The sequence below is a fragment of the Ruditapes philippinarum genome, unplaced genomic scaffold (genome assembly GCF_026571515.1).
Source record: "Ruditapes philippinarum isolate M1 unplaced genomic scaffold, ASM2657151v2 ctg1685_1_1_1_1, whole genome shotgun sequence".
NCBI classification, from domain to species: Eukaryota; Metazoa; Mollusca; class Bivalvia; order Venerida; family Veneridae; genus Ruditapes; species Ruditapes philippinarum.
Window position 1 is genome coordinate 100560 of NW_026860356.1, and position 139728 is coordinate 240287.

At 33.0% G+C, this 139728-nt stretch overlaps 1 protein-coding gene and 1 long non-coding RNA gene across 3 annotated transcripts; both read right to left on the bottom strand.

Annotated features, from left to right (window-relative positions):
* Window positions 1-19748: 19748 nt before the first annotated feature.
* On the bottom strand, window positions 19749-22206 carry LOC132759784 (uncharacterized). Its single transcript, XR_009629767.1, has 3 exons — window positions 21621-22206; window positions 20481-20583; window positions 19749-20210 (listed from the first exon to the last, which is right to left on the bottom strand). It is a non-coding gene; the product is annotated as an uncharacterized LOC132759784 (long non-coding RNA).
* A 592-nt stretch (window positions 22207-22798) lies between these two features.
* On the bottom strand, window positions 22799-94027 carry LOC132759785 (uncharacterized). 2 transcript variants are annotated; one of them, XM_060751633.1, is made up of 30 exons: window positions 93890-94027; window positions 74653-74751; window positions 73946-74203; window positions 70321-70404; window positions 70036-70154; window positions 68232-68298; window positions 67795-67824; window positions 67374-67424; window positions 67069-67160; window positions 57026-57135; window positions 56108-56229; window positions 51406-51572; window positions 50908-51051; window positions 48534-48690; window positions 47789-48046; window positions 46024-46226; window positions 43229-43433; window positions 42821-43027; window positions 42177-42416; window positions 39771-39803; window positions 38820-39038; window positions 38438-38516; window positions 37127-37281; window positions 36204-36461; window positions 35675-35920; window positions 29779-29958; window positions 26912-27016; window positions 24987-25103; window positions 24641-24820; window positions 22799-23173 (listed from the first exon to the last, which is right to left on the bottom strand). In XM_060751633.1, exons 1-30 carry the CDS (start codon window positions 93981-93983, stop codon window positions 22806-22808), a joined length of 4647 nt encoding a protein of 1548 aa, XP_060607616.1. In that variant the 5' UTR covers window positions 93984-94027; the 3' UTR covers window positions 22799-22805. The 2 variants fall into 2 exon arrangements, with proteins under 2 accessions (XP_060607616.1, XP_060607617.1); XM_060751634.1 differs by lacking the exon at window positions 47789-48046.
* Window positions 94028-139728: the final 45701 nt, after the last annotated feature.

Sequence of the window (139728 nt, forward strand, 5' to 3'; positions counted from 1 at the left end):
ACATAAGAATTGCAGACTCGGTTTGATTGAGTCTGTACATGAGAGATAATGAATAAGTGCAACATCCCTGACGCCCCCTAGCACCGGCTTGAGCGGTACTCAAATCTCAACACTTAATAGTGCTGGCATCCATGATCCCGAAGGACCAGAAAATAAGTTCATTGTATTTATATCATGACCCGTGTACATTAATGCATGTACACTCGTTATCTTGTTATTTCTTTTCATTAAGTATTAAGTATTCTAACAACTAAGTAAATTTTACCTGAAATATGGACTCTGCCTGTGTCTGATCGTCCTTGCTAGGTAAAATCCTCTTAGATTTAATGTCTGTACAGAACATTGACAAAACTTATTTGTAAATTGCTGATTATTTTTGTCAAAGATAGAAGCGCTGTATTCGGGTAGGCGACAGGTACTTTTTACCTATAAACGAAAGTAAATTTAAGACAAACATAGGCATGGCTTTGCCACGAAGTAATATTTTGCAACAACAGGGCTACGTTCTCAGTTTTTTCTTAGTCAGCTAAAGTTCAAAAATCTGGAAACAAAGTGATCCCTCGGACGCATTAATCACAACAAAATTACATAAGAATTGCAGACTCTGTTTGATTGAGTCTGTACATGAGGGATAATGAATAAGTGCAACATCCCTCACGCCACTAAAGTCATATTTGACCTACTTAATGTGACATTTTTGTCCATTATGATGTTTAGCCCAAGTTTGATCCAATTAAATGAATAGACAAGAAATTTCCATATGGCATGCCGCCTTCCCCAATCCCTAAACGTGTTTTTAAAATAAGAAGTGATTCTAAAAGTCATGGTGAAAATGTTTTTATTATGTGATGTGTTAATGAATAAGGAAACAAAAAACACACTTTTTGTTTTAGAATAGTAGATTAACGATTACCTTACCAATTTAAGAATTTAAGTTATGTCTAGTGCAATATGATAAAACGATTTTGATAAGCACACGTTATATATCATCAGATTCACTTACTAATATTGTCTAATTCTTATCAAATACATGTATATGTATTTCTATAAAAATTTTCCTTATGCATCTGGGAATTCCTTAATTATGAAATAAATATAATTTAATTTAATTTAATTTGGGTTTTACTTCACATCGACACAGTATAGGTGATATCGCGACGTTCCAGCTTTACTGGTGGAGGAAGACCTCAGATGCCCTTCCGTGCATTATTTCAGGCACGAACGGGCACCTAAGTAGAACCACCGACGTTCCGTAAGCTAGCTGGATAGCTTCCTCACATGAAAGAATCCAAAGTCCCTGTCGGGATTCGAACCCACAGCGGTGAGGGGCAAGTGGTTTGAAGTCAACGACCTTAACCACTCGGCAAAAATAAAGATAAAGGAAATGGATAAATTCACAGTGAGTAACTCTTTTTATCAAACAATAAAAAGTAACAAATGTTTTAACATCTTTGCTTTGAACAATTACATAATGTAAGCAAATATGATAAACAAGATCAACAAGGAAAGGCGGCGTTCAATGAACGCAACCCCCATATGACCCAGCAACAAGAACCAATGGCAAGGAGCCCAGGCAGATCCCAAACAAAAACAGGACAGGGCAAAAACAGAGCACAGTCAGGTTAATCATTAAATGATTAATAATTTGTAACTGATTAGGAATTCAAAAAAAATAATAATAGGCCCACAGGCCCTCAAAGGGGAAGGAGACCGGGGAAAAGGGGGGGGGGGGGTTATCAAAGAAATAAAAACTAGAGGCAATGGGGAAGATACTTACCGTAGACGAGAAAATAACAAGGGACACAAGCAAAAGTGTCACCAAAACAGTATAAAACAACATAGACATACATCTGAGGGACACAGTGGGGCGCCGCCTTGGAACGGTCAGCAGCATAATAATGACTGCTGGGGAGTTTAAACCGGTTAATGGTGCACAAAACCTCGCTCTTAGCCCCACCATGTTCCTATAAACGAGACAGTGTAAATAAAATGAATCTTCACCAAGTGAAATTCTAACAGTTGTCATGGTTACAACATTTAAATAAGTAAAACACTAAAATGATCATGTAGAAACATATAAAAGTAAGCCCAATGACCATAACAAAAGTACTCAATGTCCTAAAGGAAGACAGAGCAACAAGAAAATCACCTACAAGGGCCTGACGAAGCAAGGCAGAAGACGAACCATTAAGACAATTCAGTCCCAAAGGGCTTTACGAACTATCCATCATAGAGTCTCTCACTTGGTCCGTCAGATGCAATCAAAAGAGGAAAGTGAGTGTCCAACTGTAAAAGGGTTGAACACTAAACATGCAGTATGTCTGTCCTGTTTTTGTTTGGGGTCCGCCTGGGCTCCTTGCCATTGGTTCTTGTTGCTTGGTCATATTGGGGTTGCATTCATTGAACGCCGCCTTTCCTTCTTGATCTTGTTTATCATATTTTAAAATAGTAGGGTCATAACCTCTTTTAATAAAATTCTTGAAACAAAGTGATCCCTCGGAAGCATTAATCACAACAAAATAACATAAGAATTGCAGACTCGGTTTGATTGAGTCTGTACATGAGGGATAATGAATAAGTGCAACATCCCTCACGCCCCCTAGCACCGGCTTGAGCGGTACTCAATTCTCAACACTATAGTGCTGGCACCAATGATCCCGAAGGACCAGAAAATATAACAACACTGAAGTGAAGTACGGGGCAACTTTTTACGGCTGCCACACGGCACGTTTAATGATTTTAGTAAAAACAGCAGAAAAATTACCATGACCCAAAATCTTACGAAATATGATAAACAAGATCAACAAGGAAAGGCGGCGTTCAATGAACGCAACCCCCACATAAGTTTGTAAATCACATCGCCATAAAAACCAGGCTGGCTAATCCCTTGTCGCAGAAGAGTTTTTAAAACACTATTGAATTTAGAAATTAAATCAAAGATATATAAATAGGCTCCGTCCGTCTGTCCGTCCGTCACACTTTCGTGTCCGGTCCATAACTTTGTCATTTATTGAAGGAATCAGAAATAACTCGGCACAAATGTTTGTTATAATAAGACGATGTGTCATGCGCAACAACCAGACCCCTACCTCAAATAATTTTACATCTAGTATGAGCGTTACCAGATAATGCATCAATTTTTACTGCTGAAGCAAAAGCTATCGATTTAGCATTGTCAATACATAGCACAGCACACCCACGATAAATTTGTGATATTTTCTGACTCGCTTTCTGTTTTAATATCCATTAAAAAATAAAAAAATCTGAATATCACGTAAAGAAACTTCTTTTACGATTTCATGATATAAAAACAAATATGTTAAATTTATATTGGATTCCAAGCCATGTAGGAATACGGAAATGAAAAAGTAGATGCTTTAGCTAAACAATCATTAAATTTTCAAAAACTGACTTATTGTTACCTGCTTGTGATTTTAGACCGGCTATAAATAAACTCGTATCATCTGAATGGAAAGCAAATTGGGACAATGCCGTTTTTAATAAAATATGATAAAAAAATCAACAAGGAAAGGCGGCGTTCAATGAACGCAACGTAATAAACTTCACGATATAAAACCCATCTCTTGATATGTCACCATCTCTATCTCTGTCAAACCGCCGTGATCAAACAGTTCTTCTTCGATGGCCCGAATTGACACACTAAAGTTACCCACTCTTATCTCCTCACAAATGACAATGCCCCTTTCTGTGTAGGTTGTAATGAAAATTTTACTGTCAAGCATTTTCTTCTTGAATGTCAGTGATTTTTCAACAGGCCCGTAATAGATTTTATTCTGTAAATTCACTCAAAGAACTTTTTAATACATTCCATCAAAAACATAACTTGATTATTTAAAAGGGATAAACTTTTGTATTCTAGGATCTAATTGCTCATTTCTATTGTCATTCTACAATGTTTTACCATAATATTTTAAGCTATTATAGCATTCGGCACGATATGGCCAGTTATGTGTTGACGTGCCGTAAAAATCCAAACAAACAAACAAGGTCAAGGTCGCACTTGCTCATTCAATGTCAACATTGTCTATTTGAGGGTATATGTCGTGTCCGGTCCATAACTTTTTTATATTTGAAGGGATTTTGTAAATACTTGCCACATTTGTTTATAATAATGAGAAGATGTGTCATGCGAAACAACCGGTCACCTACCTCCAAGGTCAAGGTCACAGTTGGAGGTCAAAGATTAACAGTCTGTTACAGGGTTTATTTTGTGTCCGGTCTATAACTTTGTCATTTATTGAAGGAATCTGAAATAACTTGGCACAAATGTTTGTTATAATAAGACGATGTGTCATGCGCAACACCAGCATCCTTACTTCCAGGGTCAAGGTCGCACTTGCTCATTCAAGGTCAACATTGTCTATTTGAGGGTATATCTCATGTCCGGTCTATAACTTTCTTATCTTTGAGGGGATTTTGTAAATACTTGCCACAATTGTTTACAATAATGAGATGATGTGTCATGCGCAACAATCGGTCACCAACCTCCAAGGTCAAGGTCACACTTGGATTTCAAAGATTGACATAGTCTGTTATAGGGTATATTTTGTGTCCGATCCATAACTTTTTCTTATATCAAAGGATTTTGAAAATACTTGGTACAAATAGCCACTATAATAAGTCGATGTGTCATGCGCAACATCAGCATCCTTACCTCCAAGGTCAGGTCAAGGTGACACTTAGAGGTCAAAATAACAGAGTCTGTTATATGGTATATTTTGTGTCCCATCCGTAACTTCTTCATAGATCAAGGGATTTTGAAAATACTTGGCACAAATAGTCACAATGATAAGATGATATGTCATGCGTAACACCAGTGTCCCTACCTCCAAGGTCAAGGTCACACTTGGAGGTCAAAGCTTAACATGATAGATTTTTAAATTCAATGTCTCTTGATTTATTGTTGAATTTGCAGATCTAGCATTGATTTTATGCTTCATATAAAACTTCCCCGAGGCGGGGGACGTTGGTAACTCTGTTACAAATTCTTGTTTTTTAAGATCATACGTAAGAATGACAACCTGACTAGCGTATTATTGGCGACTTTTGAATATCGTCGATGTATTTAAATACAATGGATAAAGTAAGAATCCCTAAATAAAGCCCAACACGGCAAAATTTGAAATGTTGCAGGCTCTGTTTGATTGAGCCTGTTCATGGGCGGTACTGTCAAGAGCAAACTACCGTCCACGCCCCCTAGCACCGGCTTAAGCAGAATTCAACATTTAACATGAACTGGTACAAATTTGAATTTTGAAACATCCGCAGATGTGTTCATATGGCGGTTATCATGGAACCTTCAATATGACGTAAGTGCCATTCCATGAAAAGCGGCATATGGTCCCCCAGTGAAAAAATGTGTGTGGCCCCCTAAACGAGAAAACTAAATAAAATGGAATTTTGAAAGGGGATCAGAGGATATGAAGCCTGCATATTATAGATAAGGCGTCAAAAACGTATTACCTAATGGTTTTTGATATTCGATGTACATGAAACATTTGCCAAACTACTCGTGTCATATTGCACTTAAATTAGTAGATAAAATGTGACTGAGATTAAATTTACGAGTAAACGCCGAATTCTTGAATGATGCATCGACCCAACTATGATTACCTCATAAAATGTTACTGTTACAGTAGTAGACTCTCATTTTACCTGCTTGACAGTATTAATATACGTAAGTAGTAGTTTGGCAAATGTGTAACGTATACTGTTTATGTAGAATTTTTAAACGCGTTATTGTACTTATTAATTTCAGCATTACATAAAAGTCACCATTTAAACGAAAGTCAGGTCGTCATAAGCAGGAATGATCTAAAAGAAAGTAAACATTTTTCTAAAAAAAGTAATGCTGGTTAAAGTATAATGTCCTAGCAGTCGTATTCGCGTATTTACCATTCACTTAAGAGGCATTTTACTAGAATAGATGAGTAAATAAAGCGCGTATAAGAGTAACATATTTATATTAATATTTAAACTGTAGAAAATATTAAACATCCATAAAAAGAATACACATTTCAAGCTTTCATTAAATAGACAGGAGTCTTGAGATGCAACGCTTTATGAATTATCTGCCCTATCACAATGTTTAAATAAACAGCCTAATTGAAATAACCATTTATTTTTTAGCCAAGTTAATTGATATGTGGTCGGTTTTTGTTTTGAATCATAGACAAGGTGTCTGAAATTATTTCCTTCATAATTTATTGATGTTTTTACTTTTCAAAAATGGCCTCCAAATTCAAAATTGCCGCCATTTTCTTAGTTTTATTAACATTTTAATATAAACTTCGTGGTTTTGTTTTTTTAAATTAGCAAAACGTCACTAAAAATAAAAAAAGTTGTTAGTATAGACTTCCTGTTGTTCAATTTGGTTTATAAAGAATAAACATAACACCCCTTTTCCAATGTTTTACAATACAGCTTTTGAGTCATATATTTATTATCACTCACATTCTTCTTCGAAAATGTTATCAATATATTTTACCATTTCAATTTCCTTCTAGATCTTCTTCTTCATTTTCATAAAATTCTAACACTAACACAAGCATTTCATAAGCTATGATATAATCAATTCTGGTAGTACTGTATTTCCCTCTGTCATGTTATATGTTAGATCTTCGGTTGTACCAATATTCCACCAATATCTATCAGGACTTAAAATAAGTGGGAATAAAATAAAAGGCTATTCGCGGTTATTTTATCTAAAAACATATATCTTAAATTTGGAACAACATGGTGGTATTAAACTCAAGTCAATTCCATCGGTATTTGTAAGTATGTCTGCATTTGGTCTGAACTTTTGTCTGAAAATATCAACACGCAACTTATTTATGTCACTATAATTGTCTTTTCTGTATAAAATGCAAAGAAACTGTTTAAGAATCAACACTCTTGTCCATTCTTTTGAAAACTGGTGTATAATCAAGTTTTTTTTTCAATGTTTAAGATTTTTGTTTTCCCTCTGCGCACAAAAGCACTCGTTTTATCACATCCGGTGAAACTATATAGCCCAATAGAATGCTTTGCACTTATCTTCTCCTAGTCTATTAAAGATTTCATTTATTTTCAACAGTCTTCTTTTATTAGACACACCAGTGTCAAATATAATTAATCAGTTGATATACTGTGCATACATTAGAAGTAATACCATAACATCAGTATCAAGAAATCGTACAATTATTGCTTTGTAGCATAATTCTGGTATCGACTTCCTCCTGAGACGTATGTAGATCTGGAATCGATATTACTTCTACTTTGCCACCTTTAACGTGGAGGCATATGTCTCCTCTCAAGCATAGTAGATACTCCTCATGTCCTATTACCAAGCGTATTGATCTTTAGACCATTCCTCAAAAAAACAATCATATCAATTGTTAAGAAAATAGATAAATATAGAGTCCCTAAAGAAAGCCCAACACGGCAAAATTGAAAATGTTGCAGGCTCGGTTTGATTGAGCCTGTTCGTGGACGGTACTGTAAAGTGCAAACTACCGTCCACGCCCCCTAGCACCGGCTTAAGCAGAATTCAACATTTAGACGTGAAACAGTAAAATTTTGAATTTAGAAACATCCGAAGATGTATTCATACGGCGGTTATCAAGGAACCTTCAATGTGACACTTTCGTGCCATTCCATGAAAAGCGGCGTATGGTCCCCAAGTAATAAAAAGCGTGTGCCCTAAACGAGAAAACAATGGGCGGAACTAAATAAAATGGAATTTTGAAAGGGGATCAGAGGTTATGAAGCCTGCGTATCACATATAAGACGTCAAAAGACAAATTTAAAAAGCAGGCAACATATCCTAAGGGTGATTCCGTACATTCAATCAGGGATGTTATATTTCCGATCCTTGTCTTTTGACGTCAAATCTGTGATATGCAGGCTTCATAACCTTCATATATCATTTTCTTCTGATAGCATGATAAGCTGACCGAAGACATTGCAAGCGGCCTTAACTTCGACAAGCTTGCTCTGAGTTGATGTCACTGTCTTAACTTGCTTTGTATTGGCAAAGGTTTTTCAGTTTTGCTTCTTCAGTGGAGCATAAAAACAAACGATTTTATCAGACAAACATTTTGTGTGTTTCAAGTCCATTTCGGTCGACATTAAACAGATTTTATTCGATCCCCTGTGACACAGGAGTATCTGAACTTAAACAGAACAACACATACCTATTATATGTTGCAAATGGATTCATAAAGTTAGTAATTATTCTTTGAGTTTGACTTTTTTTTTCAGATGCAGCTGTATTTGCTTGCTGAGTATCATTTAGTGTAGAAGTCCCGCTGATGATATGCTGGCCATGCGGAATGTAGCCTCAACATAGCTAACACTTGAGTGTCGTGTTTGACTCCATTTGTAGTAGGCAGCAAAGTTTCTGCTGAATTCAATTATGCCTCCACGAGACTTTGCATGTCTGTTTTTTGTTTGCTCAATAGTTATATCAATCGCATTACGGGAACAAGGCACATTTTATTTTCTTACACAGAATCCGTTATTTTGAAGAAGCTTTCTCGCTCCTGTGTGTGTTGAATCATGGTTTATTAACATAAAACATATACAAATAGATATATTGCATAGTTCTATTGATCTTATGCAAAGAATTATGGTAACATTTCTTGTAATGTTGATATGTATAGGTCAAAATCATTTTCCTTCGTGGCTCTCATAAAACAAAGAACCAGCCAAATGTTGTAAAAAATCCATCCAAAACAGTGCCGTCTTCCCCAAGTTTTTTGATGTCTTCCCTGAACTCTTGATATCCTTTGTAAATTTCAGTGACAGAATCAATAGATAACACATCTTTAAGGTTTTCATGTCTTTGATTCTAAGCTTGCACCTTTAACTTCCAATGCAATTGGGTTGTAGTTGTAAATTTGGATAACTACTGCTATTCTGTTGGGTTTTCTTCATTTAGATCGAAATTGTCCCAGCACAAATGTGTTTTGCAGAAATTGCACTAGGGAGAACAGTGTTCTGATCAAGAGTACTGTTATACAAGGCAGTTTCCAAAATCTGCAAGTAAAACTTACAATGTTCGAAATGATTCATAAGCGTCATGAATTCAGCACTTCCTGTCATATGCCGTGTTGAAAGATTTAATCAACAAACTAACTCTAAAACAATTGAGTAAGAGAAAAGCTCACTATTATGCAGTCAACGTTTTAATGATTTTTAAGGAAGTAACAATGTTAATGAAATGTAATACATTAATCTTATTTATTATTCTAATAAAAATGAGAAAACTACCAGCTAAAGGCCAGTCATTTTAAATAAAATGGGAGTAAGAATAGCTACTTTTGGTAGAACGAGCAGCCTATCTGGCAACTAGTCATTGTGAGACTGGTAAACTATACAATTAAATATAGTCATATGTATATACAGAAGCTGGAACGCAGCGGAGATGTCAACTACCAACTTTTCGAATTGTCTCTCATATCAGTGAGAGTTTATTAAGTTTCTGGAGAGGAGCAAAAGTCAATATTAGCATAAAATTCAATTAAAAAATATCTTAACAAATTCTTAAGGCAGCTCACATCGACCCCAAACAAATTATTGTTCATGTCTTTATAAAATTGAAATAATACTGAAAATTTAAGAACAGACCTTTTAGAATTCTACCTAGCGTTTCACTAACCATATCATATGTATTTAATAACCACATAAAACTATTTATAATGGGAAACACATTCAATATCGTTATGAATTGTTTATCTGTTCAATAACTGGTGGCCATTTTAAAATGGCGGACGCCATTACTTATGTTATTTTTTATGTTAAAACTTTAAATCATTAAACATATATTAACAACTCAAAACAATGTTTAGAACCCAAACTCATCACTCCGTAAAAGAGAAGATATCTAAAGTTATCTTATGAATCTTATATAAAAATATGATTTAAGGGGATATAATCACCTTGTTCTATTTGATTTATGGTAAACGTTTCAGCTAGACAACAAGTGCAAATCGATAGCATATACCGTTAGCTTCAATGCCATAAAGGTATACAAAAAAGTCAGAGGGGGTAAGGGGGTTATGATAGCCCTGCGTTTATAAAAGATTGTTATGATTTACATGCCAATTAATGGGGATCGGGTCTATTTTATAACAATATTTTTAAGAAAAAATTTATTGCGCAAAAAAATAATAAGAGCAGTCACCTAAAAGGGACTTATGCCAATTAAATCCGAAATATATGCCAAAATACCAGTATTATACCCCCGACCGCCTGTGATAAATATCATTCCAAAAATTTCATTGAAACTGCATTAGAAGTGCAGGAATATCAGTCTTAACTAATTTTACTAAAAAACATAATTAAGGGCCCATAAAAATCATGCACAAAGTCATGGCACAATGCAAACAATTTGATGAATGTTCACTGAAATTTCCCAACAGTAATTGGTGATGAAGGATGGACAAAGTTAAGTTACAAAAATCAAGAAACTATGAACAACTTGGCTTGTTGGCAAATAATCATGTGAAGATTCACGAAAATTCCCCAGCGGTTTTAAAGGGAAAACGTGGAAAGCTTATTTTACTCAAAATGTGGCCATTAAGGGGCCATAACTAAGCCAAAAAAATTCAAGCAGAAAATTAAAATACTATGTACAACTTTACATGGTGACGAAAAATCCTGTGAAGTTTTATTGAAAGTCCCCCTTCTAGCGGTTTCGAGATGAAGCGTTGGCAAGCTTATTTTACTTAACCATTAAGGGGTCATAACTGTGCCCAAAAAATTCAATACTTTGAACAACTAGGCATGGTGATTAACAATTCTGTGAAGTTTCTCTGAAATCCTCCACTGGTTTTGGAGATGTAGCACGGACAGGATTTTCGGTCGGACGGCAGATTTAAGGACAGACAAACAGTGCAATTATTATATGCCGCCCTTTGGGGGCATAAAAATAAAATTAAAAAAACCAAAACGATGTACTACAATGCCTTTTTGTACATGCATGATATGGCCCCTTTTGGGAAAAGGACATTTTGTTATTAGAGCGCATGTTATGTCATCACCGATACATATACTGGTCATCCATGATTACAAATGACACGCTTTGCTTGGTGTCAGGGTGGAAGGAAAATTTTGTAGGTACTTTTTGAAAATTATCGTTGTAAAAAATAAAATCAACATTACTTTTTTGGCCTCATAATGTTATTATTTGCTCTCATAAATTAAAGTGATAATATATTTTCATTTACTAGTACATTAACAACATTTTAATACAACTAATCAATATCTTGTCAATTGATTCTTTATTGAATGGCTATTGTTATTCCTCATAATTATTTACATATGTGTGAAGAATGCATGATTATACATGTAAAAAAACGATAATGAAAATTATCGCAGTTTTATCTTATACTCGTACACTTATGCATACACCGTCAAAAGGTACTGTCTTGAGTTATAAATATAATGAATAACTTAAAAATAATATAATGTTGTCTACCACTGCCGCTCCTATGAAAATGTTAAAAAATATTACAGTATAATGAATTTCTATCATTTACATTTTGTCACAACAGGTCATCGCCTTCACATGGAAGGAGCAAGAAGTCTTATGTGGCTGGTAAATTAACTTCAGATGGATTTTACTACACCAACAAATCAAGATTTATAAGGTCCCCATTTAAGCCTATTTGTGTTGCATTAAAACCAAATTATGTTACATGTAGACATGGCATTACTAGACATGCCCACGGGCAGAATGTCGAGCCCGCTAATCTCCATTCAAACCTGATCCTTTAAGCTTAAGATCAAGATGTGAAACATAGGTGAGATGTGCGGAACACAATATTGCCATTGTATAATTAGGTTACCTTGAACTCTGACCCAGTGACCTGATTAATGTGCATGACACAAAATCTCATGATGAGCATTTGTGCCTAAAAACCTAATGCTATTTCAAAATTCCGTCATGCACGAAGAAGTTATGGCACGCACGCACGCACAAACAAACAACAAACAGCTATTTCGACAACTATATCAAGCTCAGCGCAAATGGGCTCAACAAATATCCTCGGTCCACTTAGCATAATACTTCAAAGCATAAATACTTCAAAGCATTAAACAGATACAGCGGCTACAAACATTTTTTTTATTAACCTTAGACCTCTTGTGTCATTGATCTTCATTTAGGGCGAATTAACTCAATAAACCATGGAAAACATTTGTGTTAGCAAATTAATTTGTTTAATTTGTATTTTTACCCTTAAATGTGACCTTGACATTTGCCACATACACCTGAATTTTTCGCAGGACTCTCCGAGTTATATTAAAATCTCTCCATACATGTAGATTTACACACCGGACACGGGTTTGTGCTGACTTTTAAGTGTGACATTGATTTCGATAGGCGGATCTTAATTTTGTGTGCGGCACACCACTCTATCATAGTGAATATTTCTGTCAAATTATTTTGTAAACCTTCTCAGCAAGATATTGACCGAACAAAGCTGGTTCATTGAACACATTTTAATATTTATATTTTACCTCTGACCTCTTGTGCCCTTGGTCCTCATTTTGCGCGAAACAACTCAATTAAACATGGAAAAAATTGTGCTAAGGTATATTAAAATTTATACATGTATATAGAGGCTATACTTGCAAATGAATGTTTTAATTTGTTTTTTTAACTATGACCCTAATAGTGATACCTTGTCTTCTGCCACAAACACCTGATTTTTTTTGGGACACTCCGCCTCACTATGGAGAACATTTCTCTGATTTATATCAAAATCCCTTAAAGCATGTAGAAGTTATACACCGATCACAGTTTTTCCGCTGACACCCCAAGTGTACCCGTGACTTTTGGCAGTGGACCTGGTTTTTGTGTGAGACACACCACCCGATCATGGTTAACATTTGTATCAAATTTTGTGTAATCCTTCAAAGAATGAGCAAGATATAGATCGGGGAAATTCGGACGGAATGACGGATTTACCCACGAACGCACATACACCGAAAAATACGCCAAAAGTGACGACTAAATCGAGTTTACCGCAAGTGGGCTTGACAATAAAACCTATCTTTGAATTAAGGACGTTTACAGGAGTTTTCATATAGACATAGAGGCAAAACTTAACAGAATTTCTTTAACCATTTTGTTAGATTATGACAAAAAAAACATTGATAAGCGAAAAAAAATTGGGGTGACCGTTGTCAATTTTAGTTATCTGTCCTTGAGTTGGACTTATTTGCTAAATTCAAGGGCAGATAATTGACAATGAAGGGAAACATTTCATTTGTTGTTTTCATTTTCATCAAGCTTTCGTTCGGTTTTGTTATATGTAACATTTCAAGAACGGATAAAGTGTGGATAGTATTTTTTCACTTCTTTTCTCAACCTTTGCTTATTTCTTTTAAAAAATGGCCTATTTAAAAAAAAGTACCTTTATTTTCATTGAAAAAATAAATAGAAATAATATAAGGAATTGCTTTTATTGTGTATTGAGCTCAACACAAAAAGAAAAAAAATAATCCAAAAGTAAAAACAAGATTTCATAGACGTATGTATAAGTTATATGCTCTTGTAATGACCACAAAAAATAGAAAATTCTGATTCAGGGAAAAATAACTCAAAAACGAGATCAGTGACTTTATTTTTGTGCTTGATCATATACTAACAATATGCCAAGTTTATAGGAATTCTATTGAACAGATTTAGTTCTGTCTATATATGTATATCTATATGAAAACTCCCGAAAGCGTCAAATAGAAATTTGAATCAAAATACTCAGCCGTTTTAAAGGGAGAGGGTTCGATATTTTCTATGAATGAATGAATAAATGAATGTATAAAGTAATTAATGATAGAATGATAGAATGAATGAATTAATGAAGATAGTTTTCCTATTTTAATAGATTTGATACGTAGATCACAATGAAAACGATAAAAATCTTTGATGATGTTCTGATATAAAAAAAAACAATATGAATACAACAAAAACACGTTATTTAGAAAGTCGTTTCCTAACACAATTGGCAATTCCGCCACCCTTTTCAACGATTACGAAGGAATATCCCTACACACCTTTGTTGACATATGTTTCGGTTAACATTTAATGATCATAGTTCGATAGAAATATACTAAGATGCTACTTAATAAACAAGATTTATGATAATTTGAAAGTCTATGAATAAACAAAATGAAATGATCAATAAATTGCAATAAATTGAGCACACACTGACATTCATTTTGGCAAATTTTGCAAATAAATGATTTGCATTATTTTAAAATCATAATTATTAATTGCTAAATGTTAAAGGTACTCACAAAAAAAGGTAAAATTTCACGAACCGATAATTTTTTGTTACCTGCGTGTTAGGGACATTCAAAGATAATCAGTGATACATTGATATGTGTTCTTCGGATATCAAATCGTTTGAAATACATATTTTCTCCAATTTTGTGGGAAAAGCGTTTAAACACGTTTCAGTTTACAAATCTGAATAAAAACAACGGTCACGTGATGATTTTCGGGATGACTAAAAGGTGAAAAGGAGAATCTTTTGTGTATCGGCAGCAACGAAAGTGTGAAAGTGGAATATACCAACAATCCATAAATTTAAAAGCAAATTAAGGGTTTGTTTGTTAAATTTCTTGTTGTTCACATATGTTCTTGTGAGAAAAATCTTTCAAAAGCAATTTCAATAAATTTAAAGCAATACATTGTTGTAATCATGTTGTTTTTTTTTCTCCATTACAATGATGAATTTAGCTAAACGTACGGAGTTGGAAACTGACATACAAATATTTTATAAATATTAATATGTTAATTTGAGAGCTTTCGTGTAATTATTAAATATTATGTATTAACTTTGTAATGGTTAAAATATCATGACATCTAGGCTAAGAAAATTTACTTTGTCAATCAGTGTAATGGGTCCTATTTCAAAGGTCACTTTGGTTTATCTGACACCCGTTTAGGAAAAAAAACTTCGTAATACTTTTTATACAACGAACATGAACTTGAGTATTGTAAGCATATAAAATTACACGCACACACAGAATGTTATTCCAGAGATTTCTCTTAAACTCTGATCAAAGCACTGAAAGCACTGGCTAAATAGAGAATGAATCCGGCCTCATTATAGGACATTTAGGCTTCAACTTTATTAGTTAATATTTTTTATGTATGTCTAATGCATATATTTAAATTCTATAAGAAAAAATCGAACAGCTTTTCTAGATAGATCTGAAATTTAATATTTATCATTTTACATACATATTTGCATATTTATCCGCATTGGGTGTAAACTTTGTTGATGAGAAGATTACTAAGTTTTGTTCTAGACATTCAAAACTATAGGTAATTGATACCTGTTTCATCCACATGGTAAACATTATCAAGAAGGTCGGAAAAGAGTTACAATCTGGCTCTATTACTATTTTTATTATCATTATTGATTTAGCAGATATCCTGATAAATTTCTTTCTTATTGGAAGGCCTCCGTACTAGTGATGGGTCAATTGAGTTGTGCTTTAATGTTACCAATATATTGAAGCTTCCCGGTGGAAAAGAACTTGAGATCGTTATAAGAGTAAAAAGAGAAAACTGGAATAAAGACAAACAAGGCGACGGCAACGTTCACAGGACGCAGCCCCGACACAGTCAAGCTTCCGCAGCAGGGTTATTGCCGTGACTAGTGAAATAAACTTAAAACTGATTATATAGTTGTTGTTCTTTAAACCCTAACTTTCTTTCAAATTAAACGAAACAAACAAAATCATGATACTTGCAAGACAAATGTGAAGGGCAGGTAAGTAAAAGTAACTTTAAGAATTCAGTAAGATATTATTAACCTCACCTCATACAACAACCATTGCTTAAACTATGTTTTATAATACTTCCAACTCCTAGACGGTATACAAACTTGGGAAAGGGCAATGCATATCTTAACCATTGTTTTTACTCCTTATAGCCTGTTTATCATGGCATACTCATTGTTAATAGTTTTGTAAATATTTTGATAAAAAAGGTCAGGTTCATTTCCCGACTATTTTGAAAACACGAGTGACTGGTTTCAAAAACTGCAATGGCTAAATATTGATCGGATGCATTTCATTTCATAAGTAAGTTTGGACGAAAATCCTGATTTTCTTGCTTTATAGCACTAAAACCTTTACTTTTCTCTACTTTTGTCTCTTCTTTCTTCCTGTTTTTCATTTTGTTTAGTCTTTTTATTTACCACTTGAAAGCCTGAAATTAAATTTTCATTGATAATTTAGCTGTGGTCCTGTGTTGCTTGGTCGTGTGGGTGTTGCATTCATTGAATGTTACCATTCCTTTTTGTATTTCTGATCGAAGATCAGGAAATACAAAGCTAACATTCAATCTCTGACACAGCGGTTTCACGACAAACCTAACAACAAGCAGTCTTAAAACAGCTGAAAACTAGCGATTTAAAAGAAAGAAATATTTTCATATTGTTATAAATATCCAACAAATTACAACACATTCAAAGTTTAAAAGTAGCTTTGGGTTATAGAATTGTCAATGAAAGCACATTCACAAATTACGCGGATGAATATCATTTTAATCAATGAAAATGCTATTTTAAGCGATGTCGAAAGCGTATTTCACAAATAAATCTGTAGACATTGATTTTTTTTTGTTTTTGTTTCTTTATTTTTTATTTTTTGAATATTGTTACGTATATTGAACCATAAAAAATCTCCTCTACACCTCCTGTGAAAATTAAATTGCCTGGTCAATACTTTAGTATATTAATATTTCCCTACGATTCAACTAGATTTATCATAAATCTAAAGATGTGGGGAAATGACATCACGCGCACCTGTTTTTATACGACCAATACACAAACATGGCCGCGCTTACTGATTTGAAGAAATCGGTGATTTAGCGATTTAAATTTTGTTATCATTCGTTTAATATTATTATTTGGCGGCGGAAAATTTGCAGATTTATTATTTATAGTATTCTTTTTCTGAAATCAATTTTTTATTCTAACCTTGTCTTTCCGTTTAAGTATTTTAAGCACATAGACGAAAAATTTACAGTAACAGGAATTAAAATTAATTCCTAAGTATTTCGGTTATAGTGATTATACCGTTATCAAACGTTAAGGTCTCCTAAGAAATGTTCTTTGGAATTAAATACTAAGTGTAAGCACCAGAACATAAACCACCAGATTCCTTGCAAAATCTTTATCGGCAGGATAAATTGGTTCACAAAACATTTTTTTTTTCAAATTCACAGTCATGATCAAATGAACAGACTGTCATTCTCTTCCTGTTACCGAAAGATACGAACAGACTGTCATTTTCTCCTGTTACCGAAAAATACACCCCAGGAAGATTTCAAGTAGAAGAAACGTCACTGACAGAATGTTCTTAATATTTGAATAGAAAGGAATTGGCTAAAGCCAATTTATGAAAGAGAAATCGGGGATGCTACTTAAATTATTTGCCCATAAAAGAGGGTTTATTTTACTCGTTTAGATTGTTTTCAAAAACAAAAGTCTCAAAAAGCAAAGGTTAGCTGATATTGAGATGTAAACCGCGACATATAAAATTAATTTACCTGTAAAACTTGAGTGAAAATGTGTTAGTTTATCCGTTTTTTTCTTCAGTGCCTTCAGCACTTTGATCTTATCTGTAGTACAAGTAAACTATATCGTTTTCACCGAAAAATCATTAAATCCTAAACAACTTTCTAATAGAATCATAAACATTTATTGTATCATAGTTTGAAAACTTTTCTGTTGAAAACGTGTCAGAGTTAAATCGAATTCATATGCATTCATAGTGCGTAACTGGAGTGCAGGTAATAGTTCCCAACACTCCAGAGCATGCCCATTGATGTACTCATTCTTTTTTCTTTTTTTTTTCTTTTTTTTTTTTGGGGGGGGTGTTTCTTGTGGAATAACGATAGAAATGCCACATTCAGAAGCTGGTTCATAGGTTTTTTCTGGGGTTTCATATTGCTACAACAGGGAACGTGCATTTAATTTTGCCTATGGTATGAATATGATGTAATTGTGTGTGAAACGTGAATGTACGATCCTATCAAGATAGCCTACGAAACGTCACTCATTACATACACCGATGCCCGTTTGTGCCAGAAACAATTTTGCACAGGGGGCACTTGAGTTCTTACTCCACCAGTAAAACTGAAGAGTCGCCAAAATGACCTACACAGTTTTGTGTGACGTAACACCCACTCCATCCCAAAAACAAACGATCAAATCAAATGAGAGATGTCATTAACTGTATTTGATTTAAATACGTTTTAGATAGCGTTAAATACATTTATTAGTGTGATTACACTGTGCTCGTTATAGTATAAATATCACCGATGCAATATGTATGCCTTAGAATATTGAAATTGAAACGTCAATGAAAATAATTGTACATATATATACAATCGCAACTACTCGGCCCTTTCCGTCAGTCTTCGGATAAGGACCTCGAACACAATAGTATGAATACACAGAACGGATGCGGTATTTCGGTCTAACCTACGCTAAGAAACTAAACATGTAAACAAATAGTAATTTAATGCTGGGAGTTGTTGACAAGTTTATTTCCAATATATGTAGTAAAAGTTCACCTAAAATAAGTGATATCATAGGTACAAAAGCAAACAATTCATTAATTATATATTTATTATTATGGATGTAGAAACCGAAAGTACAAAAAACCAACCTGTTGACATTTCGTCGGATATGTTTAAAATTGAACATCAGTGGGCATATTTAAACTACAAATTGTTGTCAGACATATTTTCAACAAAAGAGTACCGGAACAGGCATTTGATGTCAAATATATACATTCGTTTCACATTATCTCTGTTTCTGTTTACATCTGAAACCACGTGGTAGAACTACTTTCAATCCGTATTGTTTCCGAGGTTAATATTATAGCTAATAGCCGAGGCAGGTCCGAATGCATATATATAATATCTCTCCGTTTTGTCTAGAAAATGTCCGCTTCGCTGGCGTTTGATTTCTCAAGACATTGGAATTGCTACCTTGATTATCTTTTATACAGTTTTTCTTCGTTATACTCAAGTTATATAAACATGACAGGTAAGAGTGTTGAGAAAAAATCAATAGACTCTTTTACCCCCGTTTACTGTTGTTCCAAAAATGTCCGTTGCGTGTTTTAGTCATACCCGATGAATTGTGGGTAACTTCTGTACATGTCTGGGAAACCCAACTTTCATTTTTGCATTAAAAGCTAATGTGAATATGCATTTTCTAGCATAATTGTTGTTAGAGGGTTGGTTAAATGTAAGTTTTTGTTATTTTAGTTATAACCCAGCAAACAAAAGACGTTGTACCAACGTTGTACTGACGTTAGACCCTGACGTTGGGTAAACGTTGGCAGAAGGTTGGATTTGAAAGTTTTTTAGACGTCAGAAACCGACGTCTATACAACGTCATAAAATGACCTTTATCCAACCTTTTCTGATCATAATCCAACCGTTTCTGACCATTATCTGACCATAATCCAACCTTTTCTGACCATTATTTGGACATAATCAAACCTTTTTCTGACCATAATCCAACCTTTTCTGACCATTATCTGACCATATGCCAACCTTATCTGACCAAATTTTCTAACCATGATTTAACCTCATTCAAAACTTTTGGAATATGATTTTTTTTCATTTTAATTAAAGCTCTTTAATAGGGTTAAAAATAAGCATTCTTATGATTTTAGCAATTTATTTTATACTCGGAATCACAAGTACAAAACAAGAAATGTGGTACTATATAACAAATGCAAGATTTACATAATATTTTTTGAAACTATTTAACTTGATGGTATGTACTTTAATAACGCTTCATGTATTAATTAAGCATGTTAAACAAAATCCTTCTTGAATATTTACACTGACATTTTATATAGCAAACATCCATGTATGTGTTTTTTCTTATATCACCACTGAACTGATCACTCTGAGTTTGGGATTTTTCAATCATCTATCCAACTCACTAAATGTATATTTGTCTTTGTATTTTATAACTGAATCTAGATCTGAATGTTAAATGGAACAATATTCTGAATATTTTGTTATAACTATAAATAGCAATGTTCATGTATCTTCATTAGTATTCTAGCTTCTTTCGTCCTCCTCCACTATGTCGATCTGGGGCATACTTTAAGCGTATCATTACCGTCTCCAACCTGAGATCTCATCACACTTTCTGAAATTATAAAAAAAATAAAATAATCAGTTACAAGTGCAAGAAATAAATCACTTTTACATATTATAATTAAACGAAATTCTAACAAAACTCTCCAACTACTTAAAAAGATACATGCACTTATTATTTTTAATTTAGTTTAAACCATGTAGTTTCGTGTAACTACTGTATATATCTATTAATTTTGATAAAAATGGCTTCGTGAAGAATTTCATTATAAAATCAAGGGTAATAAGATCACTGTTTTTTCTATAATATTTTGAAATATACCTGTCACAAAATCTTGGTAGGTTTTCATTTTTCTTTTCCTCTAAATATTTTCATCTTCCTCATGAACTTTTGACACATGTTGAATTATCATACTTTTCACAATCTGAAAGACGAAATATAATCGTTTTAGAATTTAACCATGTGGTGAACCGTGAAAGGATGTTTGTCTAATACAATAGGCAAAATCAAATTACTATTAATCTAAGTAAACTCATAAGCGCATGAAAAACTGATATAACAAATACCAAATTAATTCTATTCCCGCAAAAATTGATATTGTTATTTTTTATATTCTATTATTCAAAGTACTTTGTACGAATGCTCATACAACATCAAAGAAATTCACATGTTACTGTCATTTCTATAGATATCATCTCTGCCCAGCATGATCTGGTCTGCTAAGTGTATATAGGACAGACTGGCTTAGTGTTAAAACGTTTTATGATACGAGCATACAACTTGTTGATAAGCAGGCTAATTAACAAACTATTACTTTTATTGATTTATAACTATGATAATGTGTTTTCTGATTGATAATATGTTGTTTGATTACATTAATAAAAAGATAGCTAGTCAAATACAATGTGCTTCCAGATATATCTTACAAAAGTCGTATCATTTACACGTATCAAATGCCATGAATCATTACCATAATATAAGAAACACATGGTATGCTTACAGTATGGGTAAAGTACTACAATTAACAACGAGTAGTTTAACAACTACACAGATATCAAAATCAAACTGCATCTGATACATGTGTAAATGACTGGCCCCTCATATAAGTGAAATTTATGTTGATAAGAAATAAGAGGAAATTTTATTTACCAGCATTTGAATAATAAGAGTCTTACGTACTGAATTTAACTTTTTATTGATTTCAATTGCTAGGATATTTCCTACCATTGATTGTGCATTTATTTGGCATGGCGATATAGTGTGGGAAAAAATGATCCGATTATACAGACTGTTCTATAGCAAATGATAAAGTGTTCTTACGTGGAAACAAAATATTAATCTCGCGAAATCACGTGACATTTAGTTTTTACCAGTCAAACATTTCAATGATCAAATAACCATCGAATCCATGCAAACATGCGGTAAATTAGCATTGAAAAACAATATATAATGTTTGCCTACCTTTTTCTTTTGTTTGGAATACACAACTTTGTCTGTCAACCCGTCGTTTTTTGTCCGCCAATACAATTGAATTTCAAATCCGATAAGTCGCAAATTCGAATTTACTAAATAATTAACCACTATAAAATGAAGCCCTCAAAAATGATAACAACTTCATTGTAAATTATATAAACACTTCTTAGACTAATTCGAGGAGATAAGATATTATTTAAACGAAAATAGAGCAAATATATTTCATACTGATCTGCGACTATCCGTTTACAGAGCGCCACCTATCGAATATCGTACGTTAGCCACCACGTGATACTGTTGTTTTGATGGAGAAAATAAATATATAATGTTCCCTTTCTAAACTTAAACTTAAAATTCTCGCTGTTTATGCTTTCATTTATATATATATTGGTTTCATAAATTAAATTTACCTATTGTCAGATTACCGACCAAAACCCGACGTCGAGTCGACGTCTAAATGCAACGTCTGTTAGACGTCGGGGATTCAACGTCGATTTGACGTTGTATGAAGGTCACCGACGTCGCGACCAAAATTCAACGTTGATCCAACGTTGGGTCAACGTCGGGTGTTTGCTGGGAATATTGTGATTTTTGAGGAAATTTGTTTACATTTTTTTTGGACACCAAATTACCTGTCAGACCTCAGTGTAGCCCCTTTAATCGATTCGTGCATAAACAAAATATAAAAACATCTTAAACCTTCTTTTATGACTCTTGACATAGCCGGTTGATATTTAAACTTGAAGCAGCACTATTGACGCATTTACTACGCCGGGTTTATTACAATAATATTCATTTTAGATAACATACGGACTGGCCTCCAGGAAAAGCGTACTAATCGTGCTCTGTATTTTTTAAATCCAAGCCAGGCTTTAATGAATTTAATTTAGAGCATGCCTGAACAAGCCGGCGCCTTGCTCTGCTAATAAAGCGATGTGCAATATCTCTCCAAACTTTTTGCAAGACTTGTCTCATTTTTACATTATACATAAACATTAGTCATAATTAATACAATCGTATATTTTGTATTCAAGTGACATTTAGAAGCTTATAGCCTTAAATATTCAATACGTGTATGGTATATAAATATATATAAAATATATGTAGATCGATACGTACAAACATATTTTCCTAAAAAAAGAGCTAATAAATACAAAGGGGATTACCATGATGTTATTTTCCTGTATTAAAAATATGACAAAAATATATTTTTCCAGCAATCTTGATGGGCCCTGTGAAAAGTAAAAAACAGAACATGATTCGATCTGATAGTTTTGGATAAAGAGGAATTCGGCACCTTGAAAACAAATAACCGTATAAAAAATTATGACACACGAAATAAATAAATGTTATACTCACATCGACTGTGCATGTCTTCAAACGCTCTACCAAATAAACCAATTCACTGTTTTCAAGATATTTTGAAGACTCTGTGTGTAAAATATTGCTCTCTGCATCCAAATCTAAATTTCTTATTTCTAAAGTTATTTTTTGGTGAAGACCTGCTCTTGAGCCATAGTCACAATACACTTTCATACCACCTGAAATGTATAAATTTGTATGATAGCACATTAGTTACTTGGTTCATAAAAAACAAACTATGTGCCCTTTAATAACCATGGCAAAGCAATATCGACGCACGCCGAAATTTTCGTATTATGTTTACATATAAACAAATGTTGAAATAAATTGAAGGGTTATTTCATCAAATTAAATGCGGACAAACATCTATTAATATTCAAATGACATAAATCTGAAATTCGACGTCATTTGGAAATGAATGGCTAAACAAACAAGTTTACGGCAACAGTAGTCAGCAGTTAAATTGCGAAATATGAAGCCCGTTTAAAAATTAGAAATTCTCACTTTCGGAAAGTTTTGCCATCACATTGCGGAATCTACTTAATTTCCATATAAGGTAGTTTAATAAACAAAGGGCAATGAGTGGGCGAACAAGTCATTCAGTTTCAGCTGGTGCAAGCGATTCAAAAACGGCGAAAACAGGATCACAGACAAACAGGGGCGATGAAGAAAGCGGCGAATGGTCAGGAATTTTGTACCGTCAATTAAAAAGAACTAGAAGGGGATGGCCATTATGAAAGTTTGCGAGCTCTCCGTCATGTTTAATTTCTGCATCGGGTCTACATATTCTATTCTAAACAATTAAGTTTAAACAATATTTTATTTTATTCATCAGGATATATGAGTATTTACAATAAATAAATATAGTTACTATTTGTATTACATGTTTTTGATTGATAATAAATGGTAGACGGTGTTCAGTAGATTTACCGCATATAATAATTGTTTATAAAATATTTTTCTTTACTAATAATTTTGTTAAAAGATTGGATGATGGTGATTTTAAGCTTACACTATAAAATCATCAATAAAATCAACTTGATTACATTGTCTGTTAAGAGTTGAGATAACTAAAAAAATGTGACAAAGAGGTCTCAGACCCTAAGACCGAAAATGGAGCGAAAATGTGACCGCTTCCTTTCTCGCATAACAAACAGAAAAAAATGGTTACGGTTATAAGAGACGGATATACGGAACACTCGAAATGTACTTTTGCGCTCAATGTCGCTGATGACATATTTAATTTTAAATTTTGACGTCACGAACGTCATTTTTGTTTATCATGAGCGTGCACTGAGTCGCGTACCCCTTGGTATTTGTAATATTTACGGAAAAGTTATGTGTTAACAAATTGTATTGATTTGTACACTATATATTTAGTACATATTCCAATAATTGTCGCTTGTAAAATCGTGTACGCAAATTGAAAGATAAAAACAGTAGAGCTGCAGTCAACGAATTTTTTGTACAGCCCTCGTACATTATTGTAGCTCACGTCTATTGAACATTGCATGTTTTTTCATTCAGAGGATTTAAATCAAGTCATATCAATTCATTTTTAATATCACGGATGCTAACGACGTATGCCGAATTTAGATACACATTTAAATTTTCTTGTTTCATTTAAGAAATATAAATAACGTTACCAATAACTCTTTGGCCAGATTCAAAATAGCCTTTGCGCCACCACTTCTCGCACGATGATTCATCGTCAGTCGTGCAATCACTTTCATCACTACCATCTTCACAGTCACGCACTTTGTCACAAACCAGTTTATTATCTATACATCTATCACCATCACAGTGAAAAGAATCCCGACATTCCACTTTAAAAAGGGAAAATGACTTGTTATATAATAAGCAATCCTTTAGTATATTTGTACATGTGCTGAAGCAAAAGAATGCGTTATGTGTACGCCGCAATGCATATGAGTTTAAAGAATGTGAATAAATTTCGTTCGGAATGATGAAAGTGCAAAACGTTTAACTTACAACATTCAATTTCATCACTACCATCTATACAGTGCGGGATAGAGTCGCATCTTTTACTGTCCTGTATACACTGTTTATTACCACAAACATATTCATTGAGACCGCAGTTTCGAAGTTCTGCAAAGTAACAAAGGAACCTAATACTATTTAAACAAGCATTTATCATAGTGTTGCAAGTAATCCATAAGTCCTCTACAGGTTAGAACCCAAGCATCATTCTGATGGGCCATTGGTCATTGAATTATGCCATAAAATGAATGACATACAATAATGAGCTTAAATCTTTTGAGCTCTTAGTTTGTCTGTAATGTGTTACGTTTTCCTGCCTAATAATGAAATTATGTTTATACAAACAAATAATTAGCGGATCCAATTTTCTCAGGATGAATGTTTCAACTTTTCTCTATTTTAAGTAAATTTGTTGGAAAAATTCTGACTTAAAAGAGACCTCGGGAAACAGTTTTAAGGGACGACAGAGACACGAACATACGGACTTTCTGACGGTTATCTTTATGGACGCTAGATTTAAAACACTTGTCATAGTAGTATGATGTTGGATTTTTAAGTAAATGCTATAAAAATGAGGAAGTTTTAGTAAAAAATAGTTTCTAGAACAAAGTTTCAAGGGGGAGTAAATTCTGGAATTAGTTAAGCTAGAGTATTGAGACTTCTCCCAAATGATATGAGTGACACAATAAGACACATACATATGAAGTTTGAAGTAGATACATGAAGAAATAAAGAAATTATAAAAGAAACATCATTATTTTTCATGAAAATTGTCAGTTCAAGGGGCTAATTCTGATATTTTTATGATGTGATTGATAATCAGATTATTTGAAGTAAATACCTTAAGAAATAAAGAACTTCTAATGAAAAAGCATAAAAACTTGAAGATATCGCCGAAAGTTAGCGTGAAGGATAGTTTTCAATATTGTCCAAACATTTGCCATGGCAAATTGAAAAAAAAATAGAGATTGTACCCGTACCTATATTTTAAGTTTAATAAAAATATGTTCAGTATTTGTTGCGTTATCACGGGATCCAGTCTATGTGTATATTTGCCATATTTAAAAGCTTTTTGTTGCCAAAGCAAAAAAGACTAAAATAAATCCAAAATAGGAAGATAAAAAAGTTCATAATCTCCAGACTGCCATCTACCCATATTTCAAGTTTAAATAGAAATATTTTCAGTACTTTTTGCATTATCAATGGATTTACTATATGTGTGAAATCAGCCACATTTTCAGTTTATTTTTTCCATGGCAACACCATAGTTTTCAACTTAGGAAGAAAAGAACAAGACGTGCATAATTTCTAGACTGCAATTTATCCACATATCAAATTTCTTGCAAATATTTTCAGCACTTTTTGCGTTATCGTGGGGTCCAGTTTTGTGGACAGACGGATGGTAAACCTTTTTTCCGGTAAACTCGGTAGGGGACTAATGAAAGTGTTAAATATAAAGTTATATACATGTATGAATATTTACATTCAGATTTCTCCAGAGAGTGAGTCGTTATTCAAATATATTTCATGAAACATAACTTTGTTCGATTGTCCCAGCACACTATTTGTTTCTTTTCAAAAAATCCTTGTGTTTCATAGCATTGTCTTTAAAACGTCACCAATTTTTATTTTATAAGCAATCATCTTAACATATAATACAATAAAAATTATTAAATAAATAAGGTAATTATAATTTTTAACGTTTCAACTAAACTCCTTTTAATTTTAACTACCTGCTTCATCGCATTTATATTTCGTGTTATTTTGACACACTCGCACTCAATTAAAAATGATTCTTTTACAAATTTAATAATTTCATATTCTTACAAATGATAATCATGCATTGGACCAACCACATTTTTAACAATGTGACAATTTAATTTGTTTGAGACATGTTTTATCATAAAATATCGTACCACAAAATTCATCCTCTGCATTTGTGCAATCTGGTTTGAAATCGCAGACCTGACCTAGTTTTATACAGCTTCCATCAGCACAAGCAAATTCGTTCGCATTGCAGTCTAGCGTAATGATTGAATGATTACATATTAGTTAAGAAACAAAAAAAAACCAAACAAACAAAACCAAAAAATAACAACATTCAAATACTAGTTATGATTATTGAATATCGTGCACTATCTCCTTTTCAATAAAATACTAAGCTATGTATTGCATATACTATGCAATAAAATTGCAGCTACTAATAAAAGTTTGAACATTTGAAAAGGTTATATATCGTATTTTTTGTGGGGTAAAGACAAAAGTTTTAAGTGAGTCTTGATAGGCATATTTTCAATCATTCTTTTCCTATGAGAATTTTAGAATACAATTTTTGTCACTTTATGTCAGATGTACCGCTTCCCTAGAACAGATCGGATAGGAAAATCTTGGTACACACGGTATGTATCCGGATCATAAGAGCTTGATGATATGCAAGGCTCTGATGATGAAAACAGACTCGAAGTCTCAAGGATAGTTCAAACATTGAATGCTGTCCTTTTTTCTTTTTTTCATCCCGTTTTTTTACTGACATTTTTCGAAGCGAACATAAGCAACATGAACTTGTTTTTGATTTTTGCAGAGAGCAAAAAGATGCAAAAGCGAGAAGGATACTTGCTGGCTGAATTGAAATTGAAAAGTTAAGAGGTGGATTAAACTGAATAATTATGATTTTTTTAATATAGCCTTCAAGAAAATATATTAATAAATGATTTTTAATCAATTCTTATCTTGTTCTCAACCTTTTGGCTGTCGTCTGTACGTGCAGAAGTAGAGTTCATTCCATTCATGAACCAATTGAAAGAAAAAAGCAAATCATAAGGTGGGGATTCACATGTGTAAAAGTTCTTTGCTTGTAAACTTCCGGTTTAAATTTCAAGCTGAATCAATTTCGAATTGAAATTTAAACGGGACATGAAGTATATTGGATAACAAACTTTATACATGATAGTTTAAAAATCAACATAAGAAATAATGCCGTAAATCAAAAACCACTGAGGCCCCATAAAATGCATAATGAAATGTTATAATGTACATATTAGCCTGTGTATTCTGTTTGGACGCCCTTCATAATATTTAGGTAGTCCTCTTTTCACATGCAGAATTGCAACACTTGTGGTAACCAATGTATTAAGAGACCTTGTTTATAATATATAGACTACCCCCTCGCATTTTATTAGATGTAAAATGAATTGACTCGACTCCTTACAAAACGAAATAACCTGTGCCTTAAAGTATATTTACTTGATAGATAGAATGAGTGAAAGAAATAACAGCTGAAACAAAATGAATATATCATAAAAAATTTCCTATATAATTATATATTTAAGTATGATCATGGTTTTAGATAGGTCCCACGTAATTTATGCATATTTAGAGTTCACACATCTAGCCATCTTTTTATAAATAAGATCCTAAATATATATAAATGGGAAGGTGGATACTTTTAGAAAGATTAACAAAATGCGTCTAAGAGACTCTGAACATAACGATAAAAAGCTATCCTAGTCATTACCCAAAGACTTTCAAATGTAGCCAGCTTTTATCTTCGCTAAAGCCATCGATTATCCATCTCACATAGAGAAAATTTAAAATAAAGTAGTTTTACAGAACAGTTTTACCATAACGTGATTGTTAAATAACCAATGAACTACTTTGTGGATTCAAAATTTCCACATTCTCTAGTTATTTTTACCATGATGCCGAGGCTTTCTGCAAAAATCCATGGCAGTTTTATTTTGCTAATATTTGATACGAAAAATGTCAATCATAAACGAGATGAAAATCAGGTTAGTCCGCGACACAAAACATGATGCCCCTTTGAGGATCCCTTTCTTTATCCCAACTATCACGGTTATCTCGGTAATTCATGTGAAAACTATGAACAGCCTAACTAAGACAAGAAGGCAAGGATGAGGAACGGAAAGGACAAAATCCATCTTGCGCAGAACGCTTTGGAAATAAAACCGGGCAGACAATATAGTATAACATAGCATTAGATGCTTTATACTTTTTAACTTTATGCTACTGTTCATGCAAACTCTAAATAGTACTTTATTGCATATATGTCCTGAGTCTGAGTATAAATATAGAAAATACATGGTTGATGTCGGGATGGAGAAAGTTTATCCGGTGTTGGCGAGCTTTCGCAGCGAGCCGGATAAACCTTCTCCATCCAAACATCAACCATGTATTTGATTTATCCTGCTTTTTATCATGTTTTTAGAATTTAGACGTGTTCATATGGCGGTTATCATGGAATCTTCAATGTGACACTAAGTGCCATTCCATGAAAAGCGGCAAATGGTCCCCAAGTAAAAAAAATGCGTGTGCCCTAAACGAGAAAACAATGGGCGGAACTAATTAAAAGGGAATTTTGAAAAGATATCAGAGGTTATGAAGCATATGCTATTTTATCGGGGAAAAAGAAGAATTAAACTATTTAATTATTCTAAAAACATGATAAAAAGCAGGATAAAGATACTATAGTAGTTTAACAAATATTTCTAATATATAAAAAGTCATGAACAAGTTAAAAAAAGGTGATTTAATAAATAAATCGAGTATCTCATCTATTAGGTTAACTCAAGGTATTCAAGTGAACATAAAAAACGTTACTGGTATCTAAAACTGTTTAGCCATAACCTTCTATTTCAACGCGATAACGTCAATTCTTCAAATGTTTAACTCACAATGCTTCCACTTTATCATTCTAAACTTATTAAAAAATAAACTATCTACAGAATAGACAAATTAAAATAGTACAATAAAAAGCCTTTGTCACCTGTACTTTGTCGTATACAATCGATTTCATCAGATGCATCTAAACAGTCTATTACAGTATCACATTTTGCAGCCATTGAAATCCATTCCTTACTACCACATTGATAATAGTTTCCTCCTTCATCGACCGATACGTTTAGAATAGTGGAGCTTAATTCAACGTCTCCTGCAAGCTCGTGATCTAAATAGTACAGAAAATATTAGTGTTACTATAAAGAAATTGGATGACACTTTTTTTCTCTACTATCCCAAAGTTTCATCGTAAAACAAGTGTCGTAAAATAGCTTCTATGCCAGTATTACTTATTATTGTAAAATAGATAAATACAAAATCCCTAAAGAAAGCCCAACACGGCAAAATTGAAAATGTTGCAGGCTCGGTTTGATTGAGCCTGTTCATGGACGGTACTGGAAAGTGCAAATTACCGTCCACGCCCCCTAGCACCGGCTTAAGCAGAATTCAACATTTAAACGTGAAATAGTAAAATTTTGAATTTAGAAACATCCGCAGATGTGTTCATACGGCGGTTATCATGGACATCCATGGACAGAATTCTTCAACAAAGTCGAGCATATCACGAAACTTAACAATATGCATAAGCGTACCTATTGTCAAAGGGTTTTGTATTTTTTTGCACGCGAAGTTACGCTTAGAATGTTTATGCACGCCCACAAAAAGCCGGGCGATAAACAGACATCTACATATCATCTTTTTCCTTTTTGAAAAGCTGGTTAAAATCATTTATTTAGTCCATATTACGGGAATGTGTATGACTCGCCAATACAGTTGTAAGGATATCTTTTATGTATATCTGTTATAGTGTTATTATTTTATATTGATGAATTATACAATATATTATATCGTAAATATATATAATTAACTGAAATATCAAAATAATTATCTCCTTTTTCTTATATAAGATTGCTAAAAAGTTAAACCATGTCTGAAGAATATTTTCGTATGCCGTTTTGGACGTTTATTTGGATCTCCTTTTCTATTTCTATTTTAACACACAATATTAGTCCTCTTAAATATTATGCACGGCTAATTTTATTCACTTTACATGTATTTAGTACATAATATATTAATTACACTATCTTTTTAAATATAACTGAAGCATGACATTATATAAATAGAAATGTGTCGTCACGCCACGGATGCCCCCGGATGCAGCAAAAACTTCAGATATTATAATATTTAGTTCCAAATTTGTTTGCACAAGTTATTTTTTTTCATTTTAAGTTCAAAGCCCTTAAAACTATTCAATGTAAACACAAACCATTTTTAAACAAAGTTCAAGGCACTGAAACTATTCAGTGTTAACCTTTTGTAAATTACATATTGCATATTTGTAGCCAAAATAATAATAGCTATATACATTATCACAAAAGTATGAGTGCTGAAACTGAAAATTCCAATTTTTTTTTAACATTCAAGAAAGATAACTTTGTCCAAAATCATTCTAAAGATGTATCTATATGTCAAATTTGAGTTGAATGTGTACAACCATTGGGGAGATAATGACCGGATAATTAAAATTTAAAAATTTCAAGAGGGATAACTCTGTCAGCTATCATCAAACCATGACCAAATTGGAAGTCGACCAAATCATTCTTATGACATATCCATATGGTGATGTTTCTGTGGAAGGAAAGATAGCCGTTGTTCTAACCTAGAGGGAAACTCCGACCTGTGGGTGCCTTGATAGAATAATTTCAGATAAACTATAAAGAGCTTGTTTTAAGAAGAAAAATTATTTATTTTATTAAGATATCCAAGGATGTGTAGTAAGATGAAGTAGAAAATTATCAAAAAATAATTCAAATTTGAGTTGAATGTGTAATACCCTAGAGGAGATAATGAACGGAAACTGAAAATTTCACATTTTTTTCAAAATATAACTCTGTCAAAAATAATCGAACCATGACCAAATTCGAACTTGAACTGCGCATTCCTTTGACATATCCATTTGTCAAATTTGAGTTGAAATTGTAACACTGTTGGGAAGATAATGAACAGAAACTGAAAATTTCAAATTATTTTAAAAGTAAAAGGGGCATAACTCTGCCATAAATCATTGAACCATGACCAAATTCGAACTTGGCCTGCGCATTCCTTTAACGTATCCATATGTCAAATTTGACGCCGGAACCCGGTATAGCAAAAACTAGTATTTTCTTGGTGTGATAAAAAGCGAAGAAGAACAAGCAAATTCGTTGAAATTTATAGCCCCCGCCGAGTACTGGATATTATTAACACAACAACTGAAGACATAAGGCTTTATTTATATATTAATCATGGCATAAACAGTAATATTCTTTGAACTTGATACATATTCAGGGCAATAACAGAGCCATAACTTTGTGTTAAATAGTAAAATCTGGAAATGCCAATGAGATGTATGCATACTACATAACTAATGAAGGGCCATAAATCTGAGTTATAAGTATCTGACTGGAACAAGGCGACTAGTAAAATCTGGAAATGCCAATGAGATGTATGCATACTACATAACTAATCAAGGGCCATAAATTTGAGTTATAAGTATCTGACAGGAACAAGGCGACTATATGCACATCTCCTCTTAGTATCCCATAAAGTTTCATTAAATTCCAGCCAGTAGTAGCAGAGAAGCAGCGAGGAAACAAATATTTTTCTATATGGATACTGCATAACTAATCAAGGGCCATAACTCTGAGTTAAAGTGTCTGACCGGAACAAGCCGACGATATGCGCATCTCCTCTTGGTATTGAAGGTTCCCATAAAGATTCGTTGAATTCCAGCCAGTAGTTGCAGAGAAGTAGTGCGGAAACGATTTTTACTCCATATGCATACTACATAACTAATCAAGGGCCATTACTCTGAGTTAAAGTGTCTGACCGGAACAAGCCGGCGATATGCGCATCTCCTCTTGATATTGATGATTCCCATAAAGTTTCGTTGAATTCCAGCCAGTAGTTGCAGAGAAGTAGTGCGGAAACGATTTTTACTCCATATGCATACTACATAACTAATCAAGGGCCATTACTCTGAGTTAAAGTGTCTGACCGGAACAAGCCGACGATATGCGCATCTCCTCTTGATATTGATGATTCCCATAAAGTTTCGTTGAATTCCAGCCAGTAGTTGCAGAGAACTACTCCGGAAACGATTTTTACTCCATATGCATATTGAATAACTAATCAAGGGCCATAACTCTGAGTTAAAGTGTGTCTGACCAGAACAAGCCGACGATATACACATCTCCTCTTGGTATTGAAGGTTCCCATAAAGTGTCGTTGAATTCCAGCCAGTAGTTGCAGAGAAGTAGCGCGGTAACGATTTTTACTCCATATGCATACTGCATATCTAATCAAAGGCCATTACTCTGAGTTAAAGTGTCTGACCGGAACAAGCCGACGACATGCGCATCTCCTCTTGGTATTGATGATTCCCATAAAGTTTCGTTGAATTCCAGTCAGTAGTTGCAGAGAAGTAGTGCGGAAACGATTTTTACTCTATATGCATACTACATAACTAATCAAGGGCCATAACTCTGAGTTAAAGTGTCTGGCCGGAACAAGCCGACGATATGCGCATCTCCTCTATATATTGATGATTCCCATAAAGTTTCGTTGAATTCCAGCCAGTAGTTGCAGAGAACTACTCCGGAAACGATTTTTACTCCATATGCATATTGCATAACTAATCAAGGGCCATAACTCTGAGTTAAAGTGTGTCTGACCAGAACAAGCCGACGATATGCGCATCTCCTCTTGGTATTGAAGGTTCCCATAAAGTTTCGTTGAATTCCAGCCAGTAGTTGCAGAGAAGTAGCGCGGTAACGATTTTTACTCCATATGCATACTGCATATCTAATCAAGGGCCATTACTCTGAGTTAAAGTGTCTGACCGGAACAAGCCGACGACATGCGCATCTCCTCTTTGTATTGATGATTCCCATTAAGTTTCGTTGAATTCCAGCCAGTAGTTGCAGAGAAGTAGTGCGGAAACGATTTTTACTCTATATTCATACTACATAACTAATCAAGGGCCATAACTCTGAGTTAAAGTGTCTGGCCGGAACAAGCCGACGATATGTGCATCTCCTCTTGATATTGATGATTCCCATAAAGTTTCGTTGAATTCCAGCCAGTAGTTGCAGAGAACTTCTCCGGAAACGAAATTCGGACGGACGGGGACGGACGGACAACGCCAAAACTATATCCCCCTCCCGATTCCATCGGCGGGGGATAAAAAGTATGTGCTGTGCTTCTGTGGAAGGGAATTAATTATTATGAATACATTAATAATATTCACGTTACAAATAGGAGCTTGTATAAGGAAAAGGTATGTATTAAAATTTGCAAATTTATGGAGATGAACGAGTTGTATTGTGTTTAAAGTAACTAAAGTCAAAGTTGGGACAGAGTTAAATATTATGTATAAGTAAAAGTGTATACAGCAATACGAGTTCATTTGAATATTTTGAAAAATTTCGGACAAAGAGTGCATTATCAAAGATGGAAAAAGTAAACGTAAACATTAAGGTTATAAAGGGTGTGCGTACACGGTATATTAATGTACTTGAAAAAGATATTAAAATTGGTTTGGACTAGAGTATAAAACTTACAAGAACAGGTTAGTGAATTTAGAAATAAAATTAAAACTTATGTCTTCTCACTTATGTCGAAAAGTTGAGTGCTCAGTCAGAAAAATTAGCTTATGCCTTGCGGGGCTTAGATGACGATACAACTCAAACAATTATCGAAGATGATTCTGCTTTGACTGAAAGTGCTTTGACATTATCGCATAAGCTGCAGTTGTGTAAAGATGATCTTAAGGCATGAATAAAACGTAGAGAAACTGGACATTCTGTCAGTGATAAGGCATTTCAAAGGATGTTTGATTTGCAGATAGAAATGCAACGAGACTTTTTCATTCAACAACAGGAAAAAGGTGAACGACAGTTTGAAATTCAAACAAAACTAATGGATAAGCAAATATCACAAAGGAAAGAAACATCAGTCAAACTTTCAAAGCCACACATAGCATCGTTAAATAGAAATCGCTTACTTTGGATTGAGTTCTGGGACTCCTTTGAAAGTGCCGTTCACAAGAATGAAAGGTTATCTACAATAGATAAGTTTAATTACCTGAAGGAAAATGTTACTGGCGAAGCGAGAATTGCCATTGCGGGATTGACTCTTTCAAACGAAAATTATCAGGTTGCTATTAAAATACTTAGTGAGCGATTTGGAGACAAAAAAGAAATAATTTATCTCCACTATAACAGCTTGGCCTGCACATTCCTTTAACGTATCCACATGCCAAATTTGAGTTGATGTGTAATACCGTTGGGGAGAAAATGAACGGAAACTGAAAGTTTCATATTATTTTCAAAGTAAAAGGGGCATAACTCTGCCAATAATCATCAAACCATGCTTAAATTCGAACTTGACCTGTATTTTCTCATAACATATCCATATGTAAAGTTTGAGTTGAATGTGTAGTACCGTTTGGGAGATAATGAACGGAAACTGAAAAATTCATATTATTTTCATAGTGAAAGGGGCATAACTCTGCCAAAAATTATCGAACCATGATCAAATTCGAATTTGACCTGTATTTTCTCATGACATATCCATATGTCAAGTTTGAGTTGAATGTGTAATACCGTTGGGGAGATAATGAACGGAAACTGAAAATTTCATATTATTTTTTAAGTAAAAGGGGCATAACTCTGCCAAAAATCATCGAATCATGACCAAATTCCAAGTTGACCTGTATTTTCTCATGACATATCTATATGCCAAATTTGACGGGAGGACGGAAGGACGGAACAGGGTAACACTATATACCACAGCCATTATATGGTGGGGGGCACAAAAATACTAAATTATAGCGTAGTTCCTACCTTCCAATGTGCAATTAACTTCGTCAGTTTTGTCTTCACAATGGAACGTTTTATCACATTTATTTACCCATGGTATACGGCGACTGGTAGAGCTGCATACAAAAAAAACATCAGGAATGGCCATGGTCATGGAATCAGAACCAGAGGGTCCTCCTCGGCTCCTTGCCACTGGCTCTTGTTGCTGGGTCGGGTGGGGGCTGCGTTCATTGAGCGCCGCCTTTCCTTGATGATCTTGTTTATCATATACTATATTGGGGGGAAAAGTTCTTGTTGAGTAAACATGTGTAAAATAAAGTTACTGATTAATGTGAAGAAAACACAACCCGATAAAAATGGTTTTGATTCAAAAGAAATGTACATGAAAATCACAGACTCGAGATTGAGTTTTAATATGTATAACAAAATCTTCCAAATAAAATGGGTAAAATAGAAATAAAATGGAAACGTGATTTTCATTGTTGATTGTTACTGAAATTTAAGCCAAAATCAAACTCATTTTAAACACCATTTAACAACAACAAAGGCGTACGTGAAAAGAAACATGGCTCCCAAGTCGACACGCTGTCATTCACGTAACAACCCATTATTCCAGAGCGATAAGGGTCTTGACATAATGTAGAATTCTTCTTTAAGACTTCTTTTCGTCTGTCAAATGTTTTATTGAAATGTATCAAAGCATTGTTCGTTAGATTACTCCAATTCTGGCACAACTTCCCGGAGTAGGAGTAATTTATTTTTGTTTTATTTCCTTCAGACAAAGTATTACACTTGCTTTTCTTTGAGGCAACTGAAAATGAAAATGTTACAATATATTTATTTAAAAATCAGGTACGCCATGTCAAATTTGTACTTTTACTACAAATAGCAAATAGAGTGTTTTTAATTACTTCTGAAACAATATATACCAAAACATGTTTATAATATGCTTCCTTCATACTCAAACATATAAACAAAATAGGAACAATAACCTATTTCGAAACGATAATGAAAGAGTTACATGTGTATAATAAAATTTTCAATGAAATTTATGTGATTTGCTGAAATACATTCAAATGTTCAAATGCGAAAAAATCATACACATATATTTTCCTTTAAACCTTTCCTATACTTTTTTTTTGGCGTTCAAAGTACGTAATTGTTCGTTCAATTTAAACATTTAAACATTAAATGACTCAATAAGAGTAAGAGAAAAGTCGAAGGCAAAAATACATAATGAGAATATGTTCTTTTGTCCCATATACCACATACAAATTCTAACATATGATTTCTGATAAGATATAATCATATTAGACGTAAATGTATAAAGCAACAACGTAAAATGCTCGTTTTGTTCGGAAGCTTGCATATAACCCCTGAAAATAGCATAGGTGTTATAATAGGTAAACTTCAAACTCAATTTAACTTAACCAACACGAAAACATTTCTGTTGGAGTATGAACAAAAATAAATTACATTTTTCTTTCCCCTTTTCATTATAATCCGACTGACAGATGAAATAATCTGCATTATGTTCATTGTTACAATATTCTGATTCCAATGTTCTGTCTATAATAAATGACCGGAAGTTTGTGCAAGTACAGTCCCCAACTGTTGGCTCACCAATTGCCCTGAAATTTGTGAACGAGGAAATTTTCAATCAAAACATGATAAGCCAAAGTTAATTGAAACGAATATACATCTAACACAAAATGAAACATGAATGGAAGAAAACGTGTCAATTGTTAAGTTTAAACGATATAGTTTTTATTGTTCTTAAAACTTTAATAAACATTTAGCATAAATACGTGCAACATATGTGTATTGTCGTGTTGTTGTTGTAGCTGCTGATTTTTCTAGGTTTATCTCTATTTTTTTAAATGGACTCCATTTGTCTGTCTGTTTATTTTTCGTTTTTCTGTGTAAAAAAACTAAAACATTTTCAGCTACATTTATTGAATAGAAATATCTTAAACATGACCAAACATGAAGGTGAAAAAGTTAATTATCAGATTTAGTTTAACTAGATATTGTATGTAATGATACTACAACAACATCTACTAAATCTGTTAAATATTTAAGTACTGACCTAGATCAAAGTATATCTTGTGGGTCTATAGCCAATCGGGTTATTAAGAAGGCCGGTGTAAAACGTAAGATTTTATATAGGAAAACTTAATGTTTAAATATGTATACTAAACAGCTTTTAGTTTCCTCATTGAAACAATGTCTTTTTTGATTATGCGTGTGCGTCCTTGTATTTGGGGTTGAGTCAAAATCTGAAAAATAGACTTCAGGCCTCACAGAATAAAATGGTGAGATTTATACTTAAACTCAGTCCCCGTACTCAAAGGTTGGTTACCAGTACAATTGAATTTCGTTATCCTTGGTCGTGTACATAAGACACACAATAATAATGCACCTAGTTATTCATATTACCACTTTCAACCTGCAAATGAGGTACACTTTTACTCAACTCGATTTAGAGATAGTTACAGTCATTCTATTCCCAGAGTTAAGGGTTTCGGAATGAAAACTTTGTATTAAATGGTTATCAGGACTGGAACAGGTAACCAATACAACTTAGATCCATAATAAGTCGTAATCGCTTTAAAACAATTTCAAACGGAACATTTATGCATTCAGTATCTGTCTAGTATTTTTAATTCAGTCATTTTACTATAATTGTTTTACTTATTTTTGTGTTCAGTGTATGAATTTAGTGGTATCTATTCATAGTCAGACATTTTCTGTCATACCTATGACGATAATACATAACATAGTTACCATGGCGAAAAAATTACTTCATAATTGTTCAACCAAACATAATTTTCTTTCCTATCTGTGACCATTTTGCGCTTCAATCCTGAAATGTGAATACATCAATCCCCATAACAGCAAACATCAATATAACTATTTCACTATATATTCAATATATCACTCAAATACAATTTGCGACTACTTACGCACTGATTGCTCGTTACATTAGGCGGATGTCTTTAGATAGTAAAGTGGTGCTCAACTCAAAAGTAAATGTATAAAAATCATTGCCTAAACTGACAAAACGTTAGAACTTTAAAAATTGTTTCATAATAATCCCAATTGCATAAAACTCAGTAAAAGAAGCCAGTTACAAAAAATTGTGTCATATCTTCAAAAGCCAACTCACCTATATGTGCTTTATAGCTTGAGCCTTTTGAATCACTAATCTCAGCTCTTCGATCAACGTACCTCTGGTCACGAAGTAGGTAATTAATGTACTGTAATTCTTTTGGTGACTGTATTGTTACAAGACATTGGTCATATTTCCCACAAACAGAACCAGCTTTACTCCAGGACATCGATGACGAAAATATTTTGTAACACTTTTTGAATTTCTGCGAGCAAACTGCAAAAGTAAAATGATTTTTCATTTCGTGTTCTTAAAACGTTTTGTAAATGTTGAGAATTAAGCTGTATATATAAGCTACTATTACACTGTTCCTTCGTTATTATCACATTACTACGTTACGAGATATACACGATGTCAAATGACTTCATTAAACTATTGCCTTGCGCCCTTGATTTATTTTACAAGAATGTTTTTTTATTCTTTATTAAATTTTAATTTTACTTATTTTGCTTATTCCCGTTTTCAATACTTGTATACAAATAACAATCTTTAAAAAAACTTAATAAGAAATGGTTCCCATTTAATGGCGTATTTCAGTAAAACAATGTAACATGTATATTCAATATCATATGCGCTAATATTTACAGTGAAAACAATATGCATCGAACAAATTCTCCAAAGAATGAAATAAATATAGTTTACATTATTTACAGCTTAAATGGTTTTAAATGGTGATAATTACACACCGGGCATTTCGGACGATCATTTATTTATTTTGTTGGCATTTAGTTACGACACTGCAAGGTATAATGACAACTCTTTAGCTTTTCCGTTGAAGGAACATGTTATGTATTCATGTCCGACCTTTTCGAAAGCAAGCTAAATGATTTCCTCACATGACAATGTCCAAAGTCCCCTGGTTCAAAATCACACAGTGAGTTGTTGATTAGACAAATTGAGATTAAAGAAAGAAATAGGACTATATGGATCTTAAAAATAAGTAAGTACCTGTTGTCATAGTTGAGCCCTTCATGTCGCCATCTAAAATGTGAAGTAAAAGTAATATCTTAGTGACTTAATAAATCATTGTGTTAGACAAACATTGCAATAACTTCTTACGTAACGATGCATCAGCTGTATTTGCGTGATGCATATTTAGGAATACATGTATATTAGTCGCATTGTATAATTATACAAGACTGCCTCCGTGGTCGAGGTGTTAGAGTCGATGACTTCTAATCCAGTTACCTCTCTGGCGTGGGTTCGATCCCCGGGAGATGCTTTGGTAGTTTAGCGCGGAGGAATGTAGTCTAGTACTGGTGTAACTCTCATGGAACGATGGTTAGGAAACTACCCGCCTATATGACTGAAATACTGTTGGGAAAAGGCGTAAAATGAAACAAACAATATACAAGAAGTTCATTATCGAATATAGAATTTACTAGCATAATATCAGTATCGTTTAAATAAAATTAAGAATGCCATCAATGTAAGTGCTAGATGGTGAGTCCCTAACTTCTTTTGTACCAAAGTGAAGTGATCTCAAAATAATTGGACCCAGCAATACTGTATTGTATAATAAACATTCTTTAAATGTGGTTAACAACGAGATAAAAGTAAAATGATAGATTATATCATTTAATGTCTTAAAGATATTGAATAAGTGTATTCAAGTTCAATACTTAATTTATTGAAGACTTGGATTAAATTGTTTTATGCGACCTTCTCTCATTCAAAGAGTTCAATAGATTTAAAGTGGCATTATGTTCCTTTTATGCATTGTCATGTTGAGCTGAATTAACAATATACTTCAAAAGAGTTACAGATAAAATGGTGATTGACCAACACTTGATCTTAGAAAATGTAAAGGGTAAAAAATAAATCTGCCTTAAATATCAAAAAGACTGCCCCCACTATTTTTATCAATTAAATGTTACAAGTTTACGAGAATTGATCAACAAGTTCTTGGTCCGATGTACATCCGGTAGTCAGAGAACCCAAGTAAAAGTCCTACTTTTCAATATAATCGCCCTCTACATCAATGCACTTTGCACCACCTGTGATTCAACGTGTTTAACCCTTCAAAATAGAACTCTCAATTTTGGTCCTCAAAGAATACATTGCATTGACCGCCTCCATGGCACCTTCATTACTTCCAAAACGTCTACCACGAACTTGTTTTCTAGTTTGGAAACAGGTAGAAGTCAGAGGGCGCCAAGTCCGGAGGATATGGCGGATGGGGAAGAATTTTAAAGCCACAGTCAGTTGCAGTAGCCATCGCAACGTTTGGATGTGTGAGCTGGCGCATTGCCGTGCAGGAGCAGAACGCCTTGAGTCAGTTTGCCCCCACCCCCCATTTTACGCGCGATTTCTTAAGGCAGACGTCTCAATTGGTCTGCATAGTACGTACCGTTTATGGTACCACCTTGCTCGGGATAGTCAATCATGATTATTTCCTGACTATCCCAAAAGATTGAATCTTCCCATCTTCTTCCCTGCTGATGACACAGTCTTGAATTACTTCGGAGGGAGTGAGCCGTTTGCTTCTTCTGCTTTTTTGGATTCTCGATCGAAGTGATGAATCCATGTTTCTTCTGAGTAACGACCCGGTAGATTAAGTTAGCTTCATCTTCGTTGCGAGGCAAAGGTTATCTTGAAATGTCAAGCCTGGTCTGTTTCTGGTCGTCAGTCAACTGTCTGGGGACCCATCCAGAGGAAATCTTTGACATGCCATAGACTTCAGTCTGAACCAAAGTTTCATCGTTGGTGGCCTCTTTTGGCCGCCCAGGCCGCTTTCTCATCTCAAATGCTCTCACTGCCCCTCTTAAATTCAGCAGCCCATTTTTTCACAGTTCTATAGGAAGGGGACTGATATTAACTTACTCTATTTGATCTTAATGACACAGGCCTCTACTGATCAAAGTGTGTTTTACGTTACTTAATATGTGTACAACCGGTCAGTAATCTTCAATAAGATATCGGTATCGACATAAGATATCGGTATCGACGTATCGTGTGTAAATGTCAGTGTGGTGGCTAGAAGTATATCTGGCCTAGAACGTTTTGATCATTCCTCGTATTCCGCTTCATAATTTCAGAAATTCCCTTGGGTCATGTTTACCGATCATGAGAATTTATTCATAAAAATGAAAGGAGTTATGATAAAATGTAAACTTATTTTGACTTTCATCTGTTCACTCATTATATACCCTTGGGCTTAAAGTAAAACGCTAACATTAAGTGCGTCTTTTACACTTTGTTGGCGAAACGTAAATGATGGCGCGTCATAATACAAGCACAACCGTTCAACACTGATGTTTAGGAGTTGCAAAAGTGGTACGGGGTGTAAATTAAAGTGAATAGAAGTAACTTTACTTGAATATATATTAGATAAGTCATTTCAAATAAATCTACCTGTTTTTGAGGAAATTTCGGTCCAGTTGGCTAAAGAGTAGTTTTTTGTCCTGTAATGTAATCGAAATCCCTCCTTTCCTATAAAGGCTTTAGTTGGGTCTTCGTATTTACGAAATACAATCAACAAAGTTTCTTCTTCGGAACTGATTTTTTCCGGAGGTTTATTTGTGTTGCAGTATGTATTTTCTTTGTCGCCATTTCTTTCAATTATTTTGAAGCGAGAGCGACTCTCAGTTATTTCTAAAAAATATAGGACGTTCATAGTTTTCAATAATCAAACGATTACATAGATGATGTATTGACAATAGTAACTCAAGTGAAACCTAAAACGTAGAATTCAGTGTTTTTATTGTATTCTATGTGTTTAAAATAGATTTTTAAATCTATAACGCAGATATTTAATTACTTTTCTCCGAAGATTACTGAAAATTGTATGACGCATCTTTTCAGAAGAACAGGAAATTCTTTTCGATTTCTACAAACAAAGTCTTTATTAGTTTGACAACTGAATTGTTTGCGGTCCAGTACTTTAATATCACGAATTTTCAAATGCCATTCATTGTAAAGCTGTGAACATCACCAGGAGAAGAAAATTTAGTCAGTGAAATGTTGCAAGTAATAAGATTTAGGAAAACGATGCTTACCTATCGGGCATACGATATAAAAGTCTATAAACTCAATCTCGATGCCGTGATGATTTTTAGCCCGGATCCTAAACCTTTCTTCAAAATTGTCAAACGGATTATTCAAAATCGACATTGACGTGAGTATCATTTCTGGATTTATGCAAAACTCTTTCCTTCCATTGCTCCAATTCACGTTTGGACCGATGGATAAACAAGCTGGAATATCTAAAACACCAATTCACATCATCCTTTAAAACCAGTTTTTGCATGAAGAATTAAGGTTATAGGTATTAAGTAACTTTGTTTGATATATGTTTGAATGATATACCTGTTTTATAAAAATTAAGTCACATACTTATATTACTTATATAGAAGAGCGAACGTAAATGTGGCTGAAAATCCCATTTCATTTTGATTATAACTTACCTTCTTTCGTTACAACTGCACGAAACCTACTTCCTTTGAATTTATGAAAACACAGTTGAAATGTTATAACTAAAAAAGTCTTGTTTGTTTCAATAATAAATACTCTTTCGTTAAAATTGTTATCAATTTCAGTCCCATTTAATTGCTCCTGTAAATCTGTTCCTAGAATGAGTTTGTCGTCACAGCCATCATCATCATTAAGCACCTGAAGTGAAAAGATAATGATAATTGAGCGTGATAATATATTCATTTTATATATAACACTTTTATTAATGTATATAATTATATATTTATTTTACACTTTTAGCATATCTAATGTTCAATACTCATTCGCCGGGTTACCTCAAGAGGGATATCATCGGATTTGTAATTTAGGGGTCGCCGACATGGTCTTTAATTTTGCAGTAATCTTTCAGATAGCATGGGGGACCAGGACTACTAGTCGGTACTTTGCAGAGTAATTCTTAATTATTGATCACCTTCCCAGGAGAGCAGGTTAGGTGGACAAACCGCCATGATATCACCAAAAAGATGTCAAATCAGCGTAATAAAGCAGACAAAGAAATACGCAGACTTACAAGGTCATCTCTTAAGCATTTTTAACACAAAACACATTTTGATTTTCAAAAAATTTATACTTCTTTTGTACAACAAAAATGTTGCTGTTGTCAAAACAACACATTCGTTTTATGATTTTTAGATTATGCTCAAGGAAAGATATAAAACACAATAACAGACTGACAATAATGTGTCACAAATTTTGGTGTTTGTGAAATGTTTTCTAGAATTTAGTGCTCAGCAAAATAAAATGAGCAGCCCAAATAAAAGGTGGTAAGATGTATTTGCTTGCGGACATAAAACAGTAAACTCACTAGTGTCTAGGATTTTATTTTCGAAAAGCCTCCTTACACCAAAGCAAAAACCATTAACATCATCTTGTGCATTCTTGAGATTTTAGGAGGATTCGTCATCATTATTTAAATTTCGTTATACATAGACGGTGGTTATCGTATTGCGATTGCCAATCGAAAAGCCTTTCGTTTAACTGACGCAAAAGATCGCAACTGGCAACTGTCGGCTCATGATTGGCTAATTTATATAACCGAAGATTCTAACCGATACCATGAAAACTTGTGCGAATTGTAGCTATTTAAAACACGACATTCATGACGGACAAAAGCAAATGAGTTTAGAAAATTAACAGAACAAGCTGAAAAGCGAATAATTACAAAACTGTGACATGAGCATACACGTACAAGCTAATCATAACTTATTTAAATTTCATACGTAATTTAACGCTCTTTAAGAGTACACTTTTGCGTTTTGTTTTTCATGATTTCTTTAGTTGGTTTTAATGTTTAAAAGCAAAAACATGTTCAGATGATAAATGTGCATATTTAACTTAAACTGATATTTATGCATAAGAATTGTATATGTCTTAAGATAGCTTAATAACATAACATTGTATATTTACTTAAAATTTCTCTATTTAAAATCATTCTCTATTATCGTTGCCAAAACAGGTGTAAGTCTTGGAGCGCGTTGCTTTAATATTAACCAGTTTAAGTACATGTTTGTAATGAAATTGAGACATAGCACATCATATGTAGAGGAAAAGATAGCTGCATCAGTGCAAAAATGGCATGTTTGAAAAGTTCATGGTAGAGCTCAGGAAAAATCGTATAAAGAAATATTCGAAATATTTAAGAATATTTGAAAGGGTTAGTCATAACAACTGTTACGGATTGCCTTAGATTCAAGTAATAAGTTAGCTGTCACACATTGTATTCTGGTGTACTTGTTTAATATATAAGCAGTACGCCGGAATACACTCTTTGTAACAGTCAAAGAACACAATGTTTGAAATGGGTAGAGAATTCGTTCTCAGTAATGACAAATGTTCAAAAACACTAGGACCGACTTAAGCGGTAAACATTTGCTGCTGTAATTATAAAATAATAAGTTAGTTATGTTAATGTTTATGAGAATGAATAACGTGTTGAAAATGTTATTCCGGAAGAATATAAAGAGACACAAGACCATAGTTTTATTTAAACAAATCTGAACATTTATGACTACACATCTGAAATGTTTGGCAAATCTGGTTTCTTCTGTCATAACTGTAAAGTTGCAAACAAGTTTGTACGGAACGACCTCTTAAATGGTAATTGTAAGTCCATATAGATTCTACTATTTTCAACATTTACTATAACCGCTGCAGAACAGCCAACGGTAGAGCAATAACAACAACAATTTACAATAAATTAACCTGTTTAAAGCAACACTTTTCAGGGGCAACTAAAATGTTTGTCTTCCAGAGAATGTTGCTCTGCAGAGGTTTTAATGTATTTACTTTACGGCAAAAATGCATATGGCTTTTCACTTCAGAATATTTAATGCATTATATTTCCTGTAGATAGAATATAGCAATTATATTCTTCAGACCTACAACCCTTTATCAAAATAATCGAAAGTATCAGAGAATATTTCGTGCACCTTCGTAAATATTCCCAAATAATAACAAAAGATTTGTGTATGGTCACATTCGTGTATTTACGCTACTAATGAATGTTCACGAGACAATACGCTTTCTGATAACGCTTTGAGTTTGAAACACTTCGGTAAATACTTGTAATAGATAATTCAAACAAACTTACCGTTCGTTAAATTTCAATTGTCATTGTAAACTTCGGTCAATATTTACAAATTTTACAATTACATCAAATTTGCAAAGCTTCGTTTAATCAAATTGCTCAAAAGAACACTGTAAAAGTCCAAAAAGTGTATAGTCTTACCATTTGGTTCAACGTGATGTTTGTGAAGATTAATTTCACATAGTGCTGATGATTAAAATCTATTATCCATGAATAACAGTAGTCACTTCCTGTCAGAAAAGGATAGCCTATAGACATTATTATTGAAGACTTTTGAACATATAATGCGTTCGTTATTATCGTTGCATGGTCCTCTTTAAAACTTGGAAACAGGTCAACAGCATCTGAAGGAAACGTATATTATCCAATATTAGGTTACTTTTTATGTTTTTTTCTTTTTTTTCTGTTTATTATTTCCATAGTCAATAAACGTAAAAGATATTTGATATTAACTAGAAATGTGTCGTTACGCCACGGATGCCCCCGTATGCAGCCACAATTTTAAATGTTATAATAATATTTGCTCCAAATTTGTTTGCAAAAACTTTTTTTTGTTCATTCTAAGTTCAAACCACTTAAACCATCCAATGTTTACACAAACCATTTTATACAAAGTTAAAGGCCATGAAACTATTCAGTGTCAACCTTGCAAATTGCATTTTGCATATTTGTAGCCGAGATAATGACTACATACATTTCCACAAATGGGTGCGGAAACATAAAAATTCATTTTTTTCCAACTTTCAAGAGAGATAACTTTGTCCAAAATCATCGAACTAGGACCATTTTCAAATTTGGCCTGCTAATTTCTAAGTTGTCTATATGACAAATTCCAGTTGAAAGTGTACAACTGTTGGGGAGATAATGAACGGAAACCAAAAAACTATTTTTCGTCAAAGAGCGATAATACTGACAGAAATCAGCAAACCAACACCAACATTTTAACTTGAACTGTGCATTCCTTTGACGTATCGATACATTCAATTTGAGTTGGGTTCAACTGTTGGGAAGATAATGAACGGAACATTTTATGGCGGGGGCATAAAAAGAAAGTGTCTTTACGCTTGCACTTGTACTGTGAACGTTTGCTTGTAAATGTATCATAGCAATATAGTTATATGTCAATTAATAGGGTGTTCGTGGGACAAGAAAACAATATTGTATTATCTAAAATGTTTCAAGTGATTAATATAAGGACTGAAACTACCAGTTAATCAGCCGAAGACATACTATATGTTTAACATCATTTAATGTTTATACGGTTTCTGTTCAGGTTGGTTGTATATTGAGCCTTATACATTTCTTACCAATTCTTAGCTGTGAGTATGAAGTTTCGTGCTAAATTAAACAACGTCTTTTTAAGTAAAATCAGGAATTTAAGATAAAATATCAAGCTAGGATCTGATTTCAATTGTCTATATGAAAACTGAATGTCAAACACAGAATTAAGGAATCTAAAATGGTGAAAACTCTGGAAAACAGAAGAATTTTCGAGAGCAATGAAACAAAATATCAATGATGAATATTGCAGACTCAGTTGGTTTGTGTCGGATAATGAGTTGTCGTGAAAGGTGTTATATCTCTCAGGGCACAAGCAATGACTTCACAGTTTTTTTATTCTAAGCTATAAACTTATTGGGGTCAATGATACCGAGGGACGACAAAAATAGAACAATACTTAGATGCAAGAATAACACTTTTAAAAGCTGCAACACATCCGGTACGTCCTTTATAAAAGTGATAACAATTGCTTAAACTGGTGTTTATTGCTTCCACGAGGTGTCAGTATTCAATATAAGGTATACGGTATGTCCAGAATGCTAATGGCATAAAGATGCCAAAGCTGTTTATTTTTTTAATTAAGTATCACTATTTATATCCTATTTTTTGTTGGAAAATATCTCACCTATCGTACACGTTTTAGCTGTTAAATGTTTAAAGTCAATCTGAATCTGTGGCCTGTCATTGTTGCCAATGTCGTCATAATCCGATGTGTAATCTATGGTCATATCATCTTTATGTTCGTTAAAATAGTTACTAGACGCATAATCACTTGATGAAGTGAGATGTGCACCGTCCCCCGAGCTTTCGTCGGTGTGATCAACACTAAAATCTTTATCAGGTGTTTTTATGTTGTGGACACATTCCAGCGAGATTGGCATTCCTGTAATATTAAAATGGCACTGATTGCGAAGCGAATGAATGGCCGACAGCCTATACCCCTGTGTTTAAATAGTCTCGTTAAACTTTTGTAAGAGTAAAAGACATATTATTAGTTTTTTGTTGTTGTTTTCTGTATTTTTGTTGTTGTTTTTTTTATGTTTGTTTATTTGTGTTTTTTATGTTTGTTTATTTGATTAGGTTTTGTTAATGTTACATTTTGATTTGGTTTGGTTAATGTCATATTCACTTCTAAGACATACAGTCCTCTTATCTTTCCTTATATTTACTCGAGTATACCAACCAAATGTTGGTACGTCCTAAATATCTCAATAAAGCACTTGCTCAACAGCTTTATTTAGTATCAGAGCAGATGTATTCGTACTAAATGTGAGTCAACCGAATTGGGAAAAGAGTATTGTGTACAGTACCGGTCTACTTATTATGGATTAACAGTTGATTGAAAAATATAAGAAAAAGAATATGAATACCTGAACGTTTACACCCATGAATTTCAAATTGAAGACATATTTCTTCCGCCTCGCCACTTTCATTTAATTCCAACTTGATCAAACGTGCAGTAATTGAGGTTTGAAGCAAAAATGATCTATGCTTGCGAGACGTTGATTGGTCAAAATCAGTTTTCAACTATAACATAAAGCAAACAATGCGAAGCAATAATGCATACTTAGACACATGGATACATGTGCACGTAATTAGATTTTCCATCAGAACTATTATAAAATACTTGCTTCTGAAAGAAAATCATCACTGCTGTTTTTCATACGAGGAATGTTTAAAAATGAATGCATCTTAGCACTTAAAACTTGACTCTTCATAGGTTCCATTGATTTTTTATTTTGTTCTCTCAACGGATTCACCTCTAGCATATGTACAAAGTTTCAGACTCCAGATTCAATCTTTGAAGGCAATTGCATAGTCTTCTTAGGTATAATATGAAGATGTCACAGGTCTTGAAATATATCTATAGTATCCTTATATTCCCAAAATACTGATACCAACATTTAAGCAGTACGCCATAAAATTGTAAATCGAATACTCAACGTGATTAATAATAGCACTGTCTTTTCACCTTTCCTCTTTACTTATCTTGTTATTAAAATGGTTTTCTTCGATGCACACATGTTGACCAGTAGGATGAAATCAATAAATTAACTATGATAGAATAATATGATTTGCTACAGTTTAAAGTTGATTTGATCTGTCATGCCATGGCCCCAGTGTCCTAGTCGTGAGAGGAAAGTGTGGCGCCTCGGCAACAAAGACACAGGAAACTTGCATAACTGAGGTGTTTGCACTTAACAATGTAAACCGGAAAACTTATGTTTTAGCTTCGGAGACAGAAAAGAAATCATGGTCAGGTGAATACAGTTAATGGGGAGAGCATAACTGCATTTGTTTCCTTCAGAAAGTATTGCACTTTAAACGTCTTATGCGATGCCGCGTTACCATGCAGCAATTTGACAATGGCCAAACCTGTCGCGCGTCTTCGTTTTCGAAATCATTTGTTTAGTTTGCGAAGTTTCGTTTTGTCTTGAAAAATTTCGAATTAACAGATTCGCCTTTTGGGAACATCAACTTGAATGAGGGACCATGAGTTGTAAAGAAAATGGCGTACATTACCTTCTTTATACTGATGTCGTATTTGCAATGCATGGTTCTTAGCCAAACTTTATAGCCCAAATCTTTTTTTATTTTATCGAAATAAACACATGTTTGTCAACAATGTTCGCATTTTTAAAAGACCGTACATTGTAGTTTGGAAACTGTTTAAGCAACACCTTAGCGAATTGTACGCGATTCTTTTTCTGCTCATCGTTCAGCAAATTCATTTATCATAGATCTTTCTTAATAAAAAACATAATTTTAAGTAACGTTTGAGAATTGTATAAGCTACTACTATTAAGATTTCAACGATACAATTTGCCTTGTGGTGTATCGTACATCGATATTTACTATTTCTTTCACTTGAGCAAACATCTTGACAAACGTTGCTTGGGGGGGGGGGCAACAGTCATGGGGTGTATGTTCTGTCTAAATTAACCCAGATTTAAATTCATTAAACCAACGAATAACTGATAAAAAAGGCTTTCATTTTGTCGACATACAGAGCACATTTCACCCTATGCCAAGGAGGCAACGATTTTTAAATTAAGACCGTGTTAAAATGGCAAACTTTGATCTTTTACCAACCATTTTTGTATTATACTACACGAGTAGTCAATGTAAAACGAGTATAAATATAGCAGAAGTAAACGGATTTTATGAATGTGATATCGATGTATACCTGGCATGTATTTTTATGAAATAAACTTCATGTTCTTGTGTTTATCGCAAAATAACAATAAAACGTCCTGGAGGTCCAGGCATTCATATATGAACTCTCTTCGAAGACAGGTCTGGGTTACCTTAAGTTTATGCGGCAATCATGAACAAAAACGAAACAGTGGCATGACATAGTTAATGTAGGTAATCCTGAATCACTTGCATCAATGCGTTACTTAGTAATTGTATTTCATCATAATTGTATTGTGTTGTATTAACTTTTCGCAAATAATACTTTTGAAGAAGACCGCAATTTGTCTATTTAATGAAAAAAGGGGATATGTCACATTTTCTAAATATATGAACGCCGTAATAAATGCTTAAATTTAAGTATTTTCAGAACCAAATACACTTTACAAAAATGGTAGATGCTGCATATGAATTCGATACAATTGATATAATAAGATATTAATTTTATAGTTGACGGTCAAATTTGGTTAGACTGTTTCCAAAACCCAAGTGATGCATGTGTTTGTTTGACATAAATGTGAAACAGTTCATTATAATCTAATACATTACCTTTTCGCTACAAATTTTTAAGTTATTTGTCTGATTCCCATACAGAAGACGGAATGAGTTCCAGCTTCCTCTTGAATGAATATTTGCTCCATTTGAAGCATATATTGTAACCCCTTCAATTTTCGTTACTACCATTAAATCAACCTAAAATCAAATATTCACTTAAAATAATCTGTTCATTTAAATTACTGAACACATGACAAAATGTTTAAACGTTAAGTTTAATAAACAGCTGTTAAACAAAACGTGGGAGAACTGTTTAGATCTTTCTGTATACAAACAGCGAAATGTTGCAGCTTTTATTTGTTTATCTTTGGTTAAAAATACTGTTCGTCTTAAAAATTACATTCTACAACAGCTTTATGATATTAGCAAGTATAACATATCTATATAAGTATGGCTTTTGATTTTCAAAATATTTCTTTTAAAAATGACGCTGTACATATATCAAGAAAAACGCTTATTTTGAGTGATATGATGGAATTTTGATTTTCAAACCATAATCCACGGATTTGCATCCTTCACTTTGATATGGCACCAACCAGTTGAGGAAGGTCTTGAAGCAAACGGTTGATAAAGTTCTGACCGTGATGAGGCAAATATTTGATTATTTTGAATACTCCCATCACTCATTCCAAGATCTTCATTACATAATTCTCCATTCACTGTAAAAAATGTTACAATGTTTTGTTATTTATTTTATCTACCACTTTAATATACTCTTATTACTGTAAAATACGTATGCATTTCGTTTTAATACTTAATATATTGAACGAATTTGGATAAATTATATTACGCGAATCACTGACCAGTTCAATAAAATTTGTAATGTAAACGAAGTCAACGTTCTATTCTGTAAATTACTCGTACATACCAAAAAGGAACGATTTCAACAGTTGTTTTTGTTGGGTGTGTTTTTTTTTTCATTTATACGCATGTAGTGAAACAACAGCTATTTCTATTTCACGCAAGTGGCGTCTTGTTGCATTGATATTAATTTATTAAATTTATGTACAAGTATTGACATATCCAAAATAATAGGACTTGCCGTTCAGTCGGATATTATTTTTTTTATCATATAGATTACTGAGCAATAAAGCTCCAAATACTGTTTACCCTTCAGGTGTCTACACACTAGTTTCGAGCTTCGCACATGAGGATAGTCAATAAAAAAACGACAAAAAGTTATGACAGAAAGCATGCCCTATAGTTGCCCCTTTTCAAGGTCTTGTTGTCTATTTTGTTATCATAAAGTATTAAATTTTCTATTCTGGTTGGCTTAAAGGAATAGGAATGGATAGAGTGATGTCTGTCTTATATAAATATTTATCATTTAAAAAAAGGTACCATAACAGTTTTTCTGTTGAAATCAACCGTATAACTGAGAAATTCGTGTTTTAAGACACTATTTTTTACTTGAGAAATAAGTTCATGGGCGCCGCCATTTTGGCGTTCTTTCACTCTCGCGAGACAGACGATACCGAAATTATGACGTGTTACACCCACCTACAGTATAGGTGTACACGCTGGTACAACAAAAATATATCTTGATGAAGAACTTATTAATCCTATTACGTACATTAAAATCACATTCATGCATGTATTAAAATGATTTTACAAAAATGCATTGACAAAAGTATAAATTATGTAAATATCAATATTGAAATTATTGCAGGTTTCGGACTTTGTCACACTGAATGTTTTCTCCGATAATGGATGGTTGTTACATGTCCGTTAACTTAATAATTATCATCATCTTCAATTCAAGTTTTTATTTATATGTTATAATCGATCAAGTTTATAAAAACATCGTATTGAATTGAATTGCTTTAATACGCCGCGACATTAATTAACATTTGTTCGATGATCAAGCTTGCTGGTGATCCCTGACCACATGATTTAAGCAATGACTGCTTAATGTTCAAAGATAAACCATTTAATTTATTTGGTCAATTTAATTTGAATGAGAAGCTCCTTCAAATTGCCGATAAATTCTTTTATTTTGTACTTAATTTTCGCCAGACAAGCTGTCCTTTCTATGTGTGAATCGGGTACTTCGCCGGTCATGTCTCTTTTTTTCAGTAAAATCCAATATGCAGAGATCTGATGAGGACGCGATTTTGCGCCATTGGCGCTAAAAAAAAAGAGAATGGCGCAGGAGAATCGGCAGCCAGACTAATATCGTATGAAAACAAAACTGTCCGTTGGGTTAGTCATCCAGTCAAAACTGGTACCAATAGATTCCCCTGTAATTACGCATATTCTCGAATTTATCCATTTCTGTATAGCTTTTTTCAACGTAATCCCTTTCCCACACAGATACGCACTTCTATTACCGTAAATTTAATCCAATAAAACAAAAAAATCATAAATCTACTTAATATTTAAAACTGAAAAAATGTGCTATTTTAAGAAATGCTGTAATTTACAGTATAATATGACAGGACTGGTGTGCAGCTTCCCCCTAAGGTCACTCAAATCACTGATGAAGTGTAAAAAAAATAGATGTCTATTTCGTCATCAGAATATTTGACAGGTTGATTAACCAATCAGGGAAACATTGTGCATGGCTTTTTTCATGATCAAAAGGTCTGTCTGTGTATGCTTTCTCCACAGAGGCATACACGGAGCAATAAAAATCGTCAGTATAGAGTGTGACATGGACATTTGTTGCAAATTAGGAACAATTAAAATGGATAGTGCACAGTATGAGACACCAGCAATTGAATAAATTATGCAAATTAGATTTTTGAGCAGCCAATAAAAATGTTTTGCCTGCAGTTAATATTAGGCTACGATAATGATGTAAATAAATAACACGCAGCAACATACGTTGACATTTGATTTCAAAAGATATGCTTATATTTTTTAAATGTAAGTATAATCAAGTATAATCTATGTTAACACCTTTTTATTTGAAAGTCAGAATCAAACTGCAAACATACACATATACAAATACTATTCAGAACACGTTTAAGTAGGTTTCTATAAAAGTGATAATTATCGCCGTTCAATTATTAACAGCCAATATTATGCGTTGGTGTGTTTGTTTCTTTAATTGCATAATTGTGAAACTTTGTACAATAATAACATGTGTACTTATTAAATCTGTGAAATATTGTTTTATCACATTAAGATGAGACTTTAATAACGTAGCATTGTTTGGAGTAAAAGGCTTCGCTGGTCTGAAGTGGTGCGACTTAATTGTAGACAGTTGTTTTTTTTTATTTTTTTTATTTTTTTCTTTGTTTTTTATTTTTGAATATTATTCGCATTTTGAACAAAAAAATATTCTCTAAGCATCCTGTTAAAATAAATTTGTCTGGTCAATTCTTTATATTTCGCTACGATTCTACTAGATTTATCATAAATCTACAGATGTGGGGAAATGACGTCACAAGCACCTGCTTTTATTCGGCCAATATACAAACAAGGCCGCACCTACTGATTTGTAGAAATCGGTGATTGAGCGATTTGAATTTTGTTATCATTCGTTTAATGTTACTATTTAAAGGCAGAAAATTTGCAGATTAACTATTTGTAGTATTCTATTTCTGATATCAAGTTTTTATTCTAACATTGTCTTTCCCTTTAAAAAAACGATGATCGGGTTGAAATGGTCAAATCTAGCTAATTGTTTATGTCCAGGAACGGCAACAATTATCGTTTGTATTTAAAGGATTAACTACACTCTCGCCGTTGCATGGTTTGTGTGATAAAACTTAATCGATAATATAACGAGACAATATGATTATTTTATAAACATAACCAACAACCATTTTGTAAATACTTTTAGAGTGAATTCAGCATTTTATCCTGACAAAGATTAAGTTTTAACAACTTCATAAAGAATGACGACCTTACGCTTTTACTTAGTGGTCGTCTTGATGAAATTGTATGTCAAAGAAAAAGTGAATCAACTGATGTAAGTATACCGGTATTTGAAAAAAAATAAGCAAATTATTTTATGCTTCTCAGTGGATCACTGATTTATCAGTGAAAATTATATTTGATAATTTCACAGTGAAAATTATCAAAATCTTATTTCACACTTTTCAATGACGAAACTACTTTTAAGTTTTTCCCCATTGTCAGGGCTGTTTAGAGAAAAGCAAATCTAAACTTGATAAATAACTTGAATTTCAAAAGTAATAAAACTTACTTCAATTTTTTCAAATTACCAATTACGAAATATCGTCTCTAAATTTTTGTTTCATTTTCTTCAGTCTGAAAAAAATACAATTCCTTCCACATGCAAAACTGCTCATGGTGACATTTGGGCATATTTCAGTATCCAACGAGCAATAACTGCCTTATGCAATATGAAAAGCAATGGCAGCCATCAGCCCGAAGAATAAATAAACAACCTAGCGTTCGTAAGGTAGTCTTTCAGCAATTCCATGTTTTCAAATTTCCTAGCCGCTTTTTGAATGTTTACTCATCTGTCAACACTTATTTATTGTCTGTGACAATCCTCAAATAATTTTATTGTCTTCTAAAAAGATGTATGACTAACATAATTATCCCAATTATATCCCTCTAAATCAAACATAATTTTTTTCCTCCCGTCAAATACACAACTTTTAAAAATGGCGGCCGCTTACATTTCACAAAGCCAGGTCTAGTATAAATTCGCAGTAAGTAACGGAAATAAGGTCGGATGGTGTGACTTTTTCTTCTACTAGAATTGTTTGTTTTTTATTATTAAAACAAACAATCATTCATATCTTTTTTTTTAATAAATTAAAATGAACAGTATCACCGCCATTTAACGTTAATTGTCGAACTTATTTTTCGGCCAAGACTTCTAGTATTTTATGAGAAATTCGACTTATAGACTTATAGTCTTATAGTCTTATAGACTTATGACTTTTTCCAGTGGGAAAAACAAATTTAATATATAAGGTAAAATTAAGTAAAAATTTCGTTTCAACTTGTTTTAAAGCATAAAATAAAAAGGAAACTTGTTTGTTTGTTGTAAACGATGTAATTTATTTCATCTCGTGAACTTTAAAAACAGTATTCTCACTCGTGGCTACGTCACAACATTCTATAAATCCGTTATTCATTTAATACTTAACAGTTGTTTATTCTTTCTAAAGACGGAATATGTATTCATTTTAAAGGATAAATGAACCTTTAATTTATGTACGTTATTATCCAATACATGTACATGATAATATTATAAAGGACAGCTTACTAGATTCCAAATCCGTTGTAAAGATCTTAAATGATGTTTGATTCATCAGTTGCGATTTCGATGCCTTCAATGATGAAGTAATGACTTCAAAATCCAAGGTGATGTAACGGGCACGAACGTGTCTGAAATAGAAGTATATTGTTTATCCTTAATGGTGTATTATTTTACGTGGAGTGGTTTATAAACGGTAAAAACTTATGTAACTAATATAAAAAAAAACTCTTTTTCTGAAATGTAAAAGAAAAATTCTTAAACAGAGAGAGATAAATATAAGATAAAAATCAACTTTTGTTTAGACTCTTATTAGGGTGATCCATGAACAATCTACACTTTATGTGTTAACTGTACTTTCGGAGGCTATTGTAAATTGCATTATAACTATCAATATAACACATTTTAATTGTCATGGACTTTCGGGAATGTATTGCAAATTGCGTATTATAAGTGCTGATATTACAAAAGCTACCATTACATAGGGTGGGCCTAGAAAAATTAAAGCCAAACATAAAGATGAAACTAGTTATTTTAAGAAAGTCTTGTTCAACCGTTTACCTGCTAAAACCGAAAAGAGACTATACTTTGCCATCATTATAAAGCCTACATGCAGTAAAGAAAGTAAAAACTGTATTTATTTATAATAATTAATCTTCCTTTCATAAAATTTATAATAGAGATACGATACTCGGTGAATGATGGTTTTTCACTTTTATTCCCGTGGTACAAAAATATTTACAGTTAAAAGTTGGTAAATATATTCAGTTATCAGTATATATTGATAATAAGCGAAAAGACAAATTGCTACCGTAAACTGCTTTATGGCGAACTTCCGCTAAATTTAAAGGTGTAACTGTAAATGTTTGTTTGTACACTCATTTTAGCTGTGAAAAATCTTTATTCCACAATATGTCTATACAGTACCTTAACAGCAAGCGACCATTCTTGTCTGTATGATTGCACTTCAGTGCTTCACCATAAAGAAATCCAGCATTCATCTCACTATACCAGCATTGCTTAAACGTCTGATTTATCTGAAACGAGAAAATAAAAAGTAAGCTTCTTGATACAGAATATGACAAGAAAGTTTTTTATGTTAAGGTACAATTGTAATCATAGAATCCAGAGCAACAGATAATCTTTAAAAGTGAATTTGGTATTACTCCATCATTTCCTTTGGAATTGGGTATTGGCTCCATTTAATTGGGTATTCCAAAACTCAATACCCTATGATTTCAAGATCAATTGGGTATTCAATTATGAAGATCTATATGAATTTTTATGGTTTCAATATCAAAAAAATTTAAACGGTTTAAAAAAAAATAGGATTAACAATTTACTAGAACTTTTCACAATTGTTTTATTTTTATATAAAATGCTCATGTTATATTTCATAATATTTTTTTCCAAATTCGTTTTCTGACTGATTGTTGACGGCTCGCCACGGCGAGCCGGTATTACGTTAGGATTTTACTGAGAAACAACCTAAAACTCCGAATCCATCCAAAAATTTAATCGAAGCTTGGCTTCCAGCTTTCTACAAAATTTATCTATCAGGGTTAGGATCCAAAATTATTTAGCCAATTAGTTTAATAATATTTTATTGCAACTATATAATACATGTTAGATATGAATAACACACAAAGAAACAAAAACAAATGTACATATAAGTATAGTGCAAATGGGTTGGGCTACAAGTTATTACAACATTAGCAACAGCCCTTCCCACAAAGTCAAACTTTATAATACATATATTCCGGATAGTTGCATAAGAATAGTTACACAAGTGGAAGTGAGAAAAAAATCAAAACGCGCACGCATGCACGCACGCACGCACACACACACACGTGTATTTACATATTTATTATAAATTATCAATTAAAATGCTCCATAGAATTAAGATAGAACAGGGTCTTTCAAAAGAAATTTTAGACCCTGGATAGAATGGGGAATTACTTAGCTTAACAAAATTGAAAAAAAAAATAAATAAATTAAACAGCCCTTAACAGAGAGAGAAGAAAAAACCCTACGTTGCCTGACCTATGAAATTGACAGAGATGATGTGTGTTAATGTCGACAGCGATAATTTGAAATCAAATTCGGCAATTGTTTTACGTCATATGTCTAATTTACGTACACGTGTGTCAACAAGGAAACGACATATTTGTAAACACATTTCAAGGTCTACATTATGTTTTACAATTTTATAATCATTGACAGATGGAAATAGCGGTCAGTTGAAGTAAGTAAAGTATTTACATGTATATTTATCGGTACCACTTTAGAATGGGAATAAAAGCGGAACATAAGACTGTCTATGACTGTATGAGTGACCTGGATTTTGTATTGTAGATACTGTACAAAAATTGTAGAAAGTGGATAAATTAAGGAAAAAAAAACATATACCATTACAAGATAACCAGATAGCTCAGCCGGTAGAGCAGCCTAGACTTTGTGTGGACATGGTTATAGGAAGGTCTCAGGTCTGATCTCAAGTCCTGATCTGGTTTTTTTTGTATAGATCAATTTTGAATTTATCAAAATCTTTTAGAATGTTTAATAAATTTTTGTACTTCAGAAAAAACAAATTCATTTTCGACATCATTAAGTAATGGGTTTCCAAATAAGAGTTTTTCTGTATTTATGGGGTGAAAAGGTCTAGTAGCTAAAAATAAGTTAAGTCTTTGTTCGGTAAAAAGTTTGCATTTAAATAAATAGTGCTCTGCATCTTCTTCTCCACTACCACAGTCACAGATAGGATTTTGTCGTAAGTAGTTCCTAAACAAATCTGCATTTAAATTACTGCATTGATTTCTTATTCTAGCATGATGAACAGAAGAAATACGATCCCCACTTAAAAAGAATTTAGAAACAACAGGCGGTTTAAAATGATTTTTCATTAAATTTTTGAAGTTTGAAAGATTTGGAGCATCACGAATGGATTGTGAAATTTCGTTCCATAGTTTAACACATGCTGGTATTACAGATCTAGAATAAATTTCTGTACGTCTTTGTACAGTTAAATAGTTTGAGTTACTTCTCAGATCATAATGATTATTTTCATTGACCATAGGAGGGAATAGTTCAGAAATATATGTTGGTAAAAACCCATGTTTTTCTTTATAAACTAGTACTAATTTTTGAATTTTCCGCCTGTCTGATAAAGAGACCCAACCGATTTCTTTTAATAATTTATCAATAGAAACAGAGCGTGTAAGACCAGTTACTATTCTTGCAGCTTCATATTGCATTTTTTCAAGGGTTTCTTTCTCAACATTAGTACAGCTATCCCATAAGACTGAGACATATTCCAAAATAGGTCTGAGATAAGAAATGTAAATTTGATTAAGTGTTGTACGTTTTAATTTAAATTTTAGCATTTTCATTGACCCTAGGACTTTTGAAGCAGAGGAAGTTTTTGTTTGTTATATGCTCATGCCAACTTCCATTGTTATTTAAAATGACTCCAAGATGTTTGTGATCTTGAACTTGTGTTAATGTAGTATTGTTGAAAATAAGTTTTGGTTGCTCACGGTCTGCCAAAGAGAAAGTAACAACTTCAGTTTTTAATGGATTAAAATTTACCAGCCATTGTTGGGACCATGAAGAAATTTTTTGTAGATCAGAGTTTAACACATCTTGTATTGTATTTATATTAGTTGATGTAACTGCAAGAGAGCTATCATCTGCAAAAAGTCTTGCAGTACTTTCTAAAGACTCGGCTATATCATTGACATATATGAGAAATAAAAGTGGGCCAAGAACTGAGCCTTGAGGAACACCGGCATTTAAATATTTAGTTTCTGAAAATGAAGATCCTACAAAAACTCTTTGCATTCCTATACTTAAATAATTTTCAATCCATTTATTAAATTTCCCTATAATTCCATATTGTTTTAACTTGAATAATAAACCCGAATGCCAAACCCTGTCAAATGCTTTAGAGATATCACAAAAAACTATACAAGTAGATTTTTTTTCATCAAATCCTTTACAAATTTGATGGTACATATCAATAAGTTGATAGACTGTTGAGTGTCCCGGAAGAAAGCCTGACTGATATTTATAGATAAGATCATTTGAATGTAAATAATTGTATAAATGTTAAAATATTACTCTCTCCATTACTTTACCAAGACATCTGATTAATGATATAGGCCTATAGTTAGATGGAATTTCCTTGTCTCCTTTTTTAAAAAGTGGCACTACATTAGCTAATTTTAAGCAATTGGGAAAGGATCCCTCTTGAAAAGACCTATTAAAAATAATACAAAGGGGTCGACATATTGTTTTTGAGGTTTCTTTGAGCATGCGATGGCTAATTTCATCTGGACCACTAGCTTTTTTGATAACTAAATTTAAGAGAATATCAGAGATTTCATGTTCTGAAATTTGAATATTGTCAATAAAAGAATCAGTTTTTAACGAAAAGTTTGGAAGATTTGAATTAGTGTCATCAATTGTGGAGATTGAAACAAAATAATTATTTAAAGTATTAGCAATTTCTTCATCAGATACTGAATAACTGTTGTTTTCACTTTTTAGGGGTGGTATTTTGTCACATTTACATGTAGTAGAATTATCTTTAATAAGCATTTTAACAAGTTTCCAATATTGAGATGGGTTTGTGTTATTTAGATCATGTAATGAATATTCTATATTGTTGAAAAAAGTTTCTTGAGCATATTTTTTCATGTTGTTGACTTTCTTTCTTATTTGTTTATATTTGTCCCAGTCTGAAGTTTTATTAGAATTCACTGCTTTTTTTTTAATCTGTCACGTTTTCTTGATGTTCTACGAATTTCGTTATTATACCAGGGCTTATCATTAGTACGTACAGTTACGAAATATGTGGGTATACATGTTTTTGCAATATCAAGAAATTTAGTAATAAAATAGTTACATGCTGTATCAACTGAATTATCATGTAGAAAAGACTAATCTGTTGTTTGTATACAAGTATTCAGTTTATTAAAATCAGCTTTTTTGTAATTCCACACACGACGTTTAAAGGGGGCATCAAATTTGAAATTAATTTTAATATAAGCATATGTAGCATAATGGTCACTTATAGTATTGTCCGTTTTAAAAACTCCAGAGTCATGCAATAAAATATTATTAGAAATGGCAATGGGATCAATTAAAGTACTTGAATGATCACTTACACGAGTTGGCTGAGTTATTATATTTGACATGTTGTTAAGATTAAGAATATCCTTAAATTTTCTATTGTTTGAGTTAAGTTGATCTTCATTTACATCCCCTACCAGAATAATATAATTACCTATTTCTGATGCCTTCTCAATGCATATGTTTAGTTTATCCCAAAAATCTACCCTGTAGTGAGGGGGTCTATATACAGTACATATTAGATATGATTTACTTTTGTCTTTTATTTTGAGCCAAATAGTTTCTGGGAGAAGAAATTCTAGATCAAATAATCTTTCAGGTCTTAAGTGGGCTGAAGCATATAAAAGAAATCCACCAGAATGCGCAGTATTATCTTTTCTAAACATATAATCATAACCTTCAAGTAATAGAGTACTGTTATTTATATCTGTATAAAGGTGTGTCTCAGTAAAGCATAGCATATCAAAATCTAGAAAATTTTCCTTAATATATTGCATTTTATTTCTAATACTGCGAATATTTTGATGTATAATAGAAAAGCAGTGGTCTGTATTATTTTCGGGGCCTGGATTAAGCTCAATATCCCCAGATAACAATAACAATCTAAGTAAAAAAACATTAATAATATATAGGATCATGTGATCAATACTTTGATATGAGTGATAGTTTAAGAAATTACAACTTAGGATGTTACTGTGGTAGTAAGTGGAGAATGTACATAGCAAGATAGTTATGATAAGAACACACATAATAGAATGAAAAATATCTTGCATATACACATTATAATTATGAATTTGTTTTAAAAAGTAATTTTTTATCCGTATGTACTTATACATCTTGATTAAATATTGGTATGATTCAAAACAACTTGAATTTAGTACTCTCTGTCTGCAGTTATAATAAAGCCCTATTGTTACTCTCCATAAAGTTATATCATTACCTATTAGGTAAAAGGTTTATATCAATAATTACTGAGAGCAAACAAAGGGCTTTATTACTTAGTGTATTTATATCTAACATAGGGGACAGGCAACAAGGGAAACTATTTTGATTACTCATACAGAATAAGTTTACTAGAAATAGGATGAGTATTAACATATTGAAAAAGAGGGAAGATAATAAATGTTAATATATATATTATTTATAAAAAAAAATAAACTTAATAGATAGAGACTTCACAGTATTATACTGTGAATGGAATACAGATACAAATCAAATTTATTCAGGAAAATTTGGCAAGAGTATGGAAAAAGTACACAAGACTTAAGTTAAATGTATAAAATAAACAAAAACATTAACAAAGACAGTCAGGTAATATATACTAATAGTAGTACAGGCAGGTTAGACAGGCGGACGAACAGACATAAATATACACTCTACATGTACACAATTACAAAAAATTTACAACAGTCAGGTTAAATATACAGGTAGTAGTGCAGGCAGGAAAAACAGACAGACAGACGGACAGACACCAACAAACAGGTATGAGCTTAGAAATAACGGTATCGTATAAAACATTTACGAAAAAACAGTGGGATAGCAAATCATGTTTTGATACTTGGAGCTAACAAAAACAAAAATATATTAACTTGTTAAATCTGAAGTCGATTGTCGATCGGGTAAATTATATATATATATATATATATATATATATATATATATATATATATATATATATATATATATATATATATATATATATATATATATATATATATATATATATATATATATATATATATATATATATATATATATATATATATATATATACAAAAGATTACATAAGGAAAGAGAATGTGTTTATGCTAATGTGATTACTTTTGATAATAAATCGTCTGCTAATAATATAAACAATTACAGGTAAATCTATTTGCATAGTTTACACAGTGTAGAGGCGTGTCTAAAAATAGCAGTGTTACTATATATATAAGTATGTATTGATGTCAATATCTAGCGCACTCGATGTCAATAAAAACCTGTCAAAAAGACAGCACTTGTCACAAGGATTATAACTTGTTTCGAATTTCTTGAATGTCGTCCATGTGCTTAATAAGGCAACTTTTTGTTGCTCCAGTAACCTGAACATAGACTCTACATCCCGCTATCCAGGTTTTAGTTATTAATTTGTCTCTTTTTAATTGCCGTGCTTGGAAGGATAGATTTTCTCTCAGCGGTGTCAAGTTTTCTTGGACAAAAATGCCATGGGATATCTCTTTCCTAGCGTTATATACCCGCTGTCTTGCTTTCGAATTGGTGAACTTAACGATCACTTTTCTATTATAATTGTCTTTGGGTTTACCTTTTCGGTGGCACTTATCAATATCGCTGCTACTCAGCTGAATACCTCTTTTCTTGGCCTCTGCAAGAATTTTTGATTCTACATTCTCTTCATTGCTGCCGGTATCTCCTGGAATGCCCGAAATATCTAAGTTCATACGACGACCGTATTGAGCCAATTCGTCTTGATCCATCTCAGATGTCTTTAAGTCTGATTTTAAAGAGGCTACTTCAGCCCTCAAAGCACTTACTTCATCTTTCAACATTTTTGTCTCTTCCTGTATAATATTGATGAATTCACCCCTTAGCTCTTTAATAATTTCTTCTTGCAACTGGACTTTAAGTTCTTTAATAAGCTCAGGTGCTAGTTGTGAACTTAGTTCTTTAATGTCTGCTTGACTGAATTTTGACATTTTTGTTTGTGAAGTGGGTGGGGATACAAGTATATCTGGCTGTTTTTCTACCTCAAAAAATTCACTAAGACCACTCTCTTTTTCTGGCGTAGTTTCAATGTTCAAAAATCTTAAAGGTTTATGTTTTTGATTGAATTGTCTTGACCAGGTGAAGATTTATTTCTATTTCTTTTCCTATTTCCCATTTATCTTTCTGAGTAGATGTCACAATTGTGGTGTGTAAATAGTCAGTTATATATCATTTGGTCACTGGGACAACTCATTACATTACATAATCAAGTTCGTTAGGGTTTCTTGTACCTGACACTATAGACTCATCTAGAAGTTTAGCCTCCAAACCTTTCAAAAAACTACATTTTCAAAATTTTCTTTGTCTGGGAAAAAAACTCCGACATTTTGTTTTGACCGGAAGTAGCCAATCAAATTTAATCTTACATAGCGTCAAAAAACCTTCAATTTTCACGCCATTTTTAAAAAGCAGCAAGTTTTATTTTGAGCGCAAAGATATAATGATGATTATAATGTTTGTTTTCATGAATTCTTTTCAATAAATCATATTTACACTGACTTTTGATTTAGCGATTTCACCTGTTCCTCTGTAGTAAGTTTTCGTTTGGTTAATAAACGTAAGTGTACATCTGGTTCTGTGCATTTTTTTCTTTTTCCTTTTTTCCGGTCATTTAATCCTTTCCGGTATTAAGTGTATATATTTACTGGCCGGGATCCGGGACGCCCCGGATTGGCCGGGATCCGGGATCGTATAAGATATAGAGGAAAAACTAATAAACTATATTTGTGTTGATTATTGTCGTAATGAAAGGCCATTAAACGTTAAGTTTTTTTATTGTATGTAATAAACGTTAAATTAATTAAGCTTAGGATATAAATATATTAAGAGCTATTTATTAACAAACTTAAAATGCGGAAATCACAATACTTATAATTATATGCCTAATTAATTGGAAAAATCAAAGACTACATTCTTGAATTAGTCAAATCCCGGGACCCCTTTATGTTTTAATGCGATCCCAGCTTTTCTGAAAACTATATTCTTGAACTGGCCAATTCCTGGGATCTCTTTATATTTTAATACGATCCCGGCTTTTCTGAAAACTAAATTCTTGAACTGGTCAATTCCCGGGATCCCTATATGTTTTAAAAGGATCCCGGCTTATCTGAAAAACATCTTAGACTGGTCAATTTCCGGGGTCCCTATATTTTTAATAGGATCCCGGCTTTTCTGGCTGAATTGATAGACAACTTGTGTTTACTTTAGGACTTGTGTCTGTCACTCATTCCAATACTAAATAACATATTACGACTTAACTTCGTATAAAGAGACATCTTTATGAATTCTACCTATCTAACATTTATTTGGTCAAGGTCAACAGGCCATACAGTAAATGTGCATAGACATAGGGACTTCATTCTATCTGTTTACATGCATCTTCATATATACTCATATTCCTCTTTGTTAAACTGAGAGAACTGGCTTCCATAACTTCATGTCACTTTATTTTGATGTTCGCTGAAGTCTCTTCAGCTAACAGAACTGTCATTTTTACATTTAAACGCACCCCTGGAAAAAAATTAAGAAGCGAGTCGCTACTAGCTTTTTTAAAAACTAACCTTGTGATTATTTACGACTGTTTTGTTTCAAATCATTTTCCCTTTTGCACGACGCCATATTGCTTTCAAAGCGTCTATTGATACAGCTGGGACCTACTTATTGACGGTCTCCGCAAAATTAACGGTCTCTGCTGGTCTTTAAGTCCGTCGACCTGAGTAGACAAATCGACGGTCTCATGCTGTATTGACATGGCTTAGTCGGTCATTGGAGGCCGGGGACCGTCGAAGACCGGAGACCGTTGATTATTTAGCATTGATTTGGAAATATTCGGATAACATGCATATCGATATAATTTGTCCAAAACAACGAGCGTACGACTGATAAATTTTGCGATGATGAAAATGACAATTCGCACGGGTTTTTAAGACAATTGCGTATTTTTTTTTTTTAATGGGTTTTGATACGCATTCTTAAAAAATCAATTGAGTATTTTCTGAAATTAATTGCGTAAATACGCAAATACGCACCTTATCTGTTGCTCTGGAATCCATAATTCTTTTATGTAGATGTAATGTTATCTGTCAAAAATCAAGCCAAACATCAATGTAGGAATATCTCTGAAGGTTCTTTTTATGCGCAAACATAACATTTTTACTTTCTTATCAATCAAGTTAAAAATAGTAACGAAGTGTCTAAAGGTCAACCTTAAAAAAATGAAATGTTTAAAGCTGTTTAAAATAACAAACTGATTAATAAAATGATATAAGATGATCAATATCCTTATGTACATCTTTAAATTTCGAATTAAAATATATTACGAGTTCATACATATTTACCAAAAATATACGACTGTTTATTTTAAAAGTACACTTATACTGGGTTATTTTTTGTCGAGCGTTCAGTTGGAACATATACAAATAACGTTGTTATTATAAACCTAATAAACATAATTTTATAAGCATTCATTGCCTTTATATGAGTCGATCTTCTGTTATTTGGAGGGGCGTCCGTGGCCGATTTGTTAAGGCCGTTGACTTAAAATCAATTGCATCTCACCGCTTTGGTTCGAATCCCAACAGGGACTTTTGATTCTTTATTGTCAGGAAGTCATCCAGCTAGCTTACGAAATGTCAGTGGTTCTACCCAGGTGCCCGTTCGTGCCTGAAATAATTTCTAAAATGCCACCTCAGGTCTTTCTGCACAAGAAAAGCTAGAAAGCCAATATAAAACCTATATTGTGTTGGTGCGAAGGTAAACGCCAACGAAAAAATAACAATGGATTAATATTAAGTAGATAAATTGCTGGTATTTAATACAGTGCCTTATCGAGTCTGATTAGCAAGCACATTTGGAGCTTGAACTTTATCACAAAGTACAAGGTTTGTGCGGGTCCGTTGGAATAATGATTATAGTTATGGGATTTTAAACACGCTTGCGTATCTTAAGGGGATATAAAAAGATTCGGTCACATGACGAAAAAGGTCTTATCATTGGTTTAAAAAATTGGCACAAAATTAAAACAATGAATTGTGCACGTGCTAAAAATACTAAAATGTATAGAAACATATACTTACTTCTTTTTTCTCATTGAAAACCATTTCAATTATAGACACATGCATAGAACGCCGCAAGTCAATTTGATACCTTTCAAGGTAAGCGTACTTATCTAAAATTAGTGACATCAAAATTGTTCATCAGCAAAACAGAATGTTTTAATTGTTATATTAATGAAAAAGATGTAATTTTGTTTACAATAAATAGATATTTAAATATTTCGATGCTGAACTTTGATATATTTAATCCTGGAATCTTTTGTTTAACTGGTATGATATATAACTTAACCTGGAATAATTGTTTAAATGGTTTGTTAAAATCATACCGGTACGTTTTGAATCAATATTCCAAACCAAGTCGAAGCCCGATACCAACCCTGTAAAATAAGTCATTTAAATTACTCACATATTCATAAGAAAAATTATAAAGAAGGCGCTTAACTCCCTTTTAAAAGTGAGATATAAGAAAGACAATACCAAGATACACTTTTGATAAGTCAATAAAAATAGCATGGATGAGAAAAGACTGCTAACAAGCCTTGAGTTTGAATGAAAACATTTATTTATCGAAAAATATCTACTAGTTAACTAACTGACACAAAACGTTTCACTATAGTTATTAAAATAAAGTAAGATGTGTCATATTAGAGAAATAAAGTACAATAATTTCAAGTCAACATCATAACGTTTTATGTTATTTCCTTTCTTCTACATATTATGAATGACAGCAAGCAATTTAATACATACGTGCCGGACTTCCAGCCTTATCATCAGCAACTGAAACATACAAATGTTAATGTAGCATAAAGTGTATTCTTTCATACATACAAAGTCTATGAAACAAGAGCATCTCTGAAATCATACTGACGCGATTGTGAATACATTCAACTGCATTCAGCATACCAATAGTCTCGACTGTGAATTAATTTAACATTAGATGATGTTACAATCACTTTTTGCTTTATATGTTAAATTGACTGTGAATATTGCATAACAAAATCAACATGTCGTCCTAAAACATGTTATTTCGTGCTTTTTTCCACTGAATGTTATGTCAGAAACAGATAAGTCTGTGACAAAGCTTAAGATCAACAACAGATAAAATATGTATACTATATATCAACGTGGTGAGGTAGAAGATAAACAGTAATGTAAAGTTTGGAATGTACGAGAAATGTTGTAACCTTGGACAATGCCGCAGAAATAGTTTTTCTCTGTAGAAGAAGTGGACATTGGACACATGGTTCCTTTCTGTAAGACAAATATTCATATATCGATCTTTAATATTGATTTATACATGACTGTTTTCAATGTTCAAATGCAAATGGTATTCAAAAAATAAAAATAAGATAATATTGTTTATAAAATACTCATGAGTGATTAAATAATGGTTGTTATTATAAAACGATTAGATCAATTTAAGTCATGAAGTTTTTGATGTAATAAGATGTTAATTACAAGAATAATCAGTGATCACATGTGTCGCCTCATGATAGCCATAACTCAGCAAAATATCATTGAACCTAAGAAACTGTGTAATATGCACAAGAACTTGAGCTATCAATCAATCCTGTAAAGTTAAACTGAAATTGCATTAGTGGTAAAACAGGAGTAGTCCAGACAAATTTCAAAATTAAAATCATAAAAGGGACAAAACTATCTGACAAAAATTAATGAACCGCAAAATGTTGATGAGATGCACAACCAGACATGGCATTGATCAGTCCCCTAAAGTTTTATAAAAGTGCACCAGTAGTTTCTGCAGAGTAGTCCAGACAAACTTCTGTGTAGCTGGCAACAATAGAATATTCAAGAACAATAACTTAAGATCATTCAACTGAAAAGTGAAAACTTGAGTACATGTATTATGCAAAAGTAATTGACCTACCAATAAATCATGTAAAGTTTCATTAAATTTGCATATATGGTTATGAGGAGTAGTCCGGACAATCTTAATTTACACCCTTTTTTATTCAAGGGCCATGATTCGGCCAAATGGTATTCAAAAAAATTAAAAGTAAGATAATACTGTTTATAGGCTACTCATGGGTGATACAATAATACAGAGAACCCGTGTAATATGCGCAAGTACTGGACCTACCAATTGATCCTGTAAAGTTTTTCGTTGAAATTGCATTAGTGGTATAAGAAAAGTAGTCCGGACAAACTTTAAAAAAATAGAAATAATTAAATGGCCATAACTCTGACAAATTTCATTGAACCTTTAAAAAGCCGATTACATGCACAACTGGACTTGCTACTGATCATTGTAAAGTTTGAATGAAATTGCACCAGTAGTTTATTTTTGAGAAGTAGTCCGGACAGCTTCTGTATATCTGGCATCACACAAACTACCTTTTTCTTTCCATAACCCGGTTAAAATCATTCAACCGAAAACCCCGTGCAATATGCCCAAGAACTCGAGCTAAAGATAAATTCTGTTAAGTTTCATTGACATTGCATCAGTGGTTAAAGAGAAGTAGTCCGGACAATCTTTATTAATAACAATTATAAAAGGGTCATGACTCTGACAAAAATCATTTAACCGGAAAATGCCGACGATATGCACAACTATACTAGGTACTGATTATTTCTATAAAGTTTGGATGAAATCGCAATAGCAGTTTATGAGAAGTAGCCCGGACAGGTTTTGTGGTGGACGGACAGACGGACAGACAGACGACGTAGAAGTGATCCATATATGTCACCACTACTCCGTAGAGGCGACACAAAAACAAGCGAGATGCATATCAGCAAACAAGCAGCATGTCTCTAAATCTAAACTGTTCTTTTGATGAAACTTATTGGTGAAGTAAGTGTAGCATTTAATTAAGCTTTCCTTTAATTCGAACATACATAACATTTTACCAAAATTTGACATCGTGTGTCAGTGTTTCTATGGTGCCCGAAAATTGCTTGTTTAAGAGCGCTAAACACTTCTACTTGCAAATAGTGTTTGTATTTCTGAAAGTTTGCCATAGGCGTTACCTTTATCAATTTGAAATTTGTTTTCAGCATTCCAAACGTAACATTGCTTTCGATGACATCTGATTCCGTGTAGATTTTGTCACACGTCGCTATACTCAATTTCTTCCTCTTTGGCTGTGCTGTCATAAAAATCGTTATGATTGAAATATACAAACTAACTTCACAAAATAGCTTTTATCTTAAAGCATACATGTTATCACTTTATGACAATTTATCAAATACTGCAGATGTGCTGTTAATGTTACTATACATTTATGTAAAGCTAAATGTGTCATGAAATTATACCTGTCTCGTGAACTGAGATATTTGGAATGATTCCGTACGAATCATATTCAAAGAAGGCTGTTTGCTGTTTTCTATCCCGAAAACCTAAAATGATTTACAAGTATAATTAGTAACACAGAACATTACTACATGAGCACCTCAAAGGCGTAGCAATGTGCGCCCAAATGCAATTTGTTTAAAGAAATTAAAATATCAAGTTATCAAGAAAAATTTTTGAAAATATATTGTGGAGACCCATTTATAACATTTGTCCGTAACATGTTTTATATCAATTATTAATATTAAGATCAATATTGATACATGTCAACTTAGATGTATGATATTTTAAAATGAATATTTAGAGATATTTGTACATGGTACAGCTTTCTACGTCGAGTTCCAGTCACGACCTTGAAAGACTAAATTTGAAGTACAGAGTGGTCATAATTTACAACTATGCAATTGTCACGGAGTATATATACGGACTGAAAACAACAATAATGTTGGTTTTTAAGTGATACAAAATCAAAGAAACATACAAATAATATTATACAAGAAATTTCAAGAGCACAAACTATAATGCCTACAAAATAATTGAAAATCAAAATGCTATGCTTACAAATAAATCTTTTTATTACTTCCCTTTAAATATATAACATCAATTCTCGAACAAACATTCATTTCATTTTCATTATTTCTACATAACTATTGTTAATTAAACTAAAATAAAGCCAACAAAGTGTTTAAATCTATGATATGCAGGTGTATGTCGGAGGATAAGACGAACTTTAAGACATGTATACCATATGAATATGCGAACGTGTCAATTGTGTATTACAACCCGGCTCGCCCCAAAAGAAAACCTATTTGGCAAAGCCATTTTTTTTAAATATCAGTGACCACGGCAGGGTATTTTATGTAATAATACATGCCAAATAACTGAGATCTGGGCATTGTAGCTTAACATAAGTATATGAAAAAAAGTTTTCCTATGTATGTGACCCCTGGGACAGGGCCAATATTGACCTTTAGGAGCATGATTTATATAACTTTTGTAGATGTCAACAATGCATTGCTAAATGCTCAATATGTTAGCTTTAACATAATTATAAAACTTTTTGCATATGAAAATGTGTTCTTATTACCTCCCTTTATTAATAGCTTTTAAAATTCAGTCATTCAAAAATGCAGTGGTAGTAATGAGATAAACTTTTTGCAACCTTTTATATTGGGTTTCCTTCCTTTGAACATATATCTGTTTTAATGTATTATAAAACAGATACAGCAACTTTATAACAGCCCTTCAGCTCACAACAGTCTTTAAATTAGAGAAATACTGTCCACAATATGGCCACAAACAGTGGAAGCATGGTATATTAACAACTGCTAGTACTTAAGACATCAATTATGTCCAAAGTTTTGATAAAGTGCCTTTATCTTTTACAATTAATTGTTTTTCTGGGACTTTGCATATCTTAAGTAACATCACTTTAAATAATAAGAATATCTTATTTAAAAATAATTAAATCACATAAACCTATGATCCACCCAATAATTTTAATCTTAACAGAACAAAATATAAAACGATTAGATCAATTTAATTCATGAAGTTTTTGATGTTAATTACAAGAATAATCAGTGATCACATGTGTCGCCTCATGATAGCCATAACTCAGCAAAATATCATTGAACCTAAGAAACTGTGTAATATGCACAAGAACTTGAGCTATCAATCAATCATGTAAAGTTAAATTTAAATTGCATTAGTGGTAAAACAGGAGTAGTCCGGACAAATTTCAAAATTAAAATCATAAAAGGGCCAAAACTATCTGACAAAGATTAATGAACCGCAAAATGTTGATGAGATGCACAACCAGACATGGCATTGATCAGTCCCCTAAAGTTTCATAAAAATGCACCAGTAGTTTCTGCAGAGTAGTCCAGACAAACTTCTGTGTAGCTGGCAACAATAAAATATTCAAGGACAATAACTTAAGATCATTCAAGTGAAAAGTGAAAACTTGAGTATTATGCAAAAGTAATTGACCTACCAATAAATCATGTAAAGTTTCATTAAATTTGCATATATGGTTATGAGGAGTAGTCCGGACAATCTTAATTTACACCCTTTTTTATTCAAGGGCCATGATTCGGCCAAATGGTATTCAAAAAAAATAAAAGTAAGATAATACTGTTAATAGGCTACTCATGGGTGATACAATAATACAGAGAACCCGTGTAATATGCGCAAGTAGTGGACCTACCAATTGATCCGGTAAAGTTTTTCGTTGAAATTGCATTAGTAGTATAAGAAAAGTAGTCCGGACAAACTTAAAAAAAATAGAAATAATTAAATGGCCATAACTCTGACAAATTTCATTGAACCTTTTAAAAAGCCGATTACATGCACAACTGGACTTGCTACTGATCATTGTAAAGTTTGAATGAAATTGCACCAGTAGTTTATTTTTGAGAAGTAGTCCGGACAGCTTCTGTATATCTGGCATCACACAAACTACCTTTTTCTTTCATATTTGCATATCTTAAGTAACATCACTTTAAATAATAAGAATATCTTATTTAAAAATAATTAAATCACATAAACCTATGATCCACCCACTAATTTTAATCTTAACAGAACAAAATATAAAAATGTAGTTTGATACATAAAAAAGTATAAAAGGAAAGATGTTTTAAAATAAAGGGAGGTAACATGCATATATATTGTGAGGAAACATATTGATAAATTTATACATTGTAATCTCCCTTTGTAAGGAGTGTGACATTGGACATGACCCGAGAAAGTTCACACCTGCGCTCTGCACATCATCTCAGTAATATTTTTATTTCTGCCAAAATTATTTATTTTCTACAATCGGTTTATAAGATAAAGAATATTGTAATTGATACAAAATAACTAAATGTGACCTTGACCTGAGGAAGGCCAACCTTCACTCTGCACATGGTCTAATTGTGGTTAGCATTTCTGCAAAGTAGTTTCAATTTTCTTCCACTGGTTCAAAAGATATAGACCAGACACGAAAACTCCTATGTAAGTATATAAATCAATTAATCCCCGGGACGGGGTCAAATTTGATCTCAGTAAGCCCGAACCTGTGTTCTTCAAACCGTCTCATTATATGTATTTTTTCTGCAAAAAGTTTAAATTTCTTTCTATCTGTTCAAAAGTAACAGAGCGGACACAATTGATTTTGAAATTGATACAAAATGACTTAGTTTGACCTTAACCTTGACCTTAGAAAGGTCAACTCTGCGCTCTGCACATCGTCTCAATATTGTAAACATTTAGTTTCAATTTCCTTCCACCGTTTCAAAAGTTACAGACCGGAACGAAACCAGTAAACAGACGGACGGACAATCAGGTGCACAACATTATACGCCGATATGTTGTTTCAGAGTTATGTCCCGGACAAGAAAAGACGAAAATACATCCGGACTGACAAAATGGCGACTGTATGTTCACCCTTCGGGAAGCATAAAAACAGTGTTTTCTATGAACAGAGGTTTTTATTCATTTGAAGATATCTTTGTAAAAACCAATTTCATAATATAAGGTGTTTATAACAGAGCGTGTCATATCGTACTGTATGTTATTTGTTATCATAAATAAAATAAAAAAGAAAACCTGGCGGGCATTTCTCTCCAATCTTGTAAATTGTATATCTTCCAGGAATCCAACTTTCTGTGTCTAGTTTAGTATCATGTCGCACTTTAACACATAGCTTTATTTGGCTCTTCTTCTGCTTTGCATGTTTATTTTTTTTAATTCTCATATCTAATACGCTCTGTGTCCATCCACGACTCTCAGACTCTGGACACCCGTATTGTGACATAGGAATTGCAAATGGACCCGGAGGCCATAGACTTGCCTTGTCCTCTGACCCTGTTAAACAAAAGGGTCATTGTATTTTTATTTGTAGAAGGTTGGGCAACTGGTCAAAACTATTAATCTTTAGTGTTTTTTTTTTCAACCTAGATTTCATTAAAATAACAATAATAATATAGTTTATATTGTACTGCTAGGGAAATATATTCAAGCCAATGCGGTTCAGATCATTCGTGTCAATAGCACGAGCTTCACCGTGACTATTCAACTTAAGATGTCTTTTAGTTATATGATATACCTATATATAATATCTTTATCTATAACGCATATCTTATCCTTTAGTTTTCAAAATCTAATAACACATATTGATTCATCACAATATTATAAAAATAAAAGATAATTGACGTTGTGTACAAGGTCAAAAACACGCAAAACAAATAAGGAATAATAAAATTGAAATGTACTTTAAATAGATACATGTAAACGTATACATATTTATTTTTTACCTTTGCTTATATTAAGCGCCTCGCACAAGACATTGTCCGATATTTGTTTGCATCTAGAATATTGAAAGTTCGTATTTTCCTCAACAAACTTCTGCTTTGCTAAAAATGGAAAGAAAATCTAAACATTACCGTTGAATGGAATTCGATACGATTAAAATCAAAGGAAACAAAATATATATGTCACAGGGTTAGAAAAATGTGCAGCCTGACCGGGACTCGAACCCGGGACCCTCGGAATACCGTACCGCGGCTCTACCGACTGAGCTATCCGGCCGCTTACACATTTTCTCCCCTATATAGTGAACAGCTTTGAACCGTGACATACTCCCCCTGCTATATAGAAATGCGTCCTCGAATTTCACATAGTTACAGAGCAATGTGAATTAAACTCTAATCTGTATTCAGTCACGGCCCCACGTTGGGCGCCATTTGTCGCAGTCCACTCTTACGATATGGGAAAGGTGCTGCTAAGAGGTTCTGGGCTTGAGGGTTGCTATAAAAATACAGAAATACGCTCTCAGAAAATATTTATTATCGATGAATACGAAGTCTGGCTCGCGCCATGAAAATCTTCAGTAGGAGTGCAAATACAAAATAATGACAAATGACATAAAATCATGAATGGCAAAATGTAGAATAACAAGTATGGGATCAATACAGACATTCATATTTACCTATAAAAATACAGAAATACGCTCTCAGAAAATATTAATTATCGATGAATACGAAATCTGGCTCGCGCCATGAAAATCTTCAGTAGGAGTGCGCATGCGTGAAGGTACTTAGTGCGGAAATAGAATATTTAAGATTGAGGCCCGTACCAATGGTTAGAACATACTTGTTAATAAATGAATGAATGAAGAAATGAATGAATGAGTAAATGAATAAAAGGATGAATGTATGGAATATAGGAAAAGGACACAAATATAGGACTTCACATAATCTACGGTGTACAATACGGGACATACATTTACAAATAACATCTAACATTAATACATCAATATGACCCTGCGACATATACATCTGAACTAATAAGATCTGTGAAAACTATACTGATAGTTATTTTATGATGAACTATATTTTAGGTAGAACGGAAAAAAATTCTTAAAAACATAATTTTGAATTGATAACCTTTACTTAAAAAGCATGCTCCTTTTTAATAAATGTAATTACCAATTATATGCAAACTCATTGACTTTCTTAAGTTTTTTTTTCAAAATTAATATTCAGAAGAAGACAAAACTTTGACTGAATTACAGGCAAAAAAAATGCAAAAAAATCAGTAGCTACCTTTGAGAATGATTTAATGAATATATCAATATAAAAACGAACTTCTACACCAGGTGTCACAATGCATTCAACATTTAACTTTCAGAAATGTAATTAGCCTGTACATCTTAAAATTCTGTTCTGGCAAGGTTTGAAATCAGATCGGCACTAATAATATCATTTGACGACTTTTAAGCTTTACTGGTGTAAAAAACCTCGGTAACCAATTTGTGCATATTGTTATTATTATCAGGAACAAAACGGGTACTTGATTGGAAACACCGATCCCCCGTAAACTTTCTTGATAGCTTCCTAACTGTAATAGTGGCAGTTTTAAATGAGATTCGTTCGGACATATAGCGATCACAATTTGGCCGTAATAAGGAACATGTATTCTGTGGGTTTGTATAGTTGGGATGTAAATGTAATAGGATGGGTATTTACGGTAATCTAAGTTAACAGTTAAGAGTTACTATCTTTCTTACTTATTGCATGGTATATACATTATCATTCTCAACCAATCAAATTGTTGCAGTGAATACTGAATTGTATAAATAAGCTGACTTTGGCAATGTTAGCTAGGTTAGGTACTGTACCTACTCTGGTCAGTACAACAAGGCTTAGCCTTGAAACATTAAACTGGACTTAGTCCTAAATACAAACGTTTACGTTTATTATAATCGACCACATATAAAATATATCATAAACATAATCTTAATAAAATAATAGATATAGTTATTCTTTATATAAAACTAAATATAATTTGATTTGTATACTCATTCAATTTGTTAGGGCTTTTCATATATTAAAAGCATTGATTGAAATTGTATTTACTAGTTGTTGTTGTTTAGTCCATCATCTTTATAAAGTGACACTTACATATAAATCTACTGAGCCCTGAGAATTTACTCCAGTTATAACTTGTGATCGTTTGGTCTCCGTGTAAAGCATTGATTCTCATTAGAACCTGACCACTATTACATTGGTGCCGTGACCATAGAATTCAGTGCTTGCATAGAGACCATACATGTATATAAGTCATATATAAATTAATTTTAGTTTGTATTGTATAAATAATACAACTTTTACAGTGATGACATGCCTATATACATGTAGATCTACAAAATTTGTGTATTGTTTAGTACATACTTTGTGAATTGTACTAAATATTACTACGTGTAGTAATTTGAGAATCTATCTCATTTTCAATCTATATTGCACTATAACATTGGTTTCATAACTGGTGACTTTATATAGTGTGTTCTTTTTCTTGTTATTATTTTCATTGTCTTGTGTACTAGTATAACAAAGTACAGACATTGCAAATCTGAAATACATGTATAAATGGAAGAAATTATATAGGGCATTATTCAGAAGATGTGTATAGATGTTGGACTATTCAATACAATAATAATATAAATCTGAGATAAAATTAAAATAAGGAATAAAATAGGGTAAATTAAAATTTAGAAGTTTAAAAAAAAAATACATAGGATATATTTGTAATTTAGTAACATAAAAATAATAAATACATAGTTTAAAGTAAATTAGAAAACTATAAAATAACATACTATGTCTTAAAAAAAAAAATTTTAAACAAAAAAAGAAAATCGGTCAGTATTTTTTGTAATTTTGGAAAGCAGTTTTAGGATGGAATATTATGAATTGAACATTAATATTAGCATTCTGACTACACCTAGCACGAGAATTTCAAACACTCATTCACCACTTTATGTAGATTCATTTCCTTCTAATACAAGGCAAAGGGACACAGCACATTTACAAAGGTATAGTGAATCTTTTGATGATAAATTAAGGTCTCCATATTTGAAAGAAAAATTTGTGTTTTCCCCTATCCATAAAACTGAAATTGAGGGACATTTGAATACACCTGAACAAATTATTTATAACAGGTATAATTCAGATATGCCTACGCGTACACATGTACAGTCACCGTTAGTTTCTAAGGGTAGTAATGAAGGGTTGTTACGAACCAGTGATGGCTTTGTTTTATCTAATTCAAACAATGGACCACAACATCAGCGCCTAGGAAGGTTTATCCCACAAATGCGTTCAGTAAATTATGAAAGAGAGGAAGATACAATTTCTCAAAATAAATCTTACACAGTACCAATAGTTACTATAAGAGAATATAGTGATGTTAAGCATTCACTTCATTTGACTACAGCACCAGGAGATTTACTACACCAATCACCATCAGCACTTATCAAACACCATTAACGCATACATTACCTCATATGTATAATACAAATATGGGACAGACATCTCAACAGTGTATACAAACAAATGCTGCATACATGACACCTCATACACAGTCAAGCTATATGCCCATGCCTAGTAACATGCCAGTATTTAATTATAATACACATGGAATCATACTAGTACTCATTCAAACACAAATAGAAACATAAAACCAAACAAATTCGATGATTCTACCACTGAATGAACATATTATATAATTCATTTTGAACGTGTTGCCTCCTGGAATGAATGGAATGAGCAAAAAAAGGCATGCATGTTATCCATCAATTTAAGGGGGGAAGCCCAACGCTTACTCTCTACATTAAGTTCCCCTCAGTTAACTGATTATAATGAATTAAAACATTAAAACGAGCCCTGACTCAAAGGTTCAGTCCACAAGAACGGGAATTGGCATATAGGTGTGAATTCCGAAACAGGAAAAGGAATTCTGGGGAGTCTGTATCAGATTATGGATATGCATTAAGACTTATAGGACAGAAAGCATTTCCTTTAATGCCCCATACGGCACTCGAATCTTGTATCATTGATCAGTACATTCATGGTTTGGGTAGTTTTGAGTTACAAAAACATGTACAGTTTTTACATCCAACTACTTTAGATCAAGCTATAAGTGCCGCGGTAGAATATGCTGCGTTACAGGGGTCACTTGATAAAAGATCAAAACCCGTAGATGACAAGGGGGACTTCTCTTCCATTGAAAGAAAATATAGTTTCTTCCCTTAGGCCATCAAATATGAAAACTGATTGTAATCTTGAAGATTTACAGCAAATGTTATCTTCTTTGTTAGATCAAAAACTTGAACAAAAGTTTAATGAAAAAATGTCTATGCTTGAAAACAAATACTCGGATAATGTTATAAAGAAACAAAACATATCAAGTCAAAATAGCCCTTCACGTAATTCACGTGCAGATTCATCTCCACACAATAACAGACGAGTAGGAATTCAGAATAGATCCCCAAATCATTCCCCAAATAGGAATTTAAGGAATAATTCTAGGAATATTTCCTGTTCATATTGTAATAAACTGGGACATACAGAAAGTCAATGTTTTTTCAAAGAGCGTAGAGATATTTTCTGTATTTTTTGTAAAAGGAAAGGCCATATTGAGAGCCGTTGCTTTCTAAAACAAAATGCTCCCTTACAGGAAAACTAGACCGGACTGGGGTTGTGGCCAAAACTTCAGTCATTTGTAAAAATACTAGGCCAATATGTGACATTACTATGACAAAATGTGACACACAGTGTTCACAAATTAGTGAAAACACTGAAAACACAAACCTGATAAATGTTAGTTTACCAGAAATTGAAAACATAAACATTGTTCCGTTAAAAGTACTTTAACGTCTGAACATTCAAATACAAATAAACAAAACACTTTGTATAGGAAAATCCCGGAAATAACAATTACTCCACCCGAATTAAGTCCTACTCCTACTATAACAGAGACGAATGCTCAACGTGACTTATGTCAAAAACTAGGACAAGAGTGGTCGAGAAATGAAGGTCAAAATGTATATTGTGCAAATATAAATGAACAAAGTACGAGTACATGTACACCATTAAGTTTGAAATTTAAAGTCACTGATTTAAATCATATTGAGAGTAAGGTTTTACAACAGAATAATGTTGATATAAAAACACCTCAAAGTTTAGGCCAGGAAAAGGAAAACATTGTTTCTGATATAGACAATAAAAATAAAACATGTTATTATGTAAAAACTGCTATAGGGCAGGTTAAGGGAGGAATGCTTATAGATTCTGGAAGTCCAGTTTCTATTATTTCCACCAAGTGTTATGATAGACTCAAACATAAGCCTAGGTTAGAACTTGTTAAAATGCCTTTGTCTACAGCAAATGGAGTCAGGCTGAAAATTGCTGGAAAATGTATGATTACTTTTGAAATTGAACATCTTGTTTTCTGTTTTGAGTTTATAGTTGCGGATATTGAGGAAACAATAGGCATTTTAGGCATTGATTTCTTCGAAAATTATAATGTCAGCCTGAAAGTACACAAACGCATGCTAAAAACTAGAATGGGAAAAGTGAGATTGGATAACTTTATCTCAAGAATGTGTGCAAAGGAACAAATAACAGATATTCCTCATAAAAACAAACCATTGCTACACAACTACGATCATGACAATTTGAATAAGTTAAGTGCAACACGAAAGTACTGGTTTATAGATAAAAAAGATAATGGTAAAATGATACTTCAATATACATTTGGCAAGAATCAAAGTAAATCTTTTGAAACATTAGACACAAACTCTGCGTCAATATTTTAAACATATTTATACTTTGAGAGAAACAAGCAGTTACTTGTCCAAAGCAAAATAATTATGCTAGAACTGATGTCATGGATTAAAAGAGTGAAATGTTACTTAAAAATGACCATGTCTAACCAAGACTTAGACTAATGTATGGAATGGAATGTACAGAAAAATACCAAGTTTAAATCAACACGACTTTAAAGGAAGATATATGGATATAAATCATTTATCATAAAATGTAATATATAGTTTACATTAAATAAATCTTGTGATGATGATAATACATAGTTTGATTTTAAACAGCAATATTCATGTTGACATATGGAATTGAATATATGTTCCACATTGTACGTCTGAAAGATAAAGAGTTTAGAATTGTCATTTATTTTTTCATTATGTTTATATGAATATTAATTCTTGTTTAATTTTTCAGACTTCATATACATGTACATACTCAAGCCAGTTGTAACACACAAAACACTGCTAGTAATGGTGAAACATCATTTGGGCTTCACATTGTTTTCCATAATTCCACTACGGCTAGTGGGACCCAAAAATTTAAAGGTATCTTACAACAGGCTTTACGATTTATCCAAAAATTGGACTGTTTGTTGTTAAAGTTTATGAAATTTAAACTTTCTTAATTGTAAATTCAGACCTAATATGTAATGTTTTGTAAGATTACTAGTTAATTTATGTCTTTATTATTCAACCATTTTTATGCTAATAAATTTTTTTTGATTATTTTATCTTATACGACAGGGAATTTTTAATTTTAAATTGTCATATAAGGGGTTTTTCCCCTTTAAATTAAATGGGAAAAAATCATTCCTTCCCTTTTTTTTAATTTTTCAACAAACATGGGTTTTTGTTTTATAAGGAGGGACGAGTTAATAGATGGGTATTAGGTAATTATTAAATTAGAAGTGACTATTTCTTTCTTTGATTGCATGGTATTTAAAACATTATCAAATGTCTCAAAAACCAAAAAAATCCAAATTGTTTGGCCCCAGAATGGAACATACTTGAATTGTATTTTAAAAGGCTTTACTTTTGTGCAATGTTGCCCAGGTGAAGTTTCACTTTTTAATAAACCCGGTTTTAGTTACAACAAAGGTTAAGTTGAAACAATTTTTTAAACTTGACTTAGTTAAAATTTCAAATTTTAACGGTTTCTTAAATTTAAATGGGACCCACATTTAATAACATGTTTCTTTTAGAAAGATTAATGTTATTTATAATAATAAATAGAGTATATTTCTTAATATAAAACTAAAATAAATTGTTCAGTATACTCATTCAATTTGTTAGGGCTTTTCATATATTAAAAGCATTGATTGAAATTGTATTTACTAGTTGTTGTTGTTTAGTCCATCATCTTTATAAAGTGACACTTATATATAAATCTACTGAGCCATGAGAATTAAATCCAGTTGTAACTTGTGATCGTTTGATCTCCGTGTAAAGCATTGATTCTCATTAGAACCTGACCACTATTACATATCAAAAGATTAAATTGGGTTGTATATAAGAGTTGCTTTCTTCCTTTTTTACTTATTCTTTGAAATACAAAATGGTACAGTAAACTTCACTTATAGCGAACACGGTAATAGCGAATTTCCGGTTATAAGGAACACTTTATTTTTGCCCGTATTTTGCCCTTCTTTATTTAATATAAAAATATACGGTTATAGCGAACACGGTTTTAAGGAATTATCGCTTATAAGGAACTCATTTTTAGTCCCAATTCTGTTAAAAGTACAGAAAATTATACTTTTATAGCGAACTCCAAATATCGGCTATCCATAAATATATCCCGCATTTTCAACTTTCTGTGTCATAGGCACGAATTAAAATTCGCCCGAATGTGACGTTTATTGTTGTCTGTACTTGAATACAGCTATGAAAATTAATTTGTATAGCAGTGGGTAATAGTTTTCTATTTAGGATATTTTAAGAATGAGTTATTGTCACCAAGATAAAATGGTTATTCCATTAATTGTATTATTTCTTTTCTTTAATAGGTTTGCTCGAGTAAAATAATTATGATCATTTATAATCGGTTTTCAACATAATCACACATTCTTGCTAATCCATTGAAAACTTCAAAGTACGTTTGATTGAAATAAAAAGAAATCTATATCTTTCATAAGTAATAGTCACCCTTAAAATATAATAAAAGATATTCAAAATAAAAGGAAGGAAAAAGGAAAACCTTGTTTATTCTTAATCATGGAAGGATAACGAAAAACACTGAGTTTAGAAACAAAATATAATATTTTATGATGTATTGAAATAGAAAGTAAAACTAAATTTATATATATAGTTTATACTATATCCTATATCAAAAGATTAAATTGGATTGTATATTAATGTTGCTTTCTTCCTTTTTTACTTCTTCTTTGAAATACATAATGTACAAAAATGGTACACTGTATTTATTTATTATTCATTTTGAAAGAAACAAGTTAACACATTCAACCTTCTCTTCAAAAGAATAATTTAAAGTTTTCAAAACTCATTGTCTTCTATTGTTTGAAATTTGAAAAGAAAAATCTTCCAAAATACATATGTATGACAGAAATATATGTGATTATTCTGTAGGAGCAAATGAACAAAGCGGCATGCACAAAAGCATTGTTAAACGGTTCGATGCATGTTATTTCTTATAAATGCCGAATCTTCGTATGGTTTACTTTAAGCAGACTCGATCCTTTGCCCTCTGCTTTATCTTATTTTCATTTACGATATAGACAAATTTTCAACCTAATTTAATTAGCACTTTTGTTGATGAAACAATTCTTTATCTAGTTATTGAAAACCGCAAATCGCTGCTTGACAATTACTTTTAGGCATCAAAGTAATAACAGCAAGGGGACACAAATGGCTGATAAACTTTCATCTATCTAACTTTAAAGTCAATACAATTAGCATGTAGAAAACTAAACAGTTATCACCAATTGCTCCAAATACCTAACCAAACTATAGATGTAATCCAGAACTCGGCAAATTTTGAGTTTTTCCAAACTAATCTTCCGGTACTAACAAACTTGTATCGTGCATTAACGGTCACAATTGATAAGTCAACCCAGAAATGTTAAACAATGAAACGGCATTTCATGAAGTTTTAAAGTTAAAGGATATATAAAAATACTTCTTTGAGAAAACTTTTTGTTATTTTATGTTTTTGGGAAGTTGGCGGCCTAGCGGCTTAACGGCCCAGCGGCCTAACGACCTGAAATTTCAATGTTGTAGAAGTTTGGGGAAAAAATGAAAAAGTCTGTCAATTAACTTTTAAAGACATATCTTATTATTTGAAAGCTATATAAAAGAAAAAATATCACATTAAGAAAGTTTTTCTTTTCTCTAGCAACTGACAGCCGAAAATTTTACAGTTGTAGAAAAGTTATAAACATGATAAAATGGGACTTTATGAAGTTCTTAAGACTATTCTTGATATAAAAAAGATAATTTTATATAAAAAGAAACACATCTTTTAGAGAACTTTTTTATTGGTTTAATTTTTTTTATTTAATCATTTTGTGACGTTTGCGGCCTGGCGGCCCAGCGGCCTTGTGACAAATAATTTGAATGTTGAGGAAATGTTATATAATCAATAACTCGGAATTCAATGAAGTTCTAAAGACAATACTTGTTACTCAAAAGATATATAAAAAGAAAATATCACTTTAAGAAAACCTTTTTATTTTATCATTTTTTGTGAAGTTGGATACCTAGCCGCCCAACGGTGTAAAATTTTACAGATATAGAAATGTTATAAAAAATGGTATTAAATGAAATTCTTGTTATTTAAAAGATATAAAAAACAAAGAATCATTTTGAGAGATCTTTTATCATTTTTAGTGAAGGTAGCGGCCAAACTTGTCATATATATCGTTAGCCTAAGATTTAGGCGTTGATATTTTTTGCTTATTCATAACATACGCGTTATTTCAATCTCGTTCGTGTATTTGATAATATTGAATCAATAATTATTATTATTATTTATTATTTAATACCGATCCCTGGTTGTAACCAGAATATAACATTTATAAAAGTAAAATTATTAAACAAAGAGGAGAAAACTCTTGAAATAAAGATGCTAAACTTATGAACATTGTCATACATGATATGAGTGTAACAAAGAACAATTATCTCAAGTTTAAGGAAGATACCATTTATGGTCACAAAAAAGAAAAATGAATTTTAAAAAAAAAATTAATATATATATACCATTTATAGTAACAAAGAAGAAAATTAAAAGAAAAATTTAAGTAAATTTCAAATTGAAAATGAAAAAAATCATGGAAACCTTTGTCTTATTAATGTAATCACATATGAAGTAGGTCTTAATAATGAACGCCTTTTTTAAATTTGAAGTAAATCCATGGAAAAATTTTAAAAAACTAAAAAAAATGAGTAAGAAAATTTAAAATGTTATGGAGGAGATAATTCTGGAAATATGAACGCTAGATTTAAAACCCTTGTCACATTATTAAGATATGGCAGTTTGAAGGAAGTGCTTTAAAAGTTTATAAAGAAGTTTCACAAGCTAGCACTGGCAAATTTTTCCTTTGAGACAATTTTTTCGCGGCGAAAATTGCCTGTCTGTATTTTATTTTCAAATAAGGCAATGGTACTACATGAGATATATAGAAAACATAAACTATATACAACTTTATTTTGGTAGCTACATTTTTATCACATTGACACATGCAACTTATATAATTTACAGTCAGTAGTTATCATAAAAGCTTGCAGCTCAGTTACTATAACATTTGCCAGGTTAGGTTGGGCAGCAATGTTCCCATAAAATCTAAGTCAGTTGCATGACAATGACAGCAGAAACACATTCTAATGTGCTGCTTTAGCTTGCTTGGTAAATGCCGTGATTTGGCTTGAAGACATCTGTATAAAAATAAACATGTTTGAAAGAAAGAAGAATGAAGAAAAGAGTACTAAAGAACTCTAAACTAAGATAATGCAGCTAAAACTCACATACTTTTCAAGTGTAAAGTAATCAGTATAAGTTACCTAAAGGCATTTTGAATGCTTCTTGACTGAATCTTTATTATTTCACAGTCATTTGCAAATTGTAAATGAATGTTTCTGTGAGAGCTTTAGACAAAACTGAAATTTGGTTTTAAGTTTCAGAAATGCCTTACCCTGTCAAGCTTCAAATGTCAAATAATTTCCATGTCAATTTTATGTTTTTGGGGCCATAATTAGGTCAGATTTTATTGGCAATAAATCCCCCACCCCCAAAAAAGCAGCAAAGAACCCTTCACTCTATAACTCACAAATTCCTTGGATCTTTTTTTCTTAACAATAAATACCGGCAAGTCGTCAACTGCAGAACATAATTTGTCACTATTTCATACCCAACTGCTGATTTGATTAGCGATAATCTTAAAATGCCGCTATTTATTGTTTCATACTGAATATTAAGACCAATTATCCAGTTCATATTCAACAAACTGCCAAGTATTATTACACCAATTAGTGTCATATTTATCAGCTGATAAACATGTAAACATACCATGAGGTCAATGTATTAGACTGTGTTACTGTTCATAACAATATTTTATTCGGATAGGAAGTAACAAATATCAACCAGTCAATGACCCACAAGAAAAAGATTGTGTCGCTGTGTTTTGGGATAAGAAGCGGTAAAACGGAAGTTGTAGATGGAAAACCAAATGTGTAGTTTTCCATTCTTAATATAGCAAATGCTAAATTTAGACTGGAGATACCAAAAGTCATATTTTTCGTAAGTTTGAGCCAATCGTGATTTTCTTGACCCAGTTAAATAATTTTGGAGCCAATTTGCTCATTGGCTCCTGCAAGCGCGAGCTGTTTGAGTAAAATGTTATAATTTCTAGAAAAAAAATCTAAGTTCAAAGGTAACAAAATTCTGGAAATAGTCAAACTAGAGTATTTAACCTTCTCACAAATGACTTGAGTAATAGTAAGACACACACACACACATATTATATATAACTTAATAGTAGATACATTATGTACGGTGGCACAAAGGTGACATGTGTGTATTTTTATTTATCTCGTGGCCACGAGTAACTAAGTCGTGGCCACGAGATAGCTTAGTCGTAGCTACGAGATACTATGTCGTGGCCACGAGTAACTAAGTCGTAGCTACGAGATACTATGTCGTGGCCACGAGAAACTAAGTCGTGGCCACGAGATAGCTAAGTCGTGGCCACGAGTTACTAATTCGTGGCCACAAGTTACTAAGTCGTGGCCACGAGATACTATGTCGTGGCCACGAGTTACTAAGTCGTGGCCACGAAATAGCTAAGTTGCGGCCACGAGATACTATGTCGTGGCCACGAGATAGCTAAGTGGTATCTTATTTGAAATCACAATTACGAGTTCACAGGTTCGAAAACTCCAGCGAACTCCGCCAGGAAACTCAACTCTGCGCGTGTTGAGTACATTGAAGCAGGACTGTTTTGAAAACGTTTATGATAAATGGGTTGCCCCACACTGACAGTGCCTCGCGAAAAACGGTGAATACTTTGAAAAACATTTTTAAAAATCTTATAACGTCATGACGTTTATGACGGCGTGCGCCGGGTATGTATAGGTAGCATTTTTTAAATTTTGATAACTTGGTCAATTTTGGAGGTATTTTTATTTTATTTCGCATAGACACACATAAAAGGTGTATTGACTTTTTCCTAGCTGGAGGACTCTATTGTATTATAATTGATTAAGTAACAGACTTTGTCTACGATATTTTTGGACAACCCTCGTATAATGAATTTTTTTAAACTTAACAACTTACTTTTACATGCAACATTAATCTTTGAAAATACTGTAGATATTCACTTTGAACTTGTTAGAAAGTCACCTTCAAATGCCCATCCGACATTTATTTTGACTGGCAAGTTTGTGATCGAATTGGTCTGTTTGTACATACTACGGCCTGGTAACCTTATTTATACGATAACATGAGAAGGAATAAGTCCTGGTTTATTTTATTTGTAAGGGACATTGCCCATGGACAGTAAATAGCTTATAAGGTAAAATGCTTTTCTGATGAATAATTTAAAAGGATAAGCCATGGTTAATGTAACCCAGAAAGATCATTGCACCTGATCAGTAAATGACATCTAATAATTTCGAGGTCATTTGGTCAAAAATCAGGGTCACAGTGACGCTAAATGTAAAATTATTGACAACTCATTAAGTTGTATAAATGGCACTTTTACAGGCTGGTGAAGAAGGGGCATCCTTGTACTATAGCACATGTCTAGTTAATTAGGGAATTTCACATAAATGGTGTTATCTGATTGTTTATTTATCTCGAGGCCGCGACTTAGCTATCTCGTGGTCACGACTAAGTAACTCGTGGCCACAACTTAGCTATATCGTGGCCACGACTTAGTTACTCGTGGCCACGACATAGTATCTCATGGCCACGACTTGGCAATCTCGTGGCCACGACTTAGTTACTCGTGGCCACGACTTAGTAACTCGTATCCTCGACATAGTATCTCGTGGCCACGACTTAGCTATCTCGTGGCCACGACTTAGTAACTCGTGGCCACGACATAGTATCTCGTGGCCGCGATATAAATAAAAACACACATGTCACCTTTGTGCCACCGTAATAATGAAACAAAGAAGAAAGATCTTTTTTTTTCATCAAAATGCTAAGTTCAAGGGAGGTTATTCTGAAAAATGTTGTGCTAGAGTTGTAAACCTAAACACATATGATGGAATTATGATTAGAAACATATATTTCTAGTTTTATAAAAACGTTTTCACTACATTTTATGTAGTGACAAATATTGTTATATTTGCCATACATTAAGCCTATTTGTTGCAACCCTTTTTTTCAACATAGGAAGCAAAAGAAACAAGAGGGCCATAATGGCCCTGAGTCGCTCACCAGAAACAACTGCTTTTCAGTGTTGGAATGTAAATATTTTCTAATATTAAATTTGACCATAGAAAATGTTTCAACAATAATTTGAAGAAATGCCATGATCTGGGGCATTAAGGCTTTAGCTTAAACGGGGCCAATCAAATTAATATAAGCAAACTTGATAAAAGATTACCCAAGAATGCTACATACAAAGTTTGCTGATAATCCATCAATTAGTTATGTAGAAATAGACGTTTTAAAGTATTTCTATTTTTAGTTTAAGCGGCCCTTAAAATGGGGTTAATCAAATTAATATGAGCAAACTTGATAAAAGACTATCCAAGAATGTTACAGACAAAGTATGGTGATCATCCATCAATTAGTTCTCTAGAAATAGACATTTAAAGGTATTTCTTTTTTTAGCTTTTGCAGCCCCTAAATGGGGGCCAATCAAATTTATATGAGCAAATTTGATAAAACACTACCCGAGAATGATAGAGACAAAGTTTGGTGATCATCCATTACTAAGTTCTGAAGTAGAAAATGTTTAAAGGTTTTTCTATTTTTTGCATAAGTGGCCCCTAAAAAGGGCCAATCAAATTTATATGAGCAAATGTGATAAAAAAACTACCATAAAATGCTATAGACAAAGTTTGGTGATCATCCATCAATTAGTTCTGTAAAAATATAGACGTTTAAAGGTATTTCTATTTTTATTTTTAGCTTAAGCGGCCCGTAAAAGTGGCCAATCAAATTCATATGAGTAAACTTGATAAAAGACTACCCAAGAATGCTACAAAGTTCAGTTAGTTCTGTAGAGGAAGAGGTCTAAAGTTTTTTTCTATTTTTTAGCTATACAGACCCCTAAAAGGGGCCAATCTAATTAATATGAGCAAACTTGATAAAAGACTACCTAAGAATGCTACAGACAAAGTTTGGTGATCATCCATCAATTACTTCTGTAGAAATAGACATTTAATGTATTTCTTTTTTTAGCCTTTGCGGCCCCTAAAAGGGGCCAATCAAATTGATATGAGCAAACTTGATAAAAGACTACCCAAGAATGCTACAGACAAAGTTTGGTGATCATCTATCAATTAATTCTCTAGAAATAGACATATAACGATATTTCTATTTTTAGCTTAAGTGGCCCCTAAAAGGGGCCAATCAAATTAATATGAGCAAACTTGATAAAACACTACCTGAGAATGCTACAGGCAAAGTTTAGTGATCATCCATAAATTACTTCTGTAGAAGAGAATGTTTAAAGGTTTTTCTATTTTTTAGCTCTTCAGACCTCTAAAAGGGGCCAATTAAAATAATATGAGCAAACTTGATAAAAAAACTACCCAAGAATGCTACAGACAAAGTTTGGAGATCATGCATAAATTAGTTCTATAGAGATAGATGTTTAAAGGTATTTCTATTTTTTAGCTTTAGTGGCCCCTAAAAGGGGCCAATAAAAATCATATGAACAAACTTGATAAAAGACTTCCCCAGAATGGTACAGACAAAGTTTGGTGATCATCCATCAATTAGTTCTGTAGAAGAAAATGTTTAAAGGTTTTTCTATTTTTTAGCTCTTCAGACCTCTAAATGGGGCCAATCAAAATAATATGAGCAAACTTGATAAAAAACTACCCAAGAATGCTACAGACAAAGTTTGGAGATCATGCATAAATTAGTTCTATAGAGATAGATGTTTAAAGGTATTTCTATTTTTTAGCTTTAGTGGCCCCTAAAAGGGGCCAATAAAAATCATATGAACAAACTTGATAAAAGACTTCCCCAGAATGGTACAGACAAAGTTTGGTGATCATCCATCAATTAGTTCTGTAGAAGAAAATGTTTAAAGGTTTTTATATTTTTAGCCCTAGAGACCCCTAAAAAGAGGCCAATCAAAATAGTATGAGCAAATTTGATAAAAGACTACCCAAGAATGCCACAGACAAAGTTTGGTGATTATCCATCAATTTGTTCTGTAGAAGAAGATGTTTAAAGGTTTTTTTCTATTTTTAGCTCTGTTGACCCCTTAAAGAGGCCAATTGGAATGACAAGAACAAATTCAAATGTGACTGTCACAAGGATGCTACAGACCAAATTTGAAGTAAATCCGCCCAGCAGTTTCAGAGAAAAAGACGATTGTTGACGCATGACGACGGACGACGGGTATCCTTCTTTGATACTAATAGCTCACCCTGAGCCTTCGGCTCTGGAGAGCTAAAAAGACATAATCTCCAGACTGCCATCCATCCATCTATCAAGTTCCATAAAATATTTTCTGAACTTTTTGTGTTATCGCGGGATTCAGTTTATGTGTTAAAGTAGCCATATTTCAGTCTATTATTGCCATATCAAACCAAAATTTTCAACATAGGAAGAAAACAAGACGTGCATAATATCCAGACTGCCATCTGTCCATGTATCAAGTTTCATAAAAATATTTTCAGTTATTTTTGCATTATCGTGGGATCCAATTTTGAGGACGGACGGACAGACGAAGAAAAGACATACAGATGGACAGAAAAACAGATAGACGGACAGACGGACGGAGGGTTAACCTTAAGTCTCCTCCGGTTAAACAGGTAGGGGACTAATAATAGCTCCGAGGCCACGAAACAACAGAACCACGATGGCGAGAGGATGAAAGTCCGATGACAATTATACGATATTATACCAAGTTTTCACCATCGAAGTTTCGTTTTTTGTTTGTTTGATTTTTGTTGTAGGTTTTTTTCGACCATCATTAATTCGTATTTAACGTTGTTTTGCGCTATGTGTGTCTCGCGATGGTCCTAATGGGACATCGTGGAAATCAGAAGAAAACTTTCTGGAACAATATTTCCCTTGTTTTGCGTTTATTTGGGGCATGTTCCACCTATTTCTTTAAGAAAAATGCATATTTTTTCGGCTGCAAGGTCGCTTGAGAAAAAAAACTTTCTAAATGTATTTTTTTTCCTTTGATATAACTGTTAAATGATAAGATATGTCTTTAAAATTTGATTAAGAGTCGTTTTTTAATTCTTTTCAAAACGTTAACAACATTAAACTTTTAGGGCGCTGGGTCACTTGGCAGCCAGGCCGCCAAATTCACAAATTATATACCTTTTAAATATCAGGAAATGTCTTCATAAAGTGCCGTTCTTGTCATATTTATAACATTTATATAACTGTAAAATTTCCGGCTGCCAGTCACTAGAGAAAAACAACTTTCTTAATGTGATTAATTTTGTCTTTTATATAGCTTTCAAATGATAAGATATGTCTTTAAAAGTTAATTTAGAGTCGTTTTCCAGGGCGGACAACTTCACGCCGCTTGGCTTATGGGCCGCTAAGTTGCCAACAGCACGCCACTAGACCGCTGGGCCGCCAAATTTACACATCTAATTTATCAAGGATAAAGTACGAAAGAGTGAACGTATAATGAAAAATAACTAACATTTTTTTCTAGATCGTCCATCTCATGGGTAATTCATGTATCGTTTATTCATCTATTTCTTGTATTTGCCGTTGTCATATTCAGAAACGCATTTCAATAGGAACTTGATCTTTTAGGCAAAATACAAAACGAATGCGCTAGAATAGTCTCGGAGTCGATCAACAATTCTAATTCTAATGAAAATATTAATAATAGCGTAAAATGGGAAACTTAAGAACATGTTACAATCAAAATCATTTTTATTTTATGCTACAAAATTAAATAAGGTGTATCGCCTATACCAGACCAAACAGCCATTCGGAATTCAAAAGACACAAGTGGTATAATGGCCTGCATATTTTCTAAATAGTTTCATTTTGTTGCTGGGGGATTGCGTTTAAAGGTTGTGGCATCAAAATTGCAGCCACCGTTTATCCCTGCGTGATCGTAAGATGCGATTTGAATAACTGGAGTCTATGGATCTCTTAACTCTAGACGGTGAGATGGTTTTGATCCCCGATATTGCTTTAAGTTTGTAAGAACCGAGGTTGTCCAAAATCATCTTTCCTGTTTCGGTGCCATATAACCTAAATTGTGTTGATGAGCCGTAAAACCAAACCAAAATCTCTCTGAGAAAGTGTTTAAAACTTGTTTTCCTTACTGCAATATGTGAGCTGCACGTTTTTAGTAGGAAAACCTTGATAACCATGACGTTTATGTAAACAACTGTAAATTCATGGAATAATTTCAAAAAGGCAGTTAGCAGTAGTACGCCGTACGACTCGGGTTATTGTTACAAACCATCGCTTATAGAGGACCATAAAACAAACCAATATAGTATACCGAACTTTCCGACATTTACAAGAATTATCTATCACGTAATAAGCAACCTAAATCATCTTTTTTCGGTATTTCGTATCAAGAAATGCAAGGTTGTGCAAGAAATGCAGCCTTCGTAAAAGCATATCTCAGTCACCGGTATGTGAATGCGGATAAAAAGAAAATAAGTGTCTTTAACTTTTAGAATGTCGATTCTTTGATACAAATGGACAAAAATATTACAATGCTTAAAAAATTATGCTACGTTTCAATGAACATCACACTAGTTTTTGGCAACCCATACTGGCCAGTTATTGATAATCTTCAAAGATGTTTATACATATATCTTCGGCCTGACGGTCAGACAACACATCGCTTTTTAAATGTTTCTTTTCTTCCTATTCATTGATGTACATGTACTTATTAGCCACAAGCTTAACCAAATGTACATTTGCCGTGTCGGCCTTATTTTAAGGATTCTGTTTTTCTCTATTTTTTGTCAACGTGCAATGACTACATATTTACAACATCATCATATGAATATATGTATGGGGAGTGTTTATAATAAATGAAAAGTCATCAATTTAAAAGCACCAACTTCCTAAGGGGATAAACTTCAGTTGAGAGTTCGAAATTGAATTTCTTAGTTTCAAAGCTTCTTTGATATATTTGCAAACACTTATTGATACCTTTCTATTACTAAGTAATTCAATAAATTGAAACAGAAATGGTCTGTTATAATAGTAGCTTTTAATATATTTTCTGCGTAAATCAACAAATCTTAAACATACACATATGAAATGATACTCATCCTCAAAATCTAAAATAAATCAGCACTAAAAATATCTCCGTTCACGAGGAATGTTATATGTGGCATACTTTCCTGTTTATATCCTAAGAGGATTAACAGTTTTTATTTCAAGATAATTTTTGTAATAAAGGCACGGTTTAAACTGTTTGCAAATACATAAAGTAGGACTCCGAACTAGAGGAAGATTTAATCCTAACATTTGAATATATAATTGATTTAAATTGTAATTGTATAATGTTTATATTCGGGAAATAAATATGTTTATACTAAACTTATAGCAGCATATTTTTTACAGGACATTTTATTCTGATAATGTATAATAATTATGTTTGTTAATTATCAGAGACATTCTACGTTACAAATTTTTCCAGGATCGACCATAAGATTATTTTACATAATTATTATAAATTTTACAGAAATATTTCATTAGATATAGCTTCACACCCTTTGATTTAAAATAGATTTTATCTTACCTGTTTCTAAAAGACAGATAACGAAAATACAAAATATAAGTTTTCCGTTCATTATAAGTAAACTCTGATAACTAACACTAAAAAATTTCATCATTGTCACTTATTTTCGTAATATCATTTGTTTGCTCCATCTTGACGGAACAAGATCAACTGGCAGAGTAATACTAAGACCAGCTTTCTGCCCGGGATAAGGTCTGACATTTTATAATGTTGAATTAATAATCGCTTGTCAATTATCAATAATGATATTCAGGAACATTGCAATTATATATTGTCAACAGACTGCCAAACGCGTTAAAGCGCAACATTATTTTTTTGTTATAATGCCACAAATTCATTTACAAAATTCTGTTATGATATTTATATGGTCCTTTAGGACAATAATGCAATTATAACTAGAAAAGACCGGAAGCTGCTTAACCCGGTTTATATTTGGATGGTTTGGGATAAGCTGTGTTGTTTGTAACAGTATTGTGTACAAAAAAACAAAACGATTGAAATGAATAGCGTCTAGAATATTCTCTACTGGCTTTGTTGGAATTGTTCTTGAGTGGCGAACGTAAAATATCGCCCAATATGTCTGTCTTGTTGGTAATGTGATGCAGGTATTTTCCAGATTAAATACAACTTTAATCGGTTTAAAATCTAACGTTAGAGACGATTCTGAAAAGGTAGTGAAACCCCAAATCATTTCCAAGGACATTTCGGTAATAGTTTTATGTTAAAAATCAAATTGAAAAACCACCAAATAAGATAAATACAACCGTTATCTATATTAAATGGTAATTTACAACATTTTTACATTATATTATCATTATATTATGTTACATTTCAATAAATGTGGTTGCATGATATTATAAATGTTTAAACTTTACGTCATTATGTCGTTCCGCACGTGTTTGCAGTGATAGTTTTAAAGAGCGCATGTTTGGTACAAAATGTGTCAATATTTGGAACATCTGGGAAGTCCTTTTCGTTGAAACTATTTTATTACCGGTAAGAATTAATAAAAGACATCTTCACAAACTAATTTCAAATTGGTAGAATATGGAAACGTGAAAGGGCCTCCAATAATTAAGATATTGATGTGTAAGTCAACTGATTTTAATATGATTTAATTAGATGTTTTAACAAAAATCTTTTTTTTTCATCCACTAAGGTTACAAAAAACATTTATTTCCTCTATTGCAAAACATTTGTCTTTTTGACAAACATTCGCCTGGACAAAATCTCAATTTGAGAAAACTGACTAAGAATGACAAAAACTTGTCTAGTCTTAGTGAAAGAAATGAACAGATTTGTGTTAAAGCATCTGCGCAAACAAAAATTAGTCGTCTTACACCTCATGATCGCACTAAATGGAACCTTTTAACGTAACCCGATAAAAATGAACATTTCACAAAGATAATAAGTTATACTTGTTCTACTATTACACAGAAATAAATTTAAGTCGAGGATTCTAGGCATAATATGAAAACAAAGGAAGGAATAAAAGTGATTTAAGGATAAATACAATTTTGATTTCTCATTAACTGCTCGAATTAAATGCATTTATCATATTACTATTTCTTGATCTGTCTGTTATTGGGATGTGTATGAGTTCCTCGTCGGTGATGTTATGCTCAGATCCAGGAATAAGTCCCAAATGTGATTGATAGAACAAATAACGCAGAACTATAGAACAAAGAGTGCGACAATTCACTGGGCCGAAACATCAAGAGCCTTGACCGATAAATACCGGAATTCAGTATTAAGTGTGGTGTTCCAGCATTTTTTTAAGTCTCACTTCGATTTTTTTTATCAAATATCAATTAAACTAATGTAAAGCTAAAACAAACCCATGTGTCCATGATATTTATCTTAATTAGTTCAATGAATGTTTTTTGAGCAGATTGGCATTATAACAATTATAATGAGATATTTTAATGCCAGAAGGATTGGCACAATAATCACAAATTGGTCTGTGCATAGTATTCACGTTGACATTTCATAGCCATTGATGTAAATGTCAATAGAAACAAAATTGCCTGATAAGGGAGTAAATTATTTTCATACTGTCGACGTTAGACGTTAACAAAAACATTGTCGGCTGTATCAACCAGTATTTTATTCAGGTACGAGGCACATGCCTTATGGCTTAAAGGTCCGAACACTTTCATTATAATTTCCTATATCTGATGTATTTTCCAAAAAGATGCTCATACCTGACCCATTTTTCTCCTCTGTTGCTATTTTGCAACAGGTACAGTTAAAGAGAATAAGAACTTTGTATGGAAGTCAAAATACAACTTTGTTTACATTTTGTAACTTAATTGACATATAATTTTATATTTACCGCTTCTTTCTTCAGTCAACAAGCATCTTACACATTTCAAAATCTAAGACTATTACCCCTTTTTGCAAAATAACAAAATATAGTAACGTCAAAAAATTATATCACATGCTATTGTGTTTCTTCCTTCTTAAACAATTCACAATCTGAAAATAACATCCAAACGGGGTGACGTGCACCTACTTTTTAACTATTTTAAGTCTTTTATCATTTAATCATTTTAGCGCCTTGTCCAGTATATACCGAAATACGGTAGATCTATTAAGTGTGGTGCTCTAACCCTTTTTTTAGTCTCAGTCCCACTAACTATGTGTTTTCCATGTTAAGATCATTTAGCCCAATAGAAAGAGCATCGGATACCCTGTTAGTTCTCGAGCAAAGCGAAACATTTTCCGGTACAAGTCTTCTCAAAACATCATTCGTCTCGCACGTCATTCGTCTCTTAGCACTAATTTAGTAATCCTGTGGTATTAGTAAAAGGTAATTGTGGGGGAAATGTTGCTACTGGTTAGTTATCTGGTGAATTTGATCAACCGCTGAGATTGAGACAAAAAGTGAGTTAAAATCTGCGTAAAAACATAAAATCAAACAAGGCTTATCGGCTTACAGGCAGTATTTAAATCACGTACTGGAGTGTTACCTTTTGAAATAAATATGTGTTCACCTTTGCTGGATTTACAATATTTAAGTAATGTACAGGGTAGTTTACCTCATAACTATTCATTTGATATTTATCTGGTATTTGAAAGATAATTCCATTTAACAAATTGTCACAAAATTAAAATACGCACCACTTCCAGCACTCGAACTAGCGAATAAGAGTCATAAATAGATATGCCAGGACATATAATTAAGAACATGTTTATTATGAAAAGCATGTTTTATTTTCAATTGAATGTGTATATTTATGTAATTCGAATAGAAAAGTAGTAAACGTTAATAATTTCAGAAAACTTTCGGAGAAAATTCATGCTCATCTGGGAATCCAGATATTGATTGACCTTTATAATTCCTAAATATGATGTTAAAAATGGCTTGCAGACCGGTAAGCACATACATTTCTCAAGATAACCCACCATCTAGCATGCAAAGATAAAATATCGGAAATGTTGCCTTATATAGCACTAAATTAGAAATTATCCTTCGTTTTAACGTGTATTTGACTTTTACTTTTCCATGCGAAGAAACGAGAAAAAATGACATCTTTGAGACAAATTACATATGTTATCTCCTTCTCTGCATTGTTTTATAAAATACTTATTTGAAAATAAAAAATGTGTAAGATTGTCTCTAACAGCAAAAAGAATATACTACTCAATGGCCCGACAACAAGACATGATGAAAACTTAAATTCAAATTTTCAATTTTGTCATAAAGTGTTTTTTTTAATACCATCATCACGTTTATTAGGACTAGGTTATTACGGTATAATTTGTTTATTGATAGCCCTGCGAACCATTTTATTCAGCAGGGTATTAAGTATTTTATTGTTGATATATATCAATTTACGTTCAGGTAGGCTCTTGGCAAAAACAAAAGGTTAAAACTTTAAAACAATAACTCCAAATCATCCAAAATCATGCAAGAGAATATATTTTATTTCGGGATAGAACACATCACATGTACAAATAATTAACATACATGAGAGCTATGACATGCACATCAATACCAAAGATAACACAAAAATTACTGTGGTCCCCTGTGTTGGTGGCATGACACATGGAGCTTTTATCCTGTGCAAATAATTACTTTAATTACAACATTGTCACATAGCATTGTAACAAGTTAAAACAGAATAAATATACTAGGAAGCAAATGACAAAAACAATTAATAGGCATATTTTTCTTAAGACAAACTACAGTTTTAAACAAATTATCATTATATCACAGTCACCGAATTAAACATATTGGTAATAAAATGTACGAATCAAAATTTACAAATGGGTATTACTTACACTGAAAGAAATGCATCATTGCATATTAAATGTCACACACACACACAGTGTTAAATTCGAAACAACCTGATGTAAATGTAAACAAAAAACTTACATAAAATGTTAACAAATTACAAACTGTCCAGCAGGTATTTCTGAAAGAAAGTAACCTGCCAATGCTAGATAAGAGTTGACAAACTATTCCACAACGAACAACCCACAAAACAAATAGTATTCTTTTATCAAAACACTGCTTTGTACAATTCTACCATGTTTAAGGTTTCAATTCGATACCTCTAATATGTGTTTATGCCCAGGACAAAATTAAAATAACAAAAAGCATGTAATTTGTCAAAGACTTTTGGCTAACATAATGATAATGTAGAATGTACCGAGGGACAATTTACATTTTTGGCTTCAAACTTAATCTTAAAATACTCAAATGAAAATGTTTAATTTTCCAGGCTTACTTGTCCATATTGGGTTCAGGTCAGAGAACACATTTTATCATTTATATTCAAAGACTCGCTGGTAATATCATTATATAGTAAATAAGTTATAATATTCTCACATTTAAACATTCTCAACTCGAAGTAGGCCTAGTTAATCAAGAATTGTTATTGCTCGAATCTCGTATCGCGGTGAAATAGACTATTACCCGTACTTTTCCCGTATTGGCCAATCTGAAAATCTGTTGGCGTGGTTTACATTGCATGAGGCGAACAACAAATCAGCTTTTCCTTTATATTATAGTAACGTGATAATTGACCATAGAGCAAATCAAGAACATAAACTAATATAACACGTTAATGAAAATCACATGATGTTCTTATCTGCATACTTTACATTCCATTCAATAATTCTTAAACAGCCGATTTATACAATCTGTTCAGTGATTTTTTTTATGAATCTATGACTTCTGTCCATATGTATTATCTATTTAATCAGTTAGTGGGGGTGACTGGCCCAGACACCTGTGCTAAATTAGGCGTCTTATAAATTGTCTGCAAATGGTAATTAGAAGCTATTTACAGTCATTTGGTGTTCCAAGAATATCGTTAAACTATCCTAAGTTGAAAACTTGATACCCATTCTCTTGAGATGTATCTCACTCCAATATTACCACCGATACAATTATATAGTAACACCTGCTGGTGATAAGAAAGGACAAGTTATTTAAATTGATACATGGATGCAGGTCAGGTTTTCCAGTGTATATTCGCAATAAAGAATATTTAAACTAGGAAAGAAGTGTGCAATCGTAACGCCGAATCTGTGCAATACTTTACCGAAACCAGTCACACAACAGGTAAACACACCGATATATCTAAAACATAATCATGCGTTACTGGATATGCACGGTGCTTTCGCCAAACGAATAGTCATTTTTTTATAATTAAATAAAATTATTATGTCCCTTGCTTTCCGTTTAGAACAATGAATCATAAGCAATATAAAGCATTTAATTTTCTTGGTTCATATATAAATGTATATTGAGAATTACCAACGGTTTTGAATTAGATCTTAAATTTCTATTATATATAATATGGCTTCTTTACTTCTTTCTTTTAAATAATATTATTGATAATCCATATACTGTTCATGGGCAATACTATTAATATTATATAAGAACAGTAGCAGAAATTTGGTCTTTGCTTTGATTGCATTAACTTAAATTTATAACTTTTTTAATGTTTTATATCAGTTCTACATTACTAAAAGCATCTGTATGTTTTCCAGTACAATTAACACTTTGCTAATACCTTGTCCTCTAGACCTACGTGTACAGCGTTGAAAGAAATATTATTACTGCAGCTGTCTTTCCGTCTGCGGCGGACCCATACGTGACATGTTAAGTAAATTCAGTAAAATAGTATCTTACTTTGAGTCGTTCCAGACACTTGAATGTATGGTGACTGATTTGTGTTTTCGCCCCGCGACCCCGCCAAGCGAAAAGTCGAAAATTAAAAAGTTAAAATTGCGGGGGTGGTGGATCGAAAACACGCTAATTAGCGAGGGCGCGGGGCGAAGTTTAATAAATAAAACATCGTCCTGCAGGGGGTGCAGGACGAGATTTAGGAAATAAAACGGCGGAGTCACGGGACGAAAACACATTAATTAGCGCGGGCGCGGGATAAAACTTCGCCGCCCCACCCCCGCTAATTAGCTAATTAGCGAGGGCGATAATTTGCGCGTTTTCGCTCCGCGTCCACGCCGTTTTATTTCTTTAATCTCGTCCCGCGCCCCCGCGGGGCGAAATGTAATTTATTAGACTTCGTCCCGCGCCCTCGCTAATAAGCGTGTTTTCGTCCCGCGACCCCGCCGTTTAAACTTGTTAATTCCCGACTTTTCGCTTGGCGGGTTCGCGGGGCGAAAACACGAATGGCACATATCAGCCACCATATGAATGTGATCATTATTTAGATATGGTTCTTGCTTTTTACATTATTCTTTTGATATCTTGCTGTGTTACTCGGACTGCATATTCTCTAATCCTTTTATAAAATTCCAAAGCATTTAGTTTCGTTTATTGCTTTCACAGTGAAGGTTTAAAAAAATACTGCTGTATGAACATATATGGGGATATTTCTGAATCCGAAATTTCATAATTTCATATCACATATAGTTCTTCTTAAGACCATGAAAAATCATACCTCTGCCGTTCATCAATTCTGCGGTGCTTGACGACCATTAAGATTATATTTTTGAATTATGTTTTGAAAACACATTGCCTTCTAACATTTTTTTCTTTTTTTATAATACAGGAAAATTCTGAATTGGCAAAGCAAACCAATTCGTAATTATGAACGTACATTGAAACATCATTTACAAATGAGACTTGCTTTTCTTTTTCTTTTTTTTTTTGCAAAAATGTCACAAACGTTGTTCATCGTAGGCATGATAGGCTATTTAAAATTCTAATAAAAGTAAGCAAAAGGAAGTAGTCTTTGCTGTATTGTTTTCATGTAAGTTAATTTAAAATATGAACAACAGTCTATATTTTAAAAATACCATCATTACGTTCATTGATTTTGTTCATAGTTTTCTGACTATTTCTAAAAAGCAATTATAATTATAAATTACTGATAATGAATTATTAGCATGTTTTGAAGATAAGTTCAAATGACACATTTCTGTTCGATTTCCCTCGTTTTTACGTGTTTTCACTTTTACCTTTTCACGCGGTTTCGAGTATGTTTAAAATTAAGATACATGTTCAATAGAAATGACAACGTCTTTGCGACTTGTATATTATGTTGTCACCTTTTTGACATAATATTATAAAAATTATTTAAACAACAAAAAACAAAAACAAAAAATACAACAACAACAAAAACAAAACAAAAAACATGTAAGATAGCATCCTACAGCAAAAAGAATATACTGCTAAAAGACAAACCAGACAAAAGGACAATTTAATTCAAATCAAACGATAAATTCAAATTTTCAATATTGTCGTCAAAAATATTGTCAACATTTTTTTCATCTCGTTTATTAGAACTAGATTATTAGTATACATAATTATTTGTTTATAGATACACCTCTCACGCTAGTTTTACAGCAGGGTATAATGGAGTTAAATTTTGATATATATCATACTGATTCCAAGTCAGGCTCTCGACAAAACTGAAAAGTGTGAAATCTTATACAGTTACTCCAAAATCATGAAAAAGAAAAAAAGATATTATTTTTTTTCATCAATCAACTTTTTATTTTTACATACATAAAGTCTCTATTTGAGGCGTCAAATAAATTTGTTTTTATTTTTTAGACTGACTTTTCATATTGGGTTGAAGTACTAATGCATTGAAATGCAGAATAGATTTCGTTACGCATATCTTCATTCTGGCATAAACGTTCACAAAAATAACTAGGAAATAGATCATGAACTGTATGGAGAAGCATTCACAAAATTTCAAGTATGGACAGATAAGCAATCTACGAGCTGACCCCAGTATATGGCCATTACAGTTTGTTATTTTTGTCAATAGCAATAGACAATTTTACAGACATACTCGTACAATAGCTGCTTATAAGGTCAAGTCGGATTAGATTAACGATAGAGACAAAATGTATTTAAATACCTGTGAAATAACAGACTTATTAAAGTGAAGTAATTATAAATATTTTGAGAAAACGCCTTTTCACTTTTTCGAACAACACTGGTCTCTAGTTAAAATGTTTTGAATGTGAAGGTATTTTGAGACGTAGCGAATAATTCAATGATATCTATTACATGAATACATTACCATACTGGTTTATATGGTACAATATTTTCGCAATCTGATTATTGCATTATAAAAATATGCAAACTTATAGGCATATGTAATACAGAGGCAACACATGCTTTTAAGCATAGAACTATTATCTTATTAACAAAACAATGACACAGATATCACATATAAAGTTTATGTTTAATTCGTATCTCATCTTGATCATATCATTATATTCTTTTGTCCTTACTCTAAACATTGCACAAATGTTCTCCTTAGATTTGACAATACGTCAACGGTCATGCCTTACCTATAATTATGAACAGTCAATCTCACTTACAAAAGATTCCTTTGGCATGTCTTTCAAATAATTGGGATGTTAACAAAACAAATGGCAAAAAGTTCATTGTACGAAAGGTCCTTCTATCTTATTAAGCGCTCTGCATTGACATTGACATTAACAATCTCAGTCAAAACATTTGATTTAATAATGTAAGCAATGTCCATATGTACATTTAAGTTACATTGTTGGGTTCATGTTAAAGACATGTTTCCTAGAATCTTCGATAATTGTTCTGTTGACAGCTGCAGATTTTGTAAGCAGCTGTCTTATAAGGTTATTTCCTAAATCGTTAGAATTTTATACTGTTCCTGCTAGGAAAACTAAGATTGCTTGTCACTGGTGTCTGTAAGGTTTTAATGATAATATATATACATTATGGTGATGTTAAAATCTTCAAGGTTAATCTAGAAAAAGCGGATGAACATTTAGTTTAATGATTTTGCATTATTAGAGGATTATAATAATGTAACAGCATTTTCTTAGACATTTCTTAAGTAACAACCTAAGACAATATAGAAACATTTTATTTGTCATTTGTTTTTGTCTTTTACACAGTAACATATTAACGGTCATGTGAAAATACAGATCTACTACTTAACGTAGACGTCATCAGCCGAGTACCAATCTGTCACAGGATGTTTCGCCCCTTATCTCGGAACATCCTCTAGATGATGGGGCAGGTAGTGTTGATCAGGTACTACCTCGTCTACGATGGCTGCCAGGTTGGTTCATTGCGTCTTAGCCAGAGCCAACTGGACGCTCTCTCTGCAGCTTTGCCAAGAGCATGTGCTGCGGTATCCCGGGCTCCTCCTTTAATGCCCAATGCTCCCAGCATTTTCCAAACTGACTGTGATGAAAAGCCTCTGCAACCAACTTCTACTGGGAAGACCCATGTCTTCCATCCTCTTTCTTTACAAGTGTCTGCCAAGTCTTGGTATTTCCCCTCCTTGATCTCATATGACTCCTCTACTCTCTCTTCCCAAGGAACTGTGAGTTTACCATCAAAATTAACTTCGGAGACCTTGACCGCATTACTATATCTGGCCGGCGGGATGTGTGAGTCACTTCCTCTGGGAACTTTAACTTCTTCCCAAGGTCTACCAACATTTCCCAGTTCTTTGAATCATGTAAAATGCCAGTACCTGTTGATTTTGCAGACGTCTTCCCCCCCTCTTAAACAAAGTTGATAAAGTGTGGTCCAGTCTTTTTCAACGGTCTATCTTTCTTTCTTTCTTTCTCCAGGATGTCCGCCATTTCACGAAGAACTTGGTCGTGGCGCCATCTGTACCGTCCCTTGGACAGTGCAGTATTACATGATGACATGATATGGTGTAATGATCGTACATTCCCGCAAAGTGGACATCTGGGATCTTCTGACAACTTCCACAGTTTAAGATTTGTTGGGGGAGGGTAGTAGGTCGTAAACAGATCTAAGGAGAAAACTCAATTGAAGTGGCTCATAACTCCACAGCTCCTGTCAGGTTAACTGCCTCTCTGGAAAGTTCCACTTCATCCAGCATCCCTGTGAACCAAGTTTGACTGATCCTGATGACTGTGTTTCATCGTCTGCTCTCCTTAGCTCTGTCTGCCCCATGATCTTCTCTCCATTTTATCAGAATCTCTCCATCTCTGTTTGAACCTGATACCTATTCCTTCTCTGTCCTTGTTTGTTGTTCCTATAATATCCTAGAGCTTTAAACTACTTTCAGCTTGGTCTACTGCCTGCTTTACCGACCATTTCCTTCCAGTTCTTACTTCAATTCCTGCACCACTGATCTTCTCATCAGACGAGTCCCTAAGTGTAAGCAGCAGACGTGCCTTAGCAACTTTGTATTCTTCGACCAGTGAGTTGAATGGCATCAGTAGTTTTGATGACCGGCTATATAAACCTTAACTGGTGAATGATGAAGGGAGGCCTAGCAATCTCCTTAGATGCTTGCTAACTGACTGCTCCAGCTTCTCGACTAGACTGATGGGGATTTCATTGACCATCAATGTCCAGATAAGTCTAGCTAAAAGACCGTGCTGGAAGATCCATGCTTTGTACTTTCCAGGGAGTGCTGACTTGTCTATTCTCTTTAGCCCTTCTTCAACTTGCTGTTTTAGACTTCCTTGACTTTTGGTGTCCTTGAGTGTAGAATCAAACCATTTTCCAACACTTTACTGGGTTGTTGACTAACGAAGGAATCTCTTCTTTCTGTATAGTTAGTTTGAATCTGTCTGTTACCTTCCCCTTCCTCACTACCAAACACCTTGACTTTCTTGGCTTAAATAACATCCTTGCCCATGACACTGTTTCATCAAGTGCGTGCAGAATCCATCTCGCCTGGATGTGGGTTTCTGTGGTGATAGTCATGTCATCCATGAATCCCCTATTGGATGGTAGACGAATGCCGGTATTTGTCTGTGGACCTCTTGATTCCCTCTCTGCTGCTCGGATGATCATGTTCATACCCATAACGAACAATATGACAGAGATGGTGCATCCTGTGACAATGCCTTTCTCCAGTGGAACCCAATCTGTGGTAAATCTACTGCATGAAAACCTCAAATGAATGTCATTGAAGTAGCTCGTGACCAAATTTCTTGCTTGTTCTGGAACATGGTAGTGCTGTAGTGCCTCATAAATAAGTTGGTGGGGTATGGAGCCATAAGCATTTGCAAGGTCAAGCCATAAGGTCTTTTTGGTTGATTCTTGCCTCGTGTAGAAGTTATGTGAGCGCAAAAGTGTGCTCGGCGCAGCCAGGGAATCCTGGGATTCCACCTTTCTGTATAGACGTGTCGATATACTTGTTTTCTATCATGTAAGTTGTCATTCTCTTGGCTAGGATGGAGAAGAAGATATTTCCTTCCACACTCAACAATGATATAGTCCGGAACTGTCTTATATTCTTTGAGTTCTTCTCCTTTGGGACAAGACAGCCCTCCGCTGTCTGCCAACAATTTGGAATGCTTCCTTTCCTCCATACCACCCGTAAAAGTGACCATAGTGTTTTTAAAAGCTTTGAGCATTTCTTATACACCTTGTATGGGATGGCACTAGGGCCTGAGACAGGGCAAGAACGTGCTTTCTTGACCACATCGTTTATTTCTTTCCATGTGGGCTCCTTCATGTTTAGCGGAATGGCAGGCTCGTCTACTGGTTGGATTCTTCCGCATTCTCCCAATGATTCGCTTCGGTGTGGGTCAGAATGGGTTTCCTTAAGGTACTCTTCCACCTCATTCCGACTACTCTCCATCTTACCACATTTCTCCTCGCCCAATAGTTCTTTCGTAAATTTGTATGGGTTTGATATGAAAGTTGTTCTTTTCCTTGTCTTTTCCCTCCTTTTTCGTCTAAGTCTTTCAGCATTAGTCAGCGACTAGAGTCTTGATCGTATCTGCTCTCTGAGTTGCTTAATACCTTCCTTCTCAACCGTACTTGATTGCTTGTACTGCTTCCTTAGAGACCGCAGTTCTAGTCGGATCTTCTTTATTTCACACAGTCGCCTGTTAGGGACTGGAGGCGGTTGCGGGAGATTGGGTTTATTTTCTAAGCCAAATCTTTCCTTCCCAAGTGTGTATATTAGTGAAGTAAGTGCCTCCAATTTCTTTCCTACTGCTCCAATGAGTGTTGACTGTAGAACTAAGTATAAGTCTTCGTCAAACAGTGCCCAGCCTTCGTCGTTCATCTTTGGCCAAGCAATCTTCTGTTTCCTCTCACTAGAAGTTGGCTGCTGCTTTTCATTGACTAGGTCGTGTGACACCCTGGTACTTCCTGCAAGTGGTGATGTTCGCCATGACTCTGGGAAGGTAAGTGGATCTTCGGTACTATTTTCTGTGGCTGAGACTCTCTCACTGGATTGGGTTAAACTTGGCCCAAATATAGGTGAGTCCTTCCTTGTATTCAGCCTGAATATTGGTGAGTCCTCTTCTTCATCTGGTACATCATTATTTTGCTCCTCAGGAACAATAACATGTATATTCTCCTGCACACTCAAGAGATCATCTATGGACTGTGTTACCTCCCCCGCCAACCTGCTACCAGCCATCGAAAAAACAGGAGCTAGGAGACTTCTAGTACTGAGGTTGGAAACCTGACCAGATATCTCCCCCGTCTCACCAGGTAAACCTGTGCGTTGCTGATGTTTTCGCTGTGACTTACAACCGCTCTTCGTCTGATGGATCTTCAGTCCTCGATGATTCTTACAAATCTTTCCACATTGACACACCACTGATGTGGTTTCTCCAGTCAAAGTCCGTTGTACGTTTCTGTTCGTTGCCATAGTATCCGTCCTGTTTGGCCTTTCATCCTCCCCCCTCTCGGATGGCCCTGGGGGTATTTACTCTTGTGTTCTGTTGTAGCGTACTGTATGGTTGCATCCTCGCAGAGACTGCATAATGGGGTGCCGACCCATTATACACCGGTTTCTAGTCTTTCCTAGATGTCGTCTGTCTCTCCATTGTCACCATTCTTTCCTGGTTTTCATCCAGCCTATCCTGGAAGTCACTGGTAAACCAACATCAATAATGTGAAAATACAGATATACTGCTTAACGTAGACGTCATCAGCCGAGTACCCATCTGTCACTGGATGTTTCGCCCCTTATATCGGAACATCCTCTAGATGGTGGGGCAGGTAGTGTTGATCAGGTACTACCTCGTCTACGATGGCTGCCAGGTTGGTTCATTGCGTCTTAGCCAGAGCCAACTGGACGCTCTCTCTGAAGCTTTGCCAAGAGCATGTGCTGCGGTATTCCGGGCTCCTCCTTTAATGCCCACTGCTCCCAGCATTTTCCAAACTGACTGTGATGGAAAGCCTCTGCAACCAACTTCTACTGGGAAGACCCAGGTCTTCCATCCTCTTTCTTTAAAAGTGTCTGCCAAGTCTTGGTATTTCCCCTTCTTGATCTCATATGACTCTTCTACTCTCTCTTCCCAAGGAACAGTGAGTTCTACAATCACCATCACCATGTAAAAGTCTTATTTCATTGTTCCTGGAAAAACCCTTCACAAACTGAAGTGCAAAAAACAACCCACACAAACATACAAACAAACAAACAAAAATAACGGTAAACAACATCAACAAGCAAATTGACAGGAGTTTCTTAATCATAATATTATCCGACTTTCGATTTTAAATTGATAATAAATAGGTGTGTGAATCTGAAAAAAATATTACCAATATCTATAAAATGTATGACAATCCTAGGTCAATAGATTTGGCTTTTATATTATTTTTTTATTTATTTAATAATATTTTATTGTATATTTTGTACATGATAAATTTACACAATCTAAAATCATTATCTTAAGCATAAATATAATGTACGGTTGGACCAAAAGTTATACAAACATTATCTAGGGTCCTCCCCTTATGGTTTATCTTGTTGGCTAAATGGTAACATATTTAGTAAATGTGGATTTTAGAAATTCTGAGATATTGAATAAAGCTGCAATATGTCTAAATGATTTTAAAAGACTGTTGCACCTACTTGCAACCATCCTGTGAGCCGTCCGTGTAACTTTTGATGAAATATTCATGTTGAAAAACTTTTCTTTGAAAATGGCAAGAAAATTATATGACTTTTAACTTGACCTTCCGACGATTTGTAATTCCATGATGGAAAATTTTCTTTGACATTTTGACGAACATATTTTGTATATTTGAAGGTTGTCTTACTTGTTATTACTCGAAAGCCTAATGGTTTTATTTCCTTTGGTTTATTTACAAAAATGTCTAATACGTATTGTTACAGAGTTCTACATCTAATACGTGCATTTTGTCATGAATAAATAAGTTGTAATGATCTTATATTGCTCTTCAGGTTATAAAAGAATTGACAGACAGGAACTGTCCAGCGGCTTGAATAAAACGCGGCAGTTTTCTATACATCTTTATAAAATTTCCAAATTTGTCACCGGCAGGTGTCTTGATGTAATTGTTACAATAATTTACGGCGGTTGAGAGACAAATCTCCAGACAACTGGAATAAAATAGTAAGCCCAGAGAAATGTCACGATATTTTCGGACAACAAAGTGACTATATATTTTCTTTCTTTTATGTTCAGACAATATATGGTATGCTTAACTAAATATGTGTTGCCGGAGCTTGGATATAGCCTGAATTAAGCACAATATATCAATTCAGCATTGTTGATTTTGAATTGGACCACGTGACCGTCCAATGTATAACCATATTGGACGCTGTAGTGTCCAATATTTTCATTTTCATTTTCATTTTGTCATAAAAACTTGAATCAGAATCTTATTATTTCATTCTGATCTTGTGGCCGCTACGATCTCTTATTCGGAAAGGAATTCATTTTCTGTTTGATGGATAACAGGAAAAACTTACCAATTTGTTAAAAGTGTAAATACTTTGCCGTAATAGTCCTGTAAATCATACTTAGCTTCTTCAAACGACAATTTGAAGAAGCCTGTTTAAAAACGTAAGAAGTAAGTGAAAGCATAATTAGTATTCAATAGTTATACCATTCTCAATTAAATCATGGTGGCAAAGCAGATCTATGACAATTCAATATCTGAATTTTGTCTATACACTACAAACATTTCTATCATTACACTTAGGACTTAGATATTGCACTAGAATGTGACACGTACCAAAATGTAAATCGAGAAAAGACAATGTAAAATTGATTGTATTAAGTGTCTCAAATGAGTCACATTTTAATATGAAACGTATGTAAAGAATATTGATATGCTTTTAAGTAGATGGTAACTTACAACCATAATAAGATTTGTGAGCATCGTGATAAAAGCTTTCAACAGGGCCAGAAAATACATTAATTTACGCTTATAATTATGTAAGGCTATATTATCACTGATTATAGACTTTAAGCTTATAAAATAGCTTCATGAGAGAAGGTAATAAATTTTCCTTTCGCAAGACATTAATTGGATAGAGACATGTATATCTATTTAGGTTAAAGACTCAGAGAGGTTCATCTTAATGATGTCTGTAAACTGTAAATTGCTGAATAGACATCTACAAGGTATATGTTTAAACATATACTGAAAATGCAAACGAAATAACTTTTAGCAAATCTAAACAATCCATGCAACAAATGAGAGAAAAAAACGTATATCGATCTCTTTGAAACGTTATAAGATTTGAAACAATGTTAACTTATTTTTAATTAATATCCACATAATATAGCAATGATTAAGCAGGCATAAACAATTAAGAAACAACAATATTCGTAAGTATTTCAATATGTTAGTTTTAAAACATTTAAATAAAAAGTAGCCTCTATCGGTTGTAATGGCAGTTAGCAATAATGAATTTGTATCCCTAAGAAAAAGACTAAATGAACATAAAATCTGAAACGCGCCCATACTTTTGTTTTTTATCCTGGAGACATCAAGACCTTGTGTATTTGAAAAAGAGACAAATCACTCTCATGATATGTTGCTTTTTTAAAACAAAATTATTTAGCAGTTGTATGTACATAACCATAATCCTCTTTCAAAAGATCATTTTATTTAGGTCTGCCTATGTCTAATCGCTTAGGGCACAAATTACACGCACGCACGCATTATTCTTTTACTATGGGACTGTACGCTGCGTTTATGGTTGCCGCCATATGAATACATCGATAGATGTTTCTTAATTGAAAATTTATTATTTCAAATTATGCTAAAGACGGTAGATGTCACTTCCCATTTACCGCACAGAGTCTGCATTATTTTCAATTTCCGTTTTGGTATTCGTTTTCCTTTATATTCTTAACATACTTGCTAGACAGAAAAATATTCATTGCAAGCTTCACAAAATGGAGCATCGTCTCCTGCTAGGAGATAAGGAATCTCTAGCATGTTAAGCTTTAAATCTCATGACGGTTACGGAGAGATATAGATGGTGATTTATCAAGACAAGGCTTGATATCATGAAGTTTGTTAAATACAGCTTTGTCCAAATTTGATTTCCATTCAGACAGAAAATTTATTTTCTGTTCAGATAAAATAACTTTACGTATTAAGGGTCATAATCATTATTTGGTAACGAAAATCTACCGGTTCAGTATTTAATGATTCTGTAACAAAATCAAAATCTACATCTTCATTTCCTCGTATTCCTACGTGGCTTGGGATCTTTATTATATCTTGAATGACAAATTATTTAAAATATCATGAAATCGCAAAAGGAGTTTTTCTTAATCATAATATTTTCGGACTTTCAACTTTTAATTGATAATATTACGGAGAGTGAATCTGAAAAATATGCACATTTATCACCATTATGACAATGCTAGTGAGCATGAATGCCTATTCTTATCCACTTTTGAGTAAATATTCATATTCTTTTCATTTTGTGCCATATTCTAAAAACCAATAAAGATTTCGGAAAAAAGAATGAGCAAATGATCATCATATCCTTAACAAATTTGGAAAGAAATATTTGCATTCGCTATGTCAAAAACTTAGCTGATTCTATTTAATTGTTTCGTCATAAAATATGTATGTTCATGTCAATATTTGTTACATCTTATAACAATTAAGCCGGACATATTTTTTCTATATAGTTAACATTCACTTGTGCCGTAGTGATGTATTAAACGGAAGAATCATTATCTCTTAATAAAGAAGTTTTATCACACAGAAGTTTATAGATTTCAAATAATTGCAACCATCGTGATCGAAAGGCGGCGACTAAACGGGTTAGAAGAAATGGAGTCTATGCATCTCTTAAATCAAGCAGGTGAGGTGGTTTTGACCTTATGTGTTGCTTTGAAGTTAGTAAAACCGATGGTTAGCTTAATTTATCTTTCCTGTTTTGGTGACACTTTACCTAAAATGGTTAGTGCGTCGTAAAACCAACCAAACAGACAAATTTATAAAAGAGTTTTTCGTCCAATGCGGATATTGCTGCAACACAGCTTAAAACATAAATGATTGCACGATCATTTCAAGTATCAAAATTTGTCACCAGCTTGTTTGTTTTTTTTTACATAGAAACACAAAGTATAATTCGTTATTAGTTTTAATTTATACGTGTTACGAAAAATAGAAATAAGCTTATTAAGATACAACATGAAAATATAAATATCATTTAATAATTATTAAAAATTAAAAAAAAAACTTATAAGAAAAACCGAATCTCGTTCCTGTATAAATTTCTTAAGAGAAGCATTAATAAAATATATTCAGAAAAAGGGAAATTGAATTAAGAATAAATTGTTATATTTTTGGAAAAGTGTCCTAAAGGAATGCCATTTATTGGACAAAAATAACCATAAAAAATATGATGTACTTTATATTACAATTTTGTCTATTTCTTTGACTCTTTGACGCACTTTCCCATATGAGATATCTTAAATACTAGTATCCAACCAATACCTAGTTTAAGAAAGTACATATAACATTGGCACGTTTAAGCTTTTAAACCCTTCCCTTGGAAGCCAGACAATGACTCTTTCTGTTTTTCTCATTGTAAAACATTCTTCTCGATGCATACGGAATAATCCTTTATCGCCATTTTACAGACAATTTTAATACTCTTTGTTCGGTTTTTCTCAGGATTAAGCAAAGCAGCTAGAAAGACTGATTTACGAATGTTAGAATATGTGTACTTTTAAGTACAAGGCAAGGTATAATTTTTAAATGATATGAATTAAAGGGCATTGGTCTCCAGGGCAACACTTTCCGATATTACAAAATAAAATTGACTTGTTATACTTTTCTAGTTTATTAAATATATATTCATGTAATACTCAAGAATGTTTGTGAGACACATAATAATACGTCTGAAGTTCGACAGATGATATATCCTGATGAGTTTATATCAATTTATTTACATGACACGCAGATAAATTTACTGAAGACATAATTAACCGACTTTTCTTTGATACATTGTAAGCGCCAATTTGTAATTATGCTAATAAATAGGAAATTAGTTTCGTTAACATAAAAGTAAATAGCTCGGACTTTCAAGTACCATCCATAAACATGCTCAATAATATTGATAAATTTTCAATTTTGCCGTTTGGACGTCCTAAGGGTTTCCTTTTCTCAATTTTACATAGTACAAAGCATATAAAATTAGGTCAGGTTTATTTTAGCTTCATTACAAAGAAGTAGCAGAAAATCACTTTCTGCCATTTTGCCTTTAAACGAAATCAAATATCCAAATTTATTATTTCAAATAATAAATATGCACACATAAAAAAATATATTTAGAATTTGACGACCATGGAATGATGCAATGTATTTAGACATATTTATTGGAAAATTCCCGACAAAATAGCACGTAACATAACAAAATACATTAGACCGTTGACATTCAGGAGCTCAATGTGACATTTAAATATTCTGTAAATGTGCTGACTTAGCAAGCTAGTATGAATCAGGAAAAAAAACTAAAGAAGCGCAAATAGACAAAATTGACGATGTTGCAGGTTTGGTTTGATTGAAAGGATCGCTGCTTAAATTTGTCCTATGGCACAAACTTTCTGATGACGTAATGTTAGAGGACAAAATCAAAGATAATTTATAGTGTAAGAATAGTTAGCCAAGGTCGTGTAATAACAGCCAATCAAGTCTTTTTTCACACTTATTGAATAGACAATTTAAGTCGTACTGAAGCCTGTTGAATAAACGTAGGATTAATACCTCTTTAAAAGGACAACAGATTATTTCATCATTTAGATTTGCAGTTGCTCATTGCTAAATGCTGTGACTTATATCTTTTTGTCTTTTTCGTGAGGATTTATTACAAGATTGTAGAGACGTGCTGGTCCGGTGCGGGGCAGATGCTGTTCCTTCGGGTATGTGTTATGTTAATCCCACATGAAGTATACAAACTTTATTGTTTTCTAGAAAATTTAACATTCTAATTCTCCTTGAATATTTATTTCTTTAAAATAACAAATATAATAATAATAATAATAATAATAATTTTGTTTGACGTTATGAATGCAAATGTAGTTGAAGCACATACTTTCTCATGGGAAAAAAACATTTTACTATAATTATGTACAACTATACTTAGAAATGGAACTACACACGGTTAAAAAATTAAACCACTAAATGAAGTTACAAACTGTACTGAGAATGACTGGAGCTTATGTCAAAGGCAAGTTAAGTCTTTAACTGGATATGTACAAAATTATAATATTCACTCATCAGGGCCTCAATGCTTTTGATGACCTTACAACTGATAAATTTTAATACAACAAAAATAGTAAGTTATACCTAAGATAGACAGAAATGAACAAATAATTTAGTTAACATGAGTTACTTCCCCATAAAATAGAGAAAAACTGAAACCCAAAAGAACACCCTAAACATCAAAATTAAGAAATGTTGCAGGCTCAATTTTATTAAGCCATGCAAATCAAAAAAAAGTATGCATAAAAAATAGATGGCCATGTGACAGCAGTAATTGCAGAAAATCGGATAGCTTTCAACACCGGATACTGGTACACTTTGTAAAAACAACCATTCTGTGCAACAGATAAACGTAATATGGATAAAATCAATAGGATAATCGTTTACAACAGTCCATTACCTATCCTTATACTCATTTGCAGGTGAACTTTCTTCTTGTAGGAAAATTTGGAAAATATATAAATGAATGAACGAAAATGTAGACCACAACGATATTCGAAATCCGGGTTTTAGTATTTTCAATAAAACTAAGGGACAAGCTGTTAAACTGAGCCTACAATTTCGTGAAAATAATATCACAATGCACATGCTTTTTATATAGAGTTATTTAATACAAATATAACAACATCTTTTACGAATCAAAATAAAACTAATTAACACAATATGACTCAACTGCTAATAATAACAGCTCCTTCCATAGGCCAAAATAAAAAGCATTCCATAAGAGACGACGCCGCTCACCGGCGTCGCCAATAAAACTGATGAAATCTGTATATACTTGTATTCCATAAAAACTGTTTTAACTGAAAAGAATAAAATCAACAAATCAAATATCTAAGTGCAGGATGAATTGATTTTCAGCCCAATAAACAAACGTTGTCAAAAGTTTAAGAGCGTTGCAAAACTCGACTGACAATTTCATTTGTAATTACTCTTGCCAAATTGGTCATTAGCGCAGTGCAGCATAGTTAATAAATCGTTATGATAAATTAGCACGAATATTTTCAAAAGTTTCAGCTTCAATAACGGACAATTGCCACGCAAATAGAATTTGTACTGTGATGTTATTAAGAAAAAACTACCCCTTTGAGAAATTTATAAAATGTCCTCAGGATAAAACGTGTACTTTGATGAAAAGTTTAGCGTCATTATTATCAAGGTACATAGTGTATTTGGTTAACATTAATTTGATTTATATTTCTTTTGTAAAGATTTATTTATTCAATAATTTCCTGGTTCTCACATTATTATAAATCTGTCATTATCACAACATTTGCTATGTATGAACGATATATACTGAGCTGATAAATAAATGGTCTTTTTTGTAAGACTCTTTCCATGTATAATGCATTGACTTTTATCCATGGTAACTTCTATTTAAAAATTGATTTCTTAAGGCTGGCAATAAATAAGTTATTTTTGATTTGCCAAGATTACATTTCCCCTTTTTACACAAATATAGATGTTTTGATTCACTTGGGCAAATTTAATAATAACCGGATATCTGCGAGAGATATATAGAAAAACACATTACTGTTTACTAGTGTTTCTTCAATCTTGAAAACTTGAAATTTTATATTGTTTATGTAATTATTTTAGGGAACGATAGGTACTCATGACCTGGAGAAAATAGTACTGAATGTGAAATATTTTGTCATACATGTAGCAATTATTTTGAAAAAAAATGGTAATTTGACTCCCTTACAAAATACTAAATCACTATAACTGTTCTAATTGCCAAGAAACAACAGAGGCAAAAATAGTTCAGGTACATGGCCAATGAGTAACGTTTTGGAAACTTTAATTGGACACCAATAATAAAAAGGCTTTTGAGCAGATACATATAAAAGCAATTTAAGGGCTTAATGGGCCTATAATCCCAACAATAATGTAGAGCAAAAGGATATCTGTATGGTATCAAAACTTACTTACCTTCAGATAAATACACTCTAAAATGCTGCAGTTGCTTTTTAAGGTCTATGTTAACTGCTTTGTGCTTTACATTTCTCAGATATTTTTGGTATTCATGCACTTCATAACTTGTCACGTGCGGTTATCTCTTTTAAATAACCAAGGAAGGAATACATTTTAAAAATGCATATAACAGAACGCAGCAAGAACTAAACTAAAATAGCCCCTGACATTATTTTTGAAGTTGTCGTATATGCCTTAAAGATGCACAAAAATATTTCAATAAAATCAAACCTGAGAAAAATGCCAAGATTTTAGGAAAAGTATAAAGATTCAAAATTCTAGTAATAAATTACATGGTATGTGCGATTAATGACAGATTTTTAAGTATTCATAACTATATTTCTACTGCGTTACTAACGCAGTAAGGGCTATTTTTGCATTTTTTGACCTCTTTGTGGTTGTAAGTGGCATTGATAATGTGTACATTGCATTCACGCCCTCACAATATTATACTGTTAAATACATTTTCAAATTTTCATAAAAATTAAGCATTAATCTGGAGGCGTGCTGCTTTAAAGTAAAATTGTACATTTAAAACCTGGCAATAAACTATATAAAATTGTTTCTATCAAACATTGTGCGCATGTATCAGATATGTTATACATGCATAATTATATAATTTATATATTACATGCTCTAGCTTGTTGTTTATGTCATATAACAATTTCATACCGGTATTTGTTTCAATTACATGCTTATAAATAAATATCAAAGTGGCTGACACGCTATTTAATGTTTATTATGAAAATCTGGAAACAAAGTGATCCCTCGGAAGCATTAATCACAAAAAAATGCATAAGAATTACAGACTCGTTTTGTTTGAGTATGTACATGAGGGATAATGAATAAGTGCAACATCCCTCATGCCCCCTAGGACCGGCTTGAGCGGTACTCAATTCTCAACACTTAATAGTGCTGGCATCAATGATCCCGAAGGACCAGAAAAATATAACAACACTGAAGTGAAGTACGGGGCAGCTTTTTACAGCTGCCACACAGCTCTTGACACCTGCTGTTGTGAAGTACAAAAATGACTCATGTAATAAACAATCTTAAACATTTTATTGTAACGTCGTAATTATAAGTCGGTTCATCACACTTCATTTGTTGTCTCGTCCCAAATATCCCAACATCCCTCATCACCCTTCCTGTATAATATATTCTTAACACATGTGGTACAAGAAAAGCATTGATGCAAAGCAAAGGGCGTCCAAGCAAGAAATGCAGCAAGTGAAGATGAACTAGTAGACATGATGACAAGATATTCTCTTATCAACTTTTCAATGGTTAATTGGTTTTTACCAGAATTGTATATCACTTATGAATGAACGGACGAAAGACATTGTTCATTATGAACTTTGATTGGCATGCTAGAGATTAGAATATTACTTGCTATTTCTTTATGATCGTGATTATTAATAGCAACGGATATACATGTATACAATCATTTATAATCCATATGTGTAACGCATGATCAACACCACACTTGTGCAATTGTCCCTTATTATGTTCACACTTAGTAAAAATATGACACTGGTTATATTACCATGTTGATCATGTTCAGCATAATTGTTTATTATACAAAAATTGTAATATCTATTTTAATAAAAAAATACATATTTTATGAATATTGTTTTCTTTTCTTTTTTGGTGTTTTATGTGCTATTTTAATACTGAGTTTTTACGTTTATTACTCTTTTTTTTTATTAAAATTGTAAAATAAATTTTAAGAATTCAATTGTCATATTGACCGGCGATTATAAGTCAAAACTTAACTGGAAAAAGTCAGTAAATTATGGTTAATCTTTCAATGTATAATATTGTTTATTCTTAAACCATGTACATGTACATTTGTATTTTTCTTTATCATTTTTAAAGTATTAATCAATTGAATAATTCATAAAATCTAATTTGTAACTTTGAATAATTCCTCGGCATCTTTACTAAACACGATTAACAAATTAAATAAAATGTTTCAAAGTTGATAGTGTCATATTAATACCATAAAATTGTACCTTTTTTCTCAATTATTGTACATATTTGTTTTTATCTCATATAGATAAAATGAAACATATGCTATTGTTGTTGTTGGTTTTTTTTATTCGAATTGTATGTTTATGTATAATAATAATGAATAAATTTGAGAGTTTATCTGTCTTTATTAATTATTATAACCAAATTAAGTGACAAACATTCATTTTGGAAAAAAAAGCTTATTTATCTGTAAAATATTTGATCTGTTCGTAAAGATATCAAACATCTACTCCAAAACCGGTAGAGACCGGACAATAACGTGGTCTCAACCCGGTACAGAATTAGACCCAACCCATTGTAGTCTAGAAAGTAGTTCTTTAAAAATTTTAAGTGGCCCAATTTAAATCATCTCTAGTTAGATTGGTCATAATTAAAGTGTATATATTGCATGTGTGTAGTTTTTGTGTGTTATATGATGACTTTAAAAGTTGTTTTTGTGTATTCTCCAGGAACTCATTTGTTGGCGGAAGGATTAAAGATGTACCACACACCAGCAGTCAGGATCGAGTTTTTAAAGAGGTGAATTTAAACTGTGTTATAACAGAATGAAGATTTCTGAAAAAAGTAGATGGCTAACCTATTATATTTTGGGTCTCATTTGACTTGGATAGTGTTGATGTTTAAAGTTGAAGTCAGTATATAATTCATCAAGAACAGTGGAATCCAGAATTAAGCCTCAAATGTTACTGATTTACTATAGAACAAAGAATACGAAAATTCACCAGGCCCACACCAAGAGGAGAAATGTGAAAAATGGGAACTGGTTGATGGATATGGATGAAACTTTGCATCAATGTTGTGTTTATGCATAGAAATCAGGAAAATAAAGGATAACTGACAGGTTTGAAAATTTTAAATTTTATTTCAAATTTTGACATTTTGACATTTTAAATTGGGACATATGTTGTTATTGTTATCTCCCCTTCAAATGTAAATGTCTGCTACTGTGTCAGTAAGTGCAGAAGAAGGGTACAGAGCTTTTGCATGAAGGATTAACCACATTTTATTGAATTAAAACTGTAAAAATAAATTTAAAATAAAAAAATGAAATTTAAATTTTGTTTAAAGCAGTTAATAAATTGATGAATTTTATTTTTGCACCCTGTGTTTAGCAATTTACTAGATCTATAGCTTATTTTTTATAAGATTTATATAGAAAATGATAATTTGTAGAGAAATGCATCTTAAATTATGGATAAACCATGCATTGCAAGGAATTGGGGAGTGCTTGTTTTCAGGCTGCATGGTTACATAGGCAAACAAAGTGATTGGCAAGCTCATTTCAGAGGTCTTAGGGGCCCAAGAAGCACCGGCCATGGGATTCGAACAAGCACCATAGTAGCCTATTGCTCATATGGACCACACATAATATGCACTAATGTTTCAGCAAAGTATTGATGCTGTAGTAATCAGATTGTAAATATTCACTATTGTCTTGTATTTCAATGAAGCAGAACTGACAATTGAACAGGACAAATGTGATTTACATGTTGGAAATATAGGCATTTTCAGTGTAGTGAAACTTGATGTTCTGCTGTGTGGCAGAATGTATTTGCTAATATATACACACAAAAGATTTTCTAGTCATTAAACTGTGTAGTTTATGGATAATTGGCTCATTTAGAATAACACAGTTGATGTGATTGTTGTTGTTGTTGTTGTTGTTGTTGTAGCAGCTGCTACAGCAGTTAAATTAGGTCAGGTTTATAATGTCTAGACTGCTATTTCCATGCAGCAGTTAAATTAGGTTAGGTTTATAATGTCTAGACTGCTATTTCCATGCAGGCATGCATTTTTAAGCACACAATATTTAAGCCCCCCTGTGTGATTTAGCAAATCAAGCCATTGATTAATTAAGAAATTATTTTCTTTCTTTTTTTAGATATCAGAATTACAGCATAAATATTGAAAGAAAAAGTTATGAAAAAAGCACATTTAATTGTGATTACTTGTATTTTAACCCAAAATTTCATGCTCTCATTAAAATAAATGGAGTTTATATTACAATTTGAAAGCAATAAGGGCTTATTCTTTCATAAAAATAACTAAATGACATTAGCCGGTAACAGTAAACTTTATTCGAAGAAAATCCATTGACAAAATCAAAAGATATGGCAGAATTTGTGATAAAAAAAAATTTTTTCGTAAAATTCTATTGGCCGAGGCTGATTTTTCGCATGAAGTTTCATATTTAAGAAATTGTACTGCATTAATGTAATTTGTTAGAGACATGTCAAACCTATATGATTGTACTTGTATAACACTAAATTACTAGGAAATGAGTATAAATTTTGGATTCATTTAGGTCTCAACCCGGTACGGAATTAGACATTTCATTTTTAATTAATAATCAAGCACCCTCATACCGATCGGAATGGTCGGCTTTTATTATGAACGACCAAAAGGCTCGAGAAGTTGCTGTCGCCCTTTCACAAAATCTGATTTCCATAAATCTAGGTCATTTGACACTATAATATTTTTTCAATACTTTGTGTTTGTAAAATGGTGTCAAGAAACTTAATCACAACAAAATTACAAGAGAATTGCAGACTCGGTTTGATTGAGTCTGTACATGAGGGATAATGAATAAGTGCAACATCCCTCAAGACATTGATTTTATCAGATCAAGAACTGGAGCCTTGACTGATTTCCAAAGAAAGCAATTAACAAAGTAATGCGTTCAACTGCTAATGAATTAATATTTTATAAGATTAAAAATTCATTTGAAGATTGCATCTATATAATATGATAATATGACTAAATATATTTCATAAAACGGCTAAAATTGATAATAAGGAGATAATTTGATTTAGTAGAAAAACAGTGTGAAACATTCAAAATAGAGAGAAATAAGAATCCCTAAAAAAGCCCAACACGGCAAAATTGAAAATGTTGCAGGCTCGGTTTGATTGAGCCTGTTCATGGACGGTACTGTTAAGTGCAAACTACCGTCCACGCCCCCTAGCACTGAACTGGTAAAATTAAGAATTTTGGAACATCTGCAGATGTGTTCATATGGCGGTTATCATGAAACCTTCAATGTGACACGTTAGTGCCATTCCATGAAAAGCGGCATATGGTCCCAAAGTAAAAAAATGCATGTGCCCTAAACGAGAAAACATTGGGCGGAACTAAATACAATGGAATTTTGAAAGGGGATCTAAGGTTATGACGCCTGCATATCACAGATATGACGTCAATAGACAAATTTAAAAAAGCAGGCCACATATCCTAAGGGTGATTCAACAGTATTCAAGTGAGGAATACTGGAACCACCCAACAAGAAAGATGCCGAATAGAAAGAACTAAAATACCACAAGCACAACAATTATGTCGTGTGGAACGATATTTAAGGATCGGAAATATAACATCCCTGATTGAATGTACGGGGCGACTTTTTACGGCCTCCATACGGCACAAACAACGCTGATGTGGCGATAAAATAGATAGAAATATAGCCAAGCCATTTTCATGCTCCTCTTTCAACAGTCCTTCTGGTCATTTTTTTTTTGCGTTTTCAAGCCATTTTCATGCTTCTCTTTCAACAGTCCATTATTTTTAGTTCTGATCATTGTTTTTTGCGTTTTGGGCACACGCATGTTTTTGCTTCGGGGCCATATGCTGCCTTCCATGGAATTGCACTAGCGTGACAGATTAAACGTTATGTGATTACTGTCGTATAAACACATCTGCTGATGTTTCTAAATCTAAAGTTTAACCAGTTCGTGTTCGTAACATTTATATTTTATATCTATATCGTTAACTAGCACACAAACGAAACAAGACCCGGTGAATGGTTTGTATATTTTATTATATGTGTTGCATCCAAGTTTACACTCACAAACTCTGAAACATCAAGTAAACATATATACAGTAACAATAACGATATTTGATATAAAACGCATGGCTTAATCTATCTGGTAGACTTGCTTACTACAGAGTAAAATGTTTATCTCTGTTTAAACCGGTGCTTATGGGCTTGCACATTCCAGTACCGTTCATGAACAGGCTAATTAAAATCGAACTGGCAACATTTCAATCTTAGCGCCAACTATTTTGAATCTCTGTAAAATTGAAAAAATCAAATACATATAAAATAAAAAGAAAATCTTATATTTATGGAAAGAAAGAAGAAAATTAATATAAGTGAATGATTGGCGGAGAGTTAAGAATTTGTGCCTATAATCATTTTCAAATAATCATGTTTAAATCTTTAAAGTTTCCCTTTTTGTGTGAAATGCTTTGAGCAATGGAGAATTGCCTTGATGTAGCTGTACTAAATATTGTTGTATTATTGTCTGGTGTACATAAAACATCATGACAATAGCATCTCCCCATTGATTTGTATTCTTTCACTGATGAAATCAGAGGGATAAAGCACACTGTATATTTTGAAGATGATTGCAAAATATCATGACTGTTTATCAAGCAATTGCGGATTAATAAAAGTGGGTTGGTCTACAATTTACACTTAGTAATTCATGCGATTTTCACATTCTTTAGATCACTCTAAACTTTGAAAACACAGTGTTACAAATGTTGCAATAAATTGAAGCAGTACATTATATAAGTATAGTCTGAATGTGATAAACATGACACGAGACAATAATTATATTACTACCTACGTTAATGATTGATAAGCCAATTAACTTTTTGAATGAAATATTAGATAAATGAGATAGAGAGATAGAATAAAAGATAAACTTTAGAGAAAGGTAAATATATAAATAAATGAAAAAGACTGACTCTAAAACTAACTATAGGATGTTTCTCTTTAATTGGTTTATAATGTTAACGTTAGTTATCAGTCATACAAACTTAAATATTTGCTACAATAAGGTGTGCTTTTGCTCAGAATAAACCAAAATAAATAATAAATTAACTTTTAGCTAAAAGTTATTGTTCTTAGAATATGATTAAAAGAGTAAAATGAATTATGTAACTTTGATATTGTTTTGTTGATACATATTTTGTGATAAGTTATTGGGCGCGAAATTACAGAAATAAAATTATTCAATGCCACTCTATCATCAAATAGCAATGGCATAACAAGCAATCAGTTATGATATGTACTATAAATAGAATAATGATATATAATGGTATAAATTATCAAAAAAGAGAAAATGTCCGGCATTATTCAAAACCAGTACCTGATGTTAATTTAGAAAGATAAATTTAATACTAATAGTTTAAAATCCTGCTTAGACAGAAAATAATTTTCTCAGTTTGAAATTGATATGATTTGCATATCCATTCAAAAACAAAAATATTTCATAATTCATTTCCTTGACCACTTTTACAAATATGGAAGTGACATATAACAGCATGAAATAATCTGGAATGGTTTTAAAACAGTTTAAACATAACGAAAAATGTAAAAATAATCATGTCGTCAGATAAATATAGCTTTAATGATCTATCTTATTGTTTATATAAAAGCTGAGAAATACCCAAATCTAAACCATTCATGTAATCATTTTAGTGACCAAGTTAAATTGTGTGAAACACTGAAAAATTAAAGCCACTTTACAGTACTGCCTGTTCAATAAAAAAATTAAAATCATAAAGACAAAATTTTGGAAACATGAAGAAATTTCGTTGTCGATACTAAAACAGAAATTTGTACGAGAAAAGCGTATTCGTGTAAAAAAATCTGCTGGGATAATGGATATTTTTCACCCTTTTTTACCTAGTTATTAATATTATATTAGATTTAAAAATTCACTTTAAAATTTCATCCATATTCTAAGATTATATGACTACAGGGATTTCATTTTACGAATTAAATAAAATATTAAAAATAAAAAGATAATATGATTTAGCTGCAATATTGTAATGCCCTAGAAATTTTACCTTTTGTGATTTCACTGGATTTCAGTCTTGTTTATTTCTACTTTCACTTTCATTTTGAGAAGCTTTTACTGGCGACAACACAGTAAATTCTGTGGTGTCCTAATGAAACATAACAGGACAATCAACGTAAATCTACGTATTGTGCCAGCATTTAATCCTTCCTGATTCTGGAAGATTTTCCCTAAATGTTATCCATGGTAGAATCCTGTGTTTATATTAATTATAATCTTGTTTTTCGTGACTTCTGTCATAAAAGTTAATTCCTTTATTTCACACTCAAGATGTTAAAGTTTGATTGTTTATGATGCAGCCTCATTTAATATGTAAATCTGCGTTATAAATCCATCTGAAAATAATTGTTTAACACTGTTTATTATGAATAATTTGAAATGCACTTTTCCTTGTCGGCCATGTTGGACTATTACGTCTACTGCTATTACGTAGGCACTAGTGAATGCAAGGGATAGTTTCTTTATCCCATAATTTGTTAAACTTATATTGTTACTTAGAAAAATGTAATATTCTAATGTGATTATTCTTATTGTAAGTTTTGATGTATATATTTTGTTGATTAGGTGCCTATTTTTGGTGCAGAAGATATCCCACAAAATTATTGTGGAGCCCACAGAAAAAAGCTGTGGAGCGTTCCTCCCACAAGAAAATCTGTGGGGACGTCTTTCCACGAGAAAAACTGTGGAGCCCACAAAAAATAGCTGTGGAGCGTCCTTTCCACAAAGTTGTGGAATGTGTGGGGACTGTGGCATATAAATAGCCAGCTTTCCTTCAGTCGAGAGCTTCAACATCAAAAATTTCACTTTGTGCACCGTTTTGGCTTTTTCTTTAAAATTCTCAATACTTTTGGGCTTTTATTCGAATTATTCTGGTGCACAACGATTTTATTAGTTTATTTTGGGATTTAACGATTTTTATTAAGGAATTTGACAATTATCTTTGTGAAGTTCAAAACTTTCCTTATTTTGATTAGAAACTTTAGCGAGGGAATTTTAGATTGTAACTTTAAACTGTATGTGTATGTAACACAACGATTTTTTTGTGACTAACAGTTAATTTAATATTTAAGCTGTTTAATAAACTTTAGAAACTTTAAAACGTATTTGTAATTCTTCCCTCCTTAATTATTTTTAACGTTGAAGTTCAAACTTTGTGAATGCTCAGCTGACAGTCAACTAGCAGTAGCAGACGACGTGAAGGGTAATCACGGCGAGCAGTCAAAGATAGTTGCTACACAACACACAGTCACGTAGGGCAGTCAGAAAGCGTAGTTGCTGTCTACATGAAAACACACAGTCACGGAGAGCAGTCATAAAGGGTAGTTGCTGTTAACAGAGAACGGGGGCACAGTCACAGAGGGCAGTAAGAAGGGATAGCTGTGATCTATTGACTAGAGTTGCAGTCTACAGAGGAGCTGTAACACAAAGACAGGAAGAAGAGGGAAATAGAGGGCAGCCTACAGAAGATCTGGCCAGCAGACATTGACAGTCACCGAGGGCAGCTCGACACTATACAAGAGAGGGATAGTTACAGGTCACTACCAAGCGCAGGAGCGTAACATTTTATGGTGGCAGCGGTGGGATCTACTAATTTCCAAGAGTAGATCCAGAGATTCGAACCTGTACTTGGTGCTACCAGAGAGCTTCATTGATCACTATCCGACAGCGACAACATGGAAAGCCCTAGACCTGTCGACAGCGAGGGAGTTATAAGCTTCAAGGATGGTCAGCAGACAGTAGGAGCGCAGGCCAGGATGCTTGACTTCGAGACGGCAGATGAAATGTCTGATGTGGCTTCAGTGTTGAGTGATGTTCAATACAAGATGAAGAAAAGTGAACAAGAGAATACCAATGTGAATGCGGCAATAGAAATATCAGCTGTGATGAGTGGGGTAACAAGGGTTTTGCGAGATGTGGTCAAGGAACTTCAAGAGCTGAAGCAGGCCCCAACAGGCAAGCAAGTGGTGAACGACTGCTCACAGCGACAAGATGCACGAGGATCCGTGCAGAACAAGAAGCAGGGGTATCTTATGGAGCAGGAAGCAGGTATGATATCCCAAGGAGAGCATATATAGACTATGGTATGGTGATCACTATGATCAGGCATATGTCAGAAGACCTTATGTCAATAGTCATAATAGTCATGCAATTAATGTAAAAATTCCTTCTTTTACAGGCAAAGAAGACTGGGCAACGTGGATAGCCCGTTTCGAAGCTGTTGCCCTACAGGTATGGCTGGGGACGAGAAGAGAGGTTAGACCAGCTTCTGCCTAGAATAGAGGGTCCAGCGAGCGAATTCGTATTCACTCAACTGCCTCCAGCTGTCGTACAGAGCTATGATGACCTGACTGCAGAGCTCAACAGCCGATACAGGAGAATAGAAACTGCACGATCTTTTGCTGCTAGATTCAGCAACAGAACTCAAGGGAGCGGGGAAACAGTTGAAGAGTATGCGGCGGACTTGAAGAGGTTGTACGATAAGGCGCATTGCTACAGGGATAGGAGGACGAGGGACGAGGATCTGGTTAGAAGATTCCTTGACGGGCTTAGAGACGAAGAGATGAAGTTTTTAATAGAATACCACAAGGAGCCTTCTAACATCGACGAAGCAGTGTTTCATGTGGTTAATTTTGTACAGATGAGGGACGCCACAGGATTAGACAGACATGATAGACACAGCTTACATGCCGTTCGACAAACCCAGAGCGAGGAACCTAATTTGTTGCAATGCGAGAGTGTGAAGAGGGTGCCTGAATGTGAAAACACTGAGGACAATCGGAGCTATGAAAAAAATCTTGAGCAGAAGGTACTGGACAAGATCTTAGAGAGGTTATCAAAGTTGGAGAAAGCTCAAGACACCCAAAATGTGACAGCAACACGAAAGAGACAGACCAATATGAACGTCCAATGCTTCTGCTGTCATGTATATGGACATTACGCAAGGGACTGTCCAAAAGGGCGGAATAATGAAAGAACTCCTGTGGTTAATACAGAATATGACATGCAGGAGCCTTTAAACTTCATGGGGCCCACTCTTGGGGCCAAAGAGAGGTCCCAATAAATCATTGTAATCAGGCCTTTGGAAAATCTTTGCAGGGAATGCAAGATGTAAGGAGATGTATGAGCATAGGCAGGGAACCATCAGAACTAGATAGTAGATGCTGCAAGATTGGCTGTGTCAAAGAAAAACCTTTATTATTTACAGTGAGCACTGGGGTATCAAAAACTATTCTTTCATCTAGGGTGATGGAAAGATTGAGTAATGATAAGTGCCTTCACTTGGAAAAAAATTGTTGTCCAAGCAGAGTCAGGGACTCTAATGTTGGAAACAATAGAATGCAAAAGGTTGTTATTCAGTTAGGGAAGCTGAAAATGGTAAGGGACATAGCCGTTGCAGATATTGAAGAGGATGGTATCCTTGGCCGAGACATCCTCGTTGCTGATGAGTTAGGTCCTGCTGAACTGCTACTTAGTAAGGGTATTATGGTACTTGGTGATGCAGAAATACCCTGTGACCAGACTATGGGGTCATGTGGAAAATATAAACTTTCAGTTAAGGGCACTGTAAGCATTTGTGAAAATTCAGCAGATTTAACAGTTGATTGTCTTTGCAAAGTAGGTACACGGTCTAGTGATAAATTGCCAGTGGAACAGTATCATCAATTGCGTACTCAAGCAAGTGTCAACTTCTCAAAGGATATAAGCACATCTGAAAATTTAAATGTTAACTTAATTGATCCGCCTGCCTCAAACATAGATATATTAAGCAACACTGAGGGGGCACGGAAACTTCAACTGGGAAGAGACTCAAAAGTGAATGTCGCTCAGGTGAAACAAAAAGAGCCAACAATTGAGATCAAAGTTTTACGGTCAAAGAAGACGTTAAGTAGATGTAAGCAATCTTCTCGCACTAATGGTACTTTAATGCTTGAGACTGTTGTTACTAGTGACAAAGCAAAGCTATCAAACACTTGTTTTCTAGCAAGGTCTAGAAGAAATTGTTCTTGTTTGGAAGCTACACCAATTAGAAAAGTCCCAAATCAGGGCATTTTGAATTTGAAACACATGCACAGGAAGCATTGCTTCTGTGGCAAGAATGCTCCTCCAAATTTTCACTTGTTGGGCATGGCTTGTAGACGGAAGCTTTGTGATGTAGGGAGGGAAAACATCACCTTTGATCCTGGCGGTGAAGCGCTTCGAACACTGATGATGAGCAGGATGAGCAGGCAATCTATGAGCAGGATGAGCAAACGATCAATGAGCAGGATGAGCAGATGATCTATGAGCAGGATGAGCAAACGATCAATGAGCAGGATGAGCAGATGATCTATGAGCAGGCAATCTATGAGCAGGATGAGCAAACGATCTATGAGCAGGCAATCTATGAGCAGGATGAGCAAACAATCAATGGGCAGGATGACAAGACTATCGATGAACAGAATGAGAAGACAGTTGACGAACATATGTGGTTACAAAATTTATTATTAAAATATTAAATGCATGTTTAATTGTTAAGACCTTAGGTCAAAACTAAGTTGTTAATATTAGAGAAGTCTGTAAAATTTCTATGCATTAGGCGTCTGTTGAATTTACATTTAAGGTACTCGTCTATGTTTGCATTAATGTAATTAGTTAACTTTAAAAATATTTATTGTCATATGTGAAAAATGTATATATGGCAACAGGAGTTTTGCCATGGAAAACCGGGGGGTAATGTAATGCCCTAGAAATTTTACCTTTTGTGATTTCACTGGATTTCAGTCTTGTTTATTTCTACTTTCACTTTCATTTTGAGAAGCTTTTACTGGCGACAACACAGTAAATTCTGTGGTGTCCTAATGAAACATACAGGACATCAACGTAAATCTACGTATTGTGCCAGCATTTAATCCTTCCTGATTCTGGAAGATTTTCCCTAAATGTTATCCATGGTAGAATCCTGTGTTTATATTAATTATAATCTGTTTTCGTGACTTCTGTCATAAAAGTTAATTCCTTTATTTCACACTCAAGATGTTAAAGTTTGATTGTTTATGATGCAGCCTCATTTAATATGTAAATCTGCGTTATAAATCCATCTGAAAATAATTGTTAACACTGTTTATTATGATAATTTGAAATGCACTTTTCCTTGTCGGCCATGTTGGACTATTACGTCTACTGCTATTACGTAGGCACTAGTGAATGCAAGGGATAGTTCTTTATCCCATAATTTGTTAACTTATATTGTTACTTAGAAAATGTAATATTCTAATGTGATTATTCTTATTGTAAGTTTTGATGTATATATTTTGTTGATTAGGTGCCTATTTTTGGTGCAGAAGATATCCCACAAAATTATTGTGGAGCCCACAGAAAAAAGCTGTGGAGCGTTCCTCCCACAAGAAAATCTGTGGGACGTCTTTCCACGAGAAAAACTGTGGAGCCCACAAAAATAGCTGTGGAGCGTCCTTTCCACAAAGTTGTGGAATGTGTGGGGACTGTGGCATATAAATAGCCAGCTTTCCTTCAGTCGAGAGCTTCAACATCCAAAATTTCACTTTGTGCACCGTTTTGGCTTTTTCTTTAAAATTCTCAATACTTTTGGCTTTTATTCGAAATTATTCTGGTGCACAACGATTTTATTAGTTTATTTTGGGATTTAACGATTTTATTAAGGAATTTGACAATTATCTTTGTGAAGTTCAAACTTTCCTTATTTTGATTAGAAACTTTAGCGAGGGAATTTTAGATTGTAACTTTAAACTGTATGTGTATGTAACACAACGATTTTTTTGTGACTAACAGTTAATTTATATTTAAGCTGTTTAATAAACTTTAGAAACTTTAAAACGTATTTGTAATTCTTCCCTCCTTAATTATTTTTAACGTTGAAGTTCAAACTTTGTGAATGCTCAGCTGACAGTCAACTAGCAGTAGCAGACGACGTGAAGGGTAATCACGGCGAGCAGTCAAAAGATAGTTGCTACAACACACAGTCACGTAGGGCAGTCAGAAAGCGTAGTTGCTGTCTACATGAGAACAACACACAGTCACGGAGAGCAGTCATAAAGGGTAGTTGCTGTTAACAGAGAACGGGGCACAGTCACAGAGGGCAGTAAGAAGGGATAGCTGTGATCTATTGACTAGAGTTGCAGTCTACAGAGGAGCTGTAACACAAAGACAGGAAGAAGAGGGAAATAGAGGGCAGCCTACAGAAGATCTGGCCAGCAGACATTGACAGTCACCGAGGGCAGCTCGACACTATACAAGAGAGGGATAGTTACAGGTCACTACCAAGCGCAGGAGCGTAACAATATTTATGCCACGGAAACAATTTCCCCGTTATGGTACATAATGATGTCAAATTAAAGGCCTATGATTTTGTTCTATTTTAAGTACCAGAGAGTATAAGAGAGTAAACGCGTTTGGCATTGCGGATGCTTATGAAATATTTATGCATCCATAAAAAAAGAAAAAAAGACAAGTGTCACATGTGAACGAATTCTTTTCCATTTTGGGGATTTTTTTTCTCTTTCATTCTCGTCCGTAATATAAGTTAAGATATCAAATGTTTCTCTTTGAGAAATGAACTATTATCTTGGTGTAACAGAATGTCATCTGATCTTTGTTATTGTCTGGAAACACATGACTTATTATGAAAATAATAAATACCAACCCATTTCTTTGTACTGATTTTGATCGTGTAACTACACAAGATAAAGCTTCATACATGTACTTATAAAGATATAAGGAAAATATGACCGTTTCTCAAATAATTTAAGACGTCTATAAACAGTCAAAATAAAAGTAACGAATTTGCAAATTAATTATATTTAAACAAAAAAAAAGATTATGCTTCAAAATTAAGTTTGATTTGCTGATCTCAGATTCAGATATAATTGTTTATTTTGTACAAATTTGATTGTTTCTATGTCGTCAATTTAAGTAATAATGAATATTAACTAACCTCTTTTTCAGTGAAAGAATATTCGTTCAATAATACACGCAAAAACAATATAACTGTAATAAAATGTGATATTGAACGTACGTAGTGTACATCAGAACGAGGGATCTTTTGTAATAGTGTTTAATGTATAAAATAATTATTAAAATGTAAATAACTCTCAACAGTTTAGAAAATAACCGGCATTTAACATTTTACTTTATATATGAATAAAAGCTCATTTACCCAGTAAATTGTTTTTAGAATATTTTGAAAAGTGCTTAATAAAGTACGTCATATTAGACAGCTGATAAAAGTTGTTGTATATTTATTTAATTTCTACAAATTATATTATATAATATCTCTCTGTTTGTGCGTGATAAATTATAGAAGTTATAAACATGTACGCATACCAATAAATCAACTATGAAATGTGCCTTCCACAAAATTATAGCTTATGAAAATGAAACTGGGATTATTTATAATTATATACTATTTTGCCTGCAAATTGAGTTTCTGTAGTCAAAGAAAAATACGTACAATAAACCAAAATTGAAAATATCCCCCCCCCCCAAAAAAAAAAAAAAATTATCAATTAAGATATTTATGATATTTTTATGTAACATGTTTGAATATAATTTAGCCCTGCACAGCATCGATATATTTCTCTAGTAAATATCGCTATACATTTACAATGAGAAAATGAAAAGAAACTTTTACAGTCAAAATCCTATTTAAATTTGGAATAATTTTCTCATTTTGAAATTAATTTGTTGAAGCCTTTGATATATGTATATAATATATTTATTCGAAAATTAGTCTGGATATTGCAACAAAGAAATGAAGTGAAATTTCCTTGTCAGATTTCACAAATGTAATAACATTTACAACAACAGATTATTTTACCATTCTTTCTCTTTCGGACAAATATGCAAATGTATTCTTATGACTGTCTCTCTGATGATGTGACTAGATGTCATGGCCTGCCATCAGTGAAAATCTCTCTCTTCCCCTCCTTCTTCTTCTAATTCACCATATTATGTAATTATGAGAAAAATGATTAGACTTTCAAAGACTGTGTGAAAATTTATTATTGCATTGCAAAACCCGTTTGCATAAAAGAATGGTTTATTATAAATTTATGATACAGACCTATCCTTAATTATAACATTTGCCATATGTTGTTCAATCTTTTGTATGTCACGTTTCCAGATTTTATAATTTGTGCTTGGAGTGGCAACTACTAATGATGTGGGTACTAAGCTATTTTGTTTCGTATTGAATTATACCTACCTACACATAATGTCAAGGTTTGTAATTTCCTCGTTTCTATAATTACACACGTTCGTAACATTTTGACATAAATTTCACGACATACAAGACAATTTTCTGAACAGCCAATATTATTGTCAAACATTTTCTTGCTTATTTGTTTTACGTTGCAAACCCGGATTACAAAAGTACTAATTTTATCCAGTTATTGATACTTTCTGGACAAGATATTAAAAGTATAAGACAGTTATACAGTGACAAAAAATATCTTTCTCTATTAATAGTACATATGACAATGGCATTCCGAAAGGATCAAGCAATGTAATTTAATACTTTCTTATGTAGTTCAAAGGAAAAATAAACCTATCTCTGAATGAATTTAGATTGATCAAATTGACCATAGGGTTTATGTCCGTACTAAAATTGCCCATCATGAGTTAAAATGCAATCTTCAGCAGTGATCGACTTTCGAAAATATAAAGGTATTTAAAAGGGATTTTCGTATTAAAGGAGCTCCACTGAGGTTCAAACCCTATAAACATAAAATTATTATTTTAAATTAGTATTTCTTTCACAGATCGACTAAGACATCTAAAACGGACATATATGCAAAATAAATTAAGAAGTATACACAGAAGTAGATTGAAAATCGTATTTTTTTGTCATTCTTAAACTGATTAGAATGAAAAGCGTTACATCGCTTTTTAATTTTGTGCCATTTGCACAATTAGAATAATTAATTGTTCTGGACAAACGGAGTGCGGAGTGAGCGGATGATCTGATTTGGACAAAAGGTACTCGTCAAGACTTACATCAAACAGAACATTTATCTCAAGAAAAAATTTCCAGTTCGTCATATCAAAAATTCTCAGTGGAGTCCCTTTAAACTTGCATTCAGTACAACAGAAAGAGCAAACTATGTTATAAAGAAACACCAACCCCAATACCCTCCCAACTGTCTCGTACAGTTTATTTACTCAGCAACCAAAGACAATCCGTATTCTATATAAATGTCAGATTTATACCGAATATGATGATAATTAAACATTCGCTCCTTTTAAAACATAATCACACATGCATATGAAAAAAAACAGTACATATAACAATAGTAAATGTAAAAATAGAATAACAATACAAACAAACTGAAACAATGTTATTTTTTAAGTGTTTGCACTAATATACCTTGTAATATAGGAATGTATTTTTTGAAGTTTTTGGTTTGAAGTTTTTGGTTTCGTAACAGCCCAAAATGATATGATATTTATGGTACAAAACGTCTATATGATTTTCAATATGTGTGAATTGTTGACTTAATGTGATATCCCTGGTAACAAAGGATTGACTTTTACTTGTACATTTGACTTACAATGTCACTGACCAAATATTAGACATGTGACAACAGTGCAAGATATCTATTATCGTAAGATATGAATCAACGACAGATGTTTATGTCATTAGACCAGATCGAAAACTATTTGTTGATTAGCCAAATCTCGTCCAATCAAAACTGCTTACATGTTCATTTTTTTACTAAACCCGTTTATAACAACAATATATTACTGATTAACAGTATTTGTCCCATGAGGAGACACTGAACTTTAAATTAAGCAATTTCACTTGTTTAACGTGGCTACAACAAAGAAAATTGATGGCCATAAATAGCGGTTTTCAAAGTTTCATTTAAATTATCTTTCTTTGAAATAATGTATCAAAGAAATGATTAGAAATCGCTTTCTTGTATCCAACACTGTAAAGGACATATGACGAATCGCGAGCTCTACTGGTGAAGGAAGACCTCGGGTGTGATAAGAAGCCGATACGAAAGAAGGTGACGATGAATAGAAGGAAGTGCACTGTTCTACCGAAGTATCATAAGCATGAACATAAAATTGTTTCCGTTGAAGGCTTTTATTTTCGCTATTGCATACTAACTCTCATAACGGTCTCCCATATAAGAAACAAAAATGTAATAAAAAAATTCCTTAGTATACAGACTAACTGATCTACAAATATATTGACTTGACGAAAACACTGTTGAAGGGTTATAATAAACGCAAGGTTTTATTATACACATTATGAAAAGATAGGTGTACATTTATAGATTCCAGGGTTTTACTTGGTGACCATACGCGGCTTTTCATGCAATGACATGAACTTGTCACGTTGAAAATTCCGTGATAAACGGCGTATGAACACATCTGCGGATGTTCCTAATTTCATAATTTTATGTTAAAATGTAGATTTCTGCTAAATGTGGTGCTTGGGGGCATGGACGATAGGTTTCAATTTTTCAGTTACTTCTAACGTGTCACATTGAAGGTTCCATGATAACCGCCATATGAACACATCTGTGGATGTTTCAAAATCCTAAATTTTACCAGATCATGTTAAATGTTGAATTCTGCTTAAGCCGGTGCTAGGGGTCGTGGACGGTAGCTTGCACTTGACAGTACCGTCCATGAACAGGCTCAATCAAACCGAGCCTGCAACATTTTCAATTGTGTCGTGTTGGGCTTTCTTTAGGGATTCTTATTTTTATCTATTTTAATCAGGCTAAATCAAACCGAGCCTGCACCATTTTAATTTTGACATCGTTAGGTATTCAGTTTTTTTTTAATGAAAAATCATTGACCGGTAAATTTATTTTAACGAAAATTTGCCTTAAAGTGACATTATACACATCCAAATGTAAATAGTCAGTAAAAGGTAATACTAAAATAATTAATTATGTTGCCATAATTTGTAAATGCTCAAATTTTACTATGAAACAATAATTAATAACTCATGTAATCAAAGGAAATTTCGGAAATATCGTTCTGAATGTATCAACAACGCTCATTTTTTTTAAAGTGGGCAGTATTTTTATAATTTAGGTAGGTTTTGTATTGTATTATACCCATTTATCGTTACCACTTGTTGTTGATCAGTAACCATAATAATAGTAGATCTTTTGAAATATACTACTAATTCCATTAAACATGATAGCGCAAATGCGCATAATGCCTCTTTCAGTACATCTACAAAAACTTCATACAATATTGTTTTTTACGAAAACACACCGTCTCTTCTGATATTATCTCATGGTAAATGTATATTTCAATCTGATGTGAAATTCTAGATTGAAAACAAATGTTGAATAAGGACAATTCTCAGCCTTTTTATATGTTCTAATGAAAGACGTATCTCAATCAAGACAAGAATATTTCGCTTCACAACCCTTACACCATACGCTTTCGGAATAAATAGTTGTTGAATAGCAAAACAATTATACCAATCGCAAGAAATGAATTTTGATGTTATTTTACACGTTAAGTTATTCCGTTACTATCTATCAATCAATCAGTAAATCCAAAACTGTTAAATAAAGTCTCAGCAAAATTTATGTTCACTTCAGATTAAATAACTCTCAGATGCATAGCATTTATCATAGAAAATATTAGTATAAGTATATAACATTACTATGCATGACCATGATCTGGTTTTAAATGTATTTACATGTTTGATATAATGTTAGTATTTACTTTAAATTCGGACAAATCACTATTGCAAATTTACAGTCTAGTATATTATATATTATCCCAGTCTGTTTGTTGAATGTGGAAAGACAAATATTTTTCTACGGTTTGATTTATTTGATTATTATCTTTGCTTCTTTCAACTCCTGATGCAAACCAAACCTTTAAAGCGTTAAATTATCATATATCATCATTTCCCAAGACTGTTTCTACATACATTTTACCACGATAAATTTTCATTGCCTAAAATAATTCACACGAAAAGGGAAAATTGAAGATCTAAATAAGTTTATCGGTGATTTTTTGAAACACTAATTGTTTTAATTCTCCACAAATCTGTGAAAATATACAATCATGTCATGGGAATTCTTTGTAAATAAATTTAACATGTTCTAAATATTTTGCTTTGTCTACAAATTGCTGTTGAAAATTTACTTTTATTAAGCACAGTAACTGACAATTGTATGTTTTTGACAGATATGCATAGCTTTTAGCAATAAAGTAATTGGCAATGAGCTTTTTATTATTATTTTATCAATTCTATTTTTCCGCAATTTTTTTTCTTTATGTTAAACTATAAATTATTTCAACGCAAAGAGATTTGTTAGTGAGTCAGTCTACAGATACAGAACTGTGTAAATGTGATTCTTAAATTGTGTACAGAACCGTAAAATAAGTCAAAAGAAGACACTGAAAATACATTCCATTAATTTGAAGAGATATCGTGAGAACGTAAATTCTTTGTAAAGCAAAATAGCATTTTGTCTTTTATTGTATCTGCAAAGAATTGATAATGTTCACGGAACGTTACCCTTAGTAATGTTAAGAAGAAACTAGGCGGAAGAAATAATCAACATCTTATTGTTAACAGTTGTATTTAATATACAAACTTATAATAATTCTAATTCCCTTTAAAGCAGTTCGCCTCCTTCTTTGGGGCCATAAAATCAATTCTCATGTATAAAAACGGTGCCAATATATACAAAACGTAAATTAGCTTCGGTTTAGTCACTAATTATCCATAAAAAATACATATAACTTAGATAGGTATCATATTCAAGAAGGAATACTTAATCCACTCCAAAAAGGTCAAAAAGGGGTAATAAAATGGAAAATAGAACAATAATGTTATGCTGAACAATTTCATTATTAGGAAATTTAACATATAGACATTTTTTTAAAATTTGTAATGGCAATACTTACTGTGATGAAACTTAAATGCATATAAAATGCCATTTTGAAACTACAGATTAATAAATGTTTTAATAAAATTTCTACATACACAAAAATTGTTTTTCGGCGCACACTAGGATAACACAGACACTAGGATGACACAGAAAAAGACGTAATCACACAAAAGGATTGTAAAAATCCGTGAAACTTTGTACATTGCATACATAACGTCAGCTTAGCAATATTTGAATTTTTGTTAGTCAATTTCGATTATCTCTTTATTTATGTATAAACCGCTAGAACAAGACGCAAAATTTAGCTATTTCTATATATACTTTTGCAGTCTAGTATAATATATATTATCCCAGTCTGTTTGTTGAATGTGGAAAGACAAATAGAAGAAGACGTAATTACATAATATGTATCACGTATATATATATATATATTCTGGAGAGAAATGAAAATCACGCGATTATAAAATTTTATTTAAATCTTTGCTAAATAAAGGCCACAAGAGATCATTTGATTGACATTAATAAGATGTCAAAGACGATACCTGACGCAGGTGGAAACTCAAAATCACTTTACAGATAATTCCCGATGTGTCTTGATACGGACGGACGTCAAAAGATGGAATTACGGACGAACGCCAAAAATTGAAAACATTTGAAGCTCAGTTTGATTGTACTCATTCATGGACAGTAGTAGTTATATGTAAACTTCCGCCTACGTCCCACATTAACCGGCTCAAACAGAAATCAATATTCCTACATAAAAATGATGAAATTTTAATGTGAAAAACAACCTTTTCCTTTCTTAAATGTATGATTTAGGTTTATAACGATTTGGTTTTCAACAATCAATGCCCTGACTTCACCCACACTAAAAAGTTGATCTTGTCTTCATATGTCAGGAAAAGTGAAACTTTCATCATTCAGTCTTAAAAGACATTCTTTTCTTTGTAAAAAAGTTAATCTTCATTATTGAGATATAATACGTAGTTTTGGCAAGGTGTGTCAAATCTATGTTATAACGGACAGACACTGATTAACTTTTCTTTCTCCCGCAAGTCGCAAATAACGGTTATGTCTATATGTACTATTGCAACTAAACTAATTTAACAATTCATGAAATATCTAGAAGACAAGGGACTTGTATGATATAGGGACTTCTTTACGCTCTTGAACCTGATATAAGTATCAGAATTAGATTATTAGGATATGCTTAATAATTTTTACTTTGTATTGGATAATGTTGATTGAAACAGAACGTGCTGAATGACAAATCAATGCCCTTCCCAGCAGTTCCCTGTGTTTGGCTCATTTCTGTTCTTTACCCTACAAGGTGGTTTTCCAGCGGTTCATTGAGACAATAAGATGTTAAGGGCTGCATTCCAAACGTTGCTTCACTTTCAAGATAATGCCTTGGCTGCTGCAAAAATTGTTATTTGAATTTTAATATTTGTTTGTTTGTTTCATTTTACGCCTTTTTCCAACAATATTTCAGTCATATAGGCGGGTAGTTTCCTAACCATTGTCCTGGAGAGTTACACCAATACTAGACTACCTTCCTCCGCGCTAAACTATTATAGCATCTCCCGGGGATCGAACCCACGCCAGAGAGGTAACTGGATTAGAAGTCATCGACTCTAACCCCTCGACCACGGAGGCAGTTATTTAATAATAAGAATCGAAGCATTCTATTATACAACCTATTCAAAAACGGCCATAAGATTATGGAAAGAACTCAACTTTACTTTTTGAAAAAAATAAATTTTACTTATAAGATAAAATAAAGACATTTTCATAAGATACAGCCTTATTCTCTTTAAGCGGATATACTTTTTCATGATAAAAATGTTGTGTGAAAACTAATTTATGCAAGCTGTGATTACATAAAACATTTCTGTGTACAATTGAGACCTTGCTTTTTATAACGGCAATTTTTATGGATGTTTTGCGTGTTTGTTTCCATATTTTAAGATTGAGAATAATCTTTGTATGAACGGGAAACCAATGATATGGGTACTAAAAATGTTTTTTCAGATTGAACTTTTCCTATCATCACACACGTTACATTTCTATTTCCCTTGTGTCTATAACAAAGCAAATTGGTTATATTTGCACATGCAGGTCATACCCAGATTAAAGAACATACAAAATAAAGTTAAATTTCTCTAAAAACATCTAAACACTCCTTGTGTGTTTTTAGTTGAAACCGTGATGTTGTTTTATTAATAAGTAAAATGTTTTAAAGCATTTTGTATTCAATTTATCGATACATATTATTAAAAGGGTTACCAAGACATCATATAGATTAAGAAATTAGATTGCAAGAAATAAAATTGGCTTTACAATGTTTCAACTACTTCTTGTTCTGTGTCAGAGTTGCATCTATTTATATAAACATTTACAATCTGTTTCGTGATGGAAAATTTATGTATTCCATACAACCCTAGACTTACTTCTTGAAATCTGTTATCCGTTGAAGAATTTACCCTGAAAACAAATAAACAATTTCAAGAGATTTTAATTCAAGGTGATTGACTAATGATTGGTACGCAAAACGTTAAAGATAAAATATTATAAACTACCTTACTTATATAAATTCTGCCACACTCTTTAAAAAAATCTATTTGCATATCCAAATGTAATTGAACATTGTTTTATTTTTTAATTAAACAATACATGGCTTTTATTGCTTGGTTAGCTATATAAGTCTTTGATTTTAAGAAACTACCACTTTAACTAAATAATACTCCAAGAAATTTAAATTCCTCGACAACTTCTAGATTTTCATTACCATGTTATACTGCGTTCGCCTACCTTAAGATAATACAAGACCTTTTATTTTAAATGTATTCACTGTTAATTTCCATTTGTCACAATAACTTTTATATAGGTTAATAGCAATTTATAAATCGTTTGCTGACTCAGATATTAATAACAGTGTCGTCAGCATATAGAATAAAAACAGTTTCACAAGGCCAAGTACTTCACCATTAAATGTTACACCTTCTATAGTAGAACTATTTGCAAAATAATTATGCAAATCATTCGAATAAAAGGAAAAAAGCAACGGCGACATATTTTCGACTTGCCGAACACTATGTTGCCTGGAAAGAAATCAGTCTTTTCACCATTTGCACA

Coding starts and splice junctions, on each gene's coding strand:
- LOC132759785 (XM_060751633.1), bottom strand. CDS start 93,983: ATGATGAAATTTTTTAGTGTTAGTTATCAGAGTTTACTTATAATGAAC. Junction 67,425..67,794: donor TAAGGCTGGAAGTCCGGCAC/GTATGTATTAAA, acceptor CTTATTTTACAG/GGTTGGTATCGGGCTTCGAC. Junction 43,434..46,023: donor ACATCACGTTGAACCAAATG/GTAAGACTATAC, acceptor TTTTCACTTCAG/GTGCTTAATGATGATGATGG.